The sequence below is a fragment of the Ixodes scapularis genome, unplaced genomic scaffold (assembly GCF_016920785.2).
Source record: "Ixodes scapularis isolate PalLabHiFi unplaced genomic scaffold, ASM1692078v2 PGA_scaffold9__187_contigs__length_104089568, whole genome shotgun sequence".
Classification (NCBI taxonomy): domain Eukaryota; kingdom Metazoa; phylum Arthropoda; class Arachnida; order Ixodida; family Ixodidae; genus Ixodes; species Ixodes scapularis.
In genome coordinates, this window is record NW_024609884.1 from 4,679,973 (window position 1) to 4,824,151 (window position 144,179).

At 47.4% G+C, this 144,179-nt stretch overlaps 3 protein-coding genes and 1 long non-coding RNA gene across 6 annotated transcripts; 1 reads left to right on the forward strand and 3 right to left on the reverse strand.

Moving 5' to 3' along the window:
• Positions 1-10,049: 10,049 nt before the first annotated feature.
• On the forward strand, positions 10,050-51,929 carry LOC8025402 (protein disulfide-isomerase TMX3). Of its 3 annotated transcripts, none has more exons than XM_029991795.3 (13): positions 10,050-10,203; positions 10,299-10,359; positions 10,579-10,618; positions 10,701-10,864; positions 11,020-11,100; positions 16,826-16,943; positions 34,917-35,067; positions 38,577-38,754; positions 39,129-39,182; positions 40,812-41,010; positions 41,989-42,057; positions 45,903-46,032; positions 51,453-51,929. In XM_029991795.3, exons 1-13 carry the CDS (start codon positions 10,092-10,094, stop codon positions 51,479-51,481), a joined length of 1,386 nt encoding a protein of 461 aa, XP_029847655.1. In that variant the 5' UTR covers positions 10,050-10,091; the 3' UTR covers positions 51,482-51,929. The 3 variants fall into 3 exon arrangements, with proteins under 3 accessions (XP_029847655.1, XP_029847657.1, XP_029847656.1); XM_029991797.3 differs by having other exon boundaries at positions 10,058-10,203; positions 38,580-38,754; XM_029991796.4 differs by having other exon boundaries at positions 10,062-10,203; positions 51,456-51,929.
• Positions 51,930-51,970: 41 nt separating this feature from the next.
• LOC121833714 (ganglioside-induced differentiation-associated protein 1) lies at positions 51,971-65,145 on the reverse strand. Its single transcript, XM_042287222.1, has 6 exons — positions 65,086-65,145; positions 64,085-64,207; positions 63,398-63,629; positions 60,575-60,748; positions 55,478-55,696; positions 51,971-52,176 (listed from the first exon to the last, which is right to left on the reverse strand). The coding sequence occupies exons 1-6, from the start codon at positions 65,143-65,145 to the stop codon at positions 51,971-51,973; spliced, it is 1,014 nt and encodes a 337-aa protein (XP_042143156.1).
• Positions 65,146-65,336: 191 nt separating this feature from the next.
• Positions 65,337-68,054, reverse strand: LOC8025404. Its single transcript, XR_003920218.4, has 3 exons — positions 67,904-68,054; positions 66,094-66,367; positions 65,337-65,399 (listed from the first exon to the last, which is right to left on the reverse strand). It is a non-coding gene; the product is annotated as an uncharacterized LOC8025404 (long non-coding RNA).
• A 63,356-nt stretch (positions 68,055-131,410) lies between these two features.
• On the reverse strand, positions 131,411-134,553 carry LOC8052890 (glycine-rich cell wall structural protein 1-like). Its single transcript, XM_042287223.1, has 3 exons — positions 134,542-134,553; positions 132,037-132,460; positions 131,411-131,931 (listed from the first exon to the last, which is right to left on the reverse strand). The coding sequence occupies exons 1-3, from the start codon at positions 134,551-134,553 to the stop codon at positions 131,411-131,413; spliced, it is 957 nt and encodes a 318-aa protein (XP_042143157.1).
• Positions 134,554-144,179: the final 9,626 nt, after the last annotated feature.

The window sequence follows — 144,179 nt, forward strand, 5'->3', positions numbered from 1 at the left end:
TGGTCGTGCCTTTACACCACATCGCCTCGTCGCTTGAGATTGCCCGTTCACGGGGCTTTTGTGTTGCTTTTTACATCTGTCCTGACGTTGACAAGAGAGAGCTTGATGGCGATGTGTACGTAAGAAACTAGCCTACTAGTGGATGCTCTGACCCGGCAGCGTTAAGCATCTGCTGATATCAAGACAGTGGAACACCACAGGAGGACACCGCCTCGCAAAACGGTCGAAATAGGAAAAGCCATAAAGCAACAAGAGTGGAAAAAGCCTCTTCCCACCAAGATGTACCCGACTACTCGAGGTCCTGCTGTCTACCTGCGTGCGTGCGCATACCGTGACACCGCCGCACGCATTGCCGGATTCAACGGTGGCGTGCTATGCAGAGAAAAGGCGCAAGAAACGACGCCAAATTGCGGCGCAAGAGCTCAACCTAAAAAAAAAAAATATTTTTTTTCCTTTTTAGAACAAATTTATTTTCATGAAACTTTCAAGAACAAAAGGCAATAAACTCTTCTGTAAAAGTAACCATGTTTCGTATTTTTCTTTGGGCCAAGTCAAGCCAGAATTGACGGCTCTTTAAATGGCAAAACGCAATTTCGCACAAATTTAATTTTTTTTGTAAGAATTTAGTTGTACGGCCTGAAACCTTTTCTTTTGTACCTACACCTACAGGGCTGTCAATATTAATTTTCACAGTCGCTTGCAACAAAGAGATAGTTCGCAACAAAAAAAAAAAAAAGATAAAATGCTCATATATTCTTTTTTTTTTTTTTAATTGCTTCGAGCATACAAAATTCCATGATTCTTATAAGTTATTACATAGTAATCCAAATACCGTATGGTTTTTATGTAAAAATAGTCCAGTGTTCCATAAAAAAATCTTACTTGTCGTCAATTATTAAATAACCCTTTTCACTCTTTTTTTACTCTTTTTTCACTCTTTTTTTACGAGTTCAAACCGCCATCACCCCATGAAATTTGGTTTTCGTCAGAAATATTTTAGAGAGGCACCTCAAACATTGCGGTGAAGAGCCATTAATTTTATTTTAGGAATCGGAGGTGGCCCTGGGGCCTTTGGCATGGCATGGAGAAGTCCTAGTCGCCTGATGCCGCCCGTCATTTAGGCATCGCGTTTCGCGCCGCACTCGTGTACAAAGGGCACAACGGGCCTGCTATGGCTATACGCACTGGCGGCACCTCCGATCATAGGCGTAGACTATTGGGGGGGGGGGGGGGGGGGGGGGGGCATCGGGGCTCGTGCCCCCCCTGAGACCCCCCCCCCCCCCCCCGGGCCCGGGCCATGATTTTTACTAGTGATGGGCCGAACTTTTGCCGAATTGAAAGTTTGGCGCCGAATCTTGGGTTTTGGCAAAGCTGAACTTTTGCCGAACTTTTCTTAAGATTCGGCAAAGATTCGGCAAAAATACATTTTTACCAGACTCGTTGATATATTTTTTTTTTTCTGGCGAAAGAAGGGTCTTATGTTTCTTTTTTTTCTTAACTTAGACGCAACATGTTTATTCAAATAAGATGATATTCTACAAGATCATTGTATCGGTGTCGTTTTTGTGTGTTTACTGGCAATTTTAGTGACTCCTTGCAGGAGTGGCGTGACAACGAGGTTGGGTTGAAGCGAGCGTGGCGCAGTCATGAATCACGCTACGAGAGTTTCGGTTTTGAGGCATCATCAGCGCAAGCCTGCATGTGTGTGTACATTGCTAAAATGAAGGCAATAGCACTGCGTTCTTGCTTTCTCTGGGAGTCACCGTTTTGCGCGCGAAAACGAATGCAACGGTTGCTGAGCCTTCACCAGAAGAGAGAATAATAATATTGTAAATATGCATGTTCTTCGATTTGAGTCACTTGACGTCAGCTTTGCATGAAAGTGTGCGTCCCATATTCGCAACGTCTCGTTTTTAACCTTTAAAATGCCTGTTTCTGGTGTTAGGACGGACACGAAAGTTTCGGAAGGTAGGGAGAGTGAATGTCGGATGTGCAACGTCGAGCATGATAGTTCTGTGTTTAGTTTTATGCAGATACATGAAAATCGCGAAATAACACTAATTGAAAAGGCAATATTATTTTGTTTTTGAACACACTACTCCTGAGCCGAAAACAGAATTGTTATAATTGCGAGGGAGTGCTTTAAAGCAATTGTCGGCCAATGTCTCAATGTTTCAGAATGCACCGCATCATTTATCACTTGCGCAGCGGACTGCGTAAATTACAGGTCGATCTCCTATTCTTCAGGCAGAAAATAATGAAGAGAACCACACTCGCTCACAAACGCACCGTTACCGTGTTGCCTACCCCACACCGCGCCGTGACAACTGGTTGTACTACACTGCACGATGGTAACCGCACGACTGCACGGCGTCCATTTGCAATCCAAGGCTCCGCTGGCTCCGTTGGCTCCGTCGCGTTCTCGCGCGTGCGCAGACATTTGCCGAATTTTTGCCGAATCTTTGCCGAACTTTCCTGCAAAAGTTCGGCATTTGCCGAACTTTGCCGCATCTGAAGTTCGGCAGATTCGGTCCATCACTAATCTTTACCGAGATGCTGTTTACGTGCCATGTAACGTGCTTCTAGTAGCGGCATGTAAACCAAATAACGGCCACGTTGCCTTTATTGACAAAATACATAGGAAATGGAATCCCAGCGTGTTTTCGTGAGCTTCAACCTCCAGTTCTTGCGAGAAGGTAACGCGCAGCAAACCCGCCCCCCCCCCCTCCCCCCCGGGAAAACTAAGCCTGCCCCCCCCCCCCCCCCCCCCCCCGGGAAAACAGAAAGTCTATAATCCGTGTCACTAGTTGCGTGCAGTGCAGACGAAGGCAAGGCCAGGCGAGCGGAGAAAGGGCAAGCACTAAGAAGGCTGGGGACGAGGAGAGAAACCTCCTCTCCTCTCTACCGTTGCTAGTGCTCTCCCTTTCTTCTCTCGCCCTCCATTATCCTCCTCTCCCGTTCCGGTTTTCTAGTGCTCGGCCTTTCTCTCTTCGCCTGGCGTTGCCTTCGTCTGCACTGCACGCAACTAGTGACACGGAGTATACGCCGCTGCCTCCGATTATCCGCCATTTCTTCCCTTGCAGCCGGAAAGACGGAAAAGGTGAAGCTGCAGCAAACTGCGTTCTTTCTTTGGACCTAATCGCGTCAGCTATCGTCGCAGGTGGCGTGCTGTGCGGCGAAGAGGCGTTAAGAAGCGACGCCGGGTTGTGGTGCGAGAGTTGAACTTCAAAAAATGTTTTCTCGCTTTAAACAAAAATAACTTTGATTAAACTTTCAGAATCAAAAGACAATTCATTGTTCTTCCAAGCCCACCATATTTTGTATTTTTACTTGAACCACATGAGGGTGAAATAAACGGCTGTTTATGCATCAAAACGCACTTTTTTGCAACTGCAAGATTAGCAGTTTTAAACATTTTGTGTAGATTATATACCTACAGGACAGCCGGTAAAAGTTTTTGAAGTCCCGGCAGCAATTGAAAGTTTTTTTAATAAAATACCAAACAGGTTGTAATTAAAAAAAATGTTTTTTAGTATTAAGCCTAACCACATGCAAGTCGAAGGCAGTGCCAATTTAAGAAAAAAAAAGAAGATTGTTGTGTTTCATAAAAAAAAAAAAACAGATTTTTCATGAATTATTGAGTGATGCCTAGTTTCACGCTGTTTTTAAAAGTTGAAACCGCGCTCACGTAATCAATAAAATGTTTTCGTCAAAAATATTTCAGGGCATGGCTACGGAAATTGCGGCAAAAGGCCATGCATTTTTATTTTCATTTATTTATTTATTTTTTTTTAAATCGGAGGTGTTGGTGTTCGAGCGCAACGTCTGGGACGTTTGACATGGAATGACCCTCGACCGTAATCACGCGGCCCCTTGTAAGCGGGCGCCCCTCTTGCCACTACATCCTGCAGAACACTGCAGGTCTGGAGTTGGTCATTTTGAAGGTCAAGCGGTTAGTACATTGACTAATTTTGAAAAGAATTGAAATGCTCGCGCCTAAATACAATCACTGCACCGTATTTGTATGTCCCGACGATCTTATCGGTGTCTTTACATCTTGTTTGTAGTTTGCGAGTCGAGCAATACAATCTTGGCTGGTGTCTACTCGCGCGTGGTTCGAAGCGTCCAAGCTCACCTAGTAGCTAGAACAACACTCGCGCGGGTGTGTGTTAGTACTCGGTTAGTCAGCAAAAAATCTAATAAATGGGCAAGGAACCCATTATACGCTATGAGCGATAGTGGGTTAGATAGCTCAAGGTTATAATACTGCTAACCTATTGGAGTTTGATGTTATATAGTTATAAAAAGGGCTTCCCCCCCCCCCCCCCCCCCTCCCGCCCCCCGGCCCGCTACCTATTCAAGATGGCAGTTCGGAACGCAATCGGTTCTGTCAGCCTTTTAGAATAATTTAGGTATTCTAATGAGTTACATATTTAGTATCAAACTGATCGCTATGCCTTTAGGAATCTAATAGAATGCATGGAATATCTCCAAGAAATCTAAAAGTAGAAAATTAGCTAGAACAATAAAGAGCTTACTGTTCGATGGTCTATACTTCGACTCACCTTAGCATGGACTAACCGAGAATGATGTGCTAGCGCGAGCGGCTAGCCTTGACTACCTTGACTGGAGCACTCGCTGCACGGGCGCCCGTGCAGCCGCCGATGCTTTTTTTCGAAGCAACTAGCTCGCGCTTTTAGCACGCGAGGCTAACAATAGTCCATACTAAGACGCTTTGCAGCAGCTGTGCATGGGCGCCGCCATAACTGACCTTCAGTTTTTGATACCCCTTATTACGTTTACTTCACTTCATTAATACCATAGCAGGCCAGGTTATTGACATCTTAGATTTTATTCTGTCTTGCTCCCCAGCATTGGCCTTTGTGGAGGCTCGTCCACACCAATTTCAGTGGCTCGGTATCTCGGTAAAACGAGAGAAGGTCAGCAATGGCGGCTGTATTCTGGCGCGTGTGTAAAGCGTCTGGGAACATTCGAAGGAAGAAATATTACCACGCGCGCCGACGAGCGAGCGCGTGCGTAACCAGAAGAAAAAAAAAAAAAAAAAGACGCGCGTGGTCGAATGGTTAGCGCGCTTGACTGTCACGCGGAATAGCTAGGCCTCCTGCGCTGAAGCTTTGAACAGAGCCGGCTGTGGCTTTGAACCAACTGTAGCGCCCTCATTTTGAGTAGTGCTCACCTGATTGAGCCTCGCACTACTTATGGCACGTTGGTTGGGCTTCTTTAATTCTGTCTGGTGCTGAAGAACGAAAAACCCCCTTTGAACGCCAGAAATTGGCCAGACTCCACGCCGCAAGACAATCAAAAGTGCCAAATTCATGAGACTTCCGCTAGGGTACGCCTCTCTTACCTACGGGTGGTGACGTCTAAGCTAATGTCAACAAACATTAGCTTAGTTTCTGCTTCATTTCATTGCACTCGTGTAAAAAAGTATTACACAATTTTGTTTTATTTCTGTGGACAATAATAAAAGCATTGCGACACGTAACATTCTGCGTTTTGATGGGCTCCAAGAGGACATAGAAATAAACTGACAGGCGCCTTGCATCTCTCAGCTTGTCTCGTTTTTTTCGGTGCCTTTCAAAACCGGACAAATGAACCAACTGACCTAACCTGACCCAGCCGGCTCTTTTAAGCGTCTTGCATGTTCAGCCTGTCCTAGTCTTTGTTGTTATTTTCAGTGCCTACAAAAAAAAAATTACCACGCAGCAACTGCACCAACTTATCACATTACTACATTTCATGATATGTGGAAGCTTAAAAGTGAAATTCAGACAAAATGAAAGGTTCCTTGCGTTATTCGAGACCTATAGGAAAAGGGAGCGAACAGAGGGTGACCACATTTAAACGAGGTTTCTTCACTTGCAGCCAGAAAGACGGACAAGGGAAAGCTGTAGCAAACTCCGTTCTTTCTTTGGACCTCTAACAAGCGAAGGAATAAGGAAGGTGGCAGAAAACATTCAACATCATGGCTGCACATGACATTCCAGAGTGAAAAGTTGTTTCGTGAAGCTGACCTATATCGTGGTTTCATAATTCTTTAACTCCTCTATATAGCGCAGCTCTTCACAGCATGGGAAAAAAATTGGTGTTCAAACCTTATATTAACATTGCCAATATTTAAAGGATCCCAATCATAAAAAATAACATTAATAAAAAAGAATAAAAAAAAGGTCATTGTAGAGTAACACCATGTGCTAAAGGCAACTACCTCCTACTGTGCCCTCTTGCATGATCCAACTCACTGCCTCCTCCCGTTGTCGGCTGGCTGCATTACTTGTTGGCCTTTTACCCTTCGATGTTTTTGCTGCCAAAATAAAATAGAATCAACATTGTTGGCAAAAGTTAGTACAATAATTATACAGTGGGCTCACGATAATTCAAACTCAAATATTTCATACTTTTGGTTAAATAATATTTAAACAAATTTGGAAAATTTGGTTGTCCCGTTGTGTTTTTAATAAGCCGCTTAATTCAAATTGTGTGTTCATGTAATGTATACTTCTTGTTCACGCGGCCCCGTTAAGCGCGCTTCTTTCCGAGCACCTGGTGCACTGCGGAGAAACAACACTCGCGGAGCTCGCTTTCGCGGGTGTTGCTTCCGGCAGAGAATCTTTGCTCGGTAACAAGCGCGCTCAACGCTGCTAGGGCAGGGAACACATAAGCGATGAAAACAGGCGCAGCGTGGCAGTTTTTATAGCACCTTACGCGGACCTAGTTCTACGTCACAGCAGCCGCTCAAGTTGGTATGGAAGCTGCCGCGCGGCATCCATTTTTATCGTTCATGAGTCTCCTGCTTAATAGTCCACATTGGATAACTTCCTTCTTAGATGAACCAACTTAATTTTGTTTTGAAGTGTCATATGCTGCCTCAACAGTAAACGAAAAACAACATTTTTAAAAGATGAATAAACCTGTGTTATACAACTGATAAGGACAGATAAGGTTGATAAGAGTTCATGTTGAAAAAACATGAACTCTTACCTTCGTCTTTTTGTCCTCATCCCAGTCGCGCGGTTTTACCAACATGAATTTTCATACATTTCACCAATGTTTTATGTGTGGCATTCCCGCTTATGATATTAGTAAACCTGTGTACAAGAAGTCATCAAATACCTTTTCTCGCATTAAATTTAAACGACCCTCCAATGAATTAAACTTATAATAATTGAAACAAAATTCGTAGCTTCCTGGAGTTTGAATTAATGATTGTGCCTACTGGAAATGATTTCTCTTCTGAAGTCTAAGGCATGAGAAATTATGAGACTTGTTAGTTAATTGCAACAGCCTAAACATATATTACAGAGGAGGCGTAGCTTGCAAGATGAACACTGTGTCAATCTCTGAGCTCAACCGCCCCAGTCATGAAGCGCTAAACAATGCACACTACAACAGTGAGGATAAGCTGTGCAGTAGACCGACAGACACTTGCAATAATATATGCATACAAGGTTGCATGGACAGCATAGCTTGAAAGAATAACAGTGCCAGGAGACAATGGACAAGTAAGACAGCATCAAAGCTAGTGCGTTCCGCTTACACAATGTCTCTCCGTGCTTTTACTCTTTCCAGGTTTGACATACCTACAAAGGGTAGTCATCTACCTATATGGTAGGCAGCCAAAGGTTATTACTACATACAAAGTAAACAAACAGAAAACAAAAAAATGTATATGGTGCAAAAACAAAAACAAGAAATGCTTGCCAAATGTACACACCTTAACGAAATAATTGAACAAATTAATCATCAAACACGAGGCAATTCACACATAAGAGTAAACAAAAATATGGTACTACACAACTTAACTTCAATTAAAAAGGTAGCTTTAGAAATGGTCTTGCCTCTATAGGTCGTTTCGTCAGCAGCATGGCCTCGGAATATGAAGTCCAAATACACTCGGACTCAATAGCCCGAGGCCACATAGTTACATATGCAACTTCTGCAGGAACAACTTGTAAGCTTTTTCATTCTCAAACACAAACATTCTTGAGGGTATATAAAATTCTCTGCAGAGAGACAACCTTGAAAATCAAATCTGGACGGGACAAACCTGGCTTTCGTCCAGACTCATCATAAAGTGCTGCGCACTCAAGCAGAAGGCGTGCCTCCTCATAAAATTGTTCTTCAGTTCCTGATCTGGAAGGGAAACACATGCCTGCTGCTTTAGAATATGCAAAACAATACTTTTTATTAGTGATAGAAACATCATTGTACTTAAAAGTACACTGAAGCTTTTTTTGCCTTTCCTATGATAAAAACATTTGGTGTCACTAAAAGAAAGTGAACTATTTCGGCCTAAACCTTTCATTAAAACATGTCTCCAGATCCTAGGTTTGATCAGTTAAGCACGAGTAGCACAAGTTTCACCCTCATAGAATGTGTGGCAGTACACATGCAACTTTTTTCATGTAGCGCCTCTTTGCAGTGTCTAACTCAACATGTTATGAAAAAGCCCATATGTCTACTTTTCACAAAAGCATGCAAAGTCCTTCCGCATGACTCCCACACATAAACGATGTGTCAGATCAAATTTGTGGCAAAATGAGCAGCCCGAGGCTGAATATCTCCAATACAGTTCACAAATCTTATCTGGGAAATGTTTCAACTCCAAATTTGATCTGTGCTAGTTTCTCTGTTTATCTACTTCCACAAATTGCGATATTTGACTCTCCACATACTCATATCCTATTCAAATATGAGAAAGTACCTATGAAGAAGAGGATATGTTGTGTTTTTACCTTACCCACTTTACCCACCACGAGTCATTTCTTTTAGAAGTGTTTAGACCAAACAACATCTACTTTCCCGTGGTAAGAAATTGTTAAGAGCTTGTGAAATGCTCATAAGATCAGCTACAAAAAACATCATGAAGCATATTCTAGATTAAGAATTTGATGCGCAGGTAGCAAACCGAGAAAGGTTCACTGCGAAAAACCATAGCCAAACAATAAATATAATCACAATATAGAACCATGTTTTGCTTAATATCTATGTCAAACACTGGTATCACATCTAGTATACGGGCAGCTTGCACAGTGTGCTTTTTAATGAGTATCGTATGTAGAAAGTGTAATTTGCAGGCATTCCACTGGAAACTCACTAGTAGGAGCACGAATACCAGAAGTGAAAAAGGAAAATATAGATCTCACCTAACTTTTAATATATTGAGCTTAGACATTACTTAAAACTGTAATAGTTGAGGAGACAAAATATGTAGTAAAAGTAAGGCTGTAAAGGTCTGACACATATGCGGAGCTCAAGTTCGTCTGCTTCTTTTGCAGGAATTGTGGTGATGTCAGAACGCCGAGCTCTGATTGGCTCTGACTGAAGGATAGTGGGTAGACCTTTTTGGTCCGGAGAAAGGGGGGGGGGGGGGGGGGGGGGGGGGGGCTCGCGTTTCCCACCCCCCTTCCCCCAAAGTCTACGCCCATGGTCTCAGCATCTGCTTTTTCGAGGAGCACACAAAAATCAATCATCGTGAAGAAAAGCTGCAGGGTGACTCACTCGTGTCCTTCCGTGACGAAGCAGAGTATTATTTGACATAAAGTGCGGGTAAAGACAGACGTATGACTTGTTGGAGCTTACTGAACTGAATGTACTTAAAAATAGTTTTCATCACGAAATTAAAGACGTCCAGAGAAATTTGAATAACAATAGAGACTTTAATACACAGACGGTTTGGAAAGAATTTCTCTGAACGAGCTTACTAAACAGAGATCGCCTAAACTCTCGGTTTAGCCAGGTGGTTGGCGACTAAGCGACTGTGAGAAAGTTCTCTCACTCTCTTGAGCGAGGCTTATCATTCGAGTACACACGCTACTCACTTTTCGTAAGTTTTGACTCTGCGAGTATCACACTGCCGCCATCCGAATATTTAATTAACGGTTACATTCTCAGTTGAGCCGATTGAGCCACGATCGCGGACGAGAGCCTGGTTTGAGTTTCGGTTTCGGTATGTTAGTGCTTTGTGTTGCGGCTGCGCGACCCGACCGAGCTCAGTGCTGCCATCTTTCAGCGCTTACGCCAAACGTTCAGTCACCATTTTTAAAGAAAGTGAGGCTGGCAGATCTGAGATGGGCGAAGTCTGTGTCAACGTCCATCTGTACCTTACAATGTTTCAAAGAAGGCGAAACGCTTACGCGATCATTATGTATCACTCGCAGTTGTTGTTTGTTACACTTCTAGGTAAGCACGCGTTCCCGGTACATTGCGGCGTTTCACAAGTTTCAACGCTTTGCTCGCGGTGTACTTAGACGCAGAGCGGCGTGGATTGTTTACAGGTGCGCTGCTTTTCGGGGCGCCGGCCGCTTGCGCTAGCAGAGTTCTCGAGCTGAGTGACAGGCAAGTCCGAATTCGTACTCTATCATAGGAAGGCCTTTCGTGTCTCTCGTCAACGCAAAATAAGCTGAAACTGTTGTGAGCGGATCACCAGGAAAGTGGTTTTTCCAAGCGAGGTTTCCTCCTGGGATCGTGATTCGAATCCGGAAACTTTTTTTGCAAAGAATCCCAATGTGCTGAAAATGATGCTTTTTCTAAATTAAACACGCTTTTCTCCACTAGATTTCTGGAAGTCAGACACGAAGGGGTGTGGTTGGTCAAGGTAGGTAGTGTGCGCATTCCGTCGGAAGTGTTTTTATTTGGGTGTGCAGACTGGTCGGATGAACAGCGACGCTTGCTTGCAGTTCTATGCCCCGTGGTGCGGTCACTGCAAGATGCTTGAACCCATTTGGAGCCAAGTCGCGCAGAACTTGGTGGACACCGATATTCGAGTGGCCCGCGTCGACTGCACTCGGTTCACGTCGGTGGCCACGGAGTTCAGCGTCAGGGGCTTCCCCACCGTGCTCTTGTAAGACCCAGTCTTCTGGCCTTTTTTTTCGTCTGTTTATTTTTGTTTTGAGGAAAAAATTTTTTAGAGGAGTCTTTTTTTTTTTTTTTTTGTCGTACGTGGTTGCATTGCATAGGTGCACACAAATCGATTGCCTTCTTCCGTTTTCTTTTCAGCATTAAGGGCCACAAGACTGTAGAATACAAGGGAGACAGAAACAGGGATGAGATAGTCGATTTTGGCCGCAGAATGGACGGGTAAGCTCAACCACTCTGAGCCACTGTCGAATCGACAGTGGCTGCGCGTAAGCGTACCAGAACCCATATGTTTATTTTTATCCGGTTTCGTTCCTAATTCCGTTTAACGACAAAGGACCTTTCTTCATATGAAGAAAGGGTAAAAGCACAGGCGAGCTGGTGAAGAACTTCCATCGTAAACCGGAGACACGGAAAAATAAAAAAACGGACAAAACAACAACAAGTCTCAAACACAGCTTCTAGTTTATTTGAACACCTCCGCTCTTATATATACACAACAACCCTCCTCTCCAAAGGTCGACACACCTCCTCTCCACTCCATCAACGACATCTCAAACTGAACCAATGACGTTTTTTTATTTTTCCGTGTCTCCGGTTTACGATGGAATTTCTTCATATGTCACTCGGCCTACCCTTTCTGGAAAGAAGAGCTGAAATTTTTTTTAAATTTTGATACATAAACTAATGTGCATATAGTTGGTAATAGAAGAAAGCTTTAAAGGGATACTACAACGAAATTTCGATGCTTATTTCTTGGTCTATTCATGTTCAAGGGAGCATTATCACATCAGACACACCAAGCTCTTGTTGAAAAAGACACGAAAAGGAATTTTAAAACGATTAGCAAAGAGCACCTGGTGGATGTCGCTAGCGCCTCGTTTCTAATGCCCGTCTAAGAACCTTGACGGGTAGTGACGATAACTGTCTCGCCTTCGGCCACGACGAGAGAAGAGTGGAAGGAGGAACTCTCCCCTCTCCAAGACTCTCTTTTGTGTGTCCCAGAAGTTGTTATTGTCCCCCTACAAGATTATAGAAGATTAACCCTTCAGTCAAAATTTGTACAAAGGCAGCTTTGGGGTTACTTGCACTGGCCCGATTGCTGGCGTACTTCGGCTGCTTTCAGAGGATCCAACAAGTCATCGGGCCTATCTAAGGCCGTGTGAATGTCACGTAACCTTGGAGAGCTACAGCCACAGAGCGGTATCACAGCCTATGTCCACAGAGCGGGATTTGCTGGGGTAGCTCGCTGCGTCCGGACGTAAGGTCCCGAGACAGCCAGCGGTGAGCACGTCACATCCGCAGCTATCGTGAAAGTCACGATAGCTGCGGATGTGACGTGCTCACCGCTGGCTGCTCTCTGAGCGTTTGCCAGAGTGGGCCGTTTATAACGAAAGATGCAGCAGGCTCGAAATAGAAATGTGTGATAGTCATTTACGAATATGGTGGATCATATTCAACCTATTTCTGAACACGACGGGTATATTTCAAATTTTGTTGAAGTATCCCTTTAATGTCAAATCTTACCAGAGATCCACAACCTGAATGTAGAAAGTAAGACAATAATCAGGTGAATTTTGATGCCAAATTGAATGTGCGTAAATGAGAAACCGTACGAATGAACAGCTGTGTTTATCTTGAGCAACACTTAAGGAGTATCTATGAGGGATACGTGAGAGCAATAGTAGCCCATTGATAGGGTGACCAGACGTCCCGTTTTGGCCGGGACAGTCCCGTTTTTGAGGTCCGCTTCAGCCGTCCCGTCTTTTTGTCCCAATCAAGAATCGTGTCCCGTTTTCGCAGGAGTGCATAGTTTCGACATTGGCACAAAGCGAGTTGAAGCAAACCGAAACAATGCCTACTCGTTATAAGTATATTTTACAAAAATAGCCGTAGGTACTTTAAAATATTTACCCACAGTAAAATTTGGACTACTGTTCTTGCCCACAAACACTTTTTCTCTCGCGAAGACTCGTGTGTAGACATATTTTTTGACTTACTGAATATAGCACGCATGTAGTATGCTAACGTTTTGAAATAGCAGTTATTGCATTAAATTTTTTTTCCCAATCTCAATTTTTAGTACGCTCCCCCCCCCTCCCCCCCTCCCTGGGCTAGGATGTCCCGTTTTCTACCTTGAGGAATATGGTCTCCCTAACCATTGAGCACAAAACAACTTTTCTAGGCACCCTATATGAGGATACAGTGATGAGGTTTTTTTGCTTGATATTTGAAGGGCAATATGGATATGTATCCAATTCTAGGAGGGCTATTGCCTTTACTGTTGCTGTCCACTTAGCCTATTCCAAGGATATACACATCCTAACATATAGATAGGCTGTATACTTTCCGGTTTTAACTGAAAAACACAGATAAACATCTGCCGGTGTCAAAAATACATGATTGGTTAAAACCGAAAAACAGTTTTTTTTTCTTCATATTTTCAAGGAAGCACTGGTTTTTTTCACTGAAGAAGTTCTGTATACTTCCCCGTTTTAACCGAAAAACACCGATAAACATCTACCGGTGACGGAAATAAAAATTGTTCGCAAAAAAACAACAACAACAAAAAAACACCGGCTTCTAAATATTTTTTCTCTAGCAATGTTTTTTTGTTTTTTTTTCACCGAAAAAGTCCTATGCTAACTTCCGTCAAACACATTATCTGGCCCGGAATCATGCACTTTGCCTGTCCTTCTTTTGTGACCTACATGGTCTTGGACCCTTGGAGGATAGTAGCTTTGTTCCACTGTTCTCTAAGGTCAGCGGTCCTCCTGGGCCACCGACCTTGAAGATCACTATCAGTGGCTGGGGAGGCCAGTCACAACCGGTGCTCTTGTTCTCTTTAGGTGAGAACAGTCTCAATGCCCTTGTCCTATTCAAGTCAGAATAGGAGAACAGTAATCGCCATTGGTTTGGTGCAGGGAATGAAAGGAGAGAAACCTTCCTTTCTCGCCAGGAAAATAACTTAAAAAATAACATTTCAAGTTGCGCATCACACAAACCATATCGAAGTCACCAGGATGGGAAGAAAGCGTAAAGCTCCATATGATTATGCTAAGGTGTTGGACGATTTTGACGTGTGTACCGACCCTTCGTCCGTGGTGTGTAAGCAGTGCCGAATCATGGGCAGCGTAAAAGATGGGAAAGGCGCTAAGAGGATCACGGAGCACGTGTCGATGAAGCGTGACATCCAGCTCAAGAAACCGCTTCTTGATGCATGTAAGTACTTTTTCCTTACAATGTCTTCATTTGATTTAGAGGGAGAAAGCTAAGTTGATGTTTTACTCTGGAGGAGTGCCTATTGTATCTTTGAATGCTTCCATAATTTTAACTTTTTTTTATTATTTTAGTTAGCAATCCTGAGACGTCCAGCCAGAGCTCTATGAAGAGTGCATCACGCGAGTCTCGAGGAAGAAGGATGAGGCCGACGACGTGGCACAGAGATTCTGCAAGGCCCTCTGCAAGGCTGGCGTTCCTCTTAAGACTGACGGACCCCATGGAGACCTCTTTCAAAGTATGTGCCCCGCTGCTCGCACAATGCCGTCTGCGCAGATGATGTACTGCAAGTACTTATGCGACATATTTGCCAAAGAATTGTCTGTACTGCGGGAACTGTGCGAAAATCGTCCGATTCCCCTCACTATCGATGAGACACCTGAGCTCCATGGCCGACCAGCGATTGCTGTACTTATGGCACTGTTTGATTTTGAGCTTCTCTAACGAAGTACCTTTATGGCAGATCTCAAAGTCCTCCAGCAGTGCAACGCCGTCGCTGTTGAGGCAGTTGAGGTGCTTGTACGTTCTCGGGAAGCTTGGCAAGAGTTTTCATGGAATGTGCGTCATTTCCTCAGACTCAGCCTCACACATGCACAAGCTGCACAGAGATATCAAAGTATCCCATGCCGACTTCATGGCACTGCACTTCAAAGACCCATGCCATTTCCTGAACATCACACTCGCCGAGGACATGAAACTGGTTGAGTTCGACGTTGTACAAGACCTTGTCGTCCACTTCTGTGCTCTCCTGAAAAGTTTGCGAGAGCTGCGGCGTAAGTTGAATATTCTTTGTCGCTCTATGAATCTTGAACCGAAGTGTCTGTCCATGGTTAACCCTTCACGGTGATTTTGCTTTTTGAGGCACTCACTGATGTTTTGCATTACTGGCGCCCAATTCTCTCCTTTCTGAAGAGTAATGATGCAGTTGGTCAGAAGTGCAAGAGGCTGAATGCGCTTATCTCAAGTCCAGAGTTCTCGCAAGAATTTCTTATCAAAATTACTTTCATCCACGAAACTTCGAGCTTGCTACTAAACATCCTGAAGGTTCTCGAGTCGGGAAAATCCCTCTTGCACAAGGTGTATTCTCTTCTTGGTGTAAAGCTGGCAACTTTGCTGAAAAGGTGGAATACCCTGCCACTCGAGAGCTATGGCAGTGTTGATGCACTTTTGAAGATGACTGAAAAGGCTCTAAGGTCGGAGCTTGTTGCTTACTTTTCGGCTTACTACCGCGCAGTCCAGAGGGGTGGCTCAGGACTGTTTCACGAAACATTGCTGATGATCTGCAGTTCACGGATGAGTCGTCCTAGTTCCACGTGCAGATAGTTAACCCTTGCGTGCAAATGGAGCTACCGGAGGGATTTGCTCCCTATGAAAGCATCTTCAAGCTTGTTGTGTTGGAATGTAAGGTCAGCGATCTGGAAGTTGAGTTTCTTTGGTACTGCCAGTGTGCCATCAGTGCTGTAGTTGACCCCATGCTCTTTTGGAAGCTACATGCATTGAACTGGCCAGTACTGTCCCAAGCCTGGTTGGACATTTTGGGGCTTCCCGTGTCCAGCCCAAATGTTGAGCGGGCATGCTCGAAGTTGTGCGTCGTCAACAGGAAGGAGCGGGCGGCTGTGACAGACATGGAGCCTTGGAATGTATGCATGCATATACTACAATAATCAAGTGTGAAAGAGATTGTGTAAAAGATAGAAATAAAATTTGAACTGTTTTTCGTCTTCAGTGGTCATTTTATTCACAATTGTTTCCCATGATAATCACTGTTTTTAGCGTCTGCATGAGAGAATTCACCGAAAAGCACTGGTATTCTAGAAATAGATGAACATCCACCGATTTTTGTCATAAATAAACACAGGAAAGTATACACCCTACATATAGACCAGGAAGTGTCCAGCATAAGCTCAGGACAGATACATTGCACTTCAAATTTTGACTCGAAGATTCTTTTTCAAGCATTGGTAAAAATAATTCCAGCCCATTTAATACTGCCCCTCTGCATACAAAGTGAGCACCCAGTTAGTTACAAAGTAACTTGTGTTTTTTTCCTATGATTCAAATCAGATTCTGCAATAATTTTGTTTCGGGTTAAACTGAGCTCCTACACCAAATCTCCAGGAAGTCCGCTCAATCTGCACATCTTTGGTACAAAGTCCCATAATCTCAAAGTCCGAGATTGCTTGAGGGCTCCCTAAAGTGGGCTTCACCTGCATTAAAAATTTCCTTTTCTGGTATTTCAGCTTCTCGGCAATGTTTCTAAAAGTACCAATGAGCAATCTGCACATTGGTGCTCTTAGGCACTACATGCTCATTGGTGCTCATAAGGTTCATCCCCAAAGTTAGCTTCACCTCGGTCGTCAGTCTGGCCCTTTTCCCATATTACAGCTTCTCTGCAGTGTTCCTAAGAGCATCAATGCACAAGTACCAAGTTGTGCACATTGGTGCTACTAGGTGCTACACTTCACACTGAATCTCATTGAACCTGACATGCTGTCAGTGTGAATGGGCTTCCCATTTACAGAAGAGTTCGTACAAGAGACAGTCTGCTTACGGCAATCTTGGCGACTTCCCGTCCGTCCCTTTGTTAGTCTCTTTCATTTTGAGTGAATTACCACCACCTTGCTCATATCAATACTGCTTCCCTTTGCATACTTGCTTTTCCGGCCAGTCCCTCGGTGCATCATCTGACAAGGTGCGAGGACCTGGAGCGCATGCGAGCACGGCACAAGGTTTTCTTCCTCTACTCTGAGGGAGAGAAGGACCGAGATGGGGATGGCTCCCTCAAGGTGAGTTCTCCCAAGATGACTGGCTTCTGCCGGTTGGGGGCTTTCTACGAGTTCCTGATCCTTGAAACATACCCCTCAACATATCATTTTTTTTTGCATCGACTTCGTAGGGCAGGCCTCCTTTGAACCAGTCTTCATTGTTCTGCCCTGTTTGAGTCTCAGCTTCTCTTGACAAAAACTCCGCAAATTTTAGAGCGCAGCTCTTAGGTGCCCGTTTCCATCTTGAGCGGCGTCGCCGTCGGCATAATTGCGCGGTGCATTATGGGACACGTGACGTCACTGATGACGTCATCAGTGACGTCACATGGGGACGTCACTAGCAGAAAAAATTATAAAGTTTCCCCGCTAAATGTAGCAGAAAAAATTCCCCGCTAAATGTAGTGGAAAAAATTTCCCCGCTAAATCTAGTGAAAAAAATTTCCCTGCTAAATCTAGCGGAAAAAATTTCCCCGCTTAATTTAGTGGAAAAAACTTCTTCGCTGAAATTAGGGGAAAAAATTGCCCCGCTAAATTCCCGCCAAATTTACACGCTATGATCTCACCAAAGATGTGCATTTTCTGCGACTTGCGTTGAGCACATAACGATCCACACCCATGTTAGTAGTGGGAGACTTTCTACCTTCTCCCCTCAGTACCCTTCCCTCCTCTGTAAAATAGTTTGTTGTTGGGCGAGTTGGTGAAGGTTTAGATACGTGGTTTTGTGCAAAAAAGATGGACACACGAGAGAGAAACAAACACGGGCGCAAACTTACAACTGTATTGAGGAAACCTTTAGAAAACATACAGATATATCGTCAACTTCAATGCGTCCACGCATGCGTCGTGTCACTATCACACACTCGTCGCAGAAACTTATCAAGGAAGCGTTTCTCAGCATTATACAAACCTATCGAGGTATCGCTCACAGATAGGTCGCCTTTCTTTTTGATAAAGAAGGCTTCCAACAGCTCACATACTTTTTGTCCTTTACTTCCGCCCAAAATTACAGTGTCAAAAAAACGTGGCTCACACTTACAGTTTCTGCAGTGTGCAGGCAAATGTGCCCTTTCATTAGTCTTCAAATTTTGAGCATGCTCCCTGAGACGGTCGTTGGCACACCTTCCCGTTTGCCCCACGTATGTCTTCCCACACTTAAGCGGGATTTCATAGACGACCTCTGTTTCGCAGACAACAGACGGCCTGGCATGCTTTGTGCTGCATCCTCGCTTCTGTCTGCTTTTTCCAGTAATGCGGGGGCAGAGTTGGCCGAGTTTTGTTGGAGCTGTAAACGCAATCGGCACCCCATGTCTGTTCGCAACCTCCTTGAGGTTATGCGAGAGTTTGTGCACGTATGGTACCGCTTCAGGCCTCACATTCCTCAGTGCTGACTGCATCTTTTTTCTAACAGTGTGTCCCTTCACTCTTTGCAGGATGGTTTCTGCCTTACTCCTCAAGACCGAATCAGGGAAGCCCGCTGACAATAGTTGAGCCAATTGGTTGCTATAGCTTGCCTGTATCCTGTGAGCACACGACTTTCTGAGGGCAGACTCAAGGCAAAGCTTAGCAATTCCTCTTTTAACTACCTTTGAATGAGTTGAGTTATACGGCAGGAGTTCCTTTTGAGACCGCGGGGAATACATCCAACAGACGTGTTCTTCCAAGAACAAAAGGTATCAGTCTAAAAACTGAAGGCTGCCCTGGTTGGGCAGCTCATGTGTAAAAGACAAGCCTTTGCCATGGTGTCTGAAAACCTGTAAAACCTCATTCACACCATCAGTGTACGTCAGAGAAGTCTGCTTTCTAAAAACAATAAAAAAATCATCCGCATACAGTCGAACCCGTTTATAACGAACCCGGTTAGAACGAATTATGGTCTATATCGAACACACAAAATTTTAAGATCAATATTCATGAGAAATATACTTTCTATAACGAACAACACATCGGATATATCGAACTGCGAGCGCCCGCTACCGCCCCCGTGGAGACGCGCGGGCTTCCCTGCAATGCACAGAGTGACAGAGGACAAGAGAAAACCAAGAAAAACACGATGACTCTTGAGAAGATGAGTCACAAAACCGACTGCGAACGCCCGCAACCGACCCCCGCGGAAGCGCGCTGGCTTCCCTGCCATGCACGGAGCGACAGAGGACAAGAGAAAACCAAGAAAAACACAATGACCCTTGAGAACATGAGTCGCAACACCGACTGCGAACGCCCGCAACCGGCCCCCGCGGTAGCGCGCTGGCCAATGATAGAGCAAGCGTGCAATGACGTTCTGATGACATCATCCTGCAGCCGTACCAGGCCGGACATGGCTCTCTTGTTCCTAGCGTTTTGCCGAGGAGGCTCGTTGTTCTTTGTGTCCTTCCTGTTCCCGCAAGAGATGGCGACCAAGGTGCGTTCATCGTTACCGTTCTCTACCAAGGTGGAAATAATCCGGCGCGTTGAACGCGGCGAGAAGAAGTCAGAAGTCGCCGCGTCCTTCAAGATCGCCAGAAGCACGCTGAGTACGATACTGAAAAACAAGCCAGCGATCCTGCAAAAGGCCCGAGATCGATCGACCGACCGAATATGTTTCAATATTGAAATTTATTGATAGAAATATAAATACATGTGTTCCATCATGAAAGCTGCCTCGCGATAACACGGCTCTGAGCGCCGGCGTGAGGCTCGCTACGCTCGGCAGCCTTCGTCGCTATTCCGCGCGGTTTCTTTTCATCTCTCTCGCTTTTGCTGTCCTCACGAAATAGCGATATTTGCTACAACGAACTACTTGATATATCGAACTAAAATGCGTGTCCAATGGAGTTTGTTATAAACGGGTTCGACTGTATCTAGAGACTCTACAAACATTACAATCGTTAAGAGCCTGCTCAAGCGTCCAATCAATTGCTGCTAAAAAAATGTTGCATAGTATAGGGGCTACGCACGAACCAATGCATATGCCTTCTGTAAATGAAATTGATTGTCAAAGGAAATAAAATTGCTGTTAAGGTACGCTTCTAGTAAGTTTACAAAATCTTCAACTGAGACTCCTGCCGTGTTCTGGAAAGAAACAGGGCCATTTACTTAATTACGCTCCCAAACGTTTGAAATGCTTGCAGGTTACAGACCCTTTCCTCACAAAGAGATCAGATGAGGTGGCTAATTTCTTTCAGGATAACCAGAGCATAGGGTACGCCTTTTCAGTTGACATTAAAGATTTGTTTTATTCAGTCCCGCACTGTGAATTGTTTAGTGCAGTAAGGGAGCGTATTGACATAAATGGCACTGTTTCTTTCCAGAACACGGCAGGAGTCTCAGTTGAAGATTTTTCAAAATTACTAGAAGCATACCTTAACAGCACTTTTATTTCCTTTGACAATCAACTTTATTTACAGAAGAAAGGCATATGCATTGGTTCGTGCATAGCCCCTATACTATGCAACATTTTTTTTAGCAGCAATTGATTGGACGCTTGAGCAGGCTCTTAATGATTTTAATGTTTGTAGAGTGTTTAGATACGTGGATGATTTTTTAATTGTTTTTAGAAAGCAGACTTCTTTGACGTATACTGATGGTATGAATGAGGTTTTACAAGTTTTTAGACGCCATGGCAAAGGCTTGTCTTTTGCACATGAGCTGCCCAACCAGCGCAGCCTCAGTTTTTAGACTTTAACCTTTTGTCCTTGAAAGAACACGTATGTTGGATGTATTCCCCGTAATCTCGAAAGGAACTCCTGCCGTATGACTCAGCTCATTCAAAGGTAGTTAAAAGAGGAATTGCTAAGCTTTGCCTTGAGTCCGCCCTCAGAAAGTCGTGTGTTCACAGGATACAGGCAAGCTTTAGCAAGCAATTAGCTCAACTATTGTCAGCGAGCTTCTCTGATTCGGTCTTGAGGAGTGTGGCAGAAACCATCCTGCAAAGAGTGAAGGGACACACTGTTAGAAAAAAGATGCAGTCAGAACTGAGGAATGTGAGGCCTGAAGCGGTACCATACGTGCACAAACTCTCGCATAACCTCAAGAAGGTTGCGAACAGACATGGGTCGCCGATTGTGTTTACAGCTCTGACAAAACTCGGCCAACTCTGCCCCGCATTACTGGAAAAAGCAGACAGAAGCGAGGATGCAGCACAAAGCATGCCAGGCCATTTGTTGGCTGCGAAACAGAGGTCGTCTATGAAATCCCGCTTACGTGTGGGAAGACATACATGGGGCAAACGGGGGAAGGTGTGCCAACGACCGTCTCAGGGAGCTTGCTCAAAATTTAAAGACTAATGACGGGGCACATTTGCCTGCACACTGCAAAAATTGTAAGTGTGAGCCACATTTTTCTGACACTGTAATTTTGGGCGGAAGTAAGGGACAAAAAGCATGTGAGCTGTTGGAAGCCTTCTTTATCAAAAAGAAAGGCGACCTATCTGTGAGCGATACCTCGATAAGTTTGTATAATGCTGAGAAACGCTTCCTTGATAAGTTTCTGTGATGAGTGTGTGATAGTGACACGACGCATGCGTGGACGCATTGAAGTTGACGATATATCTATGCTTTCTAAAGGTTTCCTCAATACAGTGTTAAGTTAGCGCCTGTGTTTGTTTCTCTCTCTTGTGTCCGTCTTTTTTGCGCAAAACCATGTACCTTCCCTCCTCCTCCTCCTCAAGAGCTGCACTCTAATTCGGCATTACAGAGGATTGTAATTGTCTAAGTTTTTTTTTCAATTGTTACATTACCCATATTTATATATTGGGGTATATAATAAATACCTAGAACTTGAATTCTGTGCTGCATCTTTCTGTTGTTCTCTAAGGAACTGTGGGATGTGCTCTTAACCCCATAACCCTTGGAACGAAGACGTCTGAACTGCAATCTTAGCTGGTTCTTTCCGTACAGCGCGATCAGTGGCAGTTCTAAGGAGGGTGCGAAGGGAACGGTCCCCCCCCCTCTCCCTTCCAAAACCCCTTTTCTCGTGTTTATTTTTCATTCGCTTGAAGAGTGCGGAAATCCCCTTGTTCACTGGAAGTGACCAGTTGACTTTGACGACGTACACCAGAAAGTCATATCGCGAGCAACAGTTTGTTATTCACCAGTTTTTTGTTAAACAGTGTAGCTGATTAAAATTCATTATTGTATAAATAAAAAGTAATTATTTCTTAGATTTGTTTATTTTTTTATTTTTGAAAAGAAAATCTCCCCCCGCCTAGAACCAATGTCTTGGACCGCTACTGCCCGTGATCGAAAATTTGCGAGCCACATTGCAAAGCCTCCGATTCGTTTCTTGATAAGTTACGACATCTGGTGGTTAGGCTAGACACACTAGTTTCAGTTTCTGTATATTTTTTTTTTTCCAATATATGGCGATTTATTATGATCAAACGGGCAGCCAAGGAAGAGCGCTCCACTTTGCAAACATGGCATCTTCATCAAACGGCACATCTCCTCCGAAGTGTTTGAAGTCTCGCGATTTGAGCACGTCTGCGGTCGATTTCGTTGGTGACACTAGCATGAGTGAGTCATTGGACAGTGAGGTCGGATCATCAGATTTTATTTTCGACAGCGATGATTCGTCAAATCAGCCCAAAACATTGACAGCTGCGTGTTGGTAAGGATTGTTTTGGTTTCGGTTTTTGGTTTTCATGTTCTTCGCTGTGTATCGTTCTATTACGAGCGCCTACGGATGATGAACCGCACGCCAGGATGAGATAGGAACGACTGCCTCGTCGTCGTCTTTTATTCCCGCACCGCGAGGCTATGCTCGTGGTACATCCTCTTTTCTCTGCATTTAAAAAAAAAAGTGCAAAATTAAGATGACACAAAGACGCTAGTCAAAAATAAAAAAAAACAGGGACAAGAGAGAGAAAAAAAGAGAAGAAAGAAAAAAAAAAAACTACGGCATTTGCTGGAACGACTCATCATAACTTAGTCTCCGTGGAGGCTGTCTGCTTCTGCCCGCTCGGCGTGATGAGGGCCCCTGCTGCGTCTGAGGTTGCGGTGCTTCCTGGTCCTCTGTCTCTTCATCTGTACCGTCTGGTCCAGGCGACTGCGGTCCCCCATCGTCTTCCGATTCCGAGTCGTCGTTTTCTTCTGTTGTCCTTGAATCATAATCTTCGTCAACTTTCAGGAGATGTTGCCTGTTGCGACGGAACGTCCTGCCATCTTCCGTGACGACGCTGTACGATCTAGGAGCGACGTAGGACTCGACAGTTGCTTTCGTAGCCCATTTTCCATCGTTTAGGATACGGACGGTGTCTCCTGGCTGCAGCGGCTCTAGATGTCGTCCTTTTTTGAGGTTCTGGGTGTGCTTTTGAACAGGCGGTGCTGGATCCGAAGAGAAGTCTGGAAGCAGGCTTCGAATACCACGACCCATCAAAAGCTCCGATGGCGAGCGACCGCCTTCCAGCGGAGCCGTACGGTAGCTAAGCAAGCCGAGCCAGAAGTCCTCTTTTGTTGATTGTGCTTTTCGGAGTAGCCGCTTCACCACCTGGACGCCTTTCTCCGCGAGGCCATTGGAGCGGGGATACCCAGGGCTTGACACTGTATGAATAAAATCATACCGCGTTGAGAAGTCTTTGAATTCTTTTGCAGAAAACTGTGGCCCTCCGTCTGTGCAAACTTCTAATGGTATTCCATGACGTGCAAATATTTCTGACAGTTTGGAGATCACACCATTAGCAGTTGTGTCACGAAGCTCCTCCACTTCGGGATAATTTGAGTACGCGTCATACACCACTAGGTAATGTTTACGACCAAGTTCGAACAAGTCAGCCCCAACCCGACCCCAAGGATGACCAGGCACCTCACGTGTATGCAGAGGCTCATCCTGGTGTCTGTAGGTGAAAATTTGGCATGTCTCGCATTTTCTGACTAATGCAGTAATATCCGCATTCATACCTGGCCAGTAGACTAAGTTCCTTGCTCTTGATTTACATTTGTTGAGGCCTAGGTGACCCTGGTGTATTCTTGTAAGTATTTCTTTGCGCATTGCTGCTGGTATTACAACTTTGTTTCCTTTCAACAAGACTCCATTGATGACCGAAAGCTCTGTCATAACGGACTTCAGCTCACCCCGAACTGGAGTTCCAGCTTCTAAACTGGCAATTGCCTCCTGCAGGACGGGATCGCCTGCTGTGGCTGCCTGCAGGCTGCCCAGGGTCCGGCTGCCTACCAGTGTTGAAAACACTGCATTTGCATGTATTTCGACGTCGGTCGTGTCGTCTTCTGCTTGGGAACCACCGGAGATTCGGGAGAGTGTGTCCGCGATCACCAGCTTCTTTCCAGGGACAAACTGTAAATCAAATTCGAACTTAAGCAAACGAAGAAATAGTCGTTGCAACCTTGGTGGCAGGTCGCCTAAGTTTTTCTTTTTAAGAGCGATCAAGGGTTGATGGTCAGATTCAACGAATATTTTTCTTCCGAGTATGAATTCTTAAATGTAAACATTTTCGACGGACATCCGTCTGGTTAGGAATGATTAATAAATCTTCAACTTAGAAACTCTAACCAAGCTTTATTAAAAAGCAAAAATCCCGACGTTTCGGAACCAACTCGGTCCCTTGGTCACGGGTGACTGTTTTTGTCCCGCGGAACGGCCTGCCCACGAACCCGAACACCCCCGGGTGTTTTCCGGATTATCCCTCTTAACCCCGAAACGTAGCTGCTGGGAAGGGTCCCCGTCGACCGGTTTATGTTGCCACGTGTGCATTGAATGTGCCACGACTCCAACAGGAGGCGCCTCCGCCAGTTTTTCTCCGTTCCGAGGATGGAGCTGTTGTCAAGGTCGATGGAGTGGTTCGTCTTCTCGACGTGTTCGGCCAGCGCGCTTCCCTCCACATTTTTCTTCGCGATGTCGTAGCGGTGGCGCCGCAGGCGCTCTGGATAGTTTTTCGTTTCCCCAACGTACGACGCGGGGCAGTCACCGCAGGGAATTTTATAAACCAGTCCCTGTGCCCTCTCCCTCGGGGGGCGATCCTTTGGCAGGGGGAGAAGGCCGCCGATGGTCGAGACTGGCCTGTGTGATACCGCTATGCCGTACTGTCGCAGTACTCGGGCGAGAACCTCGCTTGTGCCCTTGATGTAGGGTACACACACGCGGGTGGAGGGAGGGGGGGCGTCTTGGGTTGAAGGGGTGCGTCGAATTTTTTTGATCGTGCTTTTTACAAATCCAGCCGGGTAGCCATTCCTCCGCAGGTCTTGTTTGATCGTTTCGATCTCTTTTCGAAGGGTCTCCTCTGATGTGCAGACCGTGATCGCCCGTCTGACGAGTGCCGAAGCCACGGAAGACTTATGTGTCCTAGGGTGGCTTGAGGAAAAGTCCAGGTATCGGCCTGTGTGTGTCGGCTTCCTATACACACGGAAGTCCAGGTGGCCGGACTTTCTCACTGCACAGACGTCTAGGAAAGGGAGACAGCCATCTGATTCGTGCTCAATCATGAATTGAATCGCTGGCTCGATGGAGTTGAGATGTGTGTGGAGACGGTCGATCTCACTGGTCTTTACAACACTAAAGCAGTCATCAACGTACCGCAGGAAACACACGGGTGCTGGGGAGAAAGTGTCCAGGGCTTTTCTCTCGATCGCCTCCATTACGAGGTTTGCCACAGTCACGGAGACCGCAGCACCCATAGCCGTACCACTGGTTTGTCTGTAGAAGCGGCCAGCAAAAGAAAAATAAGTGCTGGACAGGCAGAATTCCAGTAGACGGCAAATCTCGTCCACCTCAAGGCACGTTCTTTCGGAGAGTTTCGTGTCAGACGAGAGGGCCTCCCGCGTCACAGACACTGCGAGAGGCACAGGCACACTTGTGAAAAGCGACACGACGTCGAAGGAGACAAGGCTCTCGTCGTCCCGCAGTTCGAGGCCCGATGTGAGCTCGATGAAGTGTCCAGAATTTTGGACGTACGTGTCGGTCTTCCCGGTTAAAGGCGACAGCAGTCGGTGGAGATGGTTGGACAACGCACGTAACGGAGACGTGGTGAAATCCACTATGGGTCGGAGGGGGACATCTGGCTTGTGCACCTTCGGCAGGCCATAAAAGGCCGGCGCTGAACCGTTCCGGCAAATGAGACCCAAGTAAAGGCCTCGGGACTCGGGATACCCATCAAAAATCGTAGAGAGCATTTTGTTTAGACTTGCCTGAATCTTGGCAGTCGGGTCCTTTGGCAGAATCATGTATGCGTCGGTGTTGAGAAGCTGAAGCGCCTTCTCATCGTAGTCCGCGCGGTCGAGTAGCACGGTTGCGTTCCCCTTGTCGGCAGGGAGGACGACGATGCTCTTGTCTTCTCTCAAGTTCTGAATGGCTGCTTTCTCTTCCGGCGTGTAATTTAACTGCTCCCGTTGGTGCGCCTTGGACAGCACGCCGATGGCCTTGAGGCGAGCTTCTTCACGGATGCAGGGGTCTAACTCACGCAGGCCATATTCGACAGCAGCTGCCATCGAAGCAATAGGCGGCGTTGTTGTGGAGGGAAGCGCGCTGGCCGAACACGTCGAGAAGACGAACCACTCCATCGACCTTGACAACAGCTCCATCCTCGGAACGGAGAAAAACTGGCGGAGGCGCCTCCTGTTGGAGTCGTGGCACATTCAATGCACACGTGGCAACATAAACCGGTCGACGGGGACCCTTCCCAGCAGCTACGTTTCGGGGTTAAGAGGGATAATCCGGAAAACACCCGGGGGTGTTCGGGTTCGTGGGCAGGCCGTTCCGCGGGACAAAAACAGTCACCCGTGACCAAGGGACCGAGTTGGTTCCGAAACGTCGGGATTTTTGCTTTTTAATAAAGCTTGGTTAGAGTTTCTAAGTTGAAGATTTATTAATCATTCCTAACCAGACGGATGTCCGTCGAAAATGTTTACATTTAAGTCTCTTTGCAATGACTACGGTCCTGTGGTGGTGCGGCTTGCCAAGCGATATGTTCACCTCTACAACTCCATCTCTACCGTCAAAACCCACCTCACGTTCAACAAGACTTGCAAGGAACTGCGGCTAATCCCGAAGAGTCTCCGCCTGAAGCGCCTGGTCCACAGCACCGAGGGTCACAGGATCGTCGAACAGGCCGAACGTCGTCTGCTCGACTCCAGGATTCAAGAATGCCGGGAAACTCTCAGGAAAAAGGACTTGGATCTCTTCTTTTTGCGGAGACAGCTGGAATACCGTGCTCCGGAGCATTTTCCTGCCATCGACGACTTTGCCAGATCTGCTGCCACGTCGGCCGCTGAGAGAAGGAGTTCGGACCACCAGAAGAAGCTCGTATCTCTCCAATTGCGTCCCGCCGTCTCCCAAGAGACCAACAAGAGGTTCGTGAAGAATTTGTCTTCGAGAGTGCTTTCTGAGACCGAGACGCGTGTTCTGGCAAAGGGAAAGAAGTTCAACCTAACCACAACAACGCCGCCTATTGCTTCGATGGCAGCTGCTGTCGAATATGGCCTGCGTGAGTTAGACCCCTGCATCCGTGAAGAAGCTCGCCTCAAGGCCATCGGCGTGCTGTCCAAGGCGCACCAACGGGAGCAGTTAAATTACACGCCGGAAGAGAAAGCAGCCATTCAGAACTTGAGAGAAGACAAGAGCATCGTCGTCCTCCCTGCCGACAAGGGGAACGCAACCGTGCTACTCGACCGCGCGGACTACGATGAGAAGGCGCTTCAGCTTCTCAACACCGACGCATACATGATTCTGCCAAAGGACCCGACTGCCAAGATTCAGGCAAGTCTAAACAAAATGCTCTCTACGATTTTTGATGGGTATCCCGAGTCCCGAGGCCTTTACTTGGGTCTCATTTGCCGGAACGGTTCAGCGCCGGCCTTTTATGGCCTGCCGAAGGTGCACAAGCCAGATGTCCCCCTCCGACCCATAGTGGATTTCACCACGTCTCCGTTACGTGCGTTGTCCAACCATCTCCACCGACTGCTGTCGCCTTTAACCGGGAAGACCGACACGTACGTCCAAAATTCTGGACACTTCATCGAGCTCACATCGGGCCTCGAACTGCGGGACGACGAGAGCCTTGTCTCCTTCGACGTCGTGTCGCTTTTCACAAGTGTGCCTGTGCCTCTCGCAGTGTCTGTGACGCGGGAGGCCCTCTCGTCTGACACGAAACTCTCCGAAAGAACGTGCCTTGAGGTGGACGAGATTTGCCGTCTACTGGAATTCTGCCTGTCCAGCACTTATTTTTCTTTTGCTGGCCGCTTCTACAGACAAACCAGTGGTACGGCTATGGGTGCTGCGGTCTCCGTGACTGTGGCAAACCTCGTAATGGAGGCGATCGAGAGAAAAGCCCTGGACACTTTCTCCCGAGCACCCGTGTGTTTCCTGCGGTACGTTGATGACTGCTTTAGTGTTGTAAAGACCAGTGAGATCGACCGTCTCCACACACATCTCAACTCCATCGAGCCAGCGATTCAATTCACGATTGAGCACGAATCAGATGGCTGTCTCCCTTTCCTAGACGTCTGTGCAGTGAGAAAGTCCGGCCACCTGGACTTCCGTGTGTATAGGAAGCCGACACACACAGGCCGATACCTGGACTTTTCCTCAAGCCACCCTAGGACACATAAGTCTTCCGTGGCTTCGGCACTCGTCAGACGGGCGATCACGGTCTGCACATCAGAGGAGACCCTTCGAAAAGAGATCGAAACGATCAAACAAGACCTGCGGAGGAATGGCTACCCGGCTGGATTTGTAAAAAGCACGATCAAAAAAATTCGACGCACCCCTTCAACCCAAGACGCCCCCCCTCCCTCCACCCGCGTGTGTGTACCCTACATCAAGGGCACAAGCGAGGTTCTCGCCCGAGTACTGCGACAGTACGGCATAGCGGTATCACACAGGCCAGTCTCGACCATCGGCGGCCTTCTCCCCCTGCCAAAGGATCGCCCCCCGAGGGAGAGGGCACAGGGACTGGTTTATAAAATTCCCTGCGGTGACTGCCCCGCGTCGTACGTTGGGGAAACGAAAAACTATCCAGAGCGCCTGCGGCGCCACCGCTACGACATCGCGAAGAAAAATGTGGAGGGAAGCGCGCTGGCCGAACACGTCGAGAAGACGAACCACTCCATCGACCTTGACAACAGCTCCATCCTCGGAACGGAGAAAAACTGGCGGAGGCGCCTCCTGTTGGAGTCGTGGCACATTCAATGCACACGTGGCAACATAAACCGGTCGACGGGGACCCTTCCCAGCAGCTACGTTTCGGGGTTAAGAGGGATAATCCGGAAAACACCCGGGGGTGTTCGGGTTCGTGGGCAGGCCGTTCCGCGGGACAAAAACAGTCACCCGTGACCAAGGGACCGAGTTGGTTCCGAAACGTCGGGATTTTTGCTTTTTAATAAAGCTTGGTTAGAGTTTCTAAGTTGAAGATTTATTGAGTATGAATTCGGTAAATCTTTCGCACCCAAATACAATTCCCAGAGCCTCCTTTTCGATCTGAGCATATCTACGCTCTGTGTCTGTGAGTACTCGTGATGAGTACGCCACCACTTTCCAATCTTTTCCATCATGCTGGAACAAGGCAGCACCGAGAGCAAATGCAGAGGCATCTGTTGAGACTTTGGTGGGTCGAGAGGGATCAAAAATTGCCAGGACCGGTGCCTCAGTGAGCAATTTTCGCAGTTGTTGCCACTCAGTTTCATGAACCTTCTGCCATTCAAAAATAGTGTCTTGTCGAATAAGTTGACGCAACGACTCTGTCTGCGTTGACAGGTTTGGCAAGTACTTTCCAAAGTAGTTAACAGCTCCTAGCAACTGCTGAACCTCTTTCTTACTCGTTGGAGTTGGTAGGGCTGCAACACATTTCACAAGTTCTGGATTTGGCTCAATGCCAGCTGCGCTTATTTTATCTCCTAAGTAGGTGATTTCTGTGACCCCGAAGATGCACTTCTCCAAGTTAAGAGTTAACCCTTCTGTTTGTAGAGCATGAAGCACAGCACGCAATCGTTGGTCATGTTCTTCCCGTGTTTCGCCCCAAATCAGGACATCATCAATATACACCCGCACACCTGGAAGTCCATCCAAAAGGTAACTCATAGTGCGCTGAAACACCTCGGGGGCTGAAGCGATTCCAAAGGGTAGTCTGAGAAACCTGTAGCGACCAAAAGGAGTGCTGAAGGTGCATATTCGAGATGTACTGTCATCCAACGGTATTTGATGGAAACCGCTGTTGGCGTCGAGCCGGCTAAAGTATGCGGCATGTGCCAAGTCTGCTTCAATTTCCTCTCTCCGAGGCAGCTGAAAATGCTCTCGCTTGAGTGCTTTGTTTACGTGACGGGGATCCATGCATAATCTTAAGTTGTTGTTTTTCTTTCGTACTATAACCAAGGGGCTCACCCAGTCGGACGGTTCTGGTGCCTTCGCGATGACACCTGCTGTCTCCATTCGGTCGAGCTCTGCCTTCAGAGGCGCACGTAGCGCGTGCGCCACCCGGCGTGCTGGCTGGATCACCGGTGTGGAGTTGTCGCGAAGAACCATCTTGTAGGCTCTCTTTGTGCAACCGAGACCACGAAAGAGACCGGGGAACTCGCGCTCTACTTGTTGGCGCTGCTGGTTCTCGTGCTCCACAGTGTTGACCCGGTTGACGAGGCCAAAGTGCTCGCATGCTTTCAGGCCCATGATGGCTTGCCTGCCCTTCTTTACTATAAAGAAATCGATGAAACCTTGTTTTCTGCCGACAGATACCGACAGGCGGACTTTTCCCAGATGTTGTATGATGCCACCTCCGTAGCTATGCAGAGTTGCAGTCGTGTGTTGAGGCCGCTGCTTTTGTTTGATCTTCATAAACAATGTTCGAGGGAGCAGATTGGCCTGTGCACCGGTGTCCACTTTAAGCTCTACCTGCTTCCCTTCTATCGTAGTATTCACGGTCCAGTCACGGTTGCCGACCGAATGCACGCTGCTGGTTGACAAAATCTCAAGCACATCAAAATCGCTGCTTGCCTCACTGGTTTCTTCAACGTCATGTACGCCAGACTGCTTAGTCTTGCAACATACTGCAAAATGATTTTTCTTCCTGCATTTTGAGCATGTCTTTCTGTAGGCTGGACATTGCCTTGGCGCGTGAGCTTGGTTGCAGAAGCGACATCTCGACTTGTCTTTCTGCTGCTGCTTGACTGTCTTAACGATTTCCACCTTGGCCGCTGCTTCACTTGACCCTTTAACTGCCGCGTCATTCCATGTTTTGTTGTGGACATTGGCTGTTTCTTCGGCCTTGCAGCATTCAACTGCTATTTCTAAAGTCAAATCCTTTTTCCGCAGGAGTTTCTCTCGAATCTTCTTGCTTGACGTTCCATACACGATCTGGTCTCGTAGCATGGAGTCCTTTAGGTCGCCAAATCCACAGGTCGCTGCTTTCAGCTGAATATCGTGGTAGAAATGTTCGAAAGCTTCTCCTTCCTCTTGTCGCCTCGTTCGGAACACATAGCGTTCGAACGTCTCATTGCATCTCGGAAGGCAGTAGGCTTCGAACCTCCGTACCAGGACATCGTAATCTTGGGCTTCTTCAGCTGACAAACCAAACGTGTTAAATACCTCAATGGCTTCTTGCCCAGCGACGTGCAGAAAGATAGCGGCTTTTTGTTGCTGGTTGCGACCTTCCTTGGGCTCTGTAGCCAGAAGGAAGAGTTCCATCCGCTGCTTGAATTTTTTCCAATTCTCTGCAGCGTGCTCTCCCAGCCGCAGCGGTTCTGGTGGCGGAAGATCAGTCATGGTGCGTGGAGACTGAAGATCACTTCTGACACCATGTATCGTTCTATTACGAGCGCCTACGGATGATGAACCGCACGCCAGGATGAGATAGGAACGACTGCCTCGTCGTCGTCTTTTATTCCCGCACCGCGAGGCTATGCTCGTGGTACACGCTGGTCTCGCATGCAAGTCCGAGCGGTTTGTGCATGTTGTCAATGCATCTGGTGGTTAGATTATACACTCTAGTTTCAGTTTCTGCATAGTTCTTTTTGCCCACGAAATGGTGATTTATCACGATCCAATGCGCAGCCGAGGAAATAGCACTTCGCATTGCGAAGATGGTGTCTTCATCACGCACTGCGCCTCCTCCGAAGCGTCTGAAGTGTTGCGATTCGAGTGCATCTGCGGTCGACTTTGTTGATGACACTAGCAGGAGTGAGTCAAAAGATGATGTTGGATCACCGAATTTCGGTGTCTATGGGATCAAAATATATTATATCTTTAATGGAAAAACCGACACGTCGTAGGCATGATGAGCACCGTACATGCTGTCTACAAGCACGTGCTTGTGAAACAGAGGAAAAAAAAAGGAGATACATGGTCACAGATCTCCATCAAGAGGCCACAGCTTGTCGATGACTACTATGCAGAAATGCTTGGAGTTGACAAATCGGACCAGTTGATCGGATCGTACGACATCCTCCTGATGAAGTGCACCATTGGTGGAAGACTCTTCTTTCATTGCATTGACATCTCGGCTGTCAACAGCTGTTTTGATTTTCAAGCACACCGCGAGCTGCACCCAAGCATTCCTGAACTCTGCAGAAGTGCGCGTTTCAATCGGTCGGCATTGCGAACGGAGCTCGCCCAACAGTTTCTCATATCCAGAACCTCCTTCACCGAATGGCACGCATGCCACGATGGGTAAGACTATGTGGTAGAACTTGACAAGTTTTTTTTAGCACAAAATGGGTTGTATGGCTCGCACCTAACCATATCCGGTTAGGTGCCAGTAACGGAAGTGGACAGGCCGACTGCCAGATGAACGCTGACACAGCGCTCTTCCCTCACTGACTGGACACCGGTGCCAGCCAAACCTCTTCCTCGAGCGACTTCGTGTTACTCCCGGCGGAGGAAAACATCACGTGTTCCAACATACAGCGGCGCTCTGCTTCGTGAAATGAGTGCGCTCCGGGCTTCCCCAGAGAAAGAGCGCGAGAGTCACAGGAAAGCAGAGAAAAAACAGCAACAACAGACTCCTTTGCCACGACGGGTTGAGGTAGTCCGAGCATTTGGTTCTCTTTTGCTGCAAGCTGGTGCCAGGGCTCTGTTCGGCGCTGCCGCGGTCCAATTCTTCTGTTTTCCGCACGCTTCCGTCTTCTGCGTCTCACACTCCAATACGCTCTGAGAAAATCGCACATACACTGCAACCGCAGAAGATGGCAACCCCATGTAAGACATCCACAGAGCGCTTGTGCGCTTGCCTTGCCCGACACAGGGCCGCTGCATGCCATCCAGTCTCCACGTGTGTACACTGTTTCTCCACACTGACACATCACATTCTGTGTTACCCCACCGCCTTTGTCACGCTAGTAGTAGAGCAAAGGGGCAAGTTGTTTTTTTTATCTATATCTCTGCAATTTGCAGACTTCCTTTTGTTAAAATTAGGCATATTTTGTAAATTTTTTAATTTTTTGGCTATAATGTTTTTATTGAGATATCTGCATGTCTTTCTCATTTTTGTTGTGTTGGCCACAATAGTTGGGGTTTGCAGAAATTAAATCTTGTATAATTTATTCGACTCCTACTTCTCACTTATATAATTGAAAGGAGCATTTATTTTGCTCCATTTTGATATACTGCAACAAATTTTAGAAGCATATTTCTCCTGAAAAAACAAACAAAAAAAACAACTAGAATACTGGGACTTTTTAAAATGGCCAGTTTTCCTGTGGTAAGGAAAGAGTTAAATAGTTCCTTTTAAATATTCAGTTTCATCTGACATTGGTATGGAGGGGCTTTAAAGGCACACTGACACCTCCCAAAATTTTTGTTGTATTTTTTGCCAGGCGATTTATTATCGTGTCAGAAGACTATGCAATCAATATTTTGCTACAGCGTCACATATATTTTTAATAAAGTAAAAAAAGGCTCAACTGCTCGAAACCGAAACCGAATTTGCACTGGGGAGGAAGAAGAAATATAGAGGAGGAGACAGTTAGCAAAAGTCGCGTGGCTGTGCAACCTTTTTTTTTCTTTAATCAACGTTTTTGCAGTTTTTTAGAAGCCACAAAAAATGGGTATCATATTTCTTTTCTATTTATAATATTAAGTGTGCCTTCGATGACCCACGACTTAGATTATATTTGGTGGTTGTGTCTAAACCATACAAAACGGCATGTGACCACAAAGAAGAGAGTGAGCGCGACCCGAACCGGCCAGTTCTCGATCGGCGGTAATTTTCAGGTGGAAAGAAAACGAATTTCAAGCCGCAAATTGTGTTCTAGGTAGTTGGACTCTCATATGTCGTGTACAAATCAAAACCTTGGCGAGCATAAATACCCTGTCAGTGTCCCTTTGAGAGCTTTACTTTAGTGGCACTCAGGTGAGCACGAGGCTATGAATAAAATATAAAGTGGCATGATTTGGTGGTTCAGTACACTACGTTCAGCATGCATTTTCAGTGGGTGGATTTGTTAGTTGATTCTTTCTTGTTCCCAGGGTGCTTTTTGCTGGTATTACTTATTGATTTATTCCTCATTTTCAATAATACTATCCCCCTTCGGGATTGTGGGAGGGTGGCACAGTTGTGTGGACAGTGCAAGATGCTGTGGCAAGGGAGGGGTTTGCTATACACACTTAATGACTATTCATCGATAACAGGTGTTTCTCTAAGTTGCAGGGAAAGGCCTCTAGGGTGATAGAAGGAGCAGTGTTTTACAGCAAGTGGTTTCGTTCATTGATAGTTTTTGGCAAAAAGGAAGATTGATAGCAATTATTGTAAGCTTGGAATTCTGTATAAAGTTATCATGACTACCCTTGGTTAGTCACTTATTGGTAGGAGCTAAGTAATCTTTTTTTTTTTACATTAATATTGTGGCTAGCGATCATTCATATGACATTCCAAATCCCACAATTTTTCCCCTTTTTTTCTAGAGATAAAGGACTCAACTGCCTGCAAAGTTCAGAGGAAAAGTCGTGTGATTTTTTACACACGGGCCTCTTTGCTATTTTCTAATCCTTTCCAGCTTGTTAATAAAACTGGTCTGTCCGCGTAGGGTATACTACTTCATGGTGCTAAGAGTTCGTACCTTCTTGAACCTTGCCTCGATCTCCTTTTAGGACCGTTTTACGAGGATGGCCGAAGAGTTTCAGCCCGTCAATTACTTCTTCTCTGCACCACCCAAGTGCATTGGCCAGGTTGCGGGTATGACCACGCCAGCATCTCCAGCTGTGTATGTGTTCAAGGACGGCACAAGTTTCATGTATGATGGTGAGCTGGAGTGCTTTTACCACATATTGGTTCTTAAGTCTGCATAAAATTTTGCCTAGAAGTTTGCGCAGTTGGTCTTCTAAAGGCTGGTTCATTAAGCATTTGAATTTGAGTCTGACCGACTGCTTTATGACTGCTTATGACACACTGGCGCCCTCTTTCGGGTAGGCCTGACCTATTTCTGGTTGGCATATATTGTTTCATCTCTTAGGCATCGTCCTTTCACCATGAACTCAAAATAATTCCAACAATGTTACGAGTAAGGCTTCGTGTTTTTGAAGTTTATATTTCTTCAAGTTTGGAGATTGTTTTTCAGAGTTTAGTTTTAGCCCTAAATTCTGGCTTGTTCGGAGTTTGTTTTTTTGCAAGATTCTCGATTCTGTGGAATTCTGAGTTTAATTTACCCGTAGCTTTAGAAAGAGTTATATACGTAAAAACAGGGGACGGGACAATTTTTACGTATATAACTCTTTCTAAAGCTACATCATTACCAACGCGCTCACTAAGAATTTATAATTTACCCGTGTTCCCGATTTTCCAAAATTTAAAGTAAAAATAAATTATATCCGGACACAAACGTATACCCTAAATTCACAAGAACTTTCCTGTACCGAATTATATTTTATTTATTCAAATAAATAAAATATTTCTTCATCGGGATGTGGCATTAGCGCCCTTGCCGTTGGCTATGCAAATCTTACGAAATACGTGATAAACCCCGTTTGTCAATAATCCTAGATTTGAAAGAAAACTGGAGTGGCCTCTCCTCAGGTCCACAGACCCTGTGCTCTGACCAAACTTATTTGGAAAATAACTGTTTATTATTATTATTTTTTTTTTGCCATTGCGACCTCGAAATTTATGAGCTTTTTAAACAGATCCAAGTTGACGTAAATTTTACCAGCATAATTAAATAAAACCTTGAGACTAGGGTATAAAATAAGGGGCAGGACAAACAGGAAGTCTTATTAAGACATCGTATTACGACCTAGCGTTAAAAGAAAATATATATATGTACAGGGGGAGTACTGATCAATGTGGTGATGGATATGTGTCACTGGCGGCGCTAGCAAAATCGACGCCGCATAGCGGCAACGCTGAGAACATACGAGAGAAGGGAGAGAAGGTAGTTACGCCTCTGTTGTCTGCTTTCGCTGCTTGGTTTTTGTAGGGGGCATAGCTTTGCGCACTTCTTTATTAAGATGAACTAAATAATAAGGTTATCGGTGTTGCATCGAAATAACGGATGAACAAGGATGTGAAAATATCTTAGTGGTGTGCAGTTTCCCCTCATCCGCGAGTTTAAAAACAATGCCATCATACAAAGCATGGCCCCGTACAAAACTTAGTGCGACCCACAAACTCGAGTAGATTTATAAAATAAAAATTGCTGCAAAAGTCACCTCGGCAAAAAAAGACCTAAATAGGTAAATGCTTAGAAACCACCTCTTTGTTTCTTTTTATTTGTTATTCAAAGAAAATTATTGAACCCTATACATTTAAAACATCAGCCAATTTGAATGTCATAACACACATTATCAAATTTGATTATTATGGCATTCTTACGCCTGCGAGATACTAATTTACATGAAGACCTAATTTTTGTGAATCACCTACGACTGGAAAAAGTTTGGTAGTGCTAATAAGTCGGTAAAAACAAGAATATTACACAAACAATTTTGAAGTTTCATTCACCATCAGTTTAAATTAGCATGAAAACACATTCATAGGAATTCCGGTGTACTATGTTTCCTATCAATAACATCTTAACAATACCGTATTTACTCGAGTAATAGCCACACTGTTTATGAAGAAAACCTGAGGGTTCGCTTTTCCGCGGAGCACGCAGATTGCCAATCACCGCGATCGACAGCATGACTCCAGCGGTTTACAGGACAGAGATAATAATGTCTTCGCGCGAAGATAGCATCTGTGAAGATCGCATTTGTATGGAGAACCGTGTTCTCGATCTTGTTATTCGCTATGTAATTTATGCGCGACGCGATGATTGGTTGTATATGTGTTTTTCGGGAAACTAGAAGCAAGGGCCTTGTTCATAAATAGTGCGCCTATTACTCGAGTAAATACGGTATCATAAGCCGGAAGTCAGAACGCACGCTTACCTGAACAACGTTATTCCACACCTTCACCAACATTCCTTGCTGAAGTGTAAGCGGTTTGTATTTTGCCTTCACGCTCTTGAGACTTCTTGACACAATTGCTGCAATCACGCTTTCACTTGCTATCGCAAAAAAAGGTTCCCTGTAGACACAACCGGGGCACGGCGGCCTGATTGCAACCAGCCGTAACGCCCCAATCTTCTGTCTCTGAGAAAGCGTTTACTTTTTTTTCACTTTTTTTCTTTTTTTAGGGGGGTGTAGGCTGGTGTCAGGGGCCACAAGTAGTTTGTACGTTAAAATCACTTGTCCTTGGCTATGAAAGTTTACCATCTTATTGATGTCAGTAATTGTTTTCTTCAAACGTGAACCTGCAGGGTGGCGTTCAATGTGCATCGGTCAAATCCAACACAGACCCTTATCCGCACTGTGAGGACCGTGATACTTAGTTGTTTTACAATAGCTTGTTACCCTTCGAAGACGATTGGGGATGTCCACTATCGTCCACCTCCAAAAATAAATCGGATGTCTAGCTTCGGCCATGTGCGTAAATCAAGCGGGCGAAAGAAAAAAACATAATTTTCAGCAATTGTTTTTATGCTTCCACCGTGTCACTCTTACACACTACTTCTATTCAGAAAAAAGGTTTACGCCATCCAAAAAGCACTTTGCTTTTATATGTAACACTGATCCTATACTGCAATGCAAGAAATCAAGGTGTTTCGCATGCTGAACGATGAAACTGACCTCCTGACTTGAACAGCGTGCCTGCCCCTTATAGTTTGCTGGAGTTGCCAATATGCTAAAGCCAATGGATATACAATTAGCAATGAGCAAAGTGCATGTCATATGCTGGATTAAGTTACTAGTAAAATGTATATTATATACCTCATTGAGCAGAATTAGGAATAAAACAGGAGCAAAATAGTATACAAATGAATCAGAAAAATAGAAAAAGGTAGTTGTAGTGTCTACAGTGAAAAACTACAGAGCATAGGGTATATTATGCAAGTCTACTGCATGTGGACAATTCAGTCCATTCATTGAATCAGCTGTGGTTTACCATGTTCTGACACATTTACATATTTTATCATATACAAGTTTCTTCCTACATATGGCCACAGCAAAACAACCTTTTTATGTTTTTAGATAATCATTCTCACTAATACGATAAAAAAAAGGGGGGGATGAATTTCTGTCTATTTTATGATGTCCCTCGCTTGACATTAAGGACATACTGTAGCTGCATCTTAGTAAATAAATGAGCCAAAAGGTTTTAGTATATAGTTTAATGGAAGCAGTAACCTTGGACCTTTTCCATCGGATATTATAGGCAGACTTTTGTGATGACAATTGGCCGAGTTCCTCAAGGCGCACTTGTTGTTCTTCCAGAAGGCGAGGCTGCAGAGAGAAACACCACTTTCTTGGACTGGATGAGCAAGGAAAGGTTCCCCACATTCCAGAAGATAACCTACGGAAACTTCTACCAAGTGCTGAAGACTGGGAAGAAGATTGTCACCGCTGTCCTGGAGGAAAACCAGATTGGAAAGATATCGATGCGAATGCAAGAGTAGGTTGAAAACATCTCTTGCTGTCTTGCTCCGCTGGGCTGAATAGAAACAGAAAACCTCTGTCTGGTGCTGGAAAGCAGAAGTGGGTAGGAACACCTGCCTTGAGCATTTCGCTTGCTCCAGGAGCTCAGCGTTAGCTCTCTCGATTTGTCTGTCTTCAGCACAGGCTCTGTGGCTTGGTAGCACATTGGCTGCTATCAGATGTGCATGCAGAGCTGATCAAGAAATGAGAGAGATGGTGTAGCTGTGCTTCTATTAGTTGCCAAAAAAGGAGCACTCAAGCACCTTTCTTTAACTCTCAGCAAGTTGTTGATCTTGTATATTTTCGAAAGAATCACAGGTTAACTGTGTGAAACTCCCTCCTCCTTTGCAGGTTCAAAGACACGCTTGAGGCCATTGCTCTCAACACAAGAGAACTGTACCACGAGTAAGCCTTCATATTAAATATTTTCTTACAAGTTCAGCACATCATGTGCGCCACATCATTTAGAGCTTGCACTGCCTGCTCAGTCCATGCCACTGGGAGTCTGGAAAAAAAATGACCGCATCTCCACGTGGTGAATGATGTTGATTGGGGCGAAGCTCTGGTGGTGCTGATACGCTGAGCCGCAGCATGCCGAGCTTTTCGTTCGTTTTCATCCATGTCAGAAAGAGAATGTGTGGTATGGAACATGGTTATATATGCATTTGAGCATTTGACCGCAGCGCCCTCTCGTCTATAAACGTTGAGCCAATGCATGCAAAGTTTAACGCGATTATATACGCATTTGACCGCAGCGCCCTCTCCTGTATAGACGTTGAGCGGCTGCATGCAACGTTTCATCCATGACATCCCCAGCTCTTGAGTTACTACCACATCTCAGAGCCCCCTACTCGTACCGCAGTCGTGGCCGAGTGGTTAAGGCGATGGACTAGAAATCCATTGGGGTCTCCCTGCACAGGTTCAAACCCTGTCGACTGCGCAAACATTTTTTCTTTTTTGAAGACAGATGGGATGGCAATCGATGTGAGTACGGACGCCGGACAAGGCTAGACCCTAAGGAGCTTCGCCCCTAAAATTTACAGGCATTTTTTGTCGTTACTGTTGGTTTTATGATTGTGGTACTGCAAACAGAAGATTGAATAGTCATGCCCCATGACGTTCACTTGTGCCTAGGTGACAGCAACACAAATTGCAGAGCAGTGCTGATTGTTGGAGGAGTTGGTGTTGAATTTGAGAATATATGGTAGCGCTCAATGACAAGGACAAAAGGAGGAGAACTGAACACCACTGTGCGCTAACTTCCAACTGTCTATTCACAGGAAAAGATGAAACTATGTATAGGACATTCTGTCTCTCCTCCTTTTGTCCTTGTTTTCGAGTGGTACCGTGTATTCTCAAATAAATTACTTCTATGTTTCTGACACAACGTTTGGCTCGATCAGCCAAACGCTGCGTCAGTGTTCGGCTAGGACTCATGTTCACTCACTGAAGCACCAGTTGAACATGAGTCTAACCAAACGCTGACGCAGCACTTGTTTCCAATCTGTGCCCCGTGCTCACTTGAGGCAGAAGGCAGGTGACGTAATAATCCAGTGCGCACAGGCCTTGTGTTGGGTAAACACAGAACTCTGTGGCAAACAAGCTGACCAAAGTGCCCCCTATACCAATTCATTCTGCTTGCAAACGGTGCCACATGAAATAAAAAACAATCGCTCTGGAAGCGTGTGTTTTTGTTTTGAATTGACTTCTCGTGTGTCGTCGTGTTGATGGATGGATCCCCAGGTGGTGGGTTTGAATCCCAGCCGTGGTGCCCGCATTCCGACGGAGGGTTATGGCGGAGAAGGCCTCTGTCAGATTGAGGTGCAACCGAGCTTTCGGTTGCACCTCAAAAGGTGGTAGAAATTAATCCTCAGTCCTCCACTGGGGTTTGCAAGATGCACTTCGTTAGTTTGGCACGTAAAACTCCCCAAATTAGACTTAGCGTTGATGGACATGTCATACGTTTTTTTAGCACAAACCTGAAATTGCTGCAGCTTGATCCTAAGGAGGGGCATTGCTGGCCGGTCTGTGCAGGCACTTTGTTTTTGGCTGGGTGGGAGCTCCCGACATCGTCAACTCGGTGGCCATGATGAACCTGCCTGTCCCGAGCCTGCTGGTGATCAAGCCTGACACCTACCAGTACTTCCTGCCCGAGGGAGACGTCCGGGAGCAGCCGCCTTCCCCGCAGGCGGTGCTCGAATTGCTCAACACCATCCTGGACGGCTCCGCTGTGGTAAGTGGGCCATTCATGCACCTTTGCACTATCCTGCCTTTCTTTGTTGTACCCACTTTGCTGTTTAACGAGGATATTGATGTCTAGGGAAACGAGTCTGGTGGCCACGGAGACACTGCTCATTTCACGCTCATTTCTTGAGTTGTTGCGCTTCTAGACAAAGCTGTCAAACCACCCCAATATCAGGCCCAGCTTGTTGCGTGGTGAATAAGTACTGGTGCCATCTGGGTGTTTTGCCAAGACTGCTCTTTGGTGCTGATAGCATTTAAATTGAAGGTTTCACAGTTTGTTCTGAGTCAAGAAGCGTCGGCGTCGACCTACACAGCACACGACTGGAGTTGCTTGGAGAAAATAATGAATGCTGGGAAGGCTGTCTAAACTTCAATGATGCTGTGCAAATGGGAGGTTTTCCGTATCTCACTCGATTGCTTACCTGGTCTTGTTTTACGTGGTAACATGTCGCCTGTGATGGGAAAAAGATTTGTATAGCTAGTGGAGCGCCACTGTCGTCAGGTCAAAATACATTGATGTAAACACTGTGCCTGGTCAATTCCCAGGCCACTGTACTGTATTTACTTGAGTAATAGCCGCAGAACACATATACGTATTTACTTGAGTAATAGCTGCTTTCCCGCAGAACACATATACAGCCAATCATCGCGCTGCGCAAAAATAACATAGCGAATAATTAGATCGAGAACATGATTCTCCATTCAAATGCAATCTTCACAGATGGTATCTTCGCGCAAAGATGTTATCACTGTCCTGTAAACAGCTGGAATCATGCTGCTGATCGCTGTGGTTGGCAAGCCGCATGCCTCGCGGAAAAGCGAACCCTCAGGTTTTCTTCATAAACAGTGCGGCTATTACTCGAGTAAATACAATAATTCCTTAAATTACACTGACCCGTGCAACTGGGGCGAGAGCTATTAAAGCAAATGCTGTGATTATACCGACACATCTTGTTTGTGTTTTCAGCCCTACGGAGGGGACAGTTTCCCGTACCGCCTGTATCGGGCCTACTTTGAGGCCAAGAACTCTCTTGCAGTAAGTTGTCTCGCAGAGAGCACTTTTGTTCTTGATGGCTTTGATGGGAAGCAGTTGACTCTTCTATCATGTACAAATCTAGAATTGTGACCTCAAAGAGCGACAGACTAACAGTGTCATCAGAAACAAAAGTTTATTAATTTCTTTATTATATTTATCCTCAGGGCATGAGCATTAGAGAGAAGTAAGTGGCTACAACGTGGATTGAAGAAAAAATAATAACACATAATACTATAAAGGCCCGTTCACACACTTGCGACCTCTTAGAACAGAGTGCCTTGGAACCTCTTAATATATCTTACGACGAGAGGACACACTGGCGCCAGCTATTCGGTAGCAGTGTAAACTTGGCGGTCCGGCATATTTTCTATTTCTCTCGCGGATTATCCTTTCTTCCTTTGCTCGAAAAACTTTTGTCAACGTTATAAACTAGCCTTTCTGAAAGGTATCACGCACATTTGACCTCGGAAATCCCGCAAAACCTTCGCTCTTGTGAAATGCAATTCCAGAGTCACCGCATAGATGGTGCCAGCGTGCCAGTGTGTCCTCTCGTCCTAGGGTACCAGTGTGTTCTCTCGTTGCAAGACCTTTTAAGAGGTTTCAACAGGTCCTGTCTCTCTCGGTCTTACTCGGTTGCAAGTGTGTGAACGGGCCTTGAGACAACGCAATCTAAGGCATTGTTAAGAAGAACATGATCTGTGGTTGAGACTACGGCAGTGGGAAGACAGTCACATTTCGTAGGGGGTATAAATGAGAGGTGGAAGACATCAGTGTGAGCGTATGGGTTGCCAACTTTGTGTTGATGGTAGGCTTAGGCAGTAGGCTTATCACACGTCCTCTCTTTGTTTCACGTCTAGTCGGGGACAAAAAAGAATGTGATAGTGTATACACCAGCTCATGTTTACAAACAAACGGGAGCGCTTCTAGCAGCACGCCACTGGCGCCGCGCATGTGCGATGGGGTGTGGGCAAGAAATGCCGCGCCGTGTGTCGACAAACCATTGGAATGTCACTTTGTTAGCATTGGTACGAGTCCCCATGCTCTTTTTCTCGTTGGAATTGTTGATTCTACGTCTCAGTGTCTTGCCACTTTAGTGGCATGAGTGCAATTAATGAGGCTCGTTGCATTGCAAAACTTAGCGTAAATAATGTGATCTACGGCGATTGATTCACGTTAAAGGGATGATGAACCGAAATTTGGATTTAAAAAAAACAATGTAGGAGATGTAGGTGGGACACTACAATCCCTACAACACTGTAAGACGATATCTAGAATGGACGGCCGTATTTTTGGAAAAAGAGGTCAAGATTGAACCAGGCCGACGAGGCGCGTGACATAGAGATATCTCGTTTCCTCCTCTCTTCACTTCGCTCCCTCAAGGAGGCGAGGCGGAGAAAACGCGAGGCCGTTCCCTCTCCTTCTCGGAAAAACATGACGTGAACATTTCTGTCAAATGCACCTTTTTTTGGAAAATACAGTCATCCGTTCGACTATCGCTGTATGAGTGATGTTTTGGTGTTTGTAGCATCCCGTTGCACGCTTTTGTTGCGTGTTTTGTGGAATCCAGATTTTGGTTCAGCATCCCTTTAACGTCGCAGAATGGATGCTAAAACCATGATGAGATGCTGCTCGCTATTTTCAGTTGTGACGTCGCTTGGACTGCAAAAGCGTGGATGGTAGCTGCGATGCTCGACGTTGATACTGAAAGTCAGAAACAGAATTGGACCAAGTGAATCAGGCGTAACAAGTCGATGATGGCCACTGGTAGCAATGATCAACATCTCTCTGTATCTACTGTTTGCACTGAGCCTACTTACCCCAAACAACCTTCAAACTTAAAAGTTGTCTGAGGCATAATGAGAATTCTTATCGCAATTACCGGGTCTATGTTTGGTCTATGGGCCGCTGTCATTTCATTGAGCAGACGACAACAAGCAGACAAGCTTGAAAGAGCAGACAGCTCGAACGATCAGGCGGCCTTTTGAACTTGAAGATGCACTGAACGTAGTCCGCAGGTCGTCCGGACAACTTGACAGTTTTCTCGCATTCACGTTGGAACAAAAATAAATTTGACGATGACAAGTATCCGTGAATTGAATCAGAGTGCTTCCCGCTCAAGCAAGCATGGTCCAACAGTGTCTGGTTTTCCATTTTCACGGCACCTATTCACATTCTCGGACAAGCCTAGAAGGCAGAAAACACTTGAAAAGTGATTTCCAAATATTTCCCGACTCTTTTGGTGCAGCCCCAGTCGCAGCGTTTTGACGAGAAGGCAGGTTTTTGTCTGCTTTATTCCAAAACAACACAGGAAAGCCTGCACTGCGGCTTCCGCCCACAGCCCCAGACCGAAAGTGCATTCGACGCGCCGCCACCGGGCATGTGACGTAACAGATTTGAGTTGATGTGTACACTATTAACACTTAAAGGGGCAACTCCGCTCAATTCCGAAGATTTTGGGATAAAGTGACTTTATATTAAAAAGCCGTAGTAAAACACACCACGTCGTTTGCTTCGCGAAAAATGGGATACTGTAAACTAATTATTTTTGGCGGGCTCAATATTTCACGATTTATGTCAAAGTTTTGAAATACTTCGCTGGTTTTAATTTTCGCGACTCAGTGGGATCTCAATATACCTTCCAATGTATTTACATTTTACCGGAATTGTTCGCGGGACCTATTTTTCGTGAATTGTATGCGATTGGCGAAATTTGCGAAAATTAAGTTGTTTACAGTATATATATTTAAATCTAATTTTAAACACGAGCGAAAATCGAAACTGAAACTTCGGCTCCGTCCGGCAACATTGGCCTCGGGCCGCCAAAAACATGGCCATCACGTGGTACGAGATGTAACGTGATCCTCTACGCAACGACGGGCGGGATTGGGGCGGGCGTGTGCCAGGCGCAAGTGTCGTCTGCACCGCACTCTTTGCCACGTTTTGGTGTCTACGACATTTGACGACGTCTGCACAACTGCGGCATATGTGTGCGCACGTATTGCCCATAGTGTGGACGAAACTCCGAGAGACAATAATCACGAATGGTGAGACGACGACAGCGGTTGTGACGCGGGAGACGGCGGTAACAGGCAGAACCACTTTGGGTCGGCTGTACGATTCCTAAGAAGCGTGCTGCGCAGGCGCGTTACGCCAATCACGTGGACATTGCTGAGCGCCGAGAGGAAACGTTGCTGACGTCATGCGCTACGCTCGCACAGAGAAGTAAAAACAAGCAAAAGGAGGCAATGGTGACGACGTTTAGCTCAATCTTGACTACGCCCACGCCGAAGCCTTGACTGCGCTTTTGGTTGCGCCTGAATTCGCCCGCTCGAGTCAGCCGATTTCGGCCACTTGGCGAGTTGCAAAGCTTTCCGAACCGTTTAAGAAACATTTAGACAGAACTGCTTCGTAATATTTGACGTGTGGTCTTCCTAGGCGATACTGAAGAAGACTCTATTGTTTTTTCAAAACCAAAAATCAAGCGGAGTTGCCCTTTAATTCTAGTGGTGACCCACAGGCACCTAAAGGCGCCCAGGAGGCTATACTAGCTATCTGCTTTTTTTGCACTGCGTTGTCACGGCTACGTTGGTTTTTATGGTGCTCCAACTTCGCTCTGCCAATGTTTCGAATGAGGGTAGATGAATTGGTATCACCTTTTTTTTTTAAGTTGAATTTGCAGTTTTTGAGCTGAGTGCACATGCTTTTTGCCCTGCAGCCTTCATTTCATTGTCACATAACCTTGTTTGCTTGCATATTGATATTTCTGGCATCCTCTGCACACTTCTTTCTAGATTACGATTACCTTCCCTCTTTCTGTCCCTCATGTGCGATATCCTGCCGAACAGGGAATGTGGAGGGGAAACCCAGTGCTGACAGCCGTGCTGTTTGGCCTGCCGCTGGGCTTCTTGAGCATAATCTGCTACACCACCTGCTGCTGCGATGTCCTGGAGGCATCCGATGACGACGATGAAGCAGGCATGTTGACTTTCTTTTTCCGTTGATACCCTAGTCATATGGAGAACTTGGCCGCTTTTGAGTCAATTCTAGTGTGTCTACAGATTCGGCATGCCAGAAACCCAGAGTGGGGGAAGGGGTACAAAGATTGGGAACGTGGTCCGTCGTCACTGTGATCGCAAGGAGGCCATTGGTTACAGCGAAAAGATAATCATACTACATACTGTCATTCTTGTTTAATGCAATGGCATAATACGCTCGTTTTGACAAAAACCTGGCGGCGTCTTTCGTTTGTGAGTGCCAGGGAGAGAGGGAGAAGTCCCTCTCTCTCTGCCGCTGACAAACTGACAGACACCGCCGGGTTTTCGTCAAAATGAGCCCTTTCATTTTCAGCAAAGTCACGTGCAGAGCTGGCGCAGAGCCAGAGAGGAGGAGGCGTCGTGCAACAGCTAGATAGAAAAGCCGTAGTGCTGAATGAGATGGCCTAATCAGAAAAGGCCAACACTGGACACAGATTGGAAATGATCGCTGCATCTGTGCTTGGCTTCAAGTCAAGTTTGAGTCGAACGTTGACAGAATTGTCGTGTCCAATCTGTGCCCAGCGACGGCCTTCTCTAATGACGCCATCTTGTTCAGCACTATGGCCTTATTATCTAGTAGGTGTTGTGCCACGGCACGGTGAAATGTGGGCTTGTTCAGTTGCCACTCTTCAATCGCCGGTGGTTTTTCGCTCCGTTCTCGTAGTAGCGGTGCGTGGGGTGTGATATGTGTGTGTAGTTAAAACGAAGGATGCGGTTCCACCACGAGTGATAATGGATGCGGTTCCTTGCACGAGTGGTATGGACGGGGTTCTTTCCACGAGTAATATGGATGACCGTATCCAAAAGCGTCGACATGCTCTGACACGCTGAGTACAGAAAAGGGGTTAAAAAAGTTATAGTAAGATCCATTGGTGTATTCTTGGCGGATTTGTTATCATGACCCTTGGGAACCACCACATACGTCCCCCTTTAAGAAACGCTAACACTGACACCATAACGAGGCCAAAAAGAGGCAGCAAAAAAAAGAGGAATCAAAAGTGAAAGCCAAAAGAGAAAAGTGAAGGAGTCAGCGTTTCCCAAAGGGTTGTGCTAACGCATTCCCTAAGAATCCACCAATGGATCTTCGTGTATTTTTTTTTATCGTGAATGTTCCAGAGGATGAGATTGCCCATAGGAAACCACTTGTAAAATATTGGGCCATGGCGAGCTGCTTTTAAATTGTAGGGTTTAACATTTTTTAGTAATGTAAATGTTGCCATGGTGCGATAGAGTGGTAGCATTCCTGTTAGGGATGGCATGAATCCGTTTAAAGCTGAATCTAGCCAGAAAACAAAAAAAATTAGCAAACATATATGGAAACAATATACACGTGATCCTGGCCGCAAGTTGCAATGTTCGGAGGCATCTCAGACACAAAGTGAAAAGGTAGAAAACAAAAATAGTCCAAGAATTTTTAAAAATTTGGTACTTATTTGCATATGTAAGAATAATAGTATCAATGTTGCACTTGGGCTTGTATGTTGTACTGAACCAGTAATAATTCAATGTGTTTGTGGCAAGTGTGCTTATCTAGAGAGGGACATGACATTATTAGCAGAAACAAAGTCAGCATGAAAGCCAAACTTGTCCGTAATCTGTTACAAGGGACGATATTACTTGCAATCCCTTACATTTATCAGTCATTTTGTTAGGGAATAATTACATATTTTAGAAGGTAATTGTCAAGTAATTCCCTTACTTTTTTACGTAAGGGAATGATTGTAATCTGTTACATTTTTGTTTTCATTCATGGAGGAAAAAGGTGAGAATATTGAATATTGACAAAAAGACAGTCTTCAAAACATTTTTTTTGCAAGGGTAAGCTCTACCGGAATCAGACTGTCACGTGGATTCACAAAACGGAAGGCTCAAATGCTCAAAGCATTTCTTCTCGTCATCTAAAGCCTCGATTCAAATCTTTTTCTTTTTTATTTATGTGGCTTGGATGGGATATGCAAATTGTAACCCGTCAGCTTGCTTGCCTACAACGAAGGAAGCAGCACACTGATACAAAGAACCGGACTTGCTGTACAAACAATATTAGGCAACTCCCGAGGTTGAAATGTTTCCTTCCAACGAAAAGAAGAAAGAAAAGGAGGGCAAAGTGCACGTGAGCTGGCGTAACAAATCTGCGTGCCTTTTCTTTTTCTCCCTTCACTCTTTCTTTGCTTCCTTCTGGACGAGAAAGAGAGAATGTGATCGAGTTCTTTGTATCAACTTCAGGGAGGATGATAATCCACACTTGGGGAAAAAAAGCCAAGTTTGGGGGAGCCGTATCTAGGTCACAGTGTCTCAATGGGCCAACAGGTTCTAGAACCCAGTCGCGTGTCCAGGTGGCAGCATCTAATTGAAAAAAAGAGTGGATTTTGAAAACGTGTTCAGTGCGGCGGACGACATCTTCACATAGAAACAAGGCAAGGTGGCCGATCAGACTTTTGAGAGCCAGATATGTTGCTCAAGGTCACAAAAGTGTGAGTGGCGGCAACAATAAACGCTTCCATAACACTCGTGTTTTGTTTCTTACCCTAGGACAGTAACGCCGTGAAAGTAATGGATTACTTTTTGATATGACGGTCACTTACTTTTATGGAAGTGTAATTGGAACTGTGATTAGTTACAATTGAGCCATGGGTAATTTTAAATGCAATTTCTTACTTTTTTTTTTTTTTTTGTAACGTGTTCAAGTCGGATAAAAGCTAAGTTGTGTGCCTTGGGCGCAGATTGAAGCTCCTTAAGTTAGTAAAATGAAAAAAAGAAAAAAAAAGTATCTTGAACCGCTGTTTTGGTGTGACCAGCTGGCCCATGGAGACAGACGAAACCGAAAGAAAGTGACTGTGCAAAGCTGTCATTCTAGAACGGATCGGGCATTTTAAGTCATTAAAGAACAAGTTCAGTTAATAAATTGGGTAATTTACTAATTTTGATGACTACTGAGTTGTGTAATGACTAATTACTGTTTCAACATTAAAATAAGACAGATGTAAAATTTTATCAAAAACTGGAAAATTTTGTATGACTATCTGGCAGCACTGTCCAAGAAGTCGAACTTCCTTGAACATTACCAAAAGTTTGATGGTTTGCTAAACCAGTCGAACCTCAAAGTTCGACATTAAACCTGACTATAGGGACGCCACACCTGACTAGGGGGGTCGCAAACTTTTTGTAACTTCTCGAAATTTGACGAAAGTTTGGTGGGTGTTCGGTTAACATGCGCGTGCGCGTAGGTTAAAAAGGAGCTGATATTGCCTGGTGGAGAAAGGGTTTAGCATTTTAACAAACTAACTAAATATTTAAAGTGTATGTTTGCTTTTGTATTGTGTAACATTAATAATTACTCTCTGAAATTTAAAACAAGCTATTTTTATTTTCTAAAGAATTCCTAAAATTTCAAACTTTTTTGTAGAAGTTTGGCAGCGATGTTTAAAGGGGTAGGGAAACGAAATTTTAGCGCTCATTTTTTAGCTTTAATGTGTTGCATGTTGCACCCTAACCTCAAAAACACCAGTCTTCCGTTGAAAAGCACAAGAAAACTAATTTTAAAGCTAAATAAACGATCCTTCAATGTGCACCTGGTGGATGCATGCGAAGCCTATTTGGGAGGTAGTCTAGCAACGTTGTGGAATCTGCTACGTAGTCGTGACGTAGCAGATTCCTTCGGAGCAGCGCCGCCCTTTGGAATTTCAACACTTTCCTTCTTAGCTTTCCTCCTAGCTCAACTCGCAAATCGCGCATTGTACCAAACGGTCCAAGAAGACGGAAAGGAAGGCCTCCCCTCTGTCTCGGACCCACGTTCGTGCAACCGGAAACAGCCATTCTCCCTCCAGAAGATTAGCCCGTCCCTCAAAACTCGAACAAAAGTTCCTTTCCTCACGCCGTTCAGCCCTAAGCTGACAGTGTTGTGGAAGCTACGTGCTCCTTGGGCCTGCCACACGCTCGTCACCCCACGGGTACTTCATACGGCTCGGTTGTAACGCGCCGACGCTATTGACACCACCACAACGCTGACAACGCCACCAAGGGTAAAGCTCATAAGCACGCCTGCCTTGCTACTCCACGAATGCGGGAAATCTTTTCTTTCTCTTTTTGTTTGCGCCGGACATCCCATGACGCATCGGGCTCTCCGCTAGCTTCTCTTCGAGCGCTTGCTCGGGTGCACCGTTTGGAACGAAAAATATAGCCAATCGTTCAAAATACAAACGTGCGATTATCATTTACGGTTATTATCCGTCATGCTTGACTCATTTCCGAACGAAATTTGAATATTTCAGTTTTTGTTTCCGTACCCCCCTAAAGGGCAACTCTGCTCAGTATATTCGAATTAGGGATTACGACTGTTTTCAGCTCAGTCAGTGTCCCTGAGTTACAAGGTATAATATTTTTTTTAAATATTGTGTGTAGCTTTATAAAGATCACGGCTCACAGTCTGGTCTTGGGTGCCTACGGCAAAACCGAAACTATACAGAGGGATGGCAACACTGATCATCAGCTGTACGGCCGCGATGTGACGTCACGGTGGTGCTGCGGTACGCGTCGCCCAGCGTTGCTTGACTAAAAGCTAACCCGCTTGCCACCTGCTGAAGACCAGCTGGTCGCATCTTTAAAATCGGTCTTAGTGGAGTATGCTGCTTCACTTTGACGTAATATTTCAACCGTAATCATATTTCGTGCCAGTAAAGCGATACCAGTCATTTATTTTTGTTTTCGTTTTCAGCCAGAGGTGCCCTTTAAGAAGTTGAACTTCGTGCAATTTTGCCAAAAGCTTGAAGGTTTGCTGAACCAGTTGAACCTCAAGGTTTGATGTAGAAGCTGAGGTTTGACAAAAGTTTGTGAGATCCCTGATTCCTGCATACTGTTACATATACTGTTAGAGCTCACAACAAAACTTGTCTGGAGTTTTAATATCAAACAATTGGACCCCTTGCTTACTTGCTTTTCCCTCAGTGCTATAGTAATGGACAGAATGAGAAGGGCAAGGTTTCGAATGTCCGACCTCCAGCACGTGCTCCATGCCCTTCACCGCACTTTAGCTGCATGCGCGTGCTCGAGACGCCAAAGCTTTGTCAAAGGTGGGAAGCTGGTGCTGGAGGCAAGACAATTGAAGCTCCCTCCTGCCGTACTTATTTTGCCTGTGACCTTCAGCATAACTGTGCTCTTTGCACATACATATGTGCACAGAGCGACACAAAGTCAGCAGTTGATTGGCCTATTCAATATGGAACATTCGCTGTTTCCTGGTCATCATCAAGTAGAAGTTTCAAAAGCCCATTTGCAGGCAGCGAAACTGATAGATGCCTAGAATTTGTCCACAAGAGGGTTTGTCGATGTCCGTTCCTAACGGGAGTTTTTTTTTTCCCATTTCAGAAGACGTGCGCCACGAAAAGAAGGAGTAAACCTGCCGCCTTGCTGGCTCAAGGAGCAAGTAGAGAGGGAGAGAGAGAGAGAGAGAGAGAGGTTGTGGTGGTGTGTGCTTTGCAAGGATTTTGACACAAACTTCCAGATAGAAAAGACCTAGGCTTGAAACCCTGGATGGGCTAAGTCGTTCTTGCTCGAAACGTTCATAGGTGCATTTGTTACCTCCGAGCAACGGTGAAGTCGGAGAGAGTCGGGAAAGGGGCTGTTTGAATTTTCTGCGAGTAGTGTGGACCTGGACGGTGAAGGGGATTGTACATAGCAGCATGCCGCTTTAACTCCCGATGACGTTGCATCAGACTTGCTCGTGCATGTGCTGACTGGCCTTTGTCGGGACCTCTTATAGAGCTTGGCTCAAGTTTACCAAAAGGTTGGCCGAGTTCCTGATTTTCTGTCTGTATAAATGCTGAAGCCACCGTCTGGTCTGGCGCTTGGTTTCCTCGTGAATCTGAATTTTGGGAGCTGGGTGGCTACTTGATGAGTCCCGGCAGTGCTTTGCTGATGAGGGGGTCGTGTTTCATCCTCTTAAAGTAGCGGACAAGGTTCTTGTGCTTTCGATGACTCTTCTCAAAGTACCGCTCCCATAGGCCGGCCTTGTACAGCGCGTGCAGTAGCACCATGAGGTACACATCCGCTGCCGTGATATAGATGGAGAACAGCCAGGTCTGCGACATCTCTGCATCAAGGAAGAGAGCAATGTGGCATCAGGGCTGATCCTCACAGCTCTTGTAGTTTTGATGCTCGGATGACTATCATAACTGGGGTCTCTGTATGGGCACCAGGTGGCAAGGTGATTTCAGGTTCTATCCATGAACATAATTTGTCAATAGAGACCAAGTTTTATATTACAGCAGAGCTGTTAAGGGCTAGTTTCCCCAGGATCCTATCCGCCACCAAAGAAATGTCAACACAACACTGAACAGCTATCGCCATCTACAAACAATGGCGACAACCAGACAATTGGCTTGTCGGTTGTCTGGTTGCCACCATCGCTGATAGATGGCGATAGCTGCCTAGAGTGTTTTGTTTGCTGGTTGTCTGGTTGCCGCCGTCACTCATAGATGGCGCCAACCTTTGCAGCCTTTCCACTCTGGCTTGCCGACTTGCGGCCAGCCATTACTTCATTCCCACCATAGCACAGCTTCGCTGGTCCTCCTCCTTCACCAGATTGGAAAGGCTGAAAGTTTTTGGAAAATACATTTTCACCTGTCCTATGTGGACACTATTTTCAAGAAAACATTTTAATGGCCCTCGCACAAAATCCTTTGTGCGTGCTGTCCAGGGAACTCTCGTACCAGTTTGCTTCCTGACCAATTGCTACCACAGCTTGGCTTGTTTGCTGCTCTATTCATGTGTCTCCTAACTGGTCTTTTTGTCCCTTTATTTATTGATGTTTTTTACTCTCTGTATTAATCAAATTGCACCGACTTGACAAAGCAATTATTAAAGGGGAGCTCTGGCAAAATATTGATGGTCATCGATTTTTATCAAATTTTCTGCACGCACTAAATATCCACCTTTGAGTATGTCTACAAAATATATCATCAAAATAATAGTTTTCTTTAGAGAAAGCTCATTTTCAAGTTTACGCATACACCTACGAATCGCCGACTACCGCTCTACTGGCAACAATGCATAGGGGCGTTTGTGAAGTCAAATGTTGTATCCGAGAGCAGAACGACGCTCCCTCCTCCGCGCCGTTCTGCATTCTAGTGACAGTGAGCATCATTGGTTTTGTGAACTGCGTCTGGTCTAGGTTGTTTGCGTAATGCGATGGAGGGTGGCGGGGATTGGCTGTGGGGTGCAATAACACCACGAAGAAATGCTGCGGAGCGATATCTCATCAGTTTCCCACCGAGAAGTCTGTGCGATGGAAGTGGGTCTGAGCTGTTTGAAGCAAACGCTGGCTCCTAGTGTTAGCATCGTGCTAGAAAACAATTCGCATCGTGCTAGCAAACAAAACCTTCCGTACCATTCTGCTTCTGAAGCGGCATCTGGGCATGTGTCGGCAGATCGTGAGTACAGCCACCACTCGTGGTCCCCTCAGTGAATCGTCTTAATTTCATGCTGAAAATTTTATACCTTTTGCTGGCCATTGCTCGACTCACACAAGCTCGATGAATTGTAGTTCATTATTTCCCATGGACGATCGCGACAGCCTTTTGACTGCTTCTGACACTGGGCGAAACTGGCGCAAGCTGCCCAAGTGCTGATGTTTATACAAAATCTGACGTCACAACAAGATGGCATACAATTTAGAAATGGGGCCACAATTGGTGTTGCAGGACGATGTGTCGCTGCAAATCCGCATTGATTTTAGGCACTTTTGTGGTCCGTGCCTTTGTCCTTGCATCAGGGTGACAGCATTCTCAAAATCAAAGTTGTGTTCAGGTGTTTAACAGTGTCGACAAGTACAGTCTTTCACGTTTGTGTTTCTTATATCAGGTACAGCTTTTTCAGCCAGGCTCCCTGATATATGATGTGTTGCAGTTCTGTCAGTTCATCTTCTATATGACAGAACTCTGGGACTTTGGTGAAGTTTGATCTTTTGGTTTAGAAATGAGGTCGCATATTTTGAGATGTGGTTAGAAGGTTGTTCTGATATTCAACAATACTTTTTTTGGATGATGCTTTTGTGGAATTTTAACTCCCACCAACCTGTTGAGTATGAATGAGTTAATGTAAGAACCCTAATATGAAGATTCAGTTGTTGTTGGATCCCTCATGAAACACAATTATTTGTGACAATTTATTAAAAACACTTAGCAGATGCACCAAGGTAGGCATGAGGAGAAAACTAGATTGAGAGCAGGCTGTTGTAACCATTTGGGAATCATAGGCATTTTTAATTCTACTTGCCAGGCTCTCCTCCCTTTGAATATTAGAACAACTTTGTAACCAAATCCCGAACTGTGCCAGTTCATTTCTGAACCAGAAGACTGAATTCCCACAGTCCCAGAGTGGTGCCACGTTTTAAATGTTGAACTGTCCGGACCATATCACATCGTTCGTTGGGGAGACCAGCCAAAAATGTACCGTATTTATTCGAGTAATAGTTTATGAAGAAAACCTGAGGGTTCGCTTTTCCGCGGAGCACGGAGATTGCCAATCACCGCTTTCGACAGCACGACTCCAGCGATTTACAGGAAAGAGATAAAGTTTTGGCACAAAGATAACATCTGTGAAGATTGCGTTTGTATGGAGAATCGTGTTTTCAATCTAGTTATTCGCTGTTATTTATGCACAATGCGATGATTGGTTGTATATGTGTTCTGCGGGAAAGTAGACGCGGAGGCCTTGTTATAAATAGTGCGGCTATTACTTGAGTAAATATGGTACTTGATCCAAGGAATATGCACGTGCAGGATCTGAAAAGGGGAACGCCTGACGTAAGGTCAAAGACCAAACTCTCACCATTTTAGGACAACTGGTCACAACTTCAATTTTGAGAAGGCTGTGACCCTTCAGTGACATATCGACTTTCAATGCCAATTGTGGTCCCCTTCCCAAAGTGCATGCGGAATAAATAACCTCACTGGTTGTGTGCTTGTTTGTGTGCCTAGACACACATTGATGATATCTTCCACGCGGAAGACAAAAACATCCTAATAAATTGTTATATTGTTACTTCAGATCGCTGTAAAGCTTTTATAGTGATAATTTTCGGTCGGTGAAACGTTCTTGTATTCCAGTGTAGTTCTAACACTTGTCCTAAAATGCCTACTCACTCTGTCATTAATGCAGTTGGCTTTTACCGATACAGATACTTTATGCAGTCAACGAGATGAACAAGCTCAACATATAGGCTACATGAGGTTCCTTTCTGGATGAGGTAGTCATTGGAATGACATAGGTACTTTTTTCTATGTCATACAAATTAGAACGGATACGTGAGGCTTTGGAAGAGGACCATTTTTGTCTGGACCTCTGTTGGCTGAACGAGTTCTCTCAAGCGAGGAAACATTTTGCGTACTTACCGGGGGTCATGGTGCCCGAGGTATTTTTAGAGTTGACCACTTCCTCCGTTATGTCGAGTACCTTCTCAACTTCTTCCAGCTCCTTGGTGACTGCGCTTTCTGACTGTGCCAGGGCAAGGAACGTGTCGTAGGCCTTCTGCTTCTCCACATAGGAGCTGACATAGTCCGGATTTCTTTCCATCAATTCAAGGATCTGGGCTTTACCTTGCTTCACCAAGTCTGCAGGAAATTAGTCTGAGCTTTGCACCTGTTTCTTGAAATTATTGTTGAATCTCTTTGTCATAAACAGTGTTCTATCCTGCCCTCTCCGACTGCCGCAGTTTGGAGTTCCTCCTTAGGTTGGTGTCACTAATTGCAATAATTGAATACATACTTAAAATAGGGCCAACATTTTCCAGAACCTCAAATCATATTGTGTGTCGTCAGCAAACCAAAGATCAATAGTTTTCCTCCATTGCTAAAATTATAGTTGTCGACAATTTATGCACATAGTTCCCAGCCAAATCTCTTCAGTTCAAACTCTTCAATAGATGCAGTTTCAAATCAGGAAATATAGTAAGTATCGTGGCATGTTATCACTTATATGTACAGGGTCGTCGAGATAAATCTGGACTTTTTCCAGATTTTATCTCTTAACAATACAGTGAAGCAGTCCTGTGCGAATAGTGTATTTTGAGTTTGAAGTGAATTTGAAGCGAATAGTGGTTTTGGCCAAATATTTTCGATTCGAATATCGAATAGTTTTGCCACGCCTTTCACTACTGTTGCATCACGCTTAGACGAAAACCCAGCTAAACTCGTGAATAATTGTTCCGCTTAATCAGTTATAAGCAGCTAAGTTTATTCTTAGGATTTTACATAAAATGAATCGTTTAGAGATGGCCAACTATACCCAATCGAGGGACTTTACAAATCTTACTATATAAAATGTTCTTTATTCTCAAAAACAAAAGAATCATGCATTATGAACACAGGTTGTAAGGGCATCTCTGCCTAACATATACTCTTGCATAACAGTCAGTTTAATTTTGAAACTTTTACTACAATGTAGATATACACATTCACAAAGTTTCCATTTATTTTCAAACACAGCCGGTACGCGTGCACCATCGCGCTTTAAAGGTATGCTTTTCTTCTAAGTACGGAATTGCGACATTCACACTTTTCCAAGCGTTTATCGCGGCGGGTTACCCCGTTGAGTGCGCTTCTTACCGAGCACCTGTGTAATGCAGAGAAGCAACGCCCCAGGAGCTCGCTTCCTCGGGTATTGCTTCTCCGCAGTGCACCGGTGCTCGGTAAGAAGCGCGCTCAACGGGGCTAACCCGCGGCAATCAACACTTCGAAAAATGCGAATAGTGCAGTTCTTCTCGAAGCGAATATCGAATAGCGTATTATCCTAAACTACTATCCGAAATTTTGAATATTCGCACAACCCTAGAGTGAAGCTAACCGGCCGTATTGCGCTTCTGCGGCCACGTAATTCGACAGTGGACCATCGCATGATAAACAATGTGCAACTTGCTAAAAAATTGAGCAAGGAATATGACCGGAGGGCAGCAATACTCAAATCGCTTCGCGCCGGAAAGTTGCCCATGCAAATCATTACGTAGTATGGCCACAAGAGGGCACAAGTTTACAGCATTGGCAAAATGTTCAGATAATCTCAGCCAGGAAGACGGTATGGCAGACAGAGCAAAGCACAAAAAACGGTCTATATTCATTTCATCTTTGTCTCTGTGTGTTATCCTGAATATCGTGAATTTTCCAGATTTGTCTCGACGACCCTGTATACATAAATTTTGCATGTTCTTTCTTGAGGTACAATGCTTTTTTGGCTTTTGGTTTCAAAAGATGACATCGACCTGCTACTTAATGGCATGTCATAGGGATGGTTTTGACCCTCACCTATACTGTTAAAGGGGCACCGAAGTCGATTCTGAGACCGTCCTTTCGTGGTGACAACTCAATCTAGACGCTCTAAGCATCCCAACAAACCCGAAATTACAGTCGTGCGTAGCTTGTTTCCTCGTTAAAAGCGTGTTCAAAGATCGCGACACGCCCTTTTTGGGAAGAATTTTCTTCCGAGTGAAGTGGTCGACGAAGGGCGTTTGTCGGCGAGTTGCAAGCGATGGCTTCGCCCGCGGAGAAAAAGAGGAGTCTAATCCGAATGTGTACCTATCAGACTCTTCAAAACGAGTTATAATAAAATCATTCGGAATCTGCGGGCATTGTAGTCCACACAATGTAATCCGTGAGAAAAAAAGAGTCCACATGTTTTTCTATTGCCCTGAGATGAATAGGCGGTTTTGTAATATAGGACTTGGCGTATGTGGGAACTAACAGATTTTAAACAATATGAGATCAAAAATTACCTTTTCAAAACTGACTTCAGTGCCCCTTTAACATCAATAATAATAATAATAATAATAATAATAATAATAATAATAATAATAATAATAATAATAATTGGGGCTCCAATCAATGCTGTGAAGCTGGTTTCCCAGCGAAGCTGTGGTATCACCTGCAACAATTGCACACTGCACTATACCAAATGCTGCCGCTGGTCGCAGCATGCCGCCGCTGGTTGTATTGCCGCTTCTTTTCCCTTTTCCGCTTCTCGTATTCACGCTGCTCCTCGGGAGTCCTAACTATGCGTGGCCTACCCATAGTGACGCTGCAACAACAATCAAATCAGTTGCTAAACTCCGTTTCACCTTCCAAGCGCAGCGGATGTTACGAGCCATCGGAGCCAATCCAAGGCCGTGTGAGTGGCACGTGACCTTGGAGAGGGGAGCACAGCGACGGGCGGAAAGCGTATCACGGGCTACGTCCACAGAACGGGAATGGCTAGGATAGCTCGTAGTGTCCGCTGCGTCCGGATGTAGGGTGAAATGGAGGCGGGTTCTTCTTTCATATATGAAAGGCTGGTGACGTCACTCCCCACGTCGCAAGCTGCCGTCGCCGCGGCAGCTTGCGCAACAGTAATCTTTACCGAGAAACGTATGTGCCTTGTTATCAATTATCTGTTTGGGATGCTTGTTATCTGCTTGTTTTTTATTGAAACGAATGCTGTGCTGCATGTTGCATGCGCAGTGATGGAAGTGATGCGCCAATCGCGCCAATTGCGCCAAGGACGCAGTCCTGCTACATGTAGCGCCAAATTGTCATTTTACCGAAGAATTTCGCCATGCCTGCGCCGAGATGAGATGTAGCAATAAACAATAAAAATTGAAGTCTTATCAAAGCGCATAGCGGTACCGCGGTATTTTCCGCGCCGCAACTATTACGCAAACCGAAACTGCGAGGGCACGTTATCATCATCATCATTGAAAGGAACAACGTTAGCAACATCTGAGACCAAAGCCGCAGAGGCTAAGCGAAGAACCGTCCCACTGAGCAGCCTATTAAAAAAAAAAAGAAAAAAGAAAGGCCGAGCTTGTGGATGTTTTCAATGTTGGCCCGCCCTAAAGCGCACATGAAGGCACCCTAGCCCGCCCTGTTCCCGTGCGCTAGCTACCAGCGAAGTCAAAGCTAGCGCGAGCCCAATGCTCTGTGCATTCCTGACTCGCGCGTGGGCTCGTGCAGTGTGGGCACCGTTACGGGCTCCATACGCGCGCTTGTAGCTTCGGCTGCCCTCGCACCGAAGCTGAAACGAAGTATAGTTCAGTTGCACCAAACTCTGGATGTAGTGCTGGTAAAGCCTCACCGTCATTTTCGGAGCACAAAGCACTGCGCGACTCGCGCGACTGCGGTGTCTGCTCCGCGGGTGTCGCTTCTCTGCAGCGCGTCGGTGCGTGCCAAGGAGCGCACTCAACCGGTTAACGCGCCGTGATCCGATCGTGACTTCGCCAGCACATCGAAAATGAATCGGGAATTTTTGAAGCGAATATCAGATACCGCAGTATTTTAAGCTGCTGCCCGAAAGACAACTGTAATGTGAACTAAAATATTCCACAACAGTGAGGGTCGTTAGATGCTGCTGCAGATGCCTTAAAAGTGCAGGCTGATAAAACTAAATATCTTGTACCATCAGAACTCAGTGTGACATATTTAATTGTATTTTTTTATCTGACGAGCAGATAAACTTCGTTTAAAAAGTTTTTTTTTGTGTTTACTTTTTTGAATTTTATATATCCTGTCTTAAAAAGGCGACAGGCCCTGTGTTCCAATAATCGAGATGGGCTTTATATAGCAATGCAGCATTATTTCATTTTCAAGTAATATGCCAACATATGCCGGACCCTGCTCCAAAAGGGCCACTACCTGCTCCAAAACAACATTTTGCCTGCTAAAAGGCCTGCTCCAAAAGGTCAAATGGCACTTCCATCACTGCATGCGTGATGTATGCACTTTTCGCTTCAATCGCTGAAGGTTGTGTTTTTTTGTTTTTTTTTTGTGAGGACATTAACGCGACAAAATCTGATCGCTGTCATAATAATAATAATGGTGATGATCATGGTGATGGTGGTGATGTCCCTCCTGCTGGCTGGAACCCAGAGCAAGCGGCCTAGCGGAGAGTGGAGGTATTGTTTTTTTCCCCCAGCCACTCCCCGATGCGACGTGACCAAGTCTCCAAATCGTCACGGAACAGTAACTGCACACTAAGGACCCCAAACATTTCCAAGGAACATTTCGGGTCCTCGCGCCCTGGTCGTGCGGCTTAACAGCAATGGCTGCGTGCAATGCGGCGAGGTCTTCATCGTGAAAGCACCTGTCTATACTTCGTTTCAGCTTCGGTCCGAGCGCGGCCGATGTCATGAGCGGAAAGGCCAGTGAAACAGCGAAAGAGGCACAACGTCATGGCGTGTACTCTGCAGTTGATAGGATCAATCGGTATTAGCCGTCTCTCTGTGCGTGCTTCTCCGCCGGCTAGTCCTATCAAGCACAGAGAGCACGCCATGACGTTGCGCATTTTGCGCTGTTTGATTGGTCCTTCTGCTCATAACATCGTTCGCGCTCGGACCTAAGGTGATACGAAGTATAGTCTGGCAGGTGTCGGATGTTCAGCGCAAGCTCCCTAACCAACGGTGCCTAACAGACCCCTGTTGGGTGTGTGTTTGCGGGGCGGGGGAAAGGGGAAGGCATAGGCTGTCTCACCCGCTTTCCTCCTCTGCTCCTCGTCGGACATGGTGGACGAGGCAGCCATCTCGGGATGGAACAACGTTCCGTAAATGACGAGAGGAATGTTGATTCTCTTCATGTCCTTGACCAACTTGTCCACTGCACTCCCGAGTTCGGTTTCCTTGTCGGGAAACAGCTTGGCGATGGCGTCTGAAATGCATGCGTTGGTGTGGTTTAGTGTGACTAAATGGCGGAGTCAGAGCAGAGTACGGCACATTCGTTTTTCCTTCGCTGCCAACTCCTCATTGACGGAGGAGGTTTCACGTGCACAAAACGGTCCAAAGCGGGGCGCACGGCGCATGCGCAATTCCGAGGGACAGGGTATATCGCCGGCCCACCGCCGTGTCAACGTTGACGGAGGTTGTACGCCGCCGCTTCTGCAAGAGCGACGTCCACTCCCTGCAATACTTGGAGGGTAAAAATGGGAGACCATTGCGGTACTCTGCTCTGTAAGCGGAGCATATACATGGTATTCGGGAACACTTCCGAGAACACTTACGGTTCGGGTTTTGTTTGCATACTTTTAAAGGGCAACATCATTGCTAGGTTTCGTGTGAACACACGAAACCACGATTAATTTTTTTTAAACATTTTTTGCTTTCAGGGTGTTGTTTTTTAAGTGCTGTAATGCTTTGCAATTGACTGGGCAACTTTGCTATGACAGATCTCCGATAAAAATAAAAGATGCAGCGAGCCGCAGCCGTCGAGCAAAAGTGTCTGTCACGCGAGCATCGATTTCACGCACAACACTAGGATCGCTTAATTTTTAAGTCAAAGATACACACATCCGACTTCCGGACAGTGAAGATACTTAATCGAACGAATCACACTCGAGTTATTATGCAAATAAAAATTGATCGAAATAGTTAATGCCCTAATATATTTTTTTTTTATGTTAGCCAGGAACGCAGGTTTGGTACTGCATAAAATGTTTAATAGAATATATATATATATATATATATATATATATATATATATATATATATATATATATATATATATATATATATATATATATATATATAAAAATCTTAGAGGCAGAATTACTAGCTGAAGTTAATTTTTGTGTGCCTGTGAGGGTCCTGGGGCCCTATGTTACAAGGCGGGATGAAGCGGGACCGGGACTACGCCGTCTTCTGCGATTGGTCAGCGCGAGCCAGTGACAAATGCGCCCAGCGCGCGTACACGATTGATTCTCACTTTTTCCCACTACTTTTCTTTACAACGCTTCTTTCTCTGTCCCGGTCCGCCGTGTAGCATATGGCCCCTGAACAAAGTCCAGCAAAAACCCACAAACAAGCTAACCCCCCCCCCCCCTATTACAGACTTTTCGAAGTTTGAGAGTCAGATTTTTCTTTTCGGCATGCAATAAGGCGTCTGTTCGTGCCACGATTAAAGCTAAACGTGAAACAGCGTGGGTATCCATTTTTTTTTTTTGCGATTTTATTACTCGCCCACGTAGTCGAACACAACGGCGCTTGTGTGTCTGCCCAAACACAACAGTTCGAGCAAATGCAATCTGTCCCCGGGAGTGTCCCTGTGATCATAACAAGTCCAGACGCGTAACAGGTTTTCTTACCTTATTCTTTGGGTTCTAGAATCTAAAATAGCATTTTTGACGTCCGCATCTGCACCTGTCTCCACGTGAATATCATTCACGGGATCGCCACGATAGGTCGACATTATCCCAATCACGATATAGATCCACTCCTCGTCGAAAACGCACCGCTCGCTTTTTGCCGGGCACGATCGAGCAGGAGTGGCACAATCTTTCCGACAGGCGTAGCGTAGGTTTGAACATGCCGCGCTGGTGACGAAACGATGCTGTTCTTGCACACGCTGTCCCGTGCACGAAAAACACAACATGCCTCACCTACTACTCAAATTCCCCCTGGGCCGTCAGGTAGGGCCACGTCTTTCTTGTTTCTAGAATTTCTAGACTAGAAGCGATCAGCTTCTATAGTCCAGATACAACGATAATCGTTTTGTAACGATTGAAATTTGAGGATTTTCTCGTTATCGTTATAAGTGGATTGCACTGTAATCAAAGCCTGTGAACCTCTACCTCCGTGGAACGTTACCGCGCTAGGATTGGGCCCGAGCCGGACGCCCAGTGTCCTATTGATTGGACACGAGGCTCAGACGAACACTGACGCAGCACTCGTTTCTCTGTCCGCCCTCCATCTCACTCCGATGACGTGAAAAGGCTGTCGGTTACAAGTCAAGAAGGTAGGAGAAGCTCCTCCCACAAGTGTGATGCGCCCGTTTCAAATCTCTCCGCGGTCGAAAGAAGAGTTCACTGGAAACGCTCCTTGTTCCGCTTCAATGGATTCCCGCTTGTCTCCGATCCCACTTTTTAAGAAAGCGACCTTTGTATTCATCGGAGAGGGAACCGAGCCCCTGAAAGCAGCCTTTGTATCCATCGGGGGGAAGCTAATCCCCGAAAGTCGTATTTGTTTCCGTCGGTGGGGGAGGACTCTAATCTCCCTCTCGTGGCTTCCACAATGCTAAGTCAAAGTCGAAAGATAAAGCAAATATGTACAGAAAGGCAAGACCCTCCTCGCGCGTTGGCCGCGACGTCACGGAAACGGTGGGACGCTATTGGATGCGGAGGTGGCGGAGGGATATCTGATTCCCTTTGAGGGGCATTTGCCGCTACCTTCTTAACCTGTAACTGACTATAGTGCACGGGCTTTGATTATTTTAGCTGGTGTTGGGGCTCACCTGCGAAAGATCCGGTCGAGTTAGATTGGACTAAGGACGTAGACGCGTGTACGCGAAGGGTGCCCGCGTGCTCACCGGGGAAAGGGCAGATCTGGTCGACGTAGAGCATCATCTGGTCGACGTCGGTGAAGCTCAGGTCTCCGTGCTTGAGGAGCGGCAGCTCTCCGAGGGGACTCATCTCCAGGAACCAGGGTTCCATCTGCTCCCCGTGCTGGACGTCCATGACGCGGGGCATGAAGCTGATTCCCCTTGTGTACAGCACGAGCAGCATCTGAGGGGCGCGGAAACGGCCTTTGTGCGCCTGCTGCTGGAAGGGCGCTCGAGCTAGACCACGGCACGACCACCCGTCAGGGCGCTTCGCAAATCGAGCTTGTTTTTCGGTCCGCACCCCGTAATCCGATCGAAAAAAAGTTTTGGAAGGAAGAAAAAAAAAGCGATTTTTTCTTCGATAGCCCACTTCGTTCATGTCTCGTTCAAAAATCATAAGTCGTTAGTTCCCCGACAAATAGCACTCTATGCTGAATGATAAAACAATAGAATTGTAAATTCGTTTTCTTTCATAATCCTTATTAGTTTTATGATTCTTGTTGTTTTAACAGAAACGAAACAGCTCTTCTCAATTTCGGAGGCATTTCGACCGTGTTTTCTGGGGATTGCACAGTCACTTACTTATCTGTAGTAATGATGTTACAACCGCAAGCAGTGGGTGTTTGTGCCGTTATGATCAAGCTTGATTCCCATCGTCCGCTTTGGCTCAATTACCTTGCGCGGTACTCGCGGGTACACCGAGGGCGGACACACTGACAGTTTCAGCATTTCTCGGTATCGCCGAATGTGATATAGTGCGATCTCGACAACCGCAGTGGGCAAGAACAGCACGTATAACTAAAAAAAAAAAAAAAGTGATAATTTGCATTTTTGAGTGTTTCGTACATGGCCATTGGAATTGCTCGTCCGCGTTCGTTTCGAACTGCCTGACCGCGCATTGTACGAGACCCGTTGGTGCGAAGACGACGTGGGGCACTTTTACCACATTTTACTTGTGCTGCTTGATAAGCATCGAACATCGTACCAGCTACATTGGTACCAGTGCATTTCTCCGCATCCGTAGCTTTCGATGGCAGGCATTGGCAGCCCTTCAGACGAGTATAGAACGACGTGAAAGATCGATGGTCGCGTCTAAGGAGGCTTTTGTCGCAGTTTGCACAACCATGCGGACTTGTGTTGGAGCGCCCTTTGCACCCTCATAAATCCGTCGTGCTTGCTCGTGAACAGATCGCACAGTTGGTCACCGGGCGCCATTGTTGAGTATCTTGTTCACAGCGCATGCTCGGGGCGATCTCTCACTAACTGTCTGCGAGGAAAGACAATTTGGGTGGTTTGAAATACGCGCTATGAACTTCAGTCCTCGCTCCACAGCAGAGCCAGAGGCCTTGGGAGTATTTGGGAGATGGGGGTTAGCGTAAGTAACATGGTAATAAAATTAAAAAAAAAAAAATGAAAAAGAGAAGTACACGGAACCCGTTTGCCCACAAATTGTGGGACAAACGGGTTCCGTGTACTTCTCTTTTTCATTGAAATTTTTATTTTATGACCATGTTACTTACGCTAACCCCCATCTCCCAAATACTTCCAAGGCCACTGGCTCTGCTGTGGAGCGAGGACTGAAGTTCATAGCGCGTATTTCAAACCACCCAAATTAAACACAATAGCGAACCCGAAACACGGAGTATAGTCCCAAGAAGGCTGATTAATGATCTTGCCTTTCGGGAGCCGATGGTGTTCGGGTAGTAGAAGAGTATGAGGTCGGTGGTGTACGGCATGCTGCAGCGTCCGGGTGTTTAGTGGCCGGACCGAACCTGGCTAGGGCCCGACGGCCGGCCGTCCTGACCGAACCGGGGCCACGGCCATGGGCTCTGCCTCGGCGCAACCACTACACGCCTCGCTTTCTTCCTCCTCGTTGTCCCCGCATATCTCGGAGAAGCAGAAAAAAAAGCTGACACGAGGTCGCGCATCGTTTTCTCGAGCTTTATTTCCACCTTCAGAAAACGGCGTCCTTGTGGGGGCTCCAGCAGTTCTGAAAGGACGGCACAGGCTGAGTTGGGGTGGAGCACTCAACAGGACAGTTAAAACAGCCCACTAGTTCCGAAGGAAAGTGTACTTTGGCAGGTTTCGGAATTTGGTGTTCCATGCCTTTTTACAAATATCTTCTTTTGCTCTTGTAGGAATTGCGTTGTTTAAGTTAATTCGACAAAGTAGTTTGATCACCCGCCCCACTTTATTAGGAATCGAACGATGTATGCATCATAGTCTCCATCTCGTCCACTTTTTTTTCATAAGAGCGACAAACGCACTATAAGACATGCGTAATATGTCATTACAATGTATGTTATTAGTGCTAAACCGAAAAACAAAAAGAAATTTGACGTTCCTGTTAAGACGGCGTAAGGTCGGACTCCCCCCTTTGAGGTGCGCCGACACTGGTTAATGCTGTAGAAACACTTAATTAATGGCCAATCCTGTCGATCACTTACGCCAGTTGATGCTTCATCTCAAAAATTTCAGTGCAGAACTCACGGGCGCGAGATCATGAATTTAAAAAATTGCTTTTTCCTCTCTCTCTCTCTCTCTTTTTTTTAACTTTGGTCGGCTGGCGCGTGTTTGGTGCTCTGCGTACGTGCCGTCACCTATCTTCTATAGCTTAGCACGTCACCGAAGATCGCGCATGGTGGTCTAAATACAGGTTATTAGTATTATTACCTACAACTCACCGTAATATAAGCCGACCCGTCTGCTCCAGAGCTAGCCGACGTAGCCGCCGTAGCCGTAACCGAGGCCGTACGGTCTGTAGCCGCCGTAGCCGATGCCATACGGCCTGTAGCCATATCCTAGCCCGTAAGGCCTGTAGCCGTATGGTCTGTAGCCGCCGTAGCCGAGGCCGCCGTAGCCAAGGCCGCCGTAGCCGTAGGGTGAGCCGTATCCGTAGGCCACGCCAACCGTTGCCTGCGCCGTTGCAACCAGCAGCAGGGCGAGAGCGAGCAGAAACTGCGTAAAACATTTCAGAGCCGTTACGTCATGTCCCGTTTTCAGCTCAAAGAACCGTAGTGAAAAAACGTCCGGCTCCTCGCGGAGCGTTACTAATTTCCCCCTTTATGTAGAGAATTAAGATACATGGAAGTGCATTTTAGATTAGATTAACTTATCAAGACGAACAGGTTTCAAACGCCAAAAGCATCGCCTCTTCCTTCGATAACCAAATCTCGTAAGAACTTCTTCTTCGCGCGGCGTATGAACAGTGCGCAAAACTTCCTTTTTTCTCAGGGCGAAAACGTGCAACCCCAGCCGCGCGTGCAAAAAAAAAAAAAAAAAAAAAAAAAAAAAGAGGGTTAGGGGTTAATGGAGCAAGGTATTAGAAAGTATTTTGATCCTATCGCGAATTGTGGGCTACACTGTATGTGCACTATTAATTATTATAATTAATTAACGTTAATTCATATCTCAATTCGGCTAAATCTAACGTCCGTGTGGCAGTTTTTGGTGACGCTCGTCTTATGGAATCCAGCCCTAGAGCGTATTACGTGTTAAAAGGCACACACAGGCGCGGGCACACCACACACACACTCACCCCCCCCCCCCCCCCCCTTAGCGCAAAAAACAAAACAAAAAAACCTTTGTATTTTACAAAAGCAGGGCGAACTGCACACCATCTCTACGTCGAAACGCATAGGCCCCCCCCCCCCCCCCCCCCTTTTTTTTTTCGACACACACACAGACACACACATACAAAAAAATGAATTCAAAAGCTTTAAACAATGTTTTGAACATTGGCGACAGGTGAACACGATCATCGCGCGGCCGGGCTTGATCCAACTATCTGCGGTCCAGCCAACATTCGTCGCAGCGCGTCAGTTTCCGGCGTGCAACTCGGAAGCTCACGCGCGACAAATCAAAGCACGCTTCGAACCCGAAAGAAATTGTTCAATCGCGTCGCGTCGGTAAGAAAAAGTTCCTCCAGGGTTCAAGGCAGAATACGACGCACATAGCAGGATCGCGCGATCGTCAGTTTTTTTTTTTTTCATAAGGTCCGTCATCGAAACTCTCAGCAAATTGGAGTGCGCTAATATGGGACACCAACTTAGGCAGCAGGAGGATAAAAAGTTCGCTTAGGCATTACACTTTCTTTGCTGTTTTCTCTCTCTGCAGATTTCGGCGGACCACTGTAAAGCCGCCAGCGCTGAATTTTCTGCGTTACCTATTTGGGCCAGCGAGGGTCACATATTGGACACGAATGTGAGCGTTCGGCTGAGAATCCGGTGTTCTGATTGATTGATTCCAGTTGAACGCTGACACCTTGTCCAGTATGTGGCCCGGCCTCGCCCTCAGTAGCTGACATGTGAAATTCAAAAGGATGGCTTTCTCTCTAAGTGGTGTTGGGGACACTCAGTGCTTAGTACACCAATAGCAGGTTTCAATGATATACGGCCCTAGCCCGTTATGAGTCAGAATGACCTCCTGTCGGGGGTTACATAGAGGATATTTCGGCACGAAGTTCCAAAAGAGCGCGAAGGAATTACTACTCACGGCTGCCTTCATGACTGTTTAGTTGAACTGGGCGTCTCGGCTGAAGCAGTGATGAGGGGGGGACCGAACCACGAGTCCTTTTATACATTCGCTCCGATGGCAAGGGGGAAATTCGGGGTTTTTTTGACACCGGCGAGGAGCCCCTCACCACCCTGTGCCCCGAAGACAAGCGCTGTCGGAGAAATCTCCCGGCATGAAGCACTCTGTCTATTTACTTGTCGCGGGCAAGGCCGGCCGGCAATCTGCAGCCTGAGGGGGGGTCTCATGCTTCACGCTCTTCTGGCCACAGCCCCGCTGTTTAGACAGGTCCCCGCTTCCTCCTACGCCTTGTGTTTCCAGTGTTTCGCTTTGTCTGGGTCCTATCCAAGGTCGGCAGTTATCGGACGCGACGTTCCCTGGCCGTCCGCTTTTTGGGAATCGGCACGCGCTGGCGGCGTGTGTCCCCCCCCCCCCCCCCCCCCCCAAATAAGTCTCCTCCAGCAAACTGACTTCCGAGGAAAAACCTCGGAAGCGACCCCCGCCCCCTTCCCCTTCAACTCCAGCGTCCCGCAAACAAAAAAAAGAAAAGAAAAAAATTGCGTAGTTACACAGTTGCTGGTGGTGGGAAGGGGCGGGGGGGAAGGGGGAGGGGGGGGGGGGGGGAAGACTTTTACGGGGGGCTGTTTACCCCGAGCTTCGGAAGCTGTCCCATCAATCCGGATTGTCGTGTTTTCTCTGTCCCTGACAGCTCATCTTCCCGTACCACGTAGCGTGAAGAGCGGCAGTCAGAAATAAGGTCTGAGCTAAGGTTTCCTACTCGTGTGGGTTTTTTTCTTCCGGAAATGAGTCGAACACCCCTGTCGTTAATTCTAAATCTACTCTTTCTCGCTTCAGTTGAAATTCGATGGCTGCAGCGTGCAAATAGCCCCCAACCACTTCCGGTTCTGAACTAGACGGCGGATTGCCCACTATCCGCGAAATCAAATGTATATCTTCTGGAAGTGGCCACTTATAGCACTGCCAGACTTTATTCACTCTTATGATACAAGAATGATGAGTAAAAAATTGCCGAAAGTGTGCCGGGGCTACCCAGTGGATGGCGCCACTGAGTTTGTTGCCAAACAAAAAAGGGGCGAATATATATATGAATATAATCAAGTACGGTTCATTCATGTGCATATATATATAGTGCAAGTCAACGCAGCAACAAGACTGGCACCTCACCCTCATTGGCTGGCGTCGGAAGTCGCTGAATGAATATAGGTGCAGGGGCGGATGCAGGAATTTCGTGAGGGGAGGGTCAGGTGTTGGTCAGCGTACCATATGTTTAGGAACCTCCTCCCCTCTCCCTCGTTTCACGCCCTAAATTTTACACATGCAGAAATCAAGAGGGGGGTCAGGACATCCGGACCCCCACTCTAAATCCGCCCCTGAGGTGTGTAAACGATTGCAGCGAGATTTATCGACTCAAACACGTGTGGTATGTATGACGAGTTTGAGAGATTTGCCATTTCCTTACTTGTTTTGTTGAGAGACTAACGCGTAGAAAATGAAAACAGGCAAAAAGAGAAAAGCAAGGCAGACGGGGGATTATAAAGCGTCTGTAGCCAGGGCGCCTGGAAAAACCACCGTCAAGATAGGGATCGTCCCGACTGGGGAAACAGCTTTGGGTAGACACCCCAGAAACCGGATTCCTCTGTCCTCGACCCCTCCTGGCGTGGCTTTGGGTGCTTCTTCGCCGGGTGAAATAACGATGGCCTCTTGCAACAAGCCTGCAGCTTGCCTACCTCCGCGCCTTTTCGTAATGACCATCCCCACTCCGTTCTTCACCCCTCAAAAAAGCTAAGATAAAAAATAAGGCATCTTCCCTCCTGCCAGAACGCGTCCACAAGTAAAGCACATAAAAAAAAAAAAAAAAACACAAAAAAACCGCGCACATAAAAAAAAAAAAAAAAAAACGAAAAAAAACTTGCAGGTTTATTTAGAGGTTCGTCCGTCCTTGGCGATTTCGTGGCACTGGCAACTACTAACGCACACCGTGTCTGCGTTGGTGGCAGAAACTCAATGTTGTTTAAACAGTTACCTAAAAAAAAAGTATGAAGGTGAGATCTTGTGGCTGCAAAAGTGCGGCCTATGTCTCTCTATTTTTTGGGTGAACAATGGTTCGACGAAATTTGATGATCGAATTTGAGAGCAGAGAGTTGTTCACATTTTTATTCGTGTGCCCGTAAGCGCGCCCGTGAGGTAGCGGCGCTGTAATGCCTCTCTGCCAGTCGTCCTTCTGTCTTCTGGACAGGCCTCCCCGTTGCAAGGATTGAGAGCCACCACTAAGGGAAAATAGATAGAGGGACAAGAGCAGCAACGTCTTTTGATCGCGAACCTTCTTCCATCTCCAACTGAAGAATCATTCGTGCAGCGTCATTATTCTCTATAATTAGATAAGCACGTTTTTTTAGTCACGAGCATAATGTGGTGTGAATGCACAAAAATGAGTTCTGGATTTGAGGTTTTACCATTTTGTATCACCATCTTGAAGCCCTGCAACCCCCCCCCCCCCCCTCCAACAAGGAGAGGGGGATAAGGGGTGAAGGGGGCATTTTATTTATTCATTTAATTTAGCGACTGGAGATCTTGAGGACAAAGTAATGATATTGAATTCGGATCAGTGAAAATTTGAAAACCCAGTCAGTGAAGACGCCCTTATAAGGCGTCCTCACTGACTGGGTTCGGTACTCCATATGCTATATGTATGCATATGCACTAACCTGGATTGAAAAAAAAAAAAGTACTTGCGAGTAAAATGTTGCTAAGAATATTGCCATTAGTAGGTTAGAAATTTTTTTGTGGCGATCAGAGGGTCCGGAAACACTTTGAAACATGGTAGGTCCATTGCCAGTCCAGGTAAAGATCTTGATATCGATCCAGTTTTTTTCTATAGTTGTTTAGCTGGACTGACGAAGGATCAACGATGTTCCAAAACGTTTCCGAACTTTCTAGAGCAATATTGTTTTGATTGTACTATATGCATATTATATAGGCAGGCCTTCCGTGGTTTCGGAGTTCATTTCTCGTGAAATTTGGAGGATGTTTTACGGAGTTTATTTTCGCTGACAATTCAGGGTTTATCAGAATTTATTTTTGTTATATTCCCAATTCTCTGAAATGCGGAGTTTATTTTACTGTTTGCCTAATTTTCAAAAATTCAAAAACATAAAAAGATTACGGTCCAGGTACCGTAACTTGTTGTCCTGATCAGGAACCTTGATGAGCTAAAAGGCAACCCCTTTTTGTCAGCAGTTCGACATTTCAAAGAAAACTGAAGTGGCATCTCCTCAGGACCGCCGGCTCTTTACTCTTATAAAAATTATTCTCAAAAAATCTTCTTTATTGCTTTTTATTTTGTTGTTGTGACCTCAAATTTCTGAGTTTTACGAATAAATCCGAATTGTCGAAAAAGTTGCCGCTGAGAGTTTTTTCGGATTTTTTGGATTTGTCTGAAAACATGGAACCCTATATATAAGGGAGAGTGGGGTAACGCTGGTATAGTATTTAAACTTTAAGAATTACTTTGGCATAAATTACTTCTAAAATTGTTCAAACAGTTTCTCAGATGGCAGTAGGATTATTGTTGGACAGTTTTTTTACGAGTACTTTGAACCTACATTATATATATATATATATATATATATATATATATATATATATATATATATATATAGTTCTCTGGAATTAATTTCCTAGAACACTACACTCACTAAACTTGTCCCGCACTATCGGCGTGGGTGCTGCCACTATATGAACCACATATAAATTTACTTTTCACGTACCCGGTGAACGTATCCTGCGCTGATCCTTTTTTCTTCTTAAGAAGGGCCTCGACTATGCAACAACACAAATAGTTGCTCTTTTATTAACTAGAAAAAATGCGCATTCAAATTATCTACCCTTCAAGGGACTGGAAACATGGGCTCATCTTTTAAATTTATTTAGCAATACAAATACCTCGAGACAGTGATACAATAAGAGAGGTGTGCAATAGAACAACGGCAATAGTACCAACGTGAATGCAAACTATGGTGAATGCATGAAAACAGAGAAGAATCCAAATCGGTTGACTATGTGGCGGCCAGTTCTTGCGGGAAACTGTCGAGTGACGAATCGGCGTGAGTAAAACTAAAACTAAACCAATCATAGTCAGTCGGAAGAAAAACAGATTTTTAATTCTGAGATCAACAGGCGAACCTGCAAGGTATTTTTTTTTTCTTGAGTGTGAGATCCTAGGCTTAGTTCTTAGTTTCTAAGATATAGAACCTGTGCGGGTTGTGTGTGTTACACCAATTAACGCGTAAGAACCCCAATTCATCTGCTACAGTCAGACGCACAGCGTACACTAATGCCATCAAACAAACATGCTCTCTCTCATCATACGGGGCTGTTTTTTTACTTTTTTTTAAACTTTTTTATGACCTCGAGAAAAAAAATGCCCTTCGCCTCAGCCCCCCCCCCCCCCCCCCCCCCCCCCCTCTTCCCTATCTTCCTCTTCATGCAGTTGACTCTATCATCCATTGCTGTTTGTCTAAGAGGGGTATCCGAACGTTTTGGCTAAGGGGCCGGATCGGGGACCGGTCGCTGTCTCCAGGATTGTAACCAAGCCTACACCAAAGCGCATATAGAGACTTCGCATATTCACACAGGATAGGGAAGACTCAGCAGAATGGTAAATCTGATGATGGCAATATGCCTGAGTTTTGACACAGGACTAACAGGACACTATATAAGCACGATCAGGGGCGGATTCAAGGGGGGGGGGGGGGGGCGACGGGGGCGACCGCCCCCCCAAACAAAGTCGACCCCCCCCCCCCCCCCCTCCCTCCTTTTCGGCGGGCAATTTGACATGGGTGGACCCCCCGGTGCACACGAAAGAGTGGGAGAATAGTATCCTAACAAATTTTCCGCCGCCCCCCCCCCCCCCCCCCCCCCCCGAAACGGAGTTCTGGATCCGCCCCTTAGCACGATATACACGAGAACGCAGTATATCATATTTACACTGACAGAAATCAGGGAACTACGAATAGTAATGCTAATGACGGCAATGTAGTACAATAAATAATAAGGCTCAATATATTTCGCGTTTTGGTGCAGTTTTCTCTCATTCTTTCCGATATCTTGGTGTTTTTTTTGTTTTTTTTTTTTACTTGATGAATAAATAAACAAGGACTGCATGAGCCAAGCCTGAGCGTTCGATTTGGGCTCGTGACAGTACATTCCTCGACATGCATTGGGTATTTATTTATTTATTTAGGGACCTTTAAAAGGGCCCCAGAGGGGCATTACATAGAGGGGGTTACAAGTAACGTTTACACAGTCGCACAATGTCGCAAAAAAGAAGGAAAAAAGTATACAAAGGGACACAGAATCGCGTTTCGCTCATGGTCACGCACACAGGCATCTCGGTCACGCACACAGGAAAATAAAACGAAGAAAAAAAAAAGTACAGGGCCTGCCCAAGAACAAAAGAATAAGCACAAAGCGATTGTCATGTCAATGACTCACGCAATAATGCTGCAAAAGCGTCATGGTTTCTGGTGAGAGCAATTTCGCAGGACAGCCCGTCCCAGTCGGAAGTAGTCTTTAGTAGCGGGGAGAATTTTACAAGTTATTTCCGAAGAAGGAAATATGAACTTTGTTAGGGTGATCATGACGAGGAAAAATGCGAGTGGATGACATGACGTTAGGTTCGCGAAATTCAGTTGATCTGTAATATATTTTATGAAGTGGGATAGGCCTAGCAAGATATCTTCTCTGCTAGAGCGTTAATAATCCTATTGAAGTTTTAAGTCGAGTGACGCTTATAGGTGTATAAAGTTTTATTATGAACCCAGTTGCCCTGTTTTGCAGAGATTCTAGCCTGTCAAATAAATACTTTTGATGCGGGTTCCAAACTATAGATGGGTACTCCAATTTAGGTCTAACCAGGGTAGAGTATGCTAGTAGTTTAGTTTCTGCTGTTTCTATGTACAAATGCCTTCTTAAAAATCCTCAAGACTGGTTAGCTCTTTTAAGCATGTACTCTATGTGATAGAGCATTCCAGGAAAGATTGGTAGTTAGATGAATTCCCAGATATTTATATAAAGTTACTTTATCTGATTTTGAATGCATGAGAGTATAATCACTATGTAGCATGGAAAGACCGTTAGTAAATGTCATTGTTTTTTTTTGTTTGTATTTATTTGCATTTGCCATGTCTCACACCACACAACGATATGCTATCTACAGGGTGCGGCCGTAAAAACTTTCACATTTGGCACGCCTAGCAAAAAACGAATTTCAAACGTACATACCTGAAATTGGGCACACGAACGTCGTTTATTCCAAAGTTTTTTGCCTATTTTTTTCAGACGTCAACTCTGGAGTAGCGAATTATTAGAAAGATAACAAAAATGGCAGACGTGCATTTCCTATGGCCTATACCCGCCCGTTCGCCGTCTGCTATCTGGTTCGCGATGCCGCTCCCAGGTGGCGTACTGAACGCAAAAACGCGGGGAACACCGCACGAAAGGCTGGTGTCGGGCGAGATAATCGCGATAAAAAGTGATTTTACCGAAATATGTGAATTATGCCCTTTTACTTGAAATTTAGAAACTGGCGGACGCCCTCGTTTAATAAAAATATGTTCTAAAGCAGACGAACGTGTGTCTTCATTTGTCGTCTGCTTATCTGTTGACGGGTCCGTTCCCGGTGAAAGCTCAACTTTGGAATCAAGAGTGCCGCTGCTGAGGCATCTTGATTGTTCCTATTTATTGCTTTTGTTGCACTGTCTTCTGCAGTAATTATCAAAATATTTTCCGCGCCGCCCTGCGATGCCGCAATACTCGGCAAGTGAGTGTGCCCAGGCAGTCAAGTGGTACGTGGAGCGGAACTCGGTGGCCACAGCACAACGAAAATTTCGCACTGCATTTCATAAACGCCCGCCTTCACGCCCAACTGTTTTGAGTTGGGCGGATCGTTTTGTGAGTGGAGAAGACTGTAAAAAGAAGAATCCAGTCAGTGAACGTGAGAGCCTACTGAAAAATGAGGAGCTCATTGAAGCGGTGCTTGCTGTCTTCGAGAGCGACCCGCAATTGTCAACAAGACGAGCAGCTGTAAATAAATGATCTCGTCGCATCATGGTGTCTTCTTGCTTGCATGACGATCTGTCAGAACTTGACTTGAAACAGGTAATTTCAACAATTGTTCATATATTTGGTTCAAATCACTTTTTATCGCGATTATCTCGCCCGACACCAGCCTTTCGAGCGGGTTTCCCGAGGATGGATGGATGGATGGATGAATACGGCTGAGCCCTTTGGATCGGGCGGTAGCTTACGCCACCTAGCCATTTTGTTTTACCATTTAAGCTTAGAATATTTAAATGTGAAATCTATATTCACTCCGCAGTGCAAAGAAAGTGAGGCTATGAAACCCCCCTTGCCATCAGTGAATAAGAAAATACCTAGTTTTCTCTCGATTTCTGCCACCATTCACTTAATCTTTGCTTGGTAATCTCTACAGTCTTGAAATCCACTCTCCCTTCGCTGTCTCTAAAACCCAATGACTTTATTAAATCTATGTTGTCTTCGGTAGGCATAGGGTGAAGCCCTTTACAGTAGAGTATCAAGTGCTCAGCCGTCTCGTCCTCCTCTCCACAAGCAGTGCACACGGTATCAATTTCCTGGTACTTCACTCTGTATGTTCTGGTTCGCAGAACACCCGTTCTTGCCTCAAACAGCAATGAGCTTCCCCTAGAATTGTCATAAATGCTTTCTTTGGCAATAACTCTTTTGTTTAATCTATAGCTTTCCAGAGCCGTCTTTGTCTGCATTCCCTCTAGCCACCGATCTCTTTCTGTGGCCTTAACTTTCTTCTTAACTGAGACTTGCTCTTCCGTATCTTCGCTATAGCCCAAAAACTTTCCTCTTAATTTCCTAGTGCGCTGTCTCCACTTGGTGTCTACACTCCTCATGTATAAATAGCTGAAAACCTTTCGTGCCCATTGCTCCCCGTCCATTAGCCTCAACCTATCCTCAAATTCTACCTTGCTCACCGCTTCCCTGCTCTCAAATGATGCCCATCCCATGTCTCCTTGTACTCCCTGGTTTGGCGTTTTGCAATGTGCCCCCAAAGCCAGTCTACCTACTCCGCGCTGTTTTATTTCTAGTTTCGCATGCATTTCGGATTTCATGCATAGCACTGCGTTTCCAAAAGTCAAGCCAGGCACCATGACCCCTTTCCAAATCTCTCTCACCACCTCATACCTGTTGTAATTCCAAAGTGCTCTATTTTTCATTACAGCTGCATTTCTGTTGCCCTTACCTATTATATACTTTTCATGGTCTCTCAGATATTCTGCACCATCACATATCCATACTCCTAGATACTTGTATTTACTAGCTCTCTCAACTGTAATATTCTGTATCTTCAGCCTCTCAACTTCATCCTCGTTAAAAATCATGACTGCCGATTTTTCGCTACTGAATTCTAAACCTAATTCCTCTCCTTCCCTACCACAGATGCTCATTAATTCCTGCAACTCTGTCCTGTTGTTAGCCATTAGTACAATATCATCCGCATACATCAATCCCGGTAAGGATTGCTGAATTTTTTGGCCTAGCTTACTGTAAGAAAGGTTGAACCCAAGCCCACTCTTCTCTAGTCTATCCTCCAATCCTCTCAGATACAACATAAACAGCAAAGGCGATAACGGGCACCCCTGCCTAAGGCCTCGTCTTATCTCTATTTTTCCTGTCGCCTTTCCTTCCCATGTTATAATCACCTTGTTATCTTTGTAAATGTTCCTTAATAGTGCTGTTAGTCCTTCATCTAGGTTTAAGTTCTCCATTATGTCCCACAGGTTTCTTTGGTTCACATTGTCATAGGCACCCTTGATATCCAGAAATGCCAGCCAGAGCTGTCTGTTTTCTTTTTGCGCTATTTCTATACACTGTGTTAGAGAAAATAAGTTGTCCTCCAACCTTCTTTGTTTTCGAAACCCGTTCTGTAACTCGCCCAGTATGCCCTCGCAATCTACCCATTCCTCCAGTCTGTTCTTTATAATCTGCATTACCAACCTGTAAATAACCGGTGTCACGGTTATAGGACGATAATTCCTAATATCAGACTTATCTCCCTTTCCCTTATATATCATACTCATCCTACTAAGCCTCCATTCATCTGGAATATTTCCTTTTGTTATCATGGTACTCACTACCTCCCTTAGTTTTGCCTTAGATTTAGGACCCAAATTCTTCACCAGCTTAATAGGGATACCATCTGTGCCTGTCGACGTGCCACTAGGGACTCTTCGTTCCGCCTTTTCCCATTCTCTTTGTCCAAAATCCGCGATGTCACAAACTGGACTGCTACTTCCTTCGGTTCTCCTATCTTCCACATGTACCCGTTCCCGAAATTTCTCCTCCATCACTGCTCCTATATATTGTATCGCATCATCTCCCTCTAATTGATCTCCCTGATGCGAGAGTATGAACCTCTGTCTAGCTTGCGTCGTTTCACCGAGTGAGTTCAAGTGCTCCCAAAACTTCTTGGCAGCGTTTCTATCTTTCTTACTTACATTACTCATCCATTCCTCACCCTTTCTCTGAATTTTCGCATTGATCAAACTGGATGCCTCTCGGCGACATGTTATAAAATTGTCCCATTTTCTTTTTACTTCCGTTTCGGACTCCCCACTACGCTTGGAATACCTGTGTTCTCTAGAGGCTTCCTGACGTTTTTGTATCGCTTGCTTCACTTCTTTGTCCCACCAACTTTTTGGTCTATGTCCTTGCTTCCCCTTTCGTTTACTCTTAACTTTGTCTAGTTCTAGAGCAAAAAGCCTAGTTAGGCTCTCATAGTTTTTGCGTTCAGTGCGCCACCTGGGAGCGGCATCGCGAACCAGATAGCAGACGGCGAACGGGCGGGTATAGGCCATAGGAAATGCACGTCTGCCATTTTTGTTATCTTTCTAATAATTCGCTACTCCAGAGTTGACGTCTGAAAAAAATAGGCAAAAAACTTTGAAATAAACGACGTTCGTGCGCCCAATTTCACGTATGTATGTTTGAAATTCGATTTTTGCTAGGCGTGCCAAATGTGAAAGTTTTTACGGCCGCACCCTGTAGGTCTCTTTGAAGAGCACTGCAATCAGACTGATTAGATACCTGACGGTATACTACACAGTTGTCTGCGAAAAAGTTTTGATGAAAGATTGTTAAGGTCATTCATATAAATTAAAAGCAAAAGTGGACCAAGAACGGATCCTTGAGGTACTCCAGATTTTACGCTTAGGGCGAGTCTGGGGGGGGGGGGGGGGAGCTTATGTATTTTGTAATTACGGTTTGCTTTAGATTGTTTATATATTCCCGAATCCATGAAATGACCTTTTTATTTGATTTTAAGATATTGTAATTTTTTATGTGTTCTAAAAGTTGACATGGAACAGCGGTAAGAGTTTATCGTTGAGCACTTCACCAAAAAAATGTGTTAAATTTTTAGGCTGATTATAAAGAGAAAGTGTTACGTCACCTCCTTGTAGTAAAATTTTTTTTTTTTTTTTTTACAGCGATATTACAGCGACAGCTGTTAGTAGCACTTTTCGCGGTTTCGCGCCGTCGACCGCGCTATATCGACGCCGGCCATTTTCGGCCTTCCGCCCAAACATTTAAAGGGCCGCTGATAACAAGATAAGAAGCAAGCAAGACAGCATGCAGGGTCGGTAAAACAGCCTTACCGGGCAATCTGGCAGTGCATTGGGATGTGACCCAGAATTAACACAAACAACAATTCTCGGGAGATACGCATGCAGATGAAACTGCCTTGGAATTTTACGATGCATTAAAAGAAAGCAAGGAGAAAGCAAGCGCGTTAGTGCCCCGTCAATGTACCTGACTGATACAGTTTTACTTTCGAAACGAATAGCCAGAAAGATGATATTAATAGTGTGTGTTTTTTTCAATAAACCTTAAGTTGAGAGTGCACTTTGTCTTGTCTACTTCTTTGTCCCTGTTTATTCGGCGCTTTTCGTTTCACAACTGGGACTATTTGTACCGAAGTGACGCACGAAAACATGCTCCCCTCTCACGCAGACAGCTGAAATTCTCTCTGCTTAATACATCCTGATTGGTTCCAAAACGGTATGGAATTTTTGTCCGGTCTGCTACTCGATTTAATACGAAACGCCGGACTCCGTGCATGTGCGCGCTCGCATCTTTACCGTTCCTTCAGTCCATCTGCTCCGAAATGACACCTCAGCGGCTCTAACGTCACACCTCAGCTGTCGCGGTGTTTCACCTTACGGGTTGCGTACGTGGTTACAACTTTTCTTTGGGATTTAACACACGCCAGAGCTTTTTTTAGGACCAGTTTTTAATATACTAGTGAAATCATGGTTGAACAAATGGTATTTCGATTTTCTTATTTCGTTCTTGCACAAACGCGCGCGCACGCTTCATAAAGTAGCCAGTCATGCTCCGTATCCGAATATTTGGCCCTTCTTTTTCAAGACCTCACGTTTTACGCTACGTCGACACCCTGGTTTATATATATATAAACCAGGGTGTCGAACTGGAACCGAACCGAACCGAAAACCGGAACCGAACCGGTATTTTTTCCGGAACTGAACCGGAACCCGAACCGTTATATTGTTATCGCGATGCACCCGAACCGGAACTGAACCGGAAAAAAAATAACGGTTAACGGCTCATGTCAAAACGGTTCGGCCACGCGCTGTTGACAATGAATGTGCTATCAATGCCATTTGTTTTTAAGTGCCGTCAACTGACACACACCTCGCTTACATATTTTTCTTCTCCACTCAGTCTTAGGAATATAAACGCTGCATCCATGAATCTTGACAAACGCTGCATCCATGAATCTTGACATAGGAACCAGTATTGCGCTGGTTGCGGCTTGCACGGAAAAAAAAAGAATTGAAAGGCTGTGCAAAAAAAAAAAAAATCGCGTCACGGGATTTTATTTTCCTACAATCTCATAAATCCTAAATGCTGCTGTGTGCTCATTTCATAACATGTTTCTAGAACGCGCGAGTTCTTGAAGCTTGCTTCCATCGGAATGAGAAAAGAAAAGGCTGTGGAGTTTGATAATAATGCATCCGGTTTCGTATAGGCACTTAGAAGCTAACATATTTGTGAGACAGCGAACTCTTCTATTTTAATATTTATCCTATTACGCCCTTCTGGCGTTGCGTTCGGTGAAGTGTTTTTCATATTGTCACGGGTGGTGAGTCGTGACCAATAAACAAGAAATAAACAGAAATAAATAAACGTTTAATGTGGCGAACTTGTGCCAAAAATAAAGAAGGAAACAGAAGAAAGCAGAGCGTCGCGGGCGTCGAAGTCGGCGTGTCAGCAGAATCGAGCGCTGGGGCGAGACTGACTCGACAAGGTCGCGGGCGGCCTCTTATCTAAAGTGCGCCGCTATCTCGAAGATTCGGCGAAAGCGGTTCGAGCGTCGCGTGATCGGGGCGAGAATGAACACGCACTTTCTAGAAAACAAAAGCAGGGATAAATGATAGAAGTTACGTGCGGTACATGAATAAACGGGAACTTTCTGGAGGACCGTAACCGAGCGTTGCTTTCTCAGCCTTGCGCGCGGCATTACTCCCCCCTTTAAAAGTGCATCGCCCCGATGCAGTGTAAAACAAATCAAAATAAAAAAGAACGATAAACTAAAGAGTCTTTTGGAGCACAAAAGGTCCACAGTCCTATCGAGCGTAGTACGGCTTCAGGTGCACGACGTGGACGACCTCAGGTCGTGGTGGGCGGCGTGACGATGTTCGTGTTCCGTCGGGCATCACCTCGTAGTTCAGCTCGCCGAGGCGACGAAGTACCTTGTATGGTCCAAAGTACCGTTTCAGCAGTTTCTCACTGAGGCCGCGGCGACGGATGGGCGTCCATACCCACACCCTATCTCCGGGCTGGAAGTGGACGTCCCTGCGACGAAGGTTGTAGCGGCCGGCGTCGACGCGTTGCTGGTCTTGAATCAGGAGTCGGGCGAGCTGGCGAACTTCTTCGGCGCGTTGAGCAACCGCCTGGGCGTCGTCGCTCTCGTTGTCAGATGGCTCATGGGGCAGCATGGCGTCCAGCATGGTCGTTACCTTCCGACCATGTACCAGCTGGAAAGGGGTGAATCCAGTGGTCTCTTGAACCGCCGTATTGTAGGCGAACGTGACGTAGGGGAGCACCTCGTCCCACGTCTTGTGCTCTACGTCGACGTACATAGAGATCATATCGGCGATTGTCTTGTTGAGTCGCTCCGTCAGCCCGTTGGTCTGCGGGTGGTACGCAGTTGTACGACGATGGCTGGTGTGACTGAGTCGGAGGATTTCTTGGGTCAGTTGTGCCATGAACGATGATCCGCGATCTGTAATCAGAACTTCTGGAGCGCCGTGCCGGAGGACGATGGACTCAATGAAAAACTTGGCAACTTCCACAGCCGTCCCCGAAGGAAGAGCTTTCGTTTCGGCGTACCGCGTGAGATAATCTGTGGCGACGATGATCCAGCGGTTCCCCGACGTCGAAGGCGGAAAAGGACCAAGTAGATCCATTCCGATCTGCTGGAAGGGTGCAGTTGGAGGAGAAATAGGCTGCAGGAGTCCGGCCGGCCTCGTCGGAGGTTTCTTGCCTCGCTGGCACTCGTGGCATGATCGTGTGTACAGGTGGACGGTCTTGGGGAGCTTGGGCCAGTAATACTTTTCACGAATACGGGCCAGTGTCCGGCTGTATCCGAAATGTCCGGACGTCGGGTCGTCGTGACATGCTTGAAAGATCTCCCCTCGAAGGTCGGTCGGTATTACCAGCAGCTACGGCGAGTTGTTGTTCCCGAAGTTCTCTTTGTAGAGTACACCTTGCCGAATGGTGAAGGTCGGCACGGCTCGTGAGAAAACACGGGGTACGGTACCGCCGCGCCCATCCAGGTGCTCGATTAAGGCTCGCAGCTCCGGATCGTCTCGTTGACGTCGTGCCATGTCATCGGTGTTCACTGCCCCTAGAAAGCACTCGTCATCATCGTCGTCGCTGCTGCCGGAAGGTGTTTCGACAGGGGCCCTGGACAGGCAGTCAGCGTCGCTGTGCTTGTGTCCTGACTTGTAAACCACAGTCATGTTGAACTCTTGTAGCCGGAGGCTCCATCGAGCGAGGCGTCCTGACGGGTCCTCGAGGTTCGCAAGCCAGCAGAGCGAGTGGTGGTCCGTGACTACGCGGAACGGGCTTCCGTACAAGTACGGACGAAACTTCGTGATTGCCCAGACGACCGCAAGGCATTCTTTCTCAGTCGTGGAGTAATTTCTCTCTGCCTTGGACAGTGTCCGACTTGCGTAGGCGATGATTCGTTCGGTGCCTTCTTGTACTTGAACTAGTACCGCGCCAAGTCCTGCGTTACTTGCGTCAGTGTGAATCTCGGTGTCCGCATCCTGATCGAAATGTCCAAGAACCGGAGGCGTCTGGAGTCGTCGCTTCAGCTCGTCGAATGCCTGCTGCTGTTCCTCGGCCCATTCGAACCTCTCGGCGTCCTTCGTGAGGTTTGTGAGCGGTGCGGAAATCCGTGCGAAATCCCGAACGAAGCGACGATAGTAGGCGCAAAGTCCGAGGAATCTTCGCACGGCCTTTTTGTCTGTCGGCACTGGAAATGACGCGACGGCGCGAGTCTTCTCAGGGTCTGGGCGCACGCCTTTGTTGCTAACCACGTGACCTAGAAACTTCAGTTCGTCATAGGCGAACCGACACTTTGACGGCTTGAGGGTGAGTCCAGCGGTCCGTATGGCTTGAAGAACAGCTCGGAGTCGTCGCAAGTGCTCGTCGAAGTCGCTGGAAAACACCACGACGTCATCGAGGTAGACCAGACAGCTCTGCCACTTCAGTCCTGCCAGTACGGTGTCCATAACACGCTGGAAAGTTGCTGGCGCCGTACATAGTCCGAAGGGCATTACCTTGAACTCGTACAGCTCATCTGACGTGACGAAAGCTGTCTTCTCTCGGTCCCGTTCGTCGACTTCGATCTGCCAGTAGCCGCTCTTCAGGTCCATCGATGAGAAGTATCGAGAGTGGCGCAGCCGGTCTAACGTGTCGTCGATTCGGGGGAGTGGGTAGACGTCTTTCTTCGTCACCGCGTTCAGCTGCCGGTAGTCCACGCAGAACCGAAGCGTTCCGTCCTTCTTCTTAACTAGTACGACTGGAGAGGCCCACGGACTGCTTGATGGCTGGATTATGTCGTCGTTCAGCATCTCTTGAACTTGCTCCTGGATCACCTCCCTTTCTTTAACGGTGACTCTGTACGGTGATCGATGCACAGGGCGCGCGTCGTCCTCGGTAATGATGCGGTGCTTCGCAACGGCTGTTTGGCGCACCTTCGACGACGTCGCAAAGCAGTCACGGTATTCGGCGAGGAGGTTCATCAGCTGCCGTCGTTTTGGGTCCGGAAGCTTAGGGTCGATGTCGAGTTGCGCTGGCGACGTACCGTCTTGCTGCGGTGGCGAGGATTCATCAGTAATGGCGGCGATTTCGGCGGAGTTTCGGAGATCCTCGACGTGGCCAACGGCTGCACCTTTCGTGAGGTGTTGCGTTTCATTCCGGAAGTTCGTCACGAGGACCACAGTGCGGCCATCCTGAAGTTCAGCTACTCCTCGTGCGACGCCTATTCCTCTTCCCAGGAGCAACTGGAGGTTACCTTCCAGAAGAACTTCGCTACGGGTAGCTGCATCGGTCACGACAGGTACGACAACACTTGATCGCGGCGGCAGATTCACGTGGTCGGCAGCGACTCGGACGGCGGCTGACACAGTTTGGAGTTTCTCTGAAGGCGGAACAGGTGTCCGCAGCGTCAATCTGTTTTCTCCAAGGTCGATGACGGCGCCGTATTCACACAAAAAGTCCATGCCGAGAATGACGTCTCTGGAACAGTCTTGTAGAATGACGAATTTCACAGGACACGTCTCGCCGTGAATTTCGACGCGAGCGGTGCACCTTCCGACAGGCGTGATGAGGTGTCCTCCGGCGGTTCGTATCTGCGGTCCATCCCACGGCGTCGTGACTTTTCGAAGGTGGCGAGAGAGCCTCCCACTCAATACTGAGTAGTCTGCCCCGGTGTCAACGAGTGCCGATGCGTTTTGGCCATCGATAACAACGTTTAGGTTGTTGGACACCGTTGCAGGCGCGTCGGTGCAATGCGGGGCGTCGAGAGAGTGGGAGCGCTCCGGCGTTCTTGGAGGCTGTTTGCTTCCGTCGTTTTCGGCAACGTCACCTCCAGGCGTTGCCGCACTCAGTTTTCCCGACGACGCAGGGGAGACAGGCTCTCTCGGCGGGATCGTGGCGCTGGGGAGGGTGAACGTCGTGGCGATGGGGAGCGGGCTTCACGGCGGAGTGACGACACTGGGGAGGGGGAACGTCGGAGGTACTTCTCGATGTCGTGAGGGCGTTCGCCGTACCTCGGGCGTGGGTCGTTCGGGTGGAACCCACGCAGGCCCATTTGCCGGTAGGGACAACGACGGTAGATATGGTCGGCCTCCCCGCAGTGGTAGCACAACGGGCGTCGATCGGCCGTCCTCCACACGTCGGTCTTTCGTGGAGCAGCTTGTTCTGGGCGGACGTACGCCCGATCTTCATGGCGTCGTGAATACTGCGGCGCTAGAGGTTCACGTCGAGGTGGCGCCGTATACGGGTGAGCAGGGGGCGGTGGTCGTCGGGTAGCTGCGGCGTAGCTCAGCTTCGGTGGTTCAGGAGCGGCGCTGGCGAGAACTTCTGGCTGCAGCGCCTGCTGAAGTTCTTCCCGGACAATCTCGGCGACTGAGGGCGTATCCAGGCTTGTGGCAGCAGGTAGCAACTTCTTCAACTCCTCCCGGACGGCTTCACGGATAAGGTCACGGATGTCGGGGAGGGTGGTGCCCAGGTCGGATCCAGATGTCGCTAGAGTAGTTACGCCAGGGTGTCGTTGGTAGTGTCTGGCGCGGGCTAGCAAGGCCCGTTCCATATTTGTCGCCTCCGTGATGAACTCGTCGACTGTTGTTGGGGGATTCCGGATGAGACCGCCGAAAATCTCGCTTTTCACACCCCTCATCAGGTGGTGCAGCTTCTTCTCCTCGGTAGCCTGAGGATCGGCGCGGGCGCTTAGGCGGAGAACATCCTCCACGAAGCCGGTGATGCTCTCGTTGGGGCCTTGAGTCCTGGTACGCAGTAAGTCTTCGGCCCTCTCTCGGCGGTGCTGGTTGACAAATGTCGTCTTCAGCTGGCTCTTGAAAATGTCCCAGGATGTCAATGAAGACTCGTGATTTTCGTACCAGCTTCTGGCAGTCCCCTCGAGCGAGAAATACACGTTTTGCAGCCGTTGCTCGTTGGTCCAGCTATTGTGGCGGGCGACGCGTTCGAATTGGTCGATCCAATCTTCAACGTCTTCGTGGAGTTCGCCGTGGAACGGAGCCGGTGTCCGAGGAGCGACGGGTAGGTAGACGACGGCAGGAGCGGCGGGGGCCTGCGACTGGTTGTCCATCGTCGTCTTCTTCGGCTTGGGTTTATCCAGGAGCAAACCGTACTCCGGATCCTCTCCCTTGGTGCGGCGGCTGGTCCGAGTTTCAGGTTCCGCGCTGAGTGGTCTTCTCAGCGAGCTTGGAGTCGGGCTTGCACTGCGGGTCCTGGGAGGGGAACGCTGCACGGGCATGCGGTACCCAGCACCTCCACCAGAATGTCACGGGTGGTGAGTCGTGACCAATAAACAAGAAATAAACAGAAATAAATAAACGTTTAATGTGGCGAACTTGTGCCAAAAATAAAGAAGGAAACAGAAGAAAGCAGAGCGTCGCGGGCGTCGAAGTCGGCGTGTCAGCAGAATCGAGCGCTGGGGCGAGACTGACTCGACAAGGTCGCGGGCGGCCTCTTATCTAAAGTGCGCCGCTATCTCGAAGATTCGGCGAAAGCGGTTCGAGCGTCGCGTGATCGGGGCGAGAATGAACACGCACTTTCTAGAAAACAAAAGCAGGGATAAATGATAGAAGTTACGTGCGGTACATGAATAAACGGGAACTTTCTGGAGGACCGTAACCGAGCGTTGCTTTCTCAGCCTTGCGCGCGGCAATATTCCGTATCTTGTTTAATGAAAACTTCTTTAAGGGTCTAATTTAAGTTACCGAAGGCTAGTTCAAATAAAGAAAGCTGTATTTTCTCCCCACTGCTCCTTCAATTGCTTACACGCCGAGGTGGCGGGATAGTTAGCGAGTTCTACTTGTAAGTGGGTTTGGAAGGAGGTCGCGGATTTTACAGCTACTGCGTCGGACCCAATTAGATGAAGTCCGAATGCGTAAACGTCGGTGAGGTAACCTTTGAGTGCACATAAAGAAACCATTCCTGGTAGAAACCCCTGAGCCTTACACTACGATGTATCCCGTTTCGTATGTGCTGATTTCAGATGTTTTATTTGTAATTTATTTTGATGTGGCAATTTGTCATTTATAATTTCCGAACCGGTTCGCGAACCGGTTCGCGGATCGAATTAATCGAACCGGAACTGAACCGGAACAAAATAAATTTACCTGAACCTGAACCGTAACCGAACCCGTATTTTTTTCGGTTCGACACACTGATATAAACAATTATCTTCTATTCGACAAAGATGCTTCGATGTCATTGATTTTGTGTCTTAGAATAATATATGACCTTTTTAAAATGCACTCTGCTATTAACGAATTTATAGTTAAAAAAAGTTCTGGCGAGTGGTAAATACAAAATAAATGTTAAACACTTACGCCACTTGTAAGGTGAAACACTGCGACAACTGAGGTGCAACGTCGGAGCCGCAAAGGTGTCTATTTCGGAGCAGATGAACTGAAGAATGGTAAAGGTGCGAGCGCGCACCCTAGAGTCCGCGTAGGCGTTTCGTATTAAACCGAGTAACACACCGGACGAAAATTCTATAGCGTTTTGGATTCAATGAGGGTGTGTTAAGTAGAGAGCATTTCAGCTGTCTGCGTGAGTGGGGAGCCCGTTTTCCTATACGTCGCATCGGTACCAACAGTCACACGTGCTAAACGTAAAGTGCCAAATAAACAGAGACAAGGAAGTAGACAAGACGAAGTGCCCTCTCAAATGAAGGTCTATTGCATCAAACACACACTATTAATACCATCTTGCTGGCTATTTGTTTAGAAAGCAAAACTCGGTATCTGTCAGGTGCATTGACGGGGTTCTAAGGCACTTGCTTTTCCCTTGCTTTCTTATGGAGAATGCATCGTAAAATTCTAAGGCAGTTTTATCTGCGTTTCTCCCGAGAATTATTGTTTGTGCTAATTCTGGGCCACATGGGCAGCTATCCCAGTGCACTGCCAGATTGCTCGGCGGGGCCTGTTTTACTGACCATGCATGTTATTTTATTATCAGCGGCCCGTGGAATGTTTTGGCGCAGCGCCGAAAATGGCACGCGTCGACATAAGCGCACGGTCGACGGCGCGAAACCGTGAAGTGTTCCACTCACATCTACTGTACTATCGCTATAAAAACAAGTCGATGATCGCTAATTTCAACAATCATACGCACAATCATGTTTTCGGGATGGGAGGTACAAACAAAATCCAGAAGAGCGTTACCTCGCATCTTCTGCTTTTGCTCTGCTCAGCTTCTGCTCAGCTTTTGCTTCTGCTTAGCTTTCACGAGCTGTTTAAGTGAAAGAGAATTTTACATATTTATAAAACTTGGGGACTCTTTTCTTCGTGGACAGGTACTAAGCACTTCAAGACTGAATGAGTCATTTCCTGGGTAATTAAATTCACCCGCCCAAATAGGCGCTGATCGTGGGTACTTCGACTGAATATGCTCTAAATTTTCGTTAAATTGTTAACGAACACACAGTCTGAATCAGGAGGACGATAACACACTCCGACAATCACATTTTGAAAGGAAATACCAGAAATAAATACCCAAATTGTTTCAAGGGGTGAGACAGCGGGAAGCAAAGTGCAGATAATGTCCTTTTGAATCTCGATAATGGCGGCACCGCCCCGTTTGGACGCTCTATCTTTACGAAATATGTTAAAGTTGGAACTTAATAGTAAACCTGAATTTGGTACCGTATCGGAAAGGCCATGTTTCGGTTCCAACGACTACTTCAGGTGAACGAGATATGATGCTGCCCGCGAGCCCATCTTGCTTTGGCAGCAGGCTTCGAAAATTTGCTAGCAAAAAAGTAGGAGGGCGGCATTGATTGCATCTTCGGGGGAGAACAGTGTTTTTGGAACTTAGGTTTGCTGTTGTGAAGTCATTGCTGCTGGACGTTTGCCGCATGATAGGCTCGAGGTTCCGTCGACACGGGTATTACGCTATCAGTTTCGGCGCTGTGCATGTGCATGATACTGTTAACAACTAGCTTGTTAAAAGCCAAATTTACTCTATCGTTTGTAGTTCACACAGACTTTCCGAAAACCCAAAACGTTTTTTGAATTAGCCGCACTCTTGGCGAGAAGTCCCCCTCAATCCAAACTCGAGGGCTGACAGTTTACCTTAGCTTCGATGCCTCATAAAGTACTTCCTACTTGCTCTTAAAGTTAAGAAATTTGACAATAATTGGCCCGTGAAAACCTCGTTTTTTTTTTCCAATGCGGTGTGCTCGTTCTATATCACCAACTTTTATTTGCAAACGGTTTGAAAAAAAAAAAAAAAGTAACGTGCGATAGGCTTTGTTGCGGGCCATGATTAATTTGGGAATTCCTTTGATAAGCGTGTTGCCACTTCTCATATGATTTTCGAGAGCATCTACAGCGCCGTATACAAGCTACCTGATTCTTGCTGTTTTGAAGATAATTCTTGAATTTTTTCTTTTATTTCTGAAACCACCTCGTTTGTGCGATTAATTTGTTTTTTTACTGGATCTGGCACCTAGCGCACCTTCCAGTCTTGAAACCCGGTTTGTTAAGTTCCCGATCTCCGACGTCAGTTGGTTCGTATACCCCATTCACACGGCGAGCATAAAGGTACTTGTAGCATAGGTCCCTTTGCAATCAGCGAATCAGCGCGCACTCTCGACTCGCGAGCATATGACACGCGCGGACGATCGCGAACTGATTCGCCGCCATCCGTAAAGGCACCTTATTCAAAGGTACCTTTATGATCGTGTGAACGGTGTATTAGTTTGTCTGTGGTTTCCATGTGGTGCCTACCATTGTCAGGGATAAGGAGTTGAGCTTCTCGAGTATTTGGTCAAGTTTGATATCATCAGGCCCGGGGATTGCCTTAGTGTCACCGGAACACGTAAGCAACTGCGCAATGCAATGCATTACTATCAAAATGCGAGATATTCGAAGTACCTTGCACAAAAACGAGGCCGTAGTTTCGAACTTCAAAGGCTCTTCCCTCTTTCTTCCCGTATATTTCAAGAAGAATGTACCAACACGCGCTTTGTAGGTACAGATATCAACACTCATTCTTCACATAATACACAAACATAGTACTGAAAGACTGAAAAACAGGTGCAATGTGAAATTTGCGGTCGAAAAAAAAAAAAAAACAGCAACGAACTTACGGGTGACAACTAATCTACAACAGAAATGCGTTCAGAGTTAGCGTGTTCGACGCTCGACCGCAAATCCCGCTTGACTAGACGCGGGCAGGTCTTTTTGAAGGATCGATGATGCGGTGTCGCTGCAGTGCAGCCGATGTTTTCCGATAATGAAGCAGCACATGGTAGTCAGTGGCTCGTATTCAGTCGCTGCACTCTTAGAAAAAAGGGTCAGTATAGTCCTCCCTAAAGGGAGGAACGCTCTTGACACATATGTTCCTTCAGAAAGGGAGAAACTTTCGTCCCTTAAGCAGGGGAGGAAAAGTTCCTCCGTCGACTGCATCTCATTATGGCGGCCACGAATCGAGCAAATCGAGCTCGGTAAGGCTTAACGAGAACACTAAGTCTATTGCACGAAGCGAGAGGAGCAGGAAATAAAAACGTAACACGAGCTTTCCGCGAACTGTATTTATTTCCGAAGTTTCTTTACCCCCGCAGGTAAAGAAACTTACGTTTCGAAAGCATGCAGTCACTCAGTCTTCTCATCGTCAGCACTGCGATGTTCAACGGAGACAACCGGCACTCAGTTCGCGCACTTTATGTCCTACCTTTGCTATTCCTCGAGCCGCAATTCCTTCGTCAACCGTTGCGTCAACCGCACATCACGGAGGAGTGAAAATCATTCGCCCGCTAAACCAAAAGCCGCTCTCAAAAAAAGGCAAATCCGAAGCAACCTCTTGGCTTATCTCAGCACGGTAACACGAAATTATGGCGTAGCCGCGTAGCGTAAAAGGATGTTAAATCGCTTGCCACCAGATGGCAGGGTCAAGCAGAGTAATCGCACGTAGCTAGGCTAGGTGGCGCTAGGTACCGCCCAATTCATGTTTTACAAAAAAATATTTTTATTTTCTTACGCCACAATTGCGTTTCCTTTTCTTCGGAATCTCTAACACATGTAGACACGTTGCGCACACTACAAACCCTACAAACCCTACAAACATCAGGTCAACATATATTGAACGCATACACAGGCATCGCCATGGCACATACAAACATCAATACAACAGCACACAACCCCGATCACCACTACCGAGCCCTGCGTTTCCGTCTTTTATAGTGGTCGTTTTGAACGTACGGAATTTTTCGGTGACTCCCTAAGCAAAAAAAATTATTCCGAACATGTTCATTTTTTTCCAGCAATGTCATACATCTGAGGATATTTTTAATGGCTCAGTGGATGAATCTCTTATTAAAAAGAAGACGCTCGATCATGCCATAATTATTTGAAAGCCAATAAATCGAGCCGCTCCAATGTGGTTCCAAGCCATGAGTTTGTTTTCCCTCATGGCCCTTCGTAGCCAGTATTTATATTGTAGTGTTCGTTTTTCTATTTGTGCTGTTCGCGCAAAGCTGCAATTGCCGTCTTGAATTAATCTCTTTAGAGCAGATATCCACTCAGCTGGAAGTGATGCTTCACGGGCACAGAAATCGCTTTTCGATCAACTTGAATGCAGTCAAAGCCGCGACTTCTGCGCCGTTGCGAGCTCGAAAACTTCTAGCGCTCATCCCAGCGCGCCACTTAGAGGGCAGTTTCTACAGGAACCGTAATATATTTAAACAGTAAATTAAAGGATAGCGTTTTTTGTTTTTTTTTTCGATTTTGCCTGTCTTTTTTTTTTATGCTAAACTTCCATTATAAATATACGTACTTTCCGTCATACTTTCGTAGTGTTGTCTTTTCCCCAGAGCGCAATCGCTCTCGGGGACCGAGTCACATTGGCCACTGTACGATAGGAGCTTCCCGTTCAGACCAGCGTTCCAACATGACTATCCACACGTCGATCGACTGCACCTAATCCCTCAAGTGGTTTTAAACTCTTTAATGTAAAGCGGAATGTCATCCTGCGACACCCCGGCCCCTCCGATAACGGCCCGACCAGCGGCATCAATGCCCGACAGTTTACGTCATCTCATCTTGTTCTTACACCACTGATACGCGAACACACGGTCACATCGGCGATAATTCCAGTCTTCTGTTCACAACCCACAACACTGCCATCACGATGTCGCTGACACGAAGAAATACAGAACCACGTTGACGATGTTGCTGACACGCAGAAGAATCACGTTGAACGCCGGTTGGCACTCGGCACGGGACGACGGAACCGAACTCAGCGCGGAAGGCACCCAGGCAGCCGGCAGGAAAACCAGCCTTCCTTGGACGCAGTTCCCGCGATTTCCATAACGTCGAAAACGTCGACACAGTTCCTCGTGGTTTCGCTGTTGTAGCAGGCTGTAGTTACGCTTGTGTCCCGCAAATTGGAGACGGCCGTCTTACCCAGTGTATGTAGCGCTGCTGGCACTGCTCCAGAACTTCGCTGTTTCTAGCGGCTTCGTTAGCTCGTTTGATAAAATTAGTGGTAAAAACGTCAATGCAACCGAAATGTTCTGCACGTTTGGACTAGAAGACGGAATTACAGGCAGCCTTCGCTGCCGCTGAAGCTCAATCAACTCAACATTAATTTATTAAACAACGTGCGCGATGTGCTCGAAAAACGAAACCGAAAGAAGATGGGTCGGGAGGGCGAAAGCTTTCTCCGGTCTGCCTGGAGGAGGAAAACGTCTCGGAGAATAATAAGGACTTTAATTTTCCTTTCATCGGTCTGGGTTTGTTTATGTGTGTTTTGGTAAACAAAAATTAAAAAAAAAAAAAAAAATTTACAAAAAACAAAAAAACAAAAAAAAAAAAAAAAGACTTTTCTGGGGATCGATCCGTTGACCACTTGGTCAGTAGCGCGATGTTCTACCCCTGCGCCAACTGAACAAGGAGGAATTCGCCCTCCTGCTTTCATCTGAACTACCGTTCCTCCCTTCTCTGGGCAACTTGTCCGCACCAAGGAGGAACAGTCGCTTTTGCTACCTTTCTCCTCCCTTTTTTCTTAGAGTGTGCAATGACTGGAATAGTCTAACATTGTCTGGAGCTCAACATGTTTCATGTGCTTTGCCAACCCCATCGCGTTTCTATGACATTGGCGGCATATAATCGGCACCTAATCACGTGGCCGCTTGTTCTGGCTGTGAGTTGAGAAAGCAAGCGCTGCTATTTATTTTTGGTGCGATTGCTTTTACGAAGAGAGAAAAACACTAACGCGTATTTCGGAGATCATGAACGCCGGGGACTAATTCTAAGCGGTATGTAATGAAAGTACACAAAGTGTTGCACCGCTCCCTCCCTTAAAAAAACACTATACGGGCTGGCAAACGCGGTAATTTACATCGAGGGTCGCTTTGTTTTCACGCTTGGCGCCTCCCTCTTAGACGGTGGAAAGTGCTTTTATACTTTCACAATGAACGAAGCTGGCAGAGCCACGTAACACATTGAACCGAGCTCGTGGTTTCCTCCTACTTGTTTGGAATCGCACAACAGCCAGCGAGCACCAAAAGCGGCAGGGCTGACTGCCCCTGAATATGCGTCCAAGGTGCGCGCATTCACAACTTACCGGAAACGCGGTTTGGAATCAACGATCCGAATGTGCATGTGCTGGAGGGCGTACACACTGACTCACGAGCCACAGCAAATATACAGCTATATACAAGCTCCCTCACTCTAAGGAGTACTATATCGCAGTCTTTTTCTCTTCTCTTTTAGAGCCATTTTCTCTTGTCGTATATTGAAACGGCTCGAATATCTGCGCGCTGCTCGGCTAAGTCGACGCCTCCGAGATCACGACGCCGTTCCATTTTCGGCGTCCACTATAGAAGGCCGGAGCGGGCTGGACACGAGCCTCAACGTTCGCCTAGAGTTTTCACCGATTAAACACGAGTCTCCGCCGAGCACAGCCAGTCGGGTTCAATCTCTGCCTCGCTCCGGCCTCTTTTAGCTGACGCCGAAAATTAAACACTACGGCTTTGTTACTCAGGAAGTCTTGGCCAAGTCCGCCCTACAATATGCTTCATGCTATATGTCCGTTATATATGCTGTATGCTATATGACGTTATCAAAATAAATAAATAAATAAATAAATATATATTAATTTATTTATTTTGATAACGTCACCTCTCCTTCAATATTTGTGCAATAATAGCTCTCATGGAATACAAGGTTTTTGTAAGTTTTATCGCATGCACTGTAGACGCTGAAACCTGTAAAATAACAAAACTCGAGAAAGCAGCAATAAAGAACCAGGTCAGAAATATACTTCTCTGTAAATAGTTTGCATGAGGCAACTGGCGTCACAGAGGGACGATAAATTTGCTTCATAAAGTAGGACACACACACACATGGGCGTACCAACCGGGGGGCACTTGCCCCCCCCCCCCCCCCAGTTCTCAGAGTGGGGGGGCAAGGCATCTGTTTTACCCCCCCCCCCCCCCCCCTAAAACGGCCGCCACCGGGCAGGGCAAGTACTGGCCGACGGCGCCCAGGGGATACCAAGGGCACCGCCCCCCCCCTCAAAAACAAGTTGGTATGCCACTGCACACACATCTATTCGTGGACTGCGGATGAATTATCTTTCAGTTTTATCATTCAAACCATGAATAATGTGCGGTTTCCGTAAACTTTCAAATAATAAAAAAACCGAGGGAGGGGAGGCAAGGGGCGCTTGCCCCCCCCCCCCCCCCCCCCCTGGAACAGCCGCTACTGGGCAGGGCAAACACTGGACTGGCCGGCAGCACCCAAGGGATACCAAGGGCGCCGCCTCCCGGCCCTAGGGGGGGGGGGGGGTCTGGTTTGCCCCCCCCCCCCCCCCCCCCCCCCCTCTCAAAAACAAGTTGGTACGCCACTGGCTGAACCGAAAATTCGGATTTCGCAAAATAAGGCCGCAGAAGCGTGGAATGCGACAGAACGAACTCCAAAACCTCACTCATACATCGATATTGCCGCGCGCGCAGCTGGCCAAGGAGGCAGCGCGCGCGTGGCCTAACGGTTATCGTGCCTGCCTCCCACGCGAAAAGCCAGGGATCGATCCCTGGGAGCGACGCATCTTTTGTTATTCTTGCAGAGTAGTATTCTGGTAAATTCGAGAATCCTGTTGGCGTGTTCGAGGTCCGAATGTTCTACGCGTGGAACATTCTACGCTGATTGTTCCAGAAGCTTACGCGTGTACGTAGGGGCTCCGCGTGGCGAACCGGAGTCTGTCTCGCCTCAGCGTTCGACTCTGCTGTTACGCCGACTTCGACGCCCGCGACGCTCTGTTATTATCTTTTGTACCCTTTCATTTTTGGCACAAGTTCGCCACATTAAACGTTTATTTCTTCCTCTTTACTTATTGTTCTTTTGGTCACCACCCTTGACAATACATCAAACGGATAGCCGTATTTCTAGAAAAGAAAGGCTCGATCAATTCAGGACTATGACGTCACGATTCTCCTTGAACAGTTGAGAACGAGGGGAAGCTGCATCGCTTCTCTCCTCTTCGCTTCGGTTCACCAGGTCGAGGGGACGAAGCGAAGAGGAAAGGGAATGAGAATCGCGAGGTCACACGTCTCGTCGGCCTCGGCCGTGTTCAATCGCGCACTTTTCCAAAAATACGGTCATCCGTTACATATATCGCTGTATGAGTGAGGCTTTTGGGTTTTGCAGCGTCGTGCCTTGGGGGGGGGGGGGGGGGGGGGGGGGGGTTGCTCCAGCCTTGTTTTGTGAGCTCAAATTTCGGTCCAGACACAACCTACGATACGAGCTGATGGGACCAATCAGACAGCGTTAAAAGCGCATCATCATGGTATTCGTCATGTTTACGTACGATTTCTGCCATCGCAGAAATAATCATAAGTAGAAAAGGCCTAGTGACTTGCGCTTTTGACGCTGCTGATTGGTCCCTTTACCTCATAGCGTCGACTGAATCTGGACTTCAGCTGAAACGAAGTATAGATACCCTGGAAATAAAACAACAACAATTTGAAGATGTATTTTGTCTTGCCCCTACAATTGGCCATAGCCCGAGCTGCGCGCCGCCAGATCCAATCACGAGTCAGTTGGAAACCGCGTGGTGTGTTGCTCCTATGTGCTTATCGTTGGAGCAATACACCATGCGGTTTGCAAATGGTTCCAGATTGGGACCTGGCGGCTCGTGGCTTTGGCCGTAGTACCTGCAGGCTTGTTCGGTCTGATCATGATACTCTTTGCAGATAGCGCGCAGCACATCACAACGCTTGAAGTTACTGCGTCATTCCCGCACAAGCTATGGAAAGGGAGACGTTCGCTCTTCCCTTCAAGTCGGTGCAGCGACGCGCGCATCACGAGGACACTTATCGCAGTTTTCCAAGCCCAGAACAACGCGACAGACGTCTCCGGAACCCATCCCATTGTTCTACCCCGTTCCCTGTTTCCCAAACTGCTCTGTTGCGGGCGTTACGCCTCGGATGTGGACTGTCGCTATTCCCCCCTTGTTCCGGTGAACCCTCCTGACCTCTCGAAGTCAAGTTCCAAGCAAACGACGCGGGCGGTCGGTAGCTTGCCACCCTCCCAGCATGAGCTTCGTGCTTCTTTTCGCCGTCGTCGTTTCGTTCACGGCAGCCTGCCCTTTCCCGGCAGTTCCAAAGAACGGCATATTAATTACGGAGCGGACGGCTGTCAATCAGAATCGCTATGCCGTCGGAGCCACCGTCAACTACAACTGCAACAAGGGCTTCGATCTGTTGGGCAGCGCCAGCCGTATCTGCAGCAAAGGCAGATCCTGGGAACCCCCGGGTCTACCAATGTGCGTGACCAATGTGGCGGCTGGTGGGCAAGCGTTTCAGTCAACCTCCGATCACACGGGCGAAGCCGACCTCGCTGTCGACGGCAACAGGACGACCTGCAGTGTCACGCTCCGTCAGAAGTCACCGTGGTTCGTCCTAGAGCTCGGAAAAGCGCTTCCCGTCTCGGTACTCAAGCTGACCTTTCCAAAAAACATGGTGCTCCCGTCGGGAAGCAGCTTGACTGTACGCGTCGGCAACTTGTCGACGGCCTTCCACAAGAACCCCGTCTGCAATGTGTTCAGCGGCACCCTTCACTCCGACCGAGACCTGTATCTGCTGTGCTTGACTGGCCTACGCGGCGACCATGTCAGCCTTCACCTGCGTGGCATCGAACGTCTGTCTCTGTGCGAGGTTGTTGTTTACTCGGAGGCACCAAGCCTCCCGGAACGCCGCCTAGAGACCACGACCTTCGTCCCCAGCAGCAAAGAAAGGTCGCCTTACGGAGTTCTCGGCCTGAAGGGTTTGGTCGGCGTCTGCGTCGGCTTTGGCGTTTTGTTGGCTTCCATTTGTCTCTGCTGCTACTGGAGGCGATGTAAGAAGTGGTGCTGTGGGACTCGTCCTCAGACAGCTCCTGAGAGGACCTCTGGCGGTGAGCCCAATCCCATGGCCCTCATGTTTGGAGAGCGCTCCTTGGACCATGGCTACCGGAACTCCTGGGACGAACTGTTGCGAGACGGCACGGCGCCGACTGGTGACTTGGGTGCCACCAAGAAACTCGACAACGTTCCCCGAGTCACGGGTGCGTTGTTCAAGTAGAGCAAGGTGAAATACGGATAGCCGGATTTGCCTGTTCACTATTCATTTCATACTGCTTATCACATTCCATCTTCTCATTGCTATTCATCATATTTTCTTGTCAGTCCGACTGTTATTATTGTAAGCTCGCCACCTTTTAGTACAAATAAATATATGTGGTATTTTACTTATTTTCTTATTTCTATTCTACCGCAACTCTGTTGTTGGCGTAGGCACATTTTTACATCCTGTCTCGCGGCATCTTGTGAACAAGTTTCCAAGAGCACAGTTATACCCTAGTTACACTAGCGCTCTTAACCGTCATTAAGTCAACGACAGATGACTCAATAGCGATCGGCCGGAGTTACACGGCGGCGCCAACTGTGATTCGTTAATAAGAATGTATTGTTAATGCTCAAAAATAATCTGTGGCGAAATATTTGAGAAATTCCCATGTAGCAATAAAGGTTACGAAGTACTATTTTTACTCGTTAATAAGAATCTTATCTCGTAATCTATAGGCCACCGGATGGGAGCCTGACATTGTTTTTTGCCTTCCTAGAAACGTTTTTCAGATTTGCAACGCAGAACAAATATGCTCTTATTATGGGAGGTGATTTTAATATTTACATGCTTCAGGATAACCTTAATAAAAGACAAATGGAATTGCTGATAAACAGCATTGGTTGTATAAATGCCATTACATAACCTACTGGAATCACGGCACAATCTACATTGCTTGATTTGCTAATAACGAGCTTTGGCTTACCCTATATAAAATCAGGACTAGTATGCTCTAACATATGCGACCATCTAGGTGTATTTATGTGTATATATGAAAAAAAAAATGACCAGCCACGAGGACCCGTTTTCGCGGATCCTTTCAGAATATTACAGAAAATAGACTCCGCGAATTGAGATTCAAACTTCCTGAAACCGACTGGAATAAGTCTATAACGAAGTGGACGTTTTGACGTAGCATATAATATTTTTCTCTACAAATTTCAGCACACACAGAGTGTTTTCCTCTAAAACTGTTAGGTTGTCAAAAAGAAATCGCAAACCTTGGGTGACTACAGTATAACAAAAATTTATAGAAAAAATGCTTGATACAAATACTGTAAACGACTTAATTTTCGCGAGGACCTAATTTCTGCAAATCGCCTACAATTCGCGAAAAATAGGTCCCACGAACAATTCCGGAAAAATGTAGATACATTGGAATCTATATTGAGATCCCACCGCGTCGCGAAAATTAGAACCCTCGAATTATTCCAAAACTTCAGCTTTCACCTTAATCGCGAAATATTGAGCTCGCAAAAAATAAGTCGTTTACAGTAATTCGTAGAAACAAGGGAGCCTGGAAACCTTAAAATTATACCGAAATAGACTTTCAAAGGAACTAAAGTGTGCTAGAACAAGACACTTTAGCAATTACTTTATATCTTCCGTAATCATAGGCGCAGACTTGGGGGGGGGGGGGGGGGGGCATCGGAGCTCGTGCTCCCGCTGGTGAAATCCGGGAAGGGGGGGGGGGGGGGGGTCTCTGAGAAAAAATAAAAAAAAAGATGAAAAAAAGAAAAAGAAGAAAGAAAAAAAGGGGGCTCTGAGATGCCATCCCATCTGTCTTAAAAAAGAAAAAGAAGAAAACCACACATTCTCCTACTGACATGAATGAAAACGGCACCATCAGCACTACCTATGACCAAAATCAGTATCAAGAAGAAGAAGAAAAAAGAAAGAGTAGGGGGTTCTGAGTTGCCATCCCATCTATCTTCTTACAAAAAGAAAAAGAAGAAAACCACGCATTCTTCTACTGACATGAATGAAAACGGCACCATCAGCACTACCTATGGCCAAAATCGGTATCATCAGCACCACCCGAGCTTCGCCCCAATCAACATCATTCACCACGTGGAGATGCGGTAATTTTTTCTTTAGCATAATGCAGTTCAACGATTCACGCTCGACCTTATTATGGTATAGCCGTGACGTGAACTTGCGAATAAAAAATTCATAGTTGTCGCTGCTAAACGAGAAATGTCGTCCTTGTACTCGACTTCAAACCGAAACTAAGCTGACCAAGCGCGCCCGGGAAGTCCATCCCTTCACCCTCGCTGCTTGGGTCGCACTGCTGACATCACCTGCGGCGCGGACACGTGGGTTGCGAATCCGGCGTAGAGCGGTGGAATTGACGTCACGGGCGCTCATTGCTAGCTTAGTTTCGGTTGAAAGCCGTGTTCAAGGATGAGATTTCTCGCCCCGCTGTGCCCAATTTTTTTTAATTGCAGTTTCACGTCACTGTTAGACTATTATGAGGTCGAGCGTCAATTCTCCTAGTACATTAGGTGTATGCCCCATAAAATGAAAATATATGAAGTTAATTGCAACTTTTTAGTGAATTAAGGCATGGAGTATGAATTAAGGGGTATTCACACCAGGGAGAAATTCGCACAGGGATATGCGTGACGTCGACAGCAGGCGTCAATTTCTTCCTCAGCTTCGTCGTTCGCTACAACGAAGTGCCGGGAGAAGAAGGGTCAGCGTTTGCAGTCCAGTTGAGCGGTTTCCGCTCTTTACACCACCGCAGACGAATTGAGCGAGCTCTACGTTTTACAGCCATTAGTTTAACGAAAAGGTATTATTGAAAACAAACAGATCGTCTGCCAAACCAGGATTGTTCGTGCCGCCCGAGCATCCCTCCCCCTCCCTCCATCTCGTAGCTGATGTCAAAGCGCCGCATCGCAAAAACCTGACGTTTTCGTCGCGTGATGCATGGACCGTGGAGAAATCCCCGTAATTTTTCCCTCGTGTGAATACCCCTTTAACTAACTAATTATAATCAACACATTTTATATATTGCCTAGTGCACCAACCCGCAAGTTCACGTCCTTCAAAATTCTAATCGCCCTCTCTCTAAAAAAAAAAAAAAAAAAAAAAACTGTAGATTATTTTATTAATCGCCGTCTGTTGGGCTGTGGGATGCGTTTTGAGCATGCCCAGTAGCTCTCTTCTGCGAAATATCAGACGCTGCGTATTCGTCAAGAGCCCAGCGACTCAGCATTTTGTGCCCGGGCGATGCCCGCGTGCCTACCGCGTGTTTTACTTGCAATGGGATACGCATATCCGCGCTTCAAGACTCCGATAAAGGCGTGCTTCTAGTTAGAGGTGGTTTTTTATTACATTCACAGAATTACCGCTCTCGTGCACAATAAATAGGACTCGATTCATTTACATATGTACATCTGGAACAAACCGAAAGGAAAATAGGAGGAAGGAGAATAATGGCCACGCGGTGTTAACCCTCAGGTGCTCCAGGAGACGGCCAAGTTCGCGGCCCGAATCGATGGTAGGATGACGGCGCCGGGGTCCCCCCTACCAGCCGCCGTGGACGTGGTCGACGTGTACGACGGGCTTGATGACTGTGGAGATTTTGGCGACGGGAACCTTGACGATGCCGAAGACGGGCTTGTTGACGTACTTGATGCGGGTCACGGGGGCCTTCACGTACCGTACGTCGACCAACTTGGGTCCGTAGTCGAAACCGTGTGCGCCGAATCCGTGGTGAAAGCCGTGGTGGTGGATGTGATGGTATCCGCCGCCGTGGCCGTGGTGCAGGAAGCCTGCCATGGAGCAAGCCAAGACCGCTGCCAGGACCACGAGCTGCGAGGCGCGAGACGGCAGGGTTGAAGACAGTGTTGCTTAGGCAAATGGCTGGCTGCTGCGCGGGGCCAAGAGCGTCATTTTTCCGTAAGTGACGTTTACGGGGCCTTTAAAAAAAAACTTTTAATGTCCTTTCGACGAAATTACCTGCGTGCCAATACTTATAAGGCACAGAGAAGGCTGACGTATGCCTCTTTTAAGTTGTCCATTGATCCGTCCGACATGGCAACGAGCTCAGCGTTTTTAAGTATATGGTCGAATCGACGAACCTCACGTCATGTTTTCCTGTCGCCTTGTCTATTGAATATCGTGCAGTTTGAACCACATTGCCTTAATGTTTCTCTACCATCCTCGTCTTTCTCATTCCCTTGCCGGGTAGCGGTTTGTCCCTCAGTGGAAGCCCGCATCTTTCTGGGCTTTTCTATTTGAATGATAAAAGAAAAAGAAGACTAAGGAAGGTGTAACGCGCCGAAGTTCAATCCGTCAATCGCGGTATCACAACTTCTCAAGACGAGGGGGGTGACGTACTCCGCGTCGGAATAAAACGACGACCCAAAAATATCGATAACGGTAAGCAGTTTGACTTGTGCAACCGACCACGGTGACCAGAGTGGACTTATACGGAGTATACGTGACTTTCCATATTTAGCACACAAAGTCTATTGCAACACTGCTCAGAGGTACGAAGATTACATCGGTAAAGTCACTGCTCGACTCGAAGCGAGACGCAAGCACACACACACACACACAAAGGCACTCAGAACACATCGTTTCCCGTTCATTCTACTACGACATCAATAGCTACATATCTACAGAAACGTTTTGTTTAGACAGTTTCGTCACATCATCGGAAAGCTAAGAGGCAATCACTTCGGCACTTCCCCAATACGACCTTGCGCAACGACTGCCGCAGAGGCAAACACAGCGACAGCGTGATGATTGATGGACACGTGCGTTACGAAGGAAGGACAAGTTCACGGAACACTGCGGCACCTTGCCGGTCCGTTGTCCGTCCATCGGCACCTCGGCCGCTACGTCGGATACTCACGTGAGCGTTCATGGTGCTCTCTGTTGACGACCTTCGCTAGGATTTGGTGGCCATGACCGGCTGGACCGGCCACTTTTATACCAAGTTCGGCCGAGGGGGAGGGGGCAGACGAGGAACGGGCGCGAGTGACCTAGAAGGACTTCCCAGCGCCGAGGGAGAGATCACTTTCCATTTATTTTGTTCTCCGGCGTTGCACGCGGAAGGTTCGCCTCTTCCTGCATCCCGCTGCCCCTGGAGAGATAGCCCGCTTTACTTTTTCCTGCGCGCTCCCATAAAACGGAAAGAAGCGGGTTTGCTGGTCCTGGTTGTTTCTATAATTTGCCCTTATCTGCCATCGCAAGGCCGAGAGGATGATCGAAGCCGTCTCGGGAAATGGCGCCTCTGTCTTTGCCTATTCTGAGACTGGCGTCGAATGGGTCCAGGGAGCGACGCCCGGGGCCACGAAGAGACTCCGGCTGGGCTCGCTTCGCGCGATGGGACCGCAGGCTTCGCCTCCTGTTCTCGGCCAGTGTCAGTGGCCTCTCCAGTCAGACGGCGGCACGCTCTCTTCTCCTCCGACACAGACGTTGGGAGTGATCGCTGATTGGGTGCGCCTCCGGGATTACGAACGGTGTGAAGGTCAGTTGGAGTCTTCGCCAAATGAGCGGACGGGCCCCAGACAGATTACGTTAGTTTCGGGAGCTAGCTAGGTACCGGCGGGGGCTTCTGGCCCCTAGATTCGTTCCCTGTTCAGTCATGATGCCGACGACTAATGGGCGAGAGCGCATCTTCGTTTCTTCGGATGCAGAGAGGGTGTGTCTTCTGGGTCCGTTTGTGCATTTCACATCTAAGACGCCGTGCTTCGATTTCAGCGTCAAGTCGGCTGCGGCAACGGATCACTCACTGGACGTGCAGCACGGCGAGTTGTGCGGATGATTATCATCGTTTTGTTCAAGGTCATGCACACGCGAGAATATTTTGTAACCCTGTCAGCGTTCGTTTGCTCTCGCGGTTTGCCTTTGCTCCAGTGTGTTAATTTTTTACGTGCCATATAGCTGCTTTTTCCCGATGTCTTCGTCGCTTATTGATCGTATACTTATACCTGGGGGTGTTTTGGCGAGATGTATTGGTCAAGCTGCAGTTGGAGCATTGCGACTAAATCAGATTGTGTTGTGTCTATGTTTATACAGCCGGAATTTATTCAGCCTCAGTGGGTGTCTGATGTCTCAGCTCTAGATGAGAAAGTTAGCCAGTGCAGTACGACCTATAGCCTGAAGTCTTTAACGTGCACCACGCAGGAGTGACATACGACCGCACGCTGGTAAAATGTTCATCCAGATCGAAACGAACAGGGGTAGGGATGGAACCCTGGATCCCTGTGTTCTGCAGCGTGTTTTTAATTTTTTTTTTTTTTATGTAACGACAATAGCATTATTTTACCGCTTACCTTAAACGTATCCCGTGTGTGCCGATCTCGCGAGCGTAGCTCACATGACCCTCAGGTACCAATACCCAGATTGCGAATTCGGCGAATTTTGTCTTACTTCTCGAGACACGGTGTCAACCATTTTTACATTTGATCGGAGCAAGATGAACATATCCCCCAAGAAATTGACTTGTAGACGAGAGTGCTCTTGGGATTAAGCCTCATTCGTTTTGTTTTAACAACTATTACATCTGGCATGTTTGTATTATCAGATGGGCTTGATAATTAGCCCTTCGCTGCCTAAGGCAATGCTGCAACGATAGCACGCGCACTGAATGGCGTCATGGACAGAAATGGAAGTACAGTGTGTTGGTTTTCATATACATTAGAACGAGTGTAAAGTTTCTGATAAGAAATATTCCGACGTATTTTTATTTGGGTATTTCATTGTTTACCACTGGGCATAGCCACCACTTCTACCCCATAGACTTCTAGACCAGGTGCTGTTTTGTCAATGGGAAGTGTTTGGCAGCGTCTATGGCTCCAACTTAAGTTTTCTTCTTTTTTGTGTGCGTGTGTTTACCAGGCGCAGGTAATTGACTGCAGGATGTTCATTTCGTTGTTTGGTTCAAAAGTGAAAAAAAAAGGAGGAAATGAACGCGTTCCCGGCAAATTTTATGTTTAGAACGTAAAAAGATACAAAGTCCGTCGGCAGGTCTTGGGCGTTTATGGTGCGCACCCTGCCTGCTTCGTTAGCGCTACTGCAATCTTTGGTATTTTAAGAGTGCCAGCGAGGCGAACGGCTTGATATATATTAAGTACGGGAAGCTTCGGTCTCATTTGCTCCGCAGGAGGCCTGCCTATCTTGGTAATTTTGATGACTTACAAATAGCATACACGAGTGCGTCTTTATCAACTTTTGGAATTGCTAGAACATGAGGCCGCCTTGTTTAAAATGTTTCCACGAGTGCGTCGTCGTCGTCGCGCTCTAAGCATCCTAGAAATCCAGAAATCATAGATATATGCGGCCGAGTTTTCTATTAAACAAACAATCAAAAATTGAAATTATCTCCGGCGATGGGAAGAGCATTGTGCCGGCAGCCAGGACGGCATGTGCCCAATGAAAACGCGACATTTCGTTGAGATTGCAAGCGCTGTTATTACAAAATGTGTATGCTTTTGTGTATGACTAAAGCAAAGAAAAAAGAGTAGTCAAAAATGATTTCTCGCGGAGAGGGCAGATAATATTGCAATAATAGTCTCAAAAACAACAGGCTGTTTTTTTGTTCCTTTTTTTTTTCTGTCGTTTGCGGGAGTGATGTGTCCGGTCGTCAGCGCTCGATCGCACGCTCGCTGGGTTGCATCGTAGTCCGGGCTGTATGGGCAACGAGCCGCGTCCATTCGAGATATCACTCCGCGGTTCCAGCGGTCGGAGGCGCGAGGTTCCTCCGCTCGCTATGCGGACAGCAAGTCGTCTGCTTCTTGCACAGGGGTTGCGAAGACGTCAGAACGCCAAACTCCTATTGGATAATTGAAAAAAAAAAAAAGAAATGTGTGTAAACTTCAAGGCATCTAGCATTGAGGCGTACCCACTTCCCTTTCAATCAAAGCCAATGAGAATTCGGCGTCGTTCTGACGTCGCCCGAACTCCTGCGCAAAAAGCAGACGACTTGCTCACCGCATTGAATGACAGCGGTCCTGTTTCGGAACATGCTCCTCCCATCGCCGGAGATGAAATCGGTGTGTTGCGATCTTTGGTTTTTTTTAATGGGGAAATCGTCCGCGTATCGTCCTGATTTAATGATTTCTAGGATGCTTAGAGCCAATCGAGTGAGTTATCGCCATATTTAGGCAATCTCAGGAACCTCCTCAGGGCACCTTCTTCACTGCAGCTAATGCCACAAGCATGAGAGCCGGTAGTCCCTGCTTTGAAGCGTTCTTCTTCAGAACGAGCAGCCGCGCTAGAAATGCACGTCTCAAAGCCAGGAGCGCGGACCAGCTCGCTCGTGTAGCTATGTCTGCAGTCTCACAGCTAGGAGCACGTGGAACGAAAGCTCACGCTGCAGAATCCAGGGATCCTAGGTCACATCCCCACCCTATGGCCGTTTCGATTTTGATGAGCATCGTCGGCGTGCGGTCGTGTATCACTATACTGCGTGTTGCACGTCGAAGACTTCTGGCTAGCAGTCGTACTGCACTGGCTAAATTGCTCATCTACAGTGGGTAATAATGTCGCCATGTTCTGGCAGACTAAACTCCTGCTGTATAAACAACTGACGACTAATTTGTTTTGTTTTTGAATAGACGAGATAGGCACACTTTAGTGTCTGTCCCTTCGGAGGCGTTGTCATCCGTTCTTTCTAGTTACACGAAGTTTGGTCGTTGTTCAAAGTCTCTGCGAAGGAAAAAAAAAAGCTTGCTAAGTTTTTGTTTCGGCTAACAGACACTGAGACAATTGTCGTTTTCAAAAATTACTTTGTAACGACGCTGTCGTTTCTTTTTTTTTTTTCTCCCGGTATGAAATTGGCATGAAAGAACGTTCATTGATGTCTTGAGCAAGCCGTGGCGCCTCGGCCTGGTTTACAGGAGGGCCTTCGTCAAATCCGGCTAGTTCTTGGCACTTTGTCACTGACGTCTTGCGCTTTTTGATAGCGCTTCAGCCACCAGTTAGAGAAGGCACGGCGCAATGACTCAAGATGCCATTTGACAAAATCACAAGCAGTGGTCTGACCGAGACACAATAGACTTTGCAACAATTTATTACAACGCGCGGTGTACGCTTTCAGATACGTGTCACAAGACCTCTTGGCAGTGACGCTCAAGATAGCGGAACAGGTATAGAACGCTGCTCGGTGCTCATACCTGACAGAAACACGTCAACTTCAGTAATCTCGAGACGACAGTCCGCAGATGTGATGTACCAATACCACCTAGAACACAAGGCCTGCGCGTTTCCTCCTCTAAACGTCATCACTAGTAGATCCCCTCAGCGCCCCCTAGCTAGCCCGGATGAGCAACATCGTCTTCTACATCGTCTGCAACATCGTCTGCTCCATTGACTGCTTCAGCGGTTTGTGTAGCAGATAATGAAACAGATGCTCGGTGTCGAGTGTCTTTTGCTATAGCATACGATGAAGTTAGACGTTCACGTGGAGCGTCAAATGCATGAGTGAAAGTGCCTTACTACTGTGCGAAGGGCCGCAAAGCCCTCCGCTGGGCGCTGGACGCTGGCACTGGACGCCATTTTTTAGGGCGCTGTCCGTACTCCGTTCACTCCTAAGCAGAGAACGCAGCCAATGCCAGAAGCACAGAAGCTCGAGGTGGCTGCTTTGAAGCGTTCTTCGGCAGATCGAGCGCGCGCTCGAGAAATGCTCGTCCCAAAGCCAGGAGCGCGTGCTAGCCGGCGCTTGTGTCCGAGGGAGTGTTCGCATGCACGTTACAAATGACCTGCAAGCTCGCTATCAGCTCGCGCTCAGCAGACGCGCACGCAGCTGTGGCCGCAAGTGGATGCGACGTAATTGGCCGTGTTCCAAAATTTACTCGATCTTACTCCAGGATATGGTGTTTATGCCTTGGCGTTCTAAAACCTACCCGCGTCCAGCGTTTTTCAATATCTGTCTTGTCACGTGACACGACCCGTCGGAGTAACTCGGATCCGTTTGGGTAAGATTTGGAACGCAGCCGTAGTTCTGAAGCGGCCCATATATACTCTCGTCAAGCTTCGGGGTGTTTGCCGCTTGGGGCGGGTCGGGGATCTACTAACGAAACGTCATGCGCAGGCCTTGTCTTTTAGGTGGTATTGGATGTACTCGGTGTATACGAGTGTTTATTTCTTTTAGGTCTCAGAAAGGGTGGCGATTCCTCCCCCACTTGCCGCCGGCCATCTCCGAGGATGCTTTCCTGCATTTGACTTTCACTCGGCGAGACCGGGAGGTCGTGCTACGCCAAGAGGCCTCCCACGCGGGACACGCTATTTCTCGCGTCGCTTCCGCCGGCGGACAACGCTTCGCTGGGCCGCTCCCGTGGTTCGCTGCCGCCAGAGGCAATCGACGGGCACTCTCTCTCGCGGACACAAGGAGCGGAATATTCGACGCGGTTGTTTAGCGGTCATTGCCAGGAAACCGGTTCGGGTGCGGGTGACGCTCGGACCTGGACGCGCGTGAGGACCCAAATTGGAGCAGGCCCGGCGGCGGACGGCTCGAGCATCGTATCGCCCCTCGCGCCCTTGGGCGAGTCTCTTCGGGAACGGGCCGCTTTCTGCCGCCTCGCTGCACTTGGAGCTACCGACTTGCTTCTCGTTCGTGCCTGCAACCGTCTTGAATGTGGGCCGAGCCTGGTGTGCGGGGTGCGCGTCCAATCGCCAGCTGGAGGAAACTGAACAACGCGAGCTGACGGCCGAGGCGGAGAAGACGGACAAACGATCACGAGCAGCTGCAGGCGGCCGGTGACGACGGCGCCGCGAGTTTTCGGAGGTGGTCGTCCTCTGCGATGCTTAAAGAAAAAAAAATGTTTACGCCGGTCGGGGAGATGAAGAACCGTTAGGATACTTGTTCACAACTCTATTTTTTACGCTATTGCTTCTTGGTATGGGGAAAAAATGGTTTCGTATGGCTATGGTAGTTATACGAAACCATTGTTCGAAGAATTTAATATTGTGCAAGTTAGCAATTACTAAACTTGCCCTTTAATACAAAATGTCCTTATGTCATAACCATTTATTCCTATCCGTTTCCCATCTTGAGTTCAGGGAAAAGAGTTAACAATACTCGTTGTGCCGATATATGGTCAGTACCGCTCTCCAGGACCAATTACGGCAATCGAATGTTGAGATCTACACTACCGCGTCTTCTGAATTTTTGTAGTAAATTGAACATAAACATTTTCAGTGGGACTCGAAAAGAGGTGCGTTCTGTTTTTGTTACGGCCTGTCCTAAGTATTTCTCTGCATAGTAAGAGAATGAAGTGATCGTACGATTTACCTTATTTTTTCTTTGCTATCTTTGATACTTATATTGTTTGTTGGTAATGATGTTAAGGATGTTATAGATAGTGCGTGTGTGTGTCTTTTTCCTCTGCTGTTGTATGGGGACAGAGGCTTGTCAAGCAACACTGAGTTGCTTTTTTCTCTGCCTCCCCTCTCCAGTTGGAGAGAAAATAAAGAATTTGAATTTGAATTTGGATTGATTAAAACTGGGAACGGCGTTGAATCACGAGCGACGAAAACACCACGCGTTTTTCCTCTCTTCCAAGTTACGGATGTACCTCGGACATACACGTTTTCATACGAATGCTTCTGTGTGTATTCGTGGCAGTGTTTATACGTTTTATACCCTTGTTACACGGGCACACTTAACTGCAGTTACGCTAAACCGCAATTAGCGCACAATACTTGCCGACAACATTCTGCGGCGATGCAGTCAGAGCTATGGGCGAACGTGCGCTTGAGCATCTTGAGCTCCCACCAAAGCAGTGCACGCGCTCTCTTCACTTCTTTTGAAATAGCTGTCCGAGGGTATAGTGCGGCATCTGTGCTGCCACGTAACCGCAGTTAAAGCTGAGTTAACCGCGGTTAAGTTTGCCCGTGTAACAGCGGTATTACTCATCTGTCGGAGAGTTTCACGAAACGGCGCTTCACTTCCGGTACCATAGTTTTTCGAACATGCTGGGTGAAGACAACCGTAACGAATACTTTCCGCCATTTGCCGTATTCGTTTGCACGGAAGCGAGTCTTCATTAGCGTTGGTTTTGATGCATGCAAAACGCAGAAGCGTGGCGAGTGGCTTAATCTGTGATACAACTCAATAAGCACAATCGTGGTTGTATTCGGGTCGTGTAAACACTCGTTGTTTTCTTCTTCCCTTGTTTGGAGTCGCCCCGGCGGAGCGCCACCAAGACGAGTTCTCTAGTGCCGGCTCCTTTTAACCCCGCATAAACACCGGTATGTATACAACGTGAGCTCCAACACATAGTATTTGATGTCGCCGGCTACTCCGGCTGGTACAGTTCATCACAGACCGCTCTGGAAAACGCTGCTTCAGCGCATAGACACGGAGGTCAAAATTGCACCAACATGGACCTGGCCGGACGTAATCGCTTGTTGACCAGATGTGCACACACGAGATCTAAATCGGTCGGTAGCCGTCTGATTTCACTTTTCATCTGGTTGCCGTATAGCACTGCACGTTGTTTCTGCGCGCGTGCTGGGGCTCACCATGTCACATGCGCCTCACACGGTCAGACCTGTTCTGCGCCATTAGTTCCCCCATCGGCACCGCATAAGCTTCCCACGCATGACTGCTGTAGGCGCCTTTAGGCCACTGTGTGTGAGCGTAGTCATAAGCGCCCTTCTTCTAAATAATAAGTGCATTGTATGTATGTTTGTATAGCCGGAAATTAGCATTAATGGGCGTCCGGGGTCTCAGCTGTAGGTGATAAATTTAGCCAGTGCAGTACAACCGCTAGCCTGGGGGCATTAACGTGCACACTAGTGATACACTGCCGCACACCGGTACGATGCTCATTCAAATCGAACCGGGCAGGGGTGCCCTTCATCTTTGTCGTTTTACTTTATCAATATAGTCGCATAAGACGATTGCAAGCACGGCATCTGGCTGCCGCCATGTCTCTGCTCGCATGAGGGCATGTCCGTGCAAGTGCAAGCTTGCCAAACCTATACGTTCACGCGCACGCTGCACGTGCTTGCACGCATGGGGCACTACTGAGGCGTCATGCTTGCAATTGTCTATATGCATCGCAGTATTCTTTTCACCAACGCAGTCTGTGAATTGATTGGACTGCACTGGCGCAAATGTAGTTGGTGACTTGATACGCCGAGATTCACTGGCCCTACATCTCGTTCAGTCACGGGGATATCAGTAATATGGCGGCCCTGTTTTGGTGCGCGGTGAAAGCCTACATGACACGTTTCCGTGTGACCGTCACCAATTTTCATCCCCACGCGGCCGGTATGTGGGAAAACAAAGTTGCTTGCATTGTCAATTGAGGACACGCATTTTGAACTTTTCTGCCACTCTTCGTGCTATCATTCTTTGTCTATGTAAATTCCTTGCTACTATATTGAAATTTCTCAGTGTATGTCGTCGCCCATGCCGATCCCTTGTCTTGAGGATGTCCCATAAAAAGCTTTCTGTGCCAGTGAGCAAAACATGACAAGTTGGTGCACTGACGACTTCCCAACGTTGAGCGAAGGTCGATACTGAATGCTTGTGTTCTCACTCCTATACTCTGCGTCAACTATTTCGCACAACATTGTCAAAACTAGCGTAGCTTGCACTGTGCAGCAGTCCGGCACTGCTGCGAGCATGTGGCTTCGTTTTTTACGGCTCCTTTGCACGCGCTCGCACAATTAGATTTAACAGAGTGGAAGCACTGTGAAAGCTAGGCTAGCTTTGACAACGTAGACACTTGACACCGAGTATAGCTCCGCGCGCCCGTACATTCCTAACCACTATTACAGTGAGTGCGAGCAATGACCTGCGTCCAAGAAGACAAGGAAAAGGTACACTGACCAGTTCCCTATTTACAAATAAAACACACCTAAACAACTGCCAGGGGGTACCTCCCTCCCGCAGTTCGTGACTTCATACAAATATATCGGTATTCATACTACCTACAACATGTCATGGCAAACCCACATTGATCATATCACTGCTAACGCCAACTTTATGCTCGGATAGTTAAAACGAAATTTTACGTTAGTCCCCGTTCATTAAAGTTATTTCCAAATTAGAATACGCCGCATAAATCTGGGACCCCAGTCAGACATCTTCTCGTGTCAAGCCAATTGAGGCCGTTCAAAATCGCGGTGCGCGTTTTATTTTTAAAAATTATCATCGTGCACCCAGTGTCTCGTCTATGAAGGTTAACCTATCGCTTCCACTCCTTTCGTTGCGTCGAAAATATTTATTCTGTGTCTTTTTCATCAAATTAATTACTCTAACCCTGTTCTAAAAGACAAGTTCTTTCTTCCTCCACTGTATATTTCCCTTCGCATTGACCACCCATTCAAAGTCGGAATTCACCACTGTTGGACCACTGCCCAGATTCTTTGATACCACGAACGTCATCCGAATAAAACCACCTTCCCGCATCTTTAGTGTCAGTATCATCCATCGATTCATTTAGAGCTGCCATAACCAACCATATTTGTTAATGTATAGACCTTGAATGTTTTATCTTTGTCACGGCGTTTTTTGCAATTGTGTTGACGTTATCTTCTATTTTGTTCCTTTTCTTTGTTGCCTCTCCCTCTGTAATACCCCCGGGGACCCGAGTGTATTGAAATAAATACATAAATAAAAGTGCGTAACCACAGTCCGGTGAGCTCTCACTCAATTGTGACTTCGAAGACCAAGGAACTACAAGGAGGTTTAAGTCGGGGTCACATTGCTGATACGTCAAACAAACATCATGCAAAAGACAGTCTGCAAACAGAGTGGCAGCGCGAGCCACCGCGAGATCCGTGCTTCGAATTCCGCATGGCAATGAGTTCAAGGTGAAAACTTTGCACACGGCATTCGAACCCCGGATATTGCGGTGACTTGTGTTTGCAGAGTGCCTTCTGTATGATGTATGAGCCAGGCACCTAGCCAGGGGGGGGGGGGGGGGGGGGGGGCATAGCTCCCTCCCCCCGAAATCTTTCACTTTGCCGGGACCTCCTCTCCCCTCTCCCCCTCATATAGCATTTTGTCATTGCGGCCCCCCCCCCCCCCCCCCCCCCCCCCCCCCCCCCCCGAACCAAAATCCTGACTAAGTGCCTGATATGAGCAGTGTGACACTGGCTTTAAGGTGACGTGACGTGCCGAGGGATGCTCTCGAAATCATAGAAAAAAACTAAGCAGGGCTCGCTATTACTTGCTTTGAATGTGGTGGTTGAGCTTGGGACTGCAAGTAACCAAGAAATATGCAACTTATCGACACGTTTGAGAACCATGAGCTCAAAGATAACGTTTATCCTACAAACGGCCACAGCGTCCCAGGATCCTGGGCTGAATTAAAAACGACGCGGAGCTGGTTCAAAGATCAGGGGTGGCATTATAGTTGAAAAAAAAAAAATCCGTAATTTAAAATTTACTTTTTATCGGAAGTTTACACTTACATCATACAATAAACTAAATATTACGGCTTTAATCGAAGAGTGTCCTATAGCCACGAATGGCCACGGGGAGGGAAAAGGCGAGGAGCCAACCCAAATATGGCAACCAGCAAGGACAATGCCCGACCTTGTTTACACAAGGCGCCAACCTCGGCGGTCACATTTTGTTTTGTACTCAAGTGTAACGAGTCCGACCATAGCCTAGGTCTGAGCCAACTCCACTTTGGGAATCGTGTTCTGACCGAGTGAACGCGAGTTTCAGGCGAACGTTGAGGCAGCACTTGCACCCTATCTATGTGCATTAAATGCACACTAGCTCTCCCACTCAGTCGCACTGCAAACACGTCGAAAGGCTACTGAACGAGCTTTGATTATTCCAGGTTCACCAAGTTCGGCCACTGAAAACACGAATTCGCAAGAAAGAAAGAAACACGCACACACACACACACACACACACACACACACACACACACACACACACGCACACACACACACACACACACACACACACACACACACACACACACACACACACGCGCACACACACACACACACACACACACACACACACACGCACACACACGCACACGCACGCACACGCACACGCACACGCACACGCACACGCACACACACAATGCATTATAAGGGCAGTGTCACACAACCGTGACTGGTCCGAAAGGGAACGCAGCAGACTATCCGAAAAAGTTAGGGAGGCTTTCACGCAGAATCCAGTGAGAGGTGGAAGGCACGCTCGTACAAGAAGCAGACCGATCGGAAATTCCTCGCCGGTGGAGGGCGCAGCGTTGCTCGAGTGAAGCAAGCATTAGAGTCCGACTACGCCGCACCCTCCACCTGGTTTCTCCGTATTTCCTCGGTGCCACACTGAATGGTGAGTTTTAATGAATAAATAATTCGTCCCGGGTTTATTCGGTGTTTTTGTGGACATTCTAGCGGGTGCGCTGTGCAACGTCTATAGCGGACGTCTAGGCACGGCTGCACTTCGAACTGCGCTTGAGCACTCGAAGCCTGTTTTAAATGCAGCATAGGCCCATCAGTAGTTTCAATTATGATACTTATGCACACTGGCTCTCCTGCACCGTGGCCCCCTTTCCGAAAATTGCGCGCACGTGCACATAAGTGTTGCTCACGGGTGATACTAACACACACACACACACGCGCGCGCGCGCACACACACACACGCGCACGCACGCACACCCATACACACACGCGCACGCACGCACATACGCACACACGCACGCACGTACGCATAAGAAAACTTGGGATTCAAGGTTCACGAATGTTTCTCTCATACCTGTATCTCAGGGTGCTTGTCAAATGCGAACATCTCATGCATGATGCGTGGACACTCCTTCACAAACACCGAAAAGCAGCCTGTGTTGCAAAACAACTTAGATTGTTTTATTGGAGAACCAAGCTCATGGACACAAGTCTCGAAGAACTCATTTCCATTTGACATTTAGATGTGTTCCGGACTCAATGCGCGAATAAAAGAATGCAAAATTTAGAATACTCGAGTTTTTATGCCCGTTTTTTTTTGTGTTTAATAAAATTTTTTACTCCAAGGACGTGCTAATTAAACACGCGCAGGCAAATAAAGTATGCGCGCTGGTATGAAGCATACGCTCGAACTGCAACGAGCGGAGAGCAACATCTTCGGATCACGATGCCTTCGTGTGTGGGAGGGCGTAAGATAGTTCGGCTTCGGATGGTCAAAGAAACGCACTTGAAAGCAAATAAAAAAAAAAAAAAGAAAAAAAAAAGAAAAAAGAAAAAAAGAGAAAAATATTAGATCCAAAGCGACATGAGAAAATGAACACTTGTCTATTTCACGAGTTACTGATCCCTCCGTTTGCTCCCAGAGAGAGAAATGGGATAGAGGATGGAGAGTGGACACGCACTGTTTCACGCTCTCCCAACGACTACGCCACGACTGGACCGCTGGATAACATCGACCGTGAAGGGACACTTAGCGACATCTCACGCCACCAAATCCAACTGAGTTCTAGAGAAGGCGGAGCGAGCCGAAACTGGAGGAGACAAAATTAGGTCGCGGTAGACTCGCAGAAAGAGATCGCAGCTAGTGTTTCTGGGCAACCTTGGGCGAAATCATATCAGAGAAACGTGTTTCGGTTTACAGTAGATGCTTTGATCATTTCCCCCCTTTCACTTTACATTGCTTATTGCATTTTTAACGCGAGAGCGTTAATGAGCTCGTGTCGCTGAAAACCCGGCATCGGTGGCGTGCGGTAAGATCCAAGATTGGTCGATAGGGTCATGACGTCAGAGTCACATGACCTCGCGCGGGAATTTCAAACAACCCGCAACGCTCACGTGAAGCGTGACGTCCCGCGTGGAATGAAAGCGATAAAAAAACATGACATGCAATGCCAATTAAAGGTCGCCGCATATCTCAAATGATTTCACTCTATAAAGTAATTCATTTACCTTAAAGAAATATAAAATGAATCTTCGGCGGGATTGGAACCCACGACCCTTCGGTTGCGAAACAGGCACGCTAGTGATTAGGCCACGCAAGGCACGCTTGAACGGCTTGAGAACGAACGGTGGTTCATATGTTTATATGTTTCGCTGTCGCGTTCCACTTTTAAAGAAGATGCTTGAGTGTCATCCTGTAATTTTTTCCTTTGTTCCGTTAGCGGGCTAATAGTTAGCGTTGGGCTGTGAAATGAACCCATTTAGCTGCCGATTAATCAATTAATGGATTAATTGCCGATTAAGTTTTTAACTGATTAATGAGTCAGAAGGTGCTCCTGTTATGAAAATGTCATAAATCCTATGCGCTACAGACCCTTCTGGGCCGTGTAACAGGGTGTTTAACTCAGCAAGAATCGTTGTCAACAAACAAAGAAACTCGCGGCATTCGGCGAACGTAAATAAATTGCTTTGTGCGCAGCTCATAACCACGCTCAAGCAAATTGCTCGTTGAAATGATGTCCTGCTGTTTTGTACCGTTAGGGTATTTAGTACTATATATGCGTGAAAATATCAGTGAAGTATATTCTTTACTTGATCCAAATCTTGTCTGTCAAATTTCGTTATGAGCTTGCCATTTTTTTTTTGTGTTTTCTGGAAAGCTTAGTGCCTCACTGACAACGCTTGTTCAAACGATGTAAATGAACTTGTATAAAAGCCATCCGTTATTTGCTGCTTAGGCTTCTTGCTGAATAATATTTCCTGGAGCTTCGTTTTTCTAATTCCATACTTCTCAATTACTTACTAGCCTTAGTAGCTGGCAACTGGATGTCAGTGCAAAGGTGTAAAAATTTCTTTACGTCGTCGCCTCTTCCATCAGCGCATGGCATCTGAATGTATGTCCAACAAATCAATGAATGAGGTCGAATGACTTTATCAAAATAAGCTCTTTTATATTTCTGATGCCATACGAATCCCTGCAATTGTATTCCTCAATAATATTGTCACGTAGTAGACTGGATCTTCTTATTTAAATGTTGGATATGTCAAGACAACTGCTTATTTCGTAATCTGACGTCAATATAACTTTTAAAATACACAATTCAGAAACCGACACTTTGGAGGCACTACTCCTAACCTCTGCCGACTTATCGACTGCCGTCCTTATCGACTGCGCCTCCAGCGGGTGCCCCGACCACAGCCGTACTTGACAAATAGGACTATCACACACAAGGGCGGGCGAGCGGAACTCCCCCACATCCGTAAGGTTTCCCAAGTTTGCAAGTTAACGAGCGGGAGACTCCACAGTCGAGGGGGTCGGACGTGCAGGTTGGCCTCCAGAGGCATGCTGATGATCAAGGCTTGGAATCCAGGAGCCAAGTTGCAGGAGGTTCTGCAATCCCTCCTGTAAGCTTCTGGCAGCTACTTATATTGGGTTTAGTGGCAGTTTTCTTTTCATTTTTTTTTTTTTTGAGGATCAATCAAAACGCTTGAAGTCCAAAGCAAACATCTGTCGCGAGGAAGATCTGGGTTCGATTTCAGGTAGCGGAATGTTCTTTTATTTATTATTTCTACTTGTCATTCTCGCAAGTTCGAGAACTTTCTCGTCTCATCCATCTAGCTACGAATGTTCTACGCGCCGAATGTTCTGGGCCGAATCTTTCAGAAACCCACGCCGGTACAAAAGGTGCTCCGCGTGGCGAACTGGGGTCAGTCTCGCCCAGCGTTCGATCCTGCTGTCACGCCGACTTCGTCGCCCGCGACACTCTGTTGTTATCGTCTATTCCCTTTTGGTTTTGGGCACGAGTTCGCCCCATTAAACGTTTATTTATTCTTTTGGTCATCACCCGTGACAACACAAAACACATTAGAAGCCCCGATCACAAGATCACGTACAAGCCAAGTCAGTAACTAAAAGTATGTACGCAACTCCATAAATAACGGAATAAATCTACATGGCACCAAAAGCAAAGCCCACTAAACACATGGAAATCATTCCCGAATCCCCTGGCTCTTTTCTGCTACCCGCTGCAGACGGCCAGACCTTCATGCAGAACGGTCCAACTGATACAGGGTGCCGTAAACATAAAAAAAAAAGACCTGGTCACACGACACCCCTGGCGGGGGTCTTCGGGAATCACTTCGAGTGAAAGCCCGCCTCGCGACGGCCACAAACGTGAGAGCTCGAGGTCGCTGCTTTGAAGCGTTCTTCCGCAGAACGAGCGCTTGCGCTAGAAATTCATGTCTGAAAGCCAGGAGCGCGGATCAACTCGCGCTTGTAGCTTAGGGTGCAGTCTCAGTTTAAAAAGAAACTAAAGCACTTCTTAAAAAAAAAAAAAAAAAAAAAAGAAAGAAAAAAGAGATACGTTGATTCTAGCGTAGTTTTATCCCGTGAATCTAAATATTACGTTCGTTTTCCCCGAACATGTAGCTAAACGCGAGATAACACCAACGTTATTAGATTAGCTCATTTACAGAACTGCTCATAGACGCTGCATGCACTGACAGTAGATGCTTGCGCTCACTGTTTTCGCTTCTCCACTACTTAATAATTAGGGTTTTGCATTTTGGGGGTTTAGTTGTTTTTTTTGTTTTTTTTTCTTTACAGCGGAGCTGTTAAGGGCTAGTTTCCTCAGGATCGTGTCCCCCGCAAAGAAATGTCGACACCGAACTTTGGACACCTACCGCCATCTATGAGCGACGCGGCAAGCCACGTACCTGGTTGCCGCCGTCGCTCATAGATGGCGGCAGCCTTTCCACTCTGGCTTGCCGACTTGCGGCCGGCCATTACTTTCCATTGTACAGCTCCGCTGCTCTTCCTTTTTCACCATGAGTGGATAGGCTGAAAGTTTTTAAATTCGGGGTGTTTTGTTCGAGGTTTGATTTTATCTCCCAGATTCGGTGTTTGTCTGTGTACTTTTTTGTTGCCTAATAAAAATGGCTATTTTTGGTCACAGGCGTGGGGTGGGATTCAGCAGGCTCAGAGAACATGCGTCTAACCTGAATCCCTGTACCAATAATAAAAGGAAAGGGCCTACGCGGTTTTGATCCCGAAGAAAGAAGAAGCTTCGTGGATAGAATTCAGGGCCAGCCGTCATCCGGGTAAACGCAGCATAAAGCCGTAGATAGATATTCCTTCCCGTCCAGTTTAGGATTTTGCACGTGCTAAGACAGCTCTGATTCGAGGTTGTCGCTTTTGATTGATTTTGATAACTCTGGGGCTATTTTCTTTTTCGGGGTTTATAGGTATACACCGAAAACACTGAACCCTGTTAATAATAAATAGAAGTAAGGCATCGGCGTGCACAAAATGCGTATAATCGTTGGTCGAATTCCTCGATGCTCGGAATTGCTTGGAAGTTTCAGACTGGTGGCCTAAGTTAAGCTGCGAGACTTGGCTCGGCTGCTACTTACGCGCGGGATAACGACGTTTTCGAAGACGTTAGCTGGCGCGCCTCGACGTCACGCATTGGAGAAAAGACATTAAGAAATGTATTTCAACTTACTATTCTCAAGTGCGCCTAGCCGTAAAAAAAAAAAGAAAGAAAAAAAATTACATTTGGAAAAAAAAAAGTCTTTTTGTGTGAGGAAAACAAGAACAACAATAATAATATGACATGTTGGGGCAGGCGTTGGGGTATTCTTATCCGACGCACTTGAGATGACCAGAAAGATGGCCGAAATGTGGAGGCATAGCTATTTTATTACTATTGCCGAACATGAACCCCAGAAAGAAACGAACAGAAATAGGATGAAGCGAAAGAGAACGCCTCGTTGAGACGCCGAAACTCGATCAGAGAGCAGAGGCGTCTCCGCGTGGCGGACGATAAGCGAGGAAAACCCGAAAGGAATTTGAGCGCTCCGTACGCCGTGGACTTGAAGGGAAACTGAAACGGTTCTGTATTTGAGAAACGCACACAAACACACACACACACACGCACACACACACACACACACACACACACACACACACACACACACACACACACACACACACACACACACACACACACGCACGCACACGCACACACACACACAAACACACACTTAAATCGTGTTCATTTAGCATCCGGGATCACGAATATCGAGATTATTTGTCAATTTGGTGCACAGAAACTGCAGAAAAAAAAACTTTTTTTTAATTTTTTTTTAAAGTATCGTTGAAGCCCCTTTTTTCCGGAGCGTGAGAGTCTCAGAATCTCTGCTCTGGCGTATCTTCAGTGCCTATGCAAAGCTATGTACTATCGGAAACAATATGAGCGTGAACGCGCCTCCGCGTGTCGCCGCTACCTGAGGCGCCGCCCTGCGGCGCCGTTGTGAAGTTTTGCGCATGCGTGTAGAAATCCTGTCGCTGTTCTCGCTTTGACTGTCAACCCCCGTCTGTCGTCTGCTATGCGCGTCTGGCGGCCGCTCGTGCTGTCGTCTGCTATGCGACTCCTGTGCGCGCTGGCGGCCGCTCACGCTGTCGTCTCCTATGCGACTCGTGTTCGCGCTGGCGTCCGCTCGTGCTGTCGTCTGCTATGCGACTCCTGTGTGCGCTGGCGGCCGCTCACGCTGTCGTCTCCTATGCGACTCGTGTTCGCGCTGGCGTCCGCTCGTGTTGTCGTCTGCCGCACAACATTGCATGCTCCGGCGGACACACGCGCTTTCTACGTGTGTTGTGTTTGCCCTGGACAGCTCGTCCCTATATGCTTGTATTATCCGGTTCACCGTTTTCAGCGGTCTTCCAGCCATGCTGGATATAGCCCTCTGAGAGTAGCCTCGGAGGGACAGCTCAACTATGTTGATCCGTTCGTCGTCAGGAACTCTAGCCATTTTTCACTCAACTGAATGTCTTCCACGCTCACCGTAGTTGAACGCTAAGCTTTGCTGATATTTTGTCTTTATTTCATTTGTCTGTTGTCGCTGTATCTCAACCCAATGAAAGAAGCCAGTTACTTATCACGTATTAAATGTGGGCATTGCGTTATCGCACAGGAAACTCGTAAATCATGTTAAGTCGTTTGTCTGAGTTGTGACGGAAATACAGGAGTCGCATAGCAGACGACAGCGCGAGCGGCCGTCAGCGCGCGCATAGCAGACGACAGACGGGGGTTAACAGTCAAAGCGAGAACAGCGACAGGATTTCTACACGCATGCGCAAAACTTCACAACGGCGCCGCAGGGCGGCGCCTCAGGTAGGCGCGACACGCGGAGGCGCGTTCACGCTCATATTGTTTCCGATAGTACGCGCACTTTTGCAATTTCAGAAAGGTGAGAAAAAGACGTCATGTCTGGTGTGCAGTGCGAGGAAATACACCTGGAAAGCTTGCAATCGCACGCGCTGTCCGCACGAGCGACACGCGCTTGGTGGCCGAAAGAAAGATCTGCGTATGACGTAACGACTGGTCGGACGAATTCCGTGTTTCCTCGCGTTTAGTGACGTCCTCGGGAAAAAAACAAACGCGCTATTCAGATTGACTGGATAAAAATACCCTGAAACTCACCTCTAACTCGTTTTGTTTTTTTCTAAATAACTTCTTCAATAACTAACAGTCCTTTTATAAATCAGAGTTTTCTCCGAACGGGCGTGTCCCCAGGCCGCTTCCTCGTCCTTCTGGACGGGGACCGCGGCGAGAAAGCCCACATCTGCAAATGTCAATCCCATCCCTTACACGGACTCCTCCTCTTGTTGTTTCGCCGCGCCGCTCTCCCCCAAGCCGAGCACTTCCAAATCGAGATCCTCTCCCTCCGGCGCGTTGGGGCTCCGCACGCGTGAATACCGCGCTGGCTATTCACCGTCGTCGGTCAGTTAGAGGAAGTCCATCGACTCTGTCCAGTGCGCCACAAATCGACGGCGCTCCAATTACGCCGCCGTTATACTCTCGGGTTTGCGTCAAGTTAATCTGGACATCTCCCCGAGCGCCGCCGCGATGTACACCTCGAGCTGCTGAAGCGCCGCTTCTATTTATACAGGAAGGAGGGAAAGGCACTGGCGCGCGCACAACGTTCGCGGAACGCATGTCTTTCGCACGCGTATTGCTTTCACTCCAGAAACAGGGCGTAGGCACGGGTGCAACACGCAGTGGCGTCTGTGGATTTCGACTGCTCCTAATTCGAACGCGCGAATGTTTATTCGGGGGCTTGGATATGTTTACTTCGCCTTTGTTCTTTCTCCAGGAAAATAAGATGTGACCGCGACGGTGTTAGGAAGTGTACGCGTCTCGACTGCGGCTCGCGGATAAAAGGGTCTAAAGTGAGGCTCGAATGATTGCATTTGGCGTGCCTTCGTCGCTCGGTTGGTGTGTTTCAAATTCGCTATCATGTTAGACGCCATTAAAGTGGCTTTTGTTTTTCTTGAAGGCGGACATTTTTACCTACTTCCCCTGCATAAAACGACGCAGGGAGGACGTGATGTTGCGAGCGTGGAAATTATAGACTGCTTATATTGTTGCGTTTTACTCTTAAAAACAGACTGGCGGCGGTCTCAATTCATGCTATTCGTTTACATTGGGAATTCTTCTTTGCTTTACCGTTTGCCGAATTTCCGTGTTAAAATCTGTACCAGAAAAAAAAAATTCTGCGTATTCTCTACTTTTTTTTTTTTTTTTTATTATCTATAGTAACATGTTCTCTGGGTAACTTCGAAGGCTTCAAGTCTCCCAGTAAGACGTCGGCCCTAATTCTAAAGCTTCCCGGTAGATTTTTTTTTTTTAAATTGTTTTTTGGCAGCTTCTTTACCACGCTGAAGAACTGCGGTGAAGCAAGAACATAACGGTAATAATCCATGGAGAAGGGGAACAAGGGAGACAAAGGCAAAACACAAATGTCCAAACACAGCTAACTAGCGACTGGTGCTGTTCGCTCAGTTGCTAGAGCGCTCTTCTGAAAATGAAGAGGTCACTGGTTTGATACCAGGACCTGGCGGATTTTTCCAGTCGCGCACCAGTCACCTAGCTGTGTTTGGAGATTTGTGTTTGTCCCCCTTGTTCCGCTTCTCCAGGGATTATTATGGTTATTCTTATTCAGCTCATTTGCACCTTTGCATTATAGTGGCATTAGCATCATAACCTTAAAGGGGCGATGCAACAATTTTTGTACTTTGCGCAAGTACCGCTTAAAACGGATCCCTGACGTTAATGACCAATGAAATACGCGTTCGTTTTTCACCCCACGCAATAAAAGTCCCCCCCCCCCCCAAAAAAAAAAAAAAAAAAAAAAAAAATTAAAGAAGAACGACCAGCGTTCACTCCCTCAACTCGCAGCCAGAGCAAGCGGCCACGTGATCTGGAGTCGATAATATGCCGCCAATGTTGATCATGGCCACGCGCTGGGGTTGGCAAAGCACAGGACACGCGCTCAGTTCCAGACATTGTTATGGCTCGGCTATTGTCGTCGTTGCAGCGATTGGACATGGGCCGCTACCCGAATGCTTCTCGAGCTAGTAATTATCGCGAGCCCAAATCGAGTGCCCACGCAATGCTCGGGTCCAATCTATGAACCGCATTCAAATATCGTCATTGGGGTGTACTCTGATCCCCACGTTACGTCATCAAATTTTGCAAAGGAGAGATTGAATGAAAATGATCGCTTTTGTTTTGTCCTTGAAATTATACCGTAACAAAGGAGTTTCTTGGCAAGTGGCGTTGCGTGCGATAATCCTTGAGTCCCACTGGTGCCAGTAAGCTCATGTAAAGTGAAAGACATTCCAATTGAATATCGTTGCACCGCTCCTTTAAAAATGCAGGCCGTTCACCCTTGTTGGTGTTAGATTGGTGGCTGCTGTTAAAAGCCATTTTCTCTACTAACGTCTAACTCCTGGTTAGCTCAGTTGGTAGAGCGCATCCACTTGAAATGACGAGGTCCCTGGTTCGATACCAGGATACCAGGCGGATTTTTTCAGTGCGCACTAGTCACCTGGCTTTGTTTGGAGATTTGTATTTGTCCTTTGTCTTCCTTTTTTTCCTTCTCCAGGGATTACTCTCATTATTCTAGTCCAGCTCGCTTGCACATTTGCATCCATTGCATTATCATCAAAGCGACAGCCTTGAACCTGTTGCACGAGTGGTAACTATAGCGCACTGCCACGCTTTAGACGTGCTCAACAAAGTCTCTGTCAAATTTACTGATTTAGTGGTTTTCAATGACGCTCAGCAAGTTTCTAATTGGCAACATATATGCTTACTCTCACTAATTCAAAAAGTGAATTAACAGATTTGTGCTAATCATTTGAGCTTATCGTGATTATTAGCCCCTTACATCATGTCCCCCAGGCCGTACTAGGACTCTGTGTTTTCGGATAGATCCGAAAAACTCCGAAAAACACCGGCCGGTAAAAGTTTGGTGAATTCGAATTTATCCGATAAACTCTGCATTTCGATGTGACAATCCCCCCCCCCCCCCCTGACACACACACACACACACATACATACACACAAATATTTTACTATTAATGGTTTGATCAGCGCGTAGAGTCAATGTTCTTGGGAAAGTGCCACCACACTTTAGTTTCGAATTTCGGTCAGGACAACAGGGCATTGTATTTTCGGGTCACGAGAAAGGTCGCTCTTTATGTTTCCAGTTTGGGTCATACTATTTGTGCTTTAGAGAAAGGAGAGGTTGTGTTTTTGAAACAGTGAAAGCTATGGATCATAGAGATTGCATAAAGTGGGGGAGAGGGACATTTGAGACTTCTCTATTTCATCCTTTACCACTTTACCTCGCGCGGCCTCGAGGTAGGTTGATGGAATAGTATGGAATGAATACATGCTTGTCAGCGACTACCTCCAGGAGTTTATTGATTTTAAGGTATCGACATTTATCGAAGAAACACTTGTGTACAACTTTTGTCGCAGGACAAATTAGTATTACCAGTAGTAACGACACCAACACCAAATACAACTGAAGTTGTATTTGATAATACAATCGCGTTTTTTTTTTTTTTTTTAGGCATACGTTGTGGGTATCCAAGAAGCAACAACCGCCTTCGATGGTGTCCTGGGGGGCTATGTTGCGCTTTTTGCACTCCCAGGAGACTAGGGAGAAGGAAGTGACGTCAACAAAGCAGCAAATGCAGATTGGATGTTGATTTTGTTTTCTTCTGTCAATATCCAATCTGCGTTTGCTCTAGTCGTTGACGTCACTTCCTTCTTCCAAGTCTCCTGGGAGTGCAAAAAGCGCAACATAGCACCCCTGGCTTGTTCTGCCCACGCGCTCATCCCCGAGTACCGGCTAGCCCCGCGTTCCCGACGACGATATTTATTCTTTTCTATGTCGACATCACCCCCCATCTGGAAAGGGGGGGGGGGGGGGGAGCGTGTGTCGAAGGCTCGTTGCACATCACCACGGTGTCCACCGCTCCACCGAAACGGCTGAAGTAGTTCATCAGGGCATCCTGCGTCCTCTCCTTTGCAAGAATCCTGCGCGCTCGCCTTATACATCCAGCTTTTTACACTAACTGCTTCCGTCTCGGAGATTCCACCACTTCTAACCCAGACGGCAAGAAGGTCAATTATTCTTCGTCGCAAGTCAATCACCACTCACTGTCGCAACCTCACGCACAAACAGTCGCACAAGCCCTCGCGAAATCACCGCAGTGCGCCAGGTTCATCGAGGACTGGTCCCGCAAAACGGCCGTCGCATTACTTGTTATCCTCGACGGAACTGTCCTGGTTGTCCCTGTGGTTCGGCGATGAGCCCGGGCTCACGTCTCGGCACAGCTGGCCGGGGAGACCCGAGTCCCCGCAGGGCCCCGACGTGGGTCCCGGGGAAGTGGCGAAGGAGCCCGGAGGACTTAGGAAAGGTCCGAAGGCGTGACTCGGGCTCAGGTAGTGAGGAGACCACAGCCCCTGGCGTTGGGTGAGTTTCATTCGCTCTGTCATCTGCTTCCGTTTTCCGTCATGCCAACGCTGTGTTGAGGACGTGTGTGGAGATATGGTCGGGGAGGCGGGTGTGACTAGTCGTCGATGTTAACGTCGTCGAAAAAGGGGGAAGGGGGTGCGCAGAGGGGACCTGTTCTTTGTTTCATTCATGTTGCTTTGCTGGAAAGCTGGTGTACTACCCGTGGCTTCTGTGATGCAGGGCTCGATATCAGTAACCTGGACTGAACTTGCCGAACTCTGTTTCACTTCTTCGATGCATGTTTCTAGCGGATTTTTTTATTCCAATTCGAAGCGAGCTGCAGGAACGTCAAAGGGAGTTGGTCTTGGCATCATCACCGGCAAATGAAGAGCTTCAAGTACAGGTGGTATTGCGGTGTGTCTTCTTGGCTGTAGATCTCCGTACCAGGCGTTCCATCGAACCGCAGACCGCTTGGACACTTCCTTGATGAACATCCAAAGTGCGATGAGCATGAGAAAGATACAATGACACATGATGGAGTAGAACTGCACGAATGCCGTGATGACTTGAATATAGGATATTCCAGTGAGTCGTGCCGTCACCTTTCCAGGGGACAGGGCCGGCATCAGCGAAGCGTCGCTGTCCATGTTGTGAGACCTCAGCTGAAGCGTGAACGGGAATGCAGCGTTGCCCGACGCTAAGCCCGGGACGGCCGGTGGAGTCCGCCCTGGATTCTGGTCTCGACCCTCGAGAGGGACCTCATGGTGTGAGCAAGACGCGATGTGGGTTCGACGCGGTCCGGGCTCTCGGTACACACATGATGGAGTAGAACTGTACGAATGCCGTGATGACTTGAATCCAGGATATTCCAGTGAGTCGTGCCGTCACCTTTCCAGGGGACAGGGCCGCCATTAGCGAAGCGTCGCTGTCCATGGTGTGAGACCTCAGCTGAAGCGTGAACGGGAGTGCAGCGTTGCCCGACGCTAAGCCCGGGACGGCCGGTGGAGTCCGCCCTGGATTCTGGTCTCGACCCTCGAGAGGGGACCTCATGGTGTGAGCAAGACGCGATGTGGGTTCGACGCGGTCCGGGCTCTCGGTACACACATGATAGAGTAGAACTGCACGAATGCCGTGATGACTTGAATCCAGGATATTCCAATGAGTCGTGCCGTCACCTTTCCAGGGGACAGGGCCGCCATTAGCGAAGCGTCGCTGTCCATGGTGTGAGACCTCAGCTGAAGCGTGAACGGGAGTGCAGCGTTGCCCGACGCTAAGCCCGGGACGGCCGGTGGAGTCCGCCCTGGATTCTGGTCTCGACCCTCGAGAGGGACCTCATGGTGTGAGCAAGACGCGATGTGGGTTCGACGCGGTCCGGGCTCTCGGTACACACATGATGGAGTAGAACTGCACGAATGCCGTGATGACTTGAATCCAGGATATTCCAGTGAGTCGTGCCGTCACCTTTCCAGGGGACAGGGCCGCCATTAGCGAAGCGTCGCTTTCCATGGTGTGAGACCTCAGCTGAAGCGTGAACGGGAGTGCAGCGTTGCCCGACGCTAAGCCCGGGACGGCCGGTGGAGTCCGCCCTGGATTCTGGTCTCGACCCTCGAGAGGGACCTCATGGTGTGAGCAAGACGCGATGTGGGTTCGACGCGGTCCGGGCTCTCAGTACCTCGGCTGCGCCGGGACGAGAGCCCGGGCCGCGTCGAACCCACATCGCGTTTTGCTCACGCCATGAGGTCCCTCTCAAGGGTCGAGACCAGAATCCAGGGCGGACTCCACCGGCCGTCCCGGGCCCAGCATCGGGCAACGCGGCCAGATTGGGGGTGTACCCACGAAGCATCAACCGCCATTGATGGTGTGCAGGTTCATTCTGCCCACGCGCTCATCCCCGAGCACAGGCTAGTCCCGCGCGTCCGACGACGATCTTTATTCTTTTCTATGCCGACAACGTTTACACCCAGATAATATGTATTTATTTTTAATAAAAAACTCTGCGAAATTGAACTCCGAATTTCGGCAAAAAATAAACTCTAAAAAACGCCCTCCGAATTTGACGAAAAATGAACTCCAAAAACACGGAACCCTAGTTATAACCAATTTACACAAAAAAGCCGAATCTGCATAAAAAGACCCTCCCCCATCAAAAAAAAAAAAAAAACAAAAAAAAAACGTAGAAAACACGAAACCCTTATTACAACACATGTAAAGAAAAACACTCCTGGTTTCAGACGCCGAGCGACGCCTCTGCTTATTGCCTTAAGGCGCACCGTGTAGAGCACCAGAAACAACGCGTGCAGAAAAGCCAGAATTCCCTCGACGCATTGCGGCAGCGTAGTGAAACTTAAGCGTTACCAGCATGGAAGCGCTCCAACGGGACGACCGGCCCTGAACTGGGCGCACTGATCGAGCACTTGGAGGAACGAGGGGGAGCGATTCCTCGAGCCTTTTCACGTGTTCTACCAACATTCGTCGTACGGCAAGGTATTTTCTACGAGGAAAACTTTGGGAACAGCAACTCGACATCGCTCCTGGTAATCCCCACTAGTCTTCGAGAAGAGATCTTCCAAACCTGCCACGACGACCCGACATCTGGGGGGCTATGTTCGGCAAATGTTTCGTTTCTCCTAAAAAGAAACGGAAGTGACGGAAGTGACAATATTGCGTCTGATTGGTTTGATGCTCAAATGACGAAAGTTCCCTCTTTAGTCATTTGAGCTTCTAGCAAATCAGACGCAATATCGTTACCTCCATCACTTCCGTTTCTTTTTAGGAGAAACGAAACATTTGCCGAACATAGCCCCCCTGGTCACCTCGGCTATACAGCAGGATTGTCGCAAGGGTGCGAGAGAAGTACTACTGGCCCAAGCTCCCGAAGACTGTCCAGCTCTACACACGATCGAGCCACGAGTGCCAGCGATGGTAGAAACCGTCGACGAAGCCCGCAGGCCTCCTGCCGCCGATCGCGCCCCCCGACTGCACCGTTCCAGCAGATTGGAATGGATCAACTTGGACCTTTCCCGCCTTTGACGCAGACAAACCGTTGGGTAATCGTGGCAACTGATTATCTCACCCGGTACATACGTCGAAATAAAAGCACTCCCGTCGGGAACCGCTGTGGAAGTAGCTAAGTTTTTTGTCGAGTCCATCGTCGTCCGACTCGGCGCTCCTCACGTCCTGATTACGGGCCGAGGCTCATCTTTCATGGCGCAACTGATCGAAGAGATACTCCGCCTGAGCCACACCGACCACCGTCGAACTACGGCATACCACGGGCAGACCAACGGGCTGACGGAGCGACTAAACAAGACCATCGCCGACATGATCTCGATGTAAGTAGACGTGGAACACATATGACCTGGGATGAGGTGTTGCCCTAGGTCACGTTTGCGTACAACACGGCGGTTCAAAAAAAAACATTGGGATTACACCGTTTCAGCTGGTGCACGGCAGAAGGGTGACGACCATGATCGACGCCATGCTGTCCCACGACCCGACGAACGACGGCACCGACGACGCCCAGCTGGTCACCCAACGGGCAGGAGAGGTACGCGAGGTAGCCCGTTTTCAGATAAAGTACCAACAACGTGTCGACGCTGGCCGGTACAATCTTCGTCGCCGCGATGTGCAGTTCCTGCCCGGGGACGGGGTGTGGGTGTGAACGCCCATTCACCGCCGCGGCCCCAGCGAGAAACTGTTAAAACGCTATTTCGGACCTCACAAGGTCATTCGCAGCCTTGGGGACTTGAACTACGAGGTGTTCTCCAACGGAACCCGACCATCAGGACGCCGTCATCCACGAACCGAAGTGGTCCACGTCGTTCGGCTCAAGCCGTTCTACGCGCGTTAGGACTGTGACGCTGCTTGTTTATTTCGTCTCACCGTATTTTTTTTATTAGCCATTTTTGTATTCCTTTCGTGTTACACCGTGACCGAGCAAGCAACGCTCGCTCACGGACCTCTACAAGATTCGTGTGTATTTTTATTCGGGATGTAGCTTTTATATTTCATCCTACTTTCTTGTTCTCGAAAGTTCCTGTTAATTCTCACCCCGAACGCTCGACGCACGAACCTTCTCGGCCGAATATTCGAGAGGTCGACTCGCACTAGATAAGGAGCTGCGCGTCACATTGTCGAGTCACTCTCGCGCTCGCTTGCTGCTACGTCGCCAAATTGTCGCGCGCTTTTCTGCTGCCTCGACGTTCGTTCGTTCTTTATTACAGGGAAGCTGTATAACTCTGCCAGCCAGGGAAATTTTCGTTTCGTTGGCGTTGTAAGCAAAACAACTCCAGGACAAACAATTGCAGGCAAAACAGCATATCTCATTTTGAAATCAGGCATACAGCAAACAGCTCAGTATCTGTTTCAATAAATAAAACCACAAAACAAGCATCAAAACCGCATGATCGATGATAAGGCGCATGTGAACAATAGAAACACCCTCCCACGCGTTCCGGTAAAGATTAGGTTTGCAGCTGCTTCGAAAGGGTTGACGTCATTCGAAGCCCTCGTGAGAAGTGCAAACCACATAATGAATGATAACGGCGCCTGCGAACGATGCGAAGCACGTTCCTTCTCCCCGCGTGTGTTTTCGTGTCGGCGTTCTCACGAAAAAAAAAAAAAAAAGATTTTATAAGATTGAAGCGAAAAGTACAAACAACACGCATACAACATACAGCACAGCATTCGTTTTAATAAAGAATAAGCACAAAACAAGCATCCTAACCATATAATGTATGATAAGGAGCTCCTAAAAACAATGCGAAGCACGTAGCGCTCACCGCATACGTTTCCGGTGAAGATTACTGTTGCCCAAGCTGCCGCCACAACGGCAGCTTGCGACGTGGGGAGTGACGTTACTAGCCTTTTATATATAAAAGAAGAACCCGTCTAATAGCCCGTTTCACCTTACGTCCGGACGCAGCGGACGCTACGAGCTATCTTAGCCAACCCCATTCTGTGGACGTGGCCCGTGAATCGCTCTCCGCGCGTCATTGTGCCCCCTCTCTAAGGTCACGCGACACTGACACGGCCTCCAATTGGCTCCGATGGCTCGTAACATCCGCTGCGCTTAAACGTAAGTTTAGACGGAGTATAGCAACTGATTTGATTGTTGCTGCAGCACCGCGATCAGTAGGCCACGCATAGTTAGGACTCCCGAGGAGCAGCGTGAATACTACAGAGCGGCAAAGGGAAAACGAAACAGCAATACGACCAGCGACGGCGTGCTGCGACCGGCGGTGGCATTTCGTATAGTGCAGTAGGCAATGGTTGCAGGGGACACCAAAGCTTCGCAGACCAACCACCTACACAGCGTGAATTGGAGCCCCAACTTTTTTTACAGCACCTCAAGACCAATCAACACCAACCAACAACGCACGAAAAAAAAGAATGCTGATGTAAATGACTAAATATTTAGTGTCGGTTTGAAGACACAACTTCATACGTTTTAATTCCCCCCCCCCCCCCCAGAAAAAAAAAAAAAAAAAAAAAAACTAAATATTTATAGAAACACATGTACAGTAGAAAATAAACACGACAACAGGAACCTTAATAAGTGTGATCCTTCTCCTTCGGGGGGAAATGTAAATATGTAAGTATGTAAATACCAGAGTATGTCTAGTTATAATATATATATATATATATATATATATATATATATATATATAACTTATTCATTATAATATTATTTATGTAAGGAGGAGGAGGGGGAGGGTACGGAGGACCTTCCTCCTCCTCCGTACCCTCCCCTCCTTCATACCCTCCCCACCTCCTCTTTCGCCCTCCTCCTCCGTACCTTCCCATCCTCCTCTTGCGTACCCTCTCCTCCTCCTCCGGTTATGCCGACGGTGACGCCGACGCCGCAAAACACGGGAACGAGCGCCTAAGAGATGCGCTCTTAAAACAAAATGAATTTTTATCGCATTGCTAAGTTTCGAACGCAGCGGCCACGAACAAAAGAAGTTGTGAGCAGGCAGAGAAGTGCAGTGCGCTGTCATTTATTGCTCCTCCCAATGAAAACACTGAAGTCAGGCGGCTGCGGTGCTCTCGGAACGGCGCATGCGCAGACAAGGGAATCTGAGCAGGCGCAGTGATCTGGTGTGGCCAAGGCAGGCTTGTTTGGAAACAGCGGGGCATAGAGGAGACAGTTGCAGAGACAACACTGATTTTTCTTTTTTGGGGACTGACCCCCGTTTCTGTACAGATGCAGCGCGGGACCTCGCCAGCAGGGAGTGCGATCGTTCCCGACGCCTTTGTTCTCCCGGCAGACCTGGCGAGGAAGAGAGGGGGGGGGGGGGGGGGGGGGGAGTTTCAAAAACGCGCTCACTTTTTCGCTACTCTTACATGGTAGCAGGAAATTATTAGTACACAGAAGACTTTGGCTCGCGTTGCTTTCCTACTAAACGGGGAGAGGAAATGGCTTGAAGACCATCGTGCAGTAGCACGGAAAGAACAAGAACACTGAGATAGGCCGTTCTCATGAATACAGTTTACGTTGACTAGTTCAGCGATATCGACACAAGTGACCCAGAATTGCGAAAGCAAGTGCGAACACGTGTTTGTGATTGAAGAATCAAAAAAGGACACCTCGTGGCAAAAAGGGTGAAGCTGCAAACAAAGGTTAGGAAAGACTTAACAGAGGTCACCAACTATGTCTTCGTAGGGTTACAAACATACACAACAAACATACACACAATAAAGTTTCATATACGACACACCTAAAGCCGGGGTCACGCTGCTCATACATCATTCAAAAGACAGTCTGCAAACACGAGTCACCGCAATATCCGAGATTCGAATGCCGCGTGCCCAAGTTTTCTCCTTGAACTCATTGCCACGCGGCATTCGAAGCACGGATCTCGGGGTGACTCGCGTTCGAAGCTGTTTGCAGACTGTCTTTTGTATGATGTATAAGCAGTGTGACCCCGGCATAGCCCAGTAAGACGTATGCCACCAAAAAACAATTCTTGCACATGAATCACTCACTAGTGTGACGTATGGCGGCGAAAGGAGGACAGGATGTATCACCACCCGTGGCCTCCTCCGTAGCCCCCTCCGACTGCCAGACCACCACCTCCGAGTCCTCCGTATCCACCGCCGTAACCACCGACCAGGGAGACGCCGTGTCCGACTCCGACTCCGCCCAAGCCTCCCTTCAGGCCGACGCCCAGACCAACTGTCGCCACTCCGCCCTTGAGAGCGACGCCGCCAAGACCTCCTCCGTAGCCAAGACCCCCTCCATAGCCATGACCTCCACCGTATCCGCCGCCGTAGCCTCCCAAGCTTCCTCCAACGAGCCCACCCTTGAGCGCGACACCCCCGAGACCACCTCTGTATCCAAGACCTCCACCGTAACCGAGGCCTCCCCCGTATCCGCCTCCGTAGCCGTGGCCTCCATAGCCGAGTCCGCCACCGTAGCCGAGGCCGCCGCCGTAACCGAGCCCTCCCCCGTAGTGAAGACCGCCTCCGTAGCCTCCACCGTAGCCGCCTCCGTAGCCTCCTCCGTAGCCACCTCCATACCCACCCCCGTAGCCGCCTCCGTAACCTCCGTAACCACCGTATCCACCATGGAGACCGCCAAAGCCGCCCCCGAGTCCGAGTCCGCCTCCGAGTCCACCGCCGAGTCCCCCTCCGAGTCCACCTCCGAAACCTCCTCCGACGCCAGCCCCTCCGGTGCTGACGACAGCGTGACTCACGGATACGACGGGTTGGACGGTATGGGACACGGTGGCCACGGGCTGCTTGACGTAGCTCACGACGGGCTTGGTGACGTAGCTCACGCTCACGACGGGTTTCTTTACGTACGAGACGGTCTTGACGGGGGCCACCTTGACGTGGCCGACGACTGCTCCGTGGCCGTGGCCTCCGACGAGTCCGCCGCCTCCGACGAGTCCGCCACCGAGGCCGATGCCTCCGCCGTAGCCCCCACCTCCGTATCCACCACCGCCTCCGTGACCTCCGGCGAGCGCGACTCCAGCCCCGCCGGCGACGACTCCAGCTCCTACAGCTCCGCCAACGCCGCCGCCGTAACCACCGGCTACGGCGCACGAGGCGACGGCTGCGAGCACGAGTACCTGCGAGCGAACCGTGCACCGTAAGACATTTTCCACGCGTCCGATCCCGAAAAGAAACCGAAGCATGAAGTATCTCTTGCATTTGGGAAGGTAGCGCTCCTTCAAGCGGCAAGGGGTTTGCTGTTCCCCAAAGTCAACGCGCCCTCAAGTTCTGAAAAACTCCCGTGTTTGTTGTAGTTTCGTGCAGATTGGGCATCCAAGCAGCTTCGGATCCAAGGCTCCATCAAAGAGCACGACATAGCTAGCACGACGAAAGAGTAATTAATGGCCGATTGTTCCCGCTTTTATTTTGCATCTGAAAGGCTGTCATCAAAACTACTGCTGTTGTGAAGTATGCTAATCATGGGCACCAAGCCAGACAATAAATATTGATGTTCATGAATGCCCTATCTAAGCAAAAAAAAAAAAAAGAACAAACAACACAAAGGTCAAGTTTGGGTGAACTATGTCGCTCATTGTACACGTGCACGTACCTCTCAATGAACAAAGAAAAACGCAAATGGAACGCCGTGAATTTTTATAAGGCGATATCTGTACCTGCCTCTGAGATCTGGCGATAGTGTTAAAATGCTGTAGGTAAACAATTTGGCCAATGGGATGCGACGGCTAACCAGGGTTTATTAATTTATTTAAAGGAGGAAGCACGTCAGGCTGATTTTTCAGCTCCCCCCCCCAACCTTCCCTATTATTATTATTATTATTATTAATAATATTATTATTCTTGTTGCTCTTGTTGTATCATATAGCGATTATTACACGAATGCACATTGGACCATGGTGCATAGTGAAGCTAGAAGGGAGGAAGAAAGAGTGGGAGGATTTTTTTTCTTACAGTACTCAAGCTTTACGCAATGAAGTCTATGGACATGAAACTGCTCCTTAGGTAAGTAAAACGTTAGGGTTCCCGAACAGATCCTCAATATAGAGCTAACGACGTTGACTGCAAGTGATAAGATGGAGGTCAGCAGACTTTTAAAGTGATAGCGTCAAGGAGCCCGTGTCGCAGAAAAGCCGGCTTCGGTGGCGTGACGGGAAAACCCTGATTGGGCGATTGGGTCATGACGTCACATCCACATAGCCTCGCGCGAGAATTTCAAGCAACCCACAACCTCACGGGAAACGTGACGTCACGTGTTGGGTGAAAGTGATTCAACATGACATGTAATGCGAATTAAAGGTCGCCGCCATGTCTAAAATAATTTCACCTCATAAAGTAATTCATTTGCCTTAAAGAAAATTGTGAAGAATGTTTGGCGGGATTCGAACCCACGACCCTTTGGTTGCGAGCCAGAACGCTAACGCTACTGACTAGGCCACTTAAGATACGCTTGCCCGACGAATGAGAAGGCGATGCGAACGGGGCCCGATAACGCTATCGCGTTCCACTCTTAAAGGCGAGGCTTAAGCGTCCTCCAAGTTTTGTTTTCTGTGGCAGCCACCTTGACCCCGGGGTTGGCGATCACTTTAGGACAAAATCAGCTTGTGGAGAAATACAGTGTGGATGCATAGGCAAATAGCATTGAACAATGATCTAATTTTACGATAGTGTTCTGTTTCTGCGCCCACAGACAGCACGAACGACGCAAACCACATTGCCTTTCCGAACCCGTGAATGAGCCTACAAAACTGACTTCTAACAACCTCGTTCAATTCAAAACTGCGCACAGGATCTATCGAGAGATCAAGAATGAATGGCAGACAATGTAAGGAGTGTGCCAACTAACGTAAACTCCGAAAGCAGTCACAGTGAATCTGCAAACACCTCCTTTCTCGGCACCACGGGAGGATATCCTTTCGAAGATCTATACACGAGTGGCGGCAGATTGCGAAGGCCAGACACCCGTACGACGCCACGCACGCAGTCTCTTAGGCGAGGACAGATCGAGAAGAAAGACGATCCCGGGGTTGTGCCGGGATTCCTCGGAAGCGACGGGACGCGTGGGCCGCTCCTCTCCGGAAGGAGAGCCGAGCCGTCAGGCGTTCACCGGTGGACAGTTAACGGGTCAGCGATTAACGGTCCGTCCGGCGAGGCGACTGCGGCTCGGGGTTTCCCGTCGGAGGCCCGCGCGGTCTCCACTCACGTGAGCGTTCATCTCGGTATCCCGGGACCTTGCGGAGAGTCAAATCCCAAATGCGACCACACCTTCTCGGCGGTCTCGCTTTTATACAGGGATCGACGCAGCGAGTGAAGCTGCGGATGACCCAGTCTTGGGGAAATTGGCCGATCCGGAACCGCTCCAAGCAAACAGGCACAACAAACGCGCCGGGCGAGTCGTCGGTCCGTTTCCCCGTGTCCCGGGAGCCACTTTTTACACGGAAGTCCGACGGGGAGGAGTCGCCGCTGCTGGCGGCGTCTCGTTTTTTGTCCTCCCGGGAGGAGTAAAAATACGGGCTTATCGGCCGCCGTTCATTACGCGTGGACGCACTGCCCACAGCCGTCCGTCGCCCTGGATTCCCGGGCGCCTTCGCGCCGAGGCTATCTTGTATCCTTGCGCTTCGGTGGCACCCATTTTTTCCTCCCGTTGTCCCGCGCGCGCGTTTTCCCAAAGTGCAGCCAAATGAGATGGACCACGCGCGCCTCTCGGCGCCTGCCGATGAAGCCGAGCGCGTCTAATTGAGACAGGGAAGCGGATCGGACGCGCCGTCCGACACCGCGGCCGAGACGGACGCTCGCTGGTGCGCCCGGAGCGCTTCCCGGCCAGTTCCATTGTTGGTATAGCGGAGACTTTCCGAAGCTCTTACGGTGCGGGCGGCCGGATACGCCGAACCGCGAATGTCGCCTTTACGGGAAACCTTGCCCGGTCGGGCGGCGTCCTCGGGAGTGATCGCGCGGCCGTTCAGCTCGAGAGAAGTGGGAGTATCGCGTCCGTCGACGTCATATCTTTTTGGTGTGTCTGATAGCCGCGAACGAGAAAAGCTGACCGAAGGGCAAAGGAAGGAGGAGAACGCGGAAGGCGACGGTGACTGGAGTTTGTTGCATCACCGGAATCAACGAGAAGCAAAATGTTTAACGAGGTGGAAACAGCAGTGAAAAAACAACCGTGAGAATGCCTACCGGCCGTTCTGTGCTGTAGAAAGTAAAGTCTCTCCGCGAAAGGGCTCCTTTTAATATGCTCGTGTTACTCGGTCCCCTGAAAATAGCATCCACACACGGCGTAGTTACCCTAAGCGTTGATTAAGGCTAACATCTCCCTGTTTACTTAAAAGCCGACGTACACTTCCCACTTTCCACTTTTGCCCCTCCTCCTCCTTTCCTATATCCTCTTCACTTTTTACCTTGCCCCAACTTGGCTCCCCTCGCAGCTTAGGAGAGGGGAGTACTAAGAGGAGTATCTTCCCTACTAGTACCATTAAGCTGGTGTAAAGTGAGAAACTTTCCTACCTAATAGCGTCGTGCAGCCCCTTTAAAATAAAAATTACTTAGAAACTAAAAGTAACAAAACGAATGGTAGTGTCTACTAGAGATGTCTCCTATCTTGATTATAAGACCCTGAAGGGAAGACTGAATGTCTTGGGTATGCGTATTTGTTTAAATAAATTTGACATGGCAGTTTTCACTAGAATAATTTTCGATGGGTTCAACGAGATGGTGGCACCAACACCAAATGCCTAACGCCCCTCTATCCTGGGAAAAGTGGCGCCATTCATTGATGTGGGAATGTTTGAGACTCGTGCCGTGTGCCACTTCTGGGTAGAACATGGCGTCTGAAATCTAGTTGAGTGATGCGCTGTGCCGCCATGACCTTCCCAAGGGCTGCACGTCCACGTGCCTCGTGCATCGACGCACCTTGCGCTACTTTTGAAATATGAAGGGGCTTTACAAATGCCCCAAACCAGAGCATTTGTTACTGTTGCTGTTTTCACGAGCTTGCACGGACGGCGACTCGCGGCGCGAGTCCTTTGCTTGGCACCGCCGAGATCAGTTCTAACGAGAGCCACGAAATGAGCTACGCTTATACCCGCCTTCAGCGCGAGCTTTCTGCCCTTGTTAATAGACCCTTTCCGGAATTCAGTCTGGCCTCTTTGATCACTATCATCATCTGAAAAAAATGGCATTTGTACCATACTAATGGCAGCCTTCTGTTTACTGATGGAGGAAGAAGTTGAATATGCTCCTAAGCAGATCATGCCAGGCCTATACTTTCCCCACATTAACGCTACGTGAAGCAGGAACTGGATGCAAGATCTGAGTAAGCGTTTATTTCTAACTCGGGCCCAGTCAATCTGTTAATAGCACACACTCGGCCTCAAAGCCTCTTGATGTATAGAACTTGAACAAGACGTCTATGAGGGTTGGCGCTTCGTTCTGACTGATTGCATCTTTCTCGCCATCGACCCTGAGTGATAGTGAAAAAGAAGTGTACAGTGAACCACACATTCTCGTTTACCCTTGACTTGCAAAAGTTATGGTGCCTCATTAAATACTGCAGAACACAGGTTCATTGCCGCCATTAGTACGGTAAAAGTTAAACTGCCATTTGAGTCTCCAGATGGCACTGAATTCCGGAAAGGGTCTATACAAGTGTGAACGCGCAGGCACGCGCAACCAAAGCAATTGCGGAAGCCAGCGAGCTTGCGCTGAAGGCGGAGCTTCTAGTCTCAGCTTTAGGGTGAACGGAGTATAAAGTATCGGCACTTTGTTCCCCGATATTGTTGTGGTTGCCGCATTTTGGTGCTTGTGCAGAGCAGCCGCAATTGCCGATCGTCATGATTCAAAAGTGCGACTTCGTCAGCATTCGATTGGGTGTTAGGAAGCTCATGGAATATTGCTTTGCTCTGTCGCGAACTGTTGAAATTTTTGTGCAAAACGGAAAAGCGTTTCTTGTGATTTCAGATAAAGCTTCAGATATCTGGCAACCATGATCTTAAGCCACATGATAGGTAAGTGTCGTTTCTCTGAAGCGTAGCTTATTTAGTGGCTCTAGTTCTGATGTTTTGCCGGAGAATGGCCTATGTGGGATTACTGTCTGCTGCTACACGACACGAAAAATAGGATCAGTAAGAAATGAAAGCAACGCATGTATGGCATAATTGATGCCATGGCAACGTGCTGTGCCACGCCGCCGCGCGACGCGCTTTCACTTTAAATTTTAGGGTGACCGAGGCCGATGCCACGACCTATGCAGCCAATCCGGCGGTAAGAACGTGACACGTAACCTTGCACTCCGCGATTCCCCAGGTCACACCGAAGAGTCGCACGCCCTCAGTAAAGCCCCTTGATGCATTTGTTTGTCTTGCAAGCGGCATCAAATCATCAAATACGCCAATTCACGAGCGACACTTGGAAGTAAATGGCGGCGCGGCACTAAAATGAGCGACTATGGAGCGGCCCCTTAAAGAAAACTGCGGTGCGGCTCTCGCTCGTGGTCCCGTGGTACGTCTCTCGTGTTCATCAACAGTGGTTTTTCGGTAATTATAACAAACGCCAAGCGTGAATTTTATCCATGGACTTTAGCTCACAGCGCTGATTTGGCTTCCGTGGCTTCTATCGGCCACTTCACATCTCGATCCTTTTCTGGCCATCATTATGCTTAAAAAAAAAAAAAAAAAAAAAAAAAAAAATTTGCTGTGGCATATCTCAGCATGAGAGTTCAGGTCATGCTGCGTTTTTCCCCAAAATTTACAAGGTCGTTTCTTTTTGTTTTTGCCGAAAAAATAATTATTAGGCATAGCCAAACGCTTATTTTTCGCCCAGATGTAGTGATAACGTTCCGAACCACCCATGCCAGAGTTTAGAAACTAACATTTATCTCAATAAAAAAAAAAAAAAAAAAAAAAAAGCTCTAAATTGTTGGGGACACCCGGTATTTGTGTCGAAACACCCAGTTTTTTTTTTGTTTTTTTTTCATTCGTTGCATGAACTATGGTGGCCGTTAATGGTGATCCCGTGACAACCGTGAATGCGGTATTCCTACTCAGCTCTGACTCTACGGCGTCGCGTCCCGAAAAGCAAGAAGACGCAGGTTCGGCCGAGTTGGCGCTATATATGGTTTGCATGTAACGTCACGGCACCTTGCCTGTGGTTATTTTGTTCCTGCCAAGAAAAAAAAATTCGATGGTACAAAATTTATGCGGCAAAGGGATACGTGCTCAGAAGCAAGTCCACCACAATGGCAGCTGGTTTGACGTCGATTCAGGCCATAGTTTATAGGAACAATGCCCTCGTGTCTTCGGCTTCCCTCGAACTTACGGTGAAACAAAGACTCGAGTACCTATAGTCTTCGCACTCGTGTCAAGAGGTGAAATCAGCACGTGCAGTCTGCGAACCGACGAAAAAGATTGGGCAACCGAATGGCCGAGATAGCCGGGATGTATCAAGCTGACGCTACGAGCTGTCAGTGTCAATTCAGCACTGAGAGGATGGAATTTTCCGGTTTTATTTTATTTTGAAATATTGTTCACCACCTTTGAGTGGCTTTAACATGTGTGTGGAATTAAAGGTGGCATAAGTATACAAAACATATTATCAGCAATTCAATACTGTCTAATAGGCAGTTTTAGTATAGCGTTGCTGGCTCTTGCGTACGCAATACGCAGTAGTATAGCGTACGCTAAAAATGACCTGCTCGGACCGAATTTAGTTGTGCGTTAGGTTTTCGAGTGAACACCGCGCGTGATCTTGGTTAAATTTGCTAGAGCCGTAGAATTCCGCGTGCTTATAGCGCAACCATGCTCCTGGAAAGAAATATTGAAAAAGAAAAAGTGTCCAAACATTTTATTTCAGATTAAACCAAGCCACAGCTGCCTCGTCAAGCGCGCTTTTCTGCGGGGTACAGAGGCTACGAGTACGACTGCGTAGCCAAATTCGATCACGGAGCCTCCGTCACTGACTGTCAGTCGTCCCGTGAAAACGGCACCTTTTATCGATGCTATCGCGGAATGAAATTCATGACCCTGATGTCCAGTGCATAGCGAGAACTTCGGCGATTTCTTTTAGAGTCGTTCGTCCGTCGGCGATGAACTGTGGGAATAGGCATAGCGTAGAGCAGATCGCAGCGTCGACGCACACTGCGAGCGGCGAACATTTCCACTGTGCACTCCTTCAGCTGCAGGGAGATCTGATTCGACCGCGGTAGGTCATAGAAAGAATCGCCGAGCTGAACACCACGCAATTTCACGTAACACAGAACTTCGAAAACACCACGTCGCCCTTGCTGCGCCAGTCGAGGCAACCGCCATCATAAAACTGGCGCTCTCGTTGGGTCCGAGATCTCCCGAGAGCGTCCCGCAAGGCCCGCTAGCCAGCAAAGCGAAATCCCCAGCGTTGCGTGCGTACGCAATACGCTAGCCCTTCTATTGCGTTCTGCGCATGCTCACTCCCGACCCGCAATCTCCTTGCGTACGCAAGGCTATAGCGTACGGTCCACTAAAACTGTCTACTGTCTATTAGTTCGAACAGTTGAACGCAATAATCCTTATAAACACATGTACTTGTACAGAACGTTTCATATATTTCCTCGGCTTTCACTCTGGTATTAATTGAGGGGAAACAAATCGGGCTTTGTGAACGTTTACATGCCGAGAGGACAATCTGCCTCTGAGATTCGACGGCATGGTTTGACGATGTGGAGGAGTAAAGGCCTGTTCACACATACAGCGGAGCGCTAAGTTAGCGCTACGTGAGCGCTCCAAGGAGCGCTTATGTGGCGCTTCCTGGCGCGTGACTTAGTTCTAACACAGCGCGCGATTAGCGCTTCTGTGGCATTTTGTTAGCGCTCCAGTAGCGCCTTGTTAGCGCTCCAGGAGCGCCTTGTTAGCGCTCCAGGAGCGCCTTGTTAGCGCTCCAGTAGCGCCGTGTTAGCGCTTTAGTTGCGCTTCTTGTACCGCGGTGCTGCGGATTAGCGCGCGCACTGCGGTTCCGGTTCCTGTGCTTGGGTGTGAATCAGCAGCACCATGGCGGACATGTGGGATGCTGAAATAGAAATGCGACCAATGCTCTTACATACGCGATTAGTGCATATGTGTGTGGGCGGCTTAACGCCCAGAAGAACCTCCTGGGTGCGCGACATCTTTCGCCACCGAGATACCGACAGGTATGCCTAGTGAACCTTGTTCCTAGGCTGAGGGACCGAGACACAGAGCTCTTTCGAAGGCGATTATTTTTACCTGCATGTCTTTGAAACCAGGGTCACGAATATCGAATAGAAAGCGATGAGGTCGTACCCAATCAATTAGTCGCTCAAAGTCCATGACTCTGGGTCGCCTGCCCGACCCTTTGCTTGGGGAGCGGCTATTTTACTTCCTCTTCTTTCAATGCCAAAGGAAAAACAACAACAAAGGAATCGCCGTGCACGCGCTGTTCCGCAGCAGCAAGCACGGCACAAGGAGCGTGCAGAGCGCTAACAGAGCGCTAACAAAGCGCTTCTGTAGCGCTAACAGAGCGCTAACAAAGCGCTTCTGAAGCGCTAACAGAGCGCTACTGAAGCGCTAACCGAGCGCTACATCACGCGCTAGGAAGCGCCATATGAGCGCTCCTTGGAGCGCTCACGTAGCGCTAACTTAGCGCTCCGCTGCATGTGTGAACCGGCCTTAACTTATCCAGTGCGGAGTGAGACTTAATCTAAGCTCTATAACGTGCTCCACGCTGCTGTGACTACACGACCGCACACCTCTACAATGCTTGCCCATGTCAAAACAAGCAGCGACGCACGTAGATGATTGGCTGAGCAGATGTATGACGTTTGCATCAGATTCGATCCCAGCGCCCCCACACTTGTCCTGGAGCCGTGTACTATCAATCAATCAATCAATCAATCAATCAATCAATCAATCAATCAATCAATCAATCAATCAATCAATCAATCAATTTTTATTTACATCATCAGGTAGTGATGTGGGCTGCAGAGGCAAAAAGTCAAAACAGTTTTGACTTGACAAGGCCTCTGCAGCCTTACAATTGGCATACGGTAACAAACAACAGGAACCAGGGGAAAACAAGCAAACAGCGACATGGGAAAAAAGAAAAAAAAAGAAGAAAACTCTTATATTCTCTATTTGCTGCTAGAGGAAGGATTTGACCTTTTACACGAAGAACGAAGAACGAAGATCTGTCTCAATATGCAAAAATTAAAATTTGCTAGGCGGAAGTGTGCGGTCATAGCTGGGCTAGGGTTCATATATGCCGGAGCCTGCCCCAGTGCGACGAGTCTAATGCGACAGGATTCAGGTGCTCCTTATGTTCATGCGAGAAAGACTACATGTCTATAAAAGCTCTGACAACACAGACTGGTGCCGAAAGCTAGACAGATGTGCAGCTCACCTTATTAAAAGGCTGATATCAAAACAACTTCAACCACTTCTCCTGTTCTTTCTAATCCTAGACAACGCACCTCCCCCTCCAGCCCACCCTGATGCCACCTTCGCAGCTCATCACGTGCATGTTCGTCGATTTCGAATGCGAGCAAATCACGCGCCGTACGTCGCTGAAAAGGGCAACACGGTCAGAAGCCTTTTTCTACCTACGACCGTGACTGGTGCATGACATGACTCTACTTATGCAGGCTGGCGTCTAAAGGCTGATTTCTGTGGAGCCAAGTTTAACAGGGAAATTGGCCCTGTAAATATCTATTACAGCAAGCCACCGCGTATTCGTCTGCACCAAAGTTCATGCGACAAACAAATGATGAACGCAGCCGAAGCCGGTATGCATGTTGGCGAGGCGTCAGTTGCATGAGCGACTCCATCTGCACTCAAATGACGCACTTGCAAACGCTGAAAACCCGAGTGCACTACCAATGCACAGCAACATCAGCAACAAGGGCGTTTATGAAATACGTTTGAATGTTTCGAACGTGGTTCTAGCTTCGGAGTTAGTCGGAAATCAGAGCCAGCCAAAGGACTACCGGTGAGGCGGCGAACGATGGGTGAAAATATCCTAGCTCGCCTATAGATCGGCGCGAACAGACCGTGGCCCGAGCCAGCCCCGAGCAGCTTCCGAGTTGTGTGCGCAAATCCCGAGTTGCGTGCGCAACAAGAAACAACTCGTTTGTTCATAAAAAAACAAAACAAAAAAACAACAACAACAACAAAAAACATAGCGTTATTTATGAGGAAAAGGCTACATATAAATCGCAGGTGAATCTATCTTTATCTCGACCTCTTTTTGAATAATTCGAGACAAGTTTGATTTGAGGTTTGGGCAAATGGCGTATATCAGAAAACACAACGCACCTGAGACAATTTTTGTAGAGAAAATGCAGGAATAAGTTTCACTATAATTTTTAACGAGCGTTGCAAACCGCAAAGTGTATAACTTAAAACTTGAGAAACTCAACTTACTGCGGGGATAATTGAGTAAATAAACAAATGATTGCGAAGAAAGTGCAACGACCACTTGATACTTTTGAAGTATTGACAACTTTCAACGCCCACCGACTCTTACGAAGTTGCCGGTACGCAGCCGACCCAGTGACGCCAAGTCAAAGCTAGCCTATGTGCCTACGTGCAACCGGAGCATACATGTGTGTTTATACACAAGATTCGTCACACCTACCTGTCATGAGAGAAAGCTAGGGTGCAAAGGAGCTAGTGAAGACCCTTTTACATGCCATTGTCCGTCCTTTGCTTGCCTGTAGTCTCGGTGTTGTGTACTTGTCATCTCTTTTCCCGAAGTTGTTGATAGGATTCTTTGAAGTTTGTCTTTCTCCCCAATCTCTGGCTTTTAGAAGGGGTAGTTAATAATGAATATCATGTAGCGGGTTGTACGTTCATAATTGCGTGCCGCCCCGTTGTTCACCCGGGTAAGAGCGCGGACGACTTGTTCGGAGAAAGCGCGAGATGCCGAGCCATCCTGCTTCCAGCAACCTGCTTTCCCGCTAGGCACCCGTGTTCGGCGTCGTAAACGGTTTACTGCAGATGCTGCGCTTGCGGAAGAAAGCCAACGGGCTGTGTTTCGCGCGCTGTTGATTAAGTAAAAACGCCCCCAGTGTTTTACACGGGCAGAAGTAATAGACGACTCGAATACCCGCGAGAGCGCGGTGTTGAGAACCAGAAGATCCGGCCTAATGCCGTGTTTACATTTGCGAATTCGCGGGCGGTTCCTCGCAAGCGGAAAGTGCATTTTGGAGCAGGGTGGTGAAATCGACATGTTGCTGGCGGAAAATCTGGATCAGTCCGGGACCCAAATCAAGATTTTCCCCCAGCGACGTGTCGATTTGAACACCGGCTTCAAAATCCACTTTCCGCCTTCGCGGATCTGTCCGCAAATCCGCATTTCTCTCTCATTTAGCTATCTCTCTTAAGTATTTCGAGACGAAAAAGTTATTCTAGAGGCGTTTTAAAGTTTGTAGCATGTACAGTTCTACTATGGAATGATTAGTTTTTGTCTATGGGAGCGAAACAGCGCCGCTAGATTCGATGGACGCTCTGTGCTTCGGGGCCGGCTTGCTAGAATCAGCGTTTTAGCGTAAGTTGCATGAAAGAAAGCCTGCCAAGCCTGGGGTGCGCGAACGCTTGACTTGATGTGTCACTCTGCTCGCACGCTTGCTTTGGCGGTGCTTTCTTCCACACAGACTCAGCTGAAACGCTGACTCTAGCAAGCCTGCCTTGATATTTGGTGAGCCTCCATCGATAGTTGCAGCGCGCTTTTACACGTGACGACGCTGCGAGCGAAGGGACTCCCTAGTCTTGACAAGTGGATGTCTGTGCACCGTTCCGTCTCCGCAATATACCCAGCCGACCGACTATGCATGCGGGTGTTTCTTTGAACATACAGTGATTT

Bases quoted from the DNA above. Each gene is read 5' to 3' on its own strand.
- LOC8025402 (XM_029991795.3), top strand. From the start codon at position 10,092: ATGGGCGAAGTCTGTGTCAACGTCCATCTGTACCTTACAATGTTTCAA. The intron at 10,619-10,700 runs GTAGGTAGTGTG...GCTTGCTTGCAG, and splicing joins AAGGGGTGTGGTTGGTCAAG to TTCTATGCCCCGTGGTGCGG. The intron at 46,033-51,452 runs GCATGTTGACTT...TTCCCATTTCAG, and splicing joins CGATGACGACGATGAAGCAG to AAGACGTGCGCCACGAAAAG.
- LOC121833714 (XM_042287222.1), bottom strand. From the start codon at position 65,145: ATGCCGTACACCACCGACCTCATACTCTTCTACTACCCGAACACCATC. The intron at 64,208-65,085 runs GCAAGATCATTA...TTTTTTTTTTAG, and splicing joins ACACCATCGGCTCCCGAAAG to TTATACGTGCTGTTCTTGCC. The intron at 63,630-64,084 runs GTAATTGAGCCA...GCGCCCTTCCAG, and splicing joins ACCCGCGAGTACCGCGCAAG to CAGCAGGCGCACAAAGGCCG.
- LOC8052890 (XM_042287223.1), bottom strand. The intron at 131,932-132,036 runs GTTTCGGAGGTG...GTGGTTACGGAG, and splicing joins AGGGGCTGGCGTCGGAGGAG to GTTACGGAGGCGGCTACGGG.